The sequence below is a fragment of the Lemur catta genome, chromosome 13 (genome assembly GCF_020740605.2).
Source record: "Lemur catta isolate mLemCat1 chromosome 13, mLemCat1.pri, whole genome shotgun sequence".
Lineage (NCBI taxonomy): Eukaryota > Metazoa > Chordata > Mammalia > Primates > Lemuridae > Lemur > Lemur catta.
This window is the reverse complement of record NC_059140.1, coordinates 76,821,177-76,965,355: the sequence shown is the minus strand read 5'-3', so window position 1 is coordinate 76,965,355 and position 144,179 is coordinate 76,821,177. Positions and strand designations below refer to the sequence as shown.

Sequence of the window (144,179 nt, the reverse complement as noted above, 5' to 3'; positions counted from 1 at the left end):
GGATGATTTTGTTTTCTGGGTGGAAGAGACTTCCAAATGTGGCTATTGAAATGATCTGCAAGTGTTAATTAAACTCAGTAAATATTTATTTCACACCTAAGGCACTGGGTTAGATACAGTGAACAAGACCTCCTCCTTGCCCTTAGCAGACAGAAAGGTGCAGCTTCAAGTTCCTGCATTAGGAGCGGTGACCACTGCTCTACCAGGGCGGTAACACACCAAAGAAACCCAGTGCAGCAGGCAGGCGGGGTCAAGGTGAGCACAGGCCCAGGGAGGGGCACCAGACCTGGGATGCTGAGGACAAGCCAAAAGAGGGCTCGTTCTCTGAGTCCTGGAAGCAAAGGATGTATAAAATTATATTTAGGCAGAATGAGTAGTAAATAGTACAAAGTTGTCAATCTATAGTGCAGGTTCAATCATGTTCCACCAACCCATTTGTTATACTAACAAGGTTGAGGATTAAGGAGCCTGCTGAGTGTTAGTAATAATCGATAACTGAAATTGATCTTCAACTCTGATCATTGCTATCCAGAATTGGGGGCTCAGAATGGGGAAAATGACATACACAACATTCCTCTTGGAACACTGCTTCACGAAAGCTCAGTTTGGCAGTATGCCCTAGGTGACACCTACTTGCACTGCGAAGTGGCCGCTGCCACTGCTGCTCTCACCTGGGAAAACATACAAATGCCAACAAGAAGGTGCGCTTGTGGCATTTTTAGAGGAGTGGGCATGGTAAGCAGTTCTTCCGGGTCTGGGGGGTTCTCCTGGATGGGCTCCTGTCGGCGTGTTCCCCAAACAGAGGCCACCTGGTGACGTGGGGCAGAGCTGTGACCTTGGGCAAGTTATCAAACTTCTCTATCTTTTCCTATTGGTCTGCAAAACAAGGATAGTGATTTTAATATATAGCTGGAATGTCTCACAAATATTAAATACAACAGTGTTATTGTTATTGCTTTACAGTAAGATATTACAGAGTTGCTGTAGGGTGGGCAGGTTCAGGGTTTCTCTAAACTGGTGATGTTGGAACTGCTATAAAAGAACCATTAACGTTGTATCTGACCAGTGGGAAAGCCTTCAGCAGGACCACAGCTGAGGCCAGAATGGACCAGGCTGAGAAGTGGGTGAAGTTTGTGTCTGATAGCTCCTGAAATTGCCTCCTCACAAAGGGCTATCCTTCCTCTCCCACATCTTAGTTCTGTCTTCCCACCCATAACTTGTTTCCACCTTCCCTTCACTCTCACTCGGGGAGAATTTCAGGTCAGTATGGGGGGAGATGGTTTTTCGATGGGTTGATCACTTTGGAACTCTTCTGATGGCATTCTTGAGTCATTGCTGACTTTCTTAGTGTAGGACTGATGCCACAGTCCTCTGCTAAGGCTCGCATTCCTTCCAGAAGACCTCAGCTGAGAGCCAGGGCCTGGCACTGCTGCTGGAGACCTTGTTCACCATTTGAGCTTTCCTGCATGGCCCTTGTGTGTGGAGGGAGGAAGCGGGAGGAAGCGGTGAGGAGGAGGGTGGAGATGGGGCCGGGCGGTTAGATAGAATCATGTTCCCGGAAGCACCGAGGCTCATTTGAAATATTGATTCCTCTGTGGGGGTCACAGACCAGCCTTTGTTGTGCTTTTAGAGGGTCTATTTATACATTTTGGTCTTCGTTTCAGAGTTGCCTCCTATCCTGGTGACACTCCAGCTTTGCTGAAGTAGTGTTTAAAAAAGAAAGTAGTAATTATCCACTGCACACCCAGATGAAGGGATGAGAATGAATGCAGAACAAAAGCTTTCAGATAAGCATTTGCCTCCCACGGCTTCACCAGGAATCTGGAATCCTCTCCCTGTCTAGCAAGGTTCTTGAAATAAATAAGGACTTTCATGCCTTTGTAAACCATCCATATCTTGGGTTTTCAGGTCCGTATTCTGACTTTCACACTGTGATGCTTTTATCCTTCGTCCTTCACACGGAGCTGGGCTGGGGGTGGGAGGGTGTGGGAGGGGAGATGTTGGTTGAAATGTTTGGTCTGCAAGGCAATCTTTCATTCTCCTGAGTTCCCTGCCTCCCTCCCAGTTCTTCCTAGGCAGCGTAAGAGCCTAGAGATTTAATACCAAGGTCTCAGGACAAGCCCAGGTGCTCTCTGCCTGCATCCGAATGAGCAATCCCTGTGAGCCCAGCACAAGAACGAGCATAAGAATCCACACTCAGAGTTGAGCCCTGATCAACCCTTGGAACCATGAGAATTAATGACCTGGTGGTTGCTTTAAGCCACAAAGTTATGGGGTGTTGGTTATATAGTAATAGTAACCAAAACATAACTTTGGGGCCACATGTGGCCTTCTGGATCCTTGAGCGCAGCCTTTTGACTGAATCCAAATTTTGAAGTTTGGATTCAGTCAAGGGGCCACACTCGGGGATCTGGAGGGCCACATGTGTCCCCGAGGCAACCCCTGCAGGACTAGACTACTATTAAGGAGATGGAAATGCCACACTTTTGGAAAATTAAAAGGTAGTACTTACCAAAATCTAGAAAACTATTTATACCCTTTGAAACAGAAATCAAACTTCTCTAATACTATCCTAAAAAATTATTCAACAAGCAAAACAAACCATATGCATGAAAAGTGTTGATTGTAGTATTATTTTAAAAAAAAACTTACAAATAATCTAATGGAGCAAAAATTAATTATAGGTTTACTAAATTATGATACATCAACACATGGGAATGTTAATCTGCTTTTAAAATTAATATAATAGAATCCCTCTTATGCAACTTCACTGAAACTAGTGATAAAAAACACTTATTTTACATGCTTTCTTTTATTTAAAGAATACACAGTTACCACATTCAATTGCCTATATTTTGTGTAGCACCCAAGCCTGTGAGTGTGAGTCTGCCACCTCGACCTCCACGCCGTCTTGAGCATAATCACGTCTACACGCCACTGTGGCACGAGAAATGAAGGACACTTCGGAAGCCATATGAATGCAGAATCATCTAGACTCCCCTCCCCCAGGCTTGTCTCGCTACATCTATTTCAGTAGCCTTTATTTTTAGTGACTCATTTTTATTGAGATTTGCAACTTAGTTTTTATGGATCTTTCTGCACTCACATTTTATGTGATATTTAATTAAATTGTGTAATTATAATATCAAGTATGATTGGCAAGAACAGATTTGGGCACAAACGCAACAGATTTTTGGTCTGAAGACAGCCCGACAGATGAGAGCAGACGTGTGCAGGTGTACACCAGAGCACGGCCTCCGGTCCTTGGCTGCCCCTGACTGGGGACATCAGAGAAGACTCTTCGGAGAGGCCACGGAGAGCAGCAGGTACCATGTGTGGCTGGCTTAGTGGAGGGCAGTGAGGAAGCCTTTTGCTCTAAACATGAATACTGCATATAACAGGAGCATTATGTCTTCATGTTAAGTGACGAAATACAAAATGCACGTATGGGCTGGCAAAAAGGAGTAAAAATTGTAACCATGCAGACAAAGGCTGTGATGGTCTATCTCAGCAACCCAGTTCCAATAACTGACTGTGATATTAGGATTATATATATTGGTTTTCAGTCACAGTTCCTGGTTCATAACTCCCATAGCCCTTGTTACCATCCTCTGTTGTAATGTTGGAACTTCAGGACTTGGGGGCAGGCCTCAGGAAACAGAATCTCCATCTCTGACCTTCTCCTGCCTCCCTTTCACCTGCCCACTCTAATCTGATTGTGGATCCGAACGCCCTCACTCCAGACGGGGTCCTGCCCCATACCCTACAGGAAGGAATGCTACACAGAGAGGCCAAGAAAAGTCGGACACACAGGCCTTGCTGGGTTTAGATCATGCACTTTTTGTCCAATCACATTTCTATACAGTTGTCAATCATGCCTATATAATGAAGCCTTCATAAAAACCCAAAAGGACAGAGTTCAGAGAGTTTCTGGATAGCTGAACATGTAAGGAAGCTCTGTGCCCCTTCCCCTATACCTCTCCCTACACATCCCTTCATCTGTATGCTTTGTAATGTCCTTTATAATAAACTGGTAAATGTGTTTCCCTGAGTCCTGTGAACTGATTCAACAAATTAATCAAACCCAAAGGGGGATTCATGGGGACCCCAACTTGAAGCTAGTTGGTTGGAAGTTCCAGAGGCCTGGACTTGCAGCTGGTATCTGAAGTGGGGGAACAGTCTTGGGGACTGAGCCCTCAACCTGCGGGATCTAAGGCTATTACCAGGTGGATATCACCAGAATTGAATTGAATTGGAGGACACCCAACTGGTGTCCACTGCTTGGTGTCTGGGGAAAACCCCCCACATGTGGGGTCACAGAAGTCGTCTTCTGTGTTGATCATTGTGTTGATGAAACACTGACCAAGTAAGGACCGTTTCTGATGGCAATGCAAATAAATGCTCAAACCTGAAGTGCATGACTCATCTAAGACAAATCCATTTTATGGTTGAGGACATAGAGAACTTCAGGGCAGGGCTAAGGAGGAACTTTGCCCACCAAGCCTATTAGAAACTTATAAAAATAAATTATGAAGGTTGTAGAAACTACTTCCTTAGTGAGTCTTTATTTTGTGAAACATTAATGCAGTGGGAATTATTTATGTAATTATGTCTGCAGTCCAAGGGATGAGCTAGGTGAGTTTTATCCAGTTTTTTTATTTGTAAAATGGTAACAGTTCAGTAGTCCCTAAACAAGATTTATAGCTCTTTCTGACATCTAATCACATGAATTATTCTTGTGACGCACTTGTACCATTTTTTTTTTTTTTTTTTTTGAGACAGAGTCTCGCTGTGTTGCCCAGGCTAGAGTGAGTGCCGTGGCGTCAGCCTAGCTCACAGCAACCTCAAACTCCTGGGCTTAAGCGATCCTACTGCCTCAGCCTCTCCAGTAGCTGGGACTACAGGCATACACCACCATGCCCGGCTAATTTTTTCTATATATATATATTTTAGTTGGCCAGATAATTTCTTTCTATTTTTAGTAGAGACGGGGTCTCACTCTTGCTGAGGCTGGTCTCGAACTCCTGACCTCAAGCAATCCACCCGCCTCGGCCTTCCAGAGTGCTAGGATTACAGGCGTGAGCCACCGCGACCGGCATTTGTACCTTTTTTGATAATTTTTGTACTTTTTGGTAGACAAGAGAAATTAGTACTGAGTCTAAATTAAGAGAATAAGAAGGGTCACGATGACATTTACAGTTGGCTCGGGAAGGGATTATCATGTTTTAATATCAATTTCTTTAGTGTTTAGATAAATTCAACCATTAAACCAAAACTGTAGATAAAATGTATTCAACACTCAGTTCCTCAGCACCCACTATGTTTCAAACACTGTTTTAGCAGCTAGGTGTACAGTACAGAAGACTGTCACAGGCCCTGCCTTCAAGGGGCTTTTTTCTTTTCTTTCTTCGATGCAGAATGTGCACTGTGTCAGTGCTAATGCGCAGGCCCCAAGGACTCTGCAGTGTGGCCGAGGTGCACTGGATTGCCTGGAATTCACCCAGGACAGTCTTGAGGAAGAGTAATCTCCCCCACGAGGTCTCTGGATCCGTTCGCAACATCCAGGCACTCAGTCTCTATTCCTGACCTGCGGAGCCTGCAGAATCTGCAATGGAAGGTAACCTGTCACTTGGGAGGCTGGCCCAAGCCTGGGCCCTGCTTGTGGTTGGGAGTGAAGCAGAGGCCTTTGGGCATCAGCTGGAGCAGCACCTCTGCACCGTGCACCTGGAGCATCCCTCCACCTAGGCCCCTAGGACCAGATGGCAGTAACCACCGGGTGTCCCTACAGCAACCCCAGCCTCTGTGGATGGTCACACTATGGGTGGGGTAGGTCCTTGATTTTAATACTGGCTTCTTTATTGGGAACAATATACTGCTTCTCAAGTGGCTTTGTGGGGACAGAACCCAAGAGCTGAAACAATCCTGTCCCAAAAGAAGACACTGGAAGGAACTTTTGGAGAGCCTCTCTTATCTGGAGAAGGCTCGTCTATAAAACTGCTGCTACTGGTGACATTCTGCTCCTTTAGATTAAATTTTCTTGTGCCCTATTTTTGCAACTCCAAACACTGTAATTGCACTGTGTGTGTCTCATGGCTGCTGTTCTCAAAACCCACTTGAAAACAAGAAGCCCCTCGTACCTGTACACATAGGTAGAGCCCTCCCCCAATAACAGCTAGTAAGAATTCTTATTTAGTGCTTGCCAATCATCTCACAGCTGGAAGTGCAGGAAGTAGGTCTAAATTCACATCCATCTGACCCAAGAGTCTGAGCTTTTAACCAGTATGCCGTAATGCCACCATTTATGTGTACCCGGCATTGTGCTGGGAGGTTTCCATTTTATTTCTCATCCTTATCATGGCCCTGAAAGGTATCGTTTTATCCCCATTTTTCCAGATGAGGAATCAGGGCTCAGAGTGGTTACATAGCATGCCTGATGTCACAAAGCTGACAAGCGATTGGCTCAGATTTCTAAACCCGCCTCTGCCTGACTCCCAAGCCATGTCCTTCCTACTATCCCATGCTGCTCTTCTGGCAAAGGCAGCATATCCTCATGGGGGCAAGAATGGGGCCCCAAAACATGCAGGAAATGCAGTCATTTTGGAGACAGGCTCAGAATATTAGAGCTGGAAGGAATGATTCAGTTGAGGGTTTCCAATGTCAGGGTCTGTGAACAACTAGCTGGCTTGAGTGGATAGTGTGTGACCCCCTGGATCTTTGTACAGACAAGGAAACTGAGGCCCAAACAGGTGACACGACTTGCCCATTGTCGCAGAGCCAGTTGGTGAGCGACTGAAACTCTCAGGCTCTCGTCTTTTCTCAGCTAAATAAATCATCATCTCCTTTAGAACGTGGAAAACTGGCTTTGCTCGCGTTTCTTCCAAGTCTGGTGTCTAAGGCCTGATTCGTCACAACCTTGGCATTCGATACACAGACACTCTGGCTTCTGAAACAGAAAGGCCAGCACGGACTCCCAGGCCTCTGCTTCCCCGCTGCCTCATCCCGCCTGAAACAAAGGGAGCCTCATGGCTTTGACTGAACGGGGGAGGGCGGCAGAGTTGAAAGGAATTACCGAGCCCTGAGGCACACTTGCTCGTGAGTCAGAACATCGTACTGCTGTGAGAACAGGCCTTAGATATGTATTTAAAATCTGTACAGCACGTACTTCCCCGTAGCTGCTACCTCACTGCACGAGGCCAGCCTCGGACACGCCCCAGGGAGAGCATCCAGGGAGAGCGCAGCCGCTGGACACGTCGCAGGCCTTGGGCTGGCAGGTCGGGGACACAGAGGAAGGGCAGTGTTGCCTGGGGAGGGCCTCTCCCTCCTGGAACATGGACCCAAGGAGGTCTGCTGAGCTCAGGAAGCCAGATCTCCTGTACACCCACTGTGCGCTGGGCGCCTGCCCACAGCTAACGTTACTTGGCCAATTTTATATTTAAATAACCAAAGCCTGAAACCTGTAGAAAGGACTTGTCGGGGTGACTCACTGGGGATCCCAGCCACAAAAATTTGCGTGCATCATCAAAGGCCTAAGATGACAGACACAGCCAGGCCCAGCCTAGCTGACAAGTAAGGACAGACACTGCGCACTGCTGGGAGCTCCAATCCGGTTTGTCGGTGGTGCTGTGGGCCGCGGGCAGCCCCTAATGGGTGTGGACAGGAGCTGCTTATTGACAGACGCAGCCTTCACTGGAACAAGCACCAGCCAGACACGCTGGAAAGCGGAGAACATTGCCCTGGTTACTTCCAGGTGGAGAGATTTCCATCTAAGGAGACTGGTGAGGTACCACCTCGCACCTGGATGACTGCAAGTGTCACGTCTGCTTCTATTCTTCTCTATACAGCCCTCCTTCTGATCTGCTCTCCACTTGGCAGCTAGAACGTGCTTTCTCCTTTAATTGTGGGAAAATACACGTAACATTAAATTTACTACTTTAACCATTTTTAAGTGTTCCATTCACTGGCATTAAGTAAGTTCATATTTTTTCTGAGACATCACCACCACCCAGCTTCAGAGCTCCTTTTGTCGTCTCAAACGGAAACTCTGTCCCCATTAAACAGCAATTCCCCCCTCTTCCTCCGCAGCCCCTGGCCAGCACCATTCCACTTCCCGTCTCTAGGAGTCTGACTGCTCCAGCGACCTCATATGAGTGGAATCGTGCAGGATTGGCATGCCCATGGCTGGCTTATTTCTCTTAGCATGATGTCCTCGAGGTTCATCCACGTTGTAGCATGTGTCGGAATTTCCTTCCTTTTGAAGCCTGAGTAGTAGTCTACATCGTGTTTACCCACTCAGCCACTGGTGGACTCGTGGGTCATTTTAGAATGTTCTTTTAAAAAATGCTAATGTAACAAGCTGGCAAGGTTGCTCCCTCTTCACAGGACCACTGCCCTCCCTCTGTCCCCAGGGCATTGCCTCCCAGGCCCCCTGGTGTCCTCTCATCCCTCTGGGGCCTTGGCCTGGGAAGCTGTGCCCACCGCTCTTCCCCTGGTTACCTCACCTGCAGGTCCAATCCACAGCCGGGGGCCATCCGAGTCGTGCTTCCTCACGGACAGCTTGGAGCTGTCACCGCACGTCTGATTCATCTGGTCCTGTGTGTGAGCCCTGCTTCCACCAGCAGGCTCCAAGCCCAGTATTTAGTTGTCCGCTGTAGTCCAGGCACTGAACAGAGGGCCTGACCGACAGTTGGTGCTCCACAAGCATTCACGTGATGAAAGAATGAGCGCTGGAAGGAGCGTGGGGTGGGAACTGGACTGGCTCAGATTTGGACATCAGCTTGGAAGACCCTGAGCGAGGCTCCTAGCTTTTCTGAGCTTTGGTGTTCCCATGCACATCAAGGACTAGTTGTATCAATCTTGCAGTTTTGTTGGGAGACTTTAGAGAATAAAGCACAAGCATGGTGCCTAGCACATAGTGAGCACTCAGCAACATCACCACCCTTTTCTCTTACCCAAATCCAGTCAGAAGGGGGCTATGTCAGAACACATTTGTTCCCATAAGTGTTCCCAGCTGCACTGGCTCACAGGTAAGGTGGCATTTCCCTGGGAGAGAAGGCTGGTGGAAAGGTTCCAGGGCCTTGGCTACCTGATAAGGTCCAGAGATGTTCTTTGCAAGACCTGAATACCCTACCTGCCTCCATCACACCACCACGCCCACCTCACCCTCAGCCATAGACCCCATGTTAGCTGGGGAGGGGGAGCAGGGCAGGAGAGGGACAGTTTCTCCCTAGAATTTGTCAACTTGGTGGTTGAACTACTCCCACCAGGACGAGTGTGTAAAATCACTGGTGGTTTGGGACTCCCTTTTCCCTTCTCCACTGTCCTGAGCAGGCTGAGCTCAGAGCTGTGGGCTCTGCACACTCCAGCAGCTGGCTGTAACCCTGGGCCCCGCGGTGCAGTGCCCTGGCTGTCATCGAACACCACCAGAGCAAACCTGAGTACAAATACACATGCAGTTGCAGAAGGATGGCTCAGATGGGAAACGCCAGTACAGAGCCTTGCGAGCCTTGGCTGGCTGAGAGAGGAACTGCGAACTTGTTTTTCTAGGCTCAGACTCTTCTTTCAGATCCAGGGCCGACAAAGCAGGCCCATTATGTGGGGCGCTTCCCCCGGGACTCCCTCTCCGGATATCAGCTGGGTCAGGTTCCTTCTATGCAAATCGCTTTGCGCATTTATCCTGCTTTTCATTCACATGACATCTCCTGGGCCATCGCCCCAGCCGCTCTCCTCTGCAGCATTTCGCAGGCAAGGAGAGCTCAACAGGGGGAGAGGAGACACCTGCATGTTTGCTAAGGAGGTGGAGTCTTTCTTTATCCACGTCTCCTCTGCCTGCTGTATGTTACTATACTCCACATCCACAATGCTTGATTTTTGCAATAAAGAACAAAATAAAGCTGAGATGAACTACTCCTGGATTCAGAAGCCCCAGAAGGTCAAGGGAGTCCTGAACTCCACCTGTGGGCACACTCTACACAATGCTGTGCTTGTCATCTGTGAGGTGGACCAGGTACCAGGTAGAACCTAAGAATGAATCATGCAAGGGGTGTGCTCATTGCAAAAGACATCACTGAGGACACTTCTCTACACGGAGAATTCATTCTGTGTAGGAGAGGGCTGCAGGGGAGGCTTCCACCACCTGCCTGTCTTCTGGGAAAGCAGGTTTTATTGCTCTGCACGGGAAGGTCACAGTGGAGGGGGTGGGCACTCCACAGTCCCGTTCTGCTGCTGACCGCTTCCCCCCAATGCCATGTTTTTATAGTTTGTCACTTGATTTGCACACAGAGGATCGCTCTTTTGGAGTCTGTAAGTGGTGCTTGGCAGTTGTCTTCAAATCCATGCTTTCTTTGCACCAGTGTATCCCAGCTCTTAGTAAGGAGACGCTGGAGAGCATTTGGTCAAGGCTTGTTAAACTGAATTAGTTTCATGTTTTGGGGTGGAAGGTAGGGACTTGCTGTCTTCAAAGAGCCTTTGATTCTTAAGTGATAAAAGCAAAGGTACAGACCCATATGCAATCTCAGCTGCAAGTGCATCCCCGTCCCGACACACACATTCAAGCTTGTGCACACGTGCATTAAAAAAAAGACTTCACAGGGATACACCATAATGTTCATAGAGGTTATCTTGGGGTGGTTGGAATTATCATTGGTTTTTAGTTTCTTTTTTATATATTTTTTTTCAAAATGCCTATAGGAGCCCATATTACTTTTGTAATCAGAAAAGGAATAAACATTTTATTTCTTCTATAAAAATACCCTTGAAACTGGTTAATTCTTAAGTAGTCATCAGGCAACATTTTCAGAGGAATTAATTAACAGCCAGCTTCAAGCAAGGCATGGGAGAAATAGAACGTGACATCAGTATCCAAGGTTAGGGGAGAGACAGAGCAGTGACAGGGACGAAGGGAGGGCCATGGTCACATAGGACGATCCCACCAGCACTATGGCTTTCTCACTGGTGTTTTCCTGTGTGTCTCTCTCTCCTTCCCTCTCTCTCCCTCCCTCTCTCTCTCTCTCTCTCTCTCTCTCTCTCTCTCTCTCTCTCTCTCTCTCACACACACACACACACACACACACACACACACACACACACACACACACATACACAGCCTCCTCCTCTGCCACTTTCTAGGTCTGACACTAAAAACGCTGGACATCCCTCAACGCAGCAGTTGGAATACCTCCAAACTCAGGCTTAAAGGTGACAGTCAAACTGATATTATCTTACTCTGTATTGCATTGCTATAACAGAATACTGAAGACTGGGTAATTTATAAAGAATATAAACTTATTTCTCACAGTTCTGGAGGCAGGGAGGTTCAAGATGAAGCACTGGCATCTGGTAGGGGCCTTCCTGCCAAGTCCTCACGTAGCGCGAGACAGAGGCAAAAGGACCACACTCCCTCCATCAAGCCGTGTCCTCGTGGCACTAATCCATCAGGAGGGCAGAGCCCTCCTGACCCCAACACCTCCCAACGCTGTTGCATTGGGGAATACATTTCCAACACATACATTTGGAAGGACAAATTCAGATCATAGCAGATATTATCAGTCAAGGTTCAACCAGGAAAGTAGTAATGTCCCCATTAAGTATTTAAAACAGAGAAAAATAAATATGGGAACTGGTTTTACAGATGCCGGAAGAGCCGAGAGGCCAACAGGGGACTGAGAGATTAGCACTAGCAGGGAACCCCCACCTCTAGGCTGCAGGGACAAAGGGGGTGTGTAGTGCGTGGCCCTGCAGGAGCAAGAGCATGGGTGGGCCTTCCTGGTGGACCCAAGACCAGGAGGAGCCGTAGAGCGAGGGAGGGAGGGAACATCCTGGCCTTCCCCCTCCCCCTCTAGTCTTCTACCAGCACCTCCCAGGCCAAACCCGCTGGCAGCAGCTGCCCCTGAGGCCCACTGTGACACCAAGCAGAGCAGGGGTGGGGTGGGGCAGGGTCTGAGGGCAGAGGGGCTGCAGACTGGACACCGTCTGTCCTCGGGCCAAAGGGACAGTGAACTGCCAGCTCATCCTCCTCCCTCCCTTCCCCACACCCCTGCCTGTTAGCAGAATGGGTTTGAATCATACCAGGCAATTTTTTCTAGTCTATACCACCAGCCAAATTGCAAAAATGAAAATGTTACATTAGTTTAAAAGGACCTCCTAGATGTTTTCATAAATGAGGGCACTGCGGTTTCAGAATGCCAGTCACTCATGTGGCTTCTAAGTTTCCTCCAACTGAGGACAGCTCCTGGGCCACAGAGGATCAGGGGATCAGCTTCGTAACGATGGAGCTGCTTTGATAACTAGTCCGCCCCTGGACACGGTAGAGACGTCCTCCTCCCTCTCCCAGGGTCTCACACTGAATGTCCCGCTTACCAGCAGGCTGAGAAGCCAGGAAAGGAGGTCCTCCAACCCAGGAAGTGACTCATGAGGCAGGAAGCCAGGACAGAGGATGCTTCCCCAGGGCCAAACAGATCCCAGGAGCGAGAGAGGCTGGCTGGGGCCAGGTGTCACCTTTGCAGCACAGTGACCTTACCTGCTGCTGTGGGCCAGCGATGGGGGAGTCTCACCACTGAGATTACTATTTCCCCCTTGTGGGGGAGTGCGATGGTTTGAATGTCTGTCTCCTCCAAAATTCATGCTGAAATTTATTCCCCAGTGTGGAAGCATGGAGAGGTGGGGCCTTTAATAGGTGATTGGGTCATGAGAGCTCTGCTCTCGTGAATGGATTAGTTCATTCATGGATGAATGGGTTATCGGGGGAGTGGGACTGGTGGCTTTATAGAAGAGAAGAGAGACCTGAGCTAGCACGCTCAGCCCCTGCCATGTGATGCCCTGTGCCACCTCGGGACTCTGCAGAGGGTCCCCACCAGCAAGAAGGCCTCACCAGATGCAGCCCCTTTGACCTTGGACTCCTCGGCCTTCATAACTGTAAGAAATAAATTCCTTCATAAGCAACAGAAAATGGATTAGGGTAGGGAGTAAAAAAGGGGTGAAGCATATTGAAGCTCTCTTGATAATATTTCCCTGAGTGGTAAAATGTAAAATAGAAGATCCTATTTTATGAGCCAAGGCAGGAATCAGAGAAAGGAAAGAGGGAGGGATGTCTCCTCCCACCTCCACCCCTACCCCCAGCCTTGCAGATAATGTCGGGTACTTGGGGGGCAGCCTCAGCAATGAAGTCATAGTCATGGATGAAAACAAGGCCAGCGTCACCACCTGGAGCACACTGAGTAGAAGAACGTGAACCCGCCCAAACCCTACAACCCAGGGGTAAGCTCTAATTAGCCTCTTGTTTGCATTTATTTCCACTTCTTCATACAGTCCTATTTTTGATAAATATAATAAAAATGGATCATACATATGTACAGTTTTAATTCTGCTTTTTAAAATTAACATTATATAATAAATAGTTTAAGTCTTTAAGTATTCTTCTAAAACTTTATATTAGTAGGTTTATAGTAGTCCATTTAATGGTTATTTAAAAATTTAAATGTATATTGTAAGATTTACTCTACAAACTACAAACACAGTATACAAATATGGTCACACCTCTTCTATATTCTTTTAAAATTAACTGCTGAAACACCCCAGGCACTTTGGACAGAAAGTCCAATTCATCGCTCTCAAAATTCCCTGCATCTCAACCATGTTGATCAAGAGAACAAAATCTTTCCTCTGTCCTTTGGAAGCACCTGGCAGCATGTTGTCACCTGAGCTTCTCTCTCGGGAGCTCTTGCAGCCCACCTCATCCTCCAGCAGCATTAGGGAACAGTTTTGAGTAGGAACTTGGCAATCAAGTTCCAGACAATCTATCTGTCTTAAAGAGACAGACATCAGCCTTGGTATAACAACTGTTAATCACTGTCAGCTTTATCTTTTCTTCAAAATAGAGGAGATAGAGCTGGAGCCCATTCTACTAAGTGAAGTATCACAAGACAAGAATGGAAAAACAAGCACCATGTGTACTCACCATAAAATTGGTATTAACTGATCAACACTTGTGTGCGCATATAGTAGTAACACTTATCGGGTGTTGGGCAGATGGGAGTGGGGAGGAGGGGATGGGTATATTCACACCTAATGGGTGCAGTGCACACCATCTGGGGGATGAACACACTTGAAGCTCAGACTCAGGTGGGACAAACGCAATATATCTAACCTAAATATTTGTACCCCCATAATACGCTGAAATAAAAATAAATAAATAAATAAATAAATAAAATAGAGGGAAAATTAATATTTTGAAAATGCGTGGAAGGGTTTCAGGCTTAAAAAGGGGAACTTTCCAAGGGTATTAAGAATAAATACCAGGGCAAAACCTGCTGTCTGCCACCTGCAGCCACACATGACACAGTTGCAGGGGGAGGGTGTCCATTGGGAGAATCAGATACAATTGCTGAGACAGCTGCTGATATTTGTATATCGTGATATGTGATATGTAAACAGACAATAACAACAACAACAAAAATCACTGGATATATGTGGAGAGTCAGCACCTTGAAGGACGGAAAGAATTCTAAGCAATCAAAATAAATGCCGACTCCATATATAACAGAGTTAATTCAGGCAACAAGAAATAAAAAGTATAATTAGCATTCTCAGAAATATTCAAGCAGACATTCCTTCAATAAAGCAAGAGCAGACTTTTTGAAAAGGGCAATATGTAAGAAAGAAATATATTTTTGAAATTCAAAAATTCAGAGGGAAGTAAATGGTGGTATGCCCACACAATGAAATACTACTGAGCAATAAAAAGAAAGAAATTACTGATATGTGCTGCAGCATGGATGAATCTCAAATGCATTATGCTGAGCTAAAGATGCTAGATGCAAAAGAGTGCAGGCTACATGGTTTCATCAACATCAAACTCTAAAACATGCAAAATTAATCTGTGCTGATAGGAATCATTAGTGATTTCTGGGGAAAGGTCATGAATTGACCAGAAAATGGTGAGAGCAACTTCCTGGGGGATGGAAATGTTTTATATCTTGATGGGGTGGCTATATGGGTTACATGTATACATTTGTCACAATTAAACTGCACACTTAAAATTTGTGCATTTTATTGTTTGATTATTATACATCAATTTTAAAAGGGATGCAAAGACCAACACGAATGAACTCTCCTCTTAAAAACAACAACAATAAAATGCCTTAGTGACCACTCTGACGTGTAATTCAGCTGACACAGAATCAGTGAATTAGAGGAAAGAGCAACAGAAATCATGAAAAGTGGTAAAACATGAATTCAGAGCAACCCAATACTTGTATAATGGGAATTTTATGAGGAGAGAAGAGAATGACTAGGAGGGAAAAAAGACAATGAAAATATATAATAAATTATTTTCAGAGTGGAGAGAAAGGGGCCATTGAATGCCAAGAAGGAATTTTTTTTAAAACTACCTAGACATGGTCTGATGAAATTTCTCAATTCCAAGGTCAAAGAGAAAAATTTCAAAGCTTCAAGACAGAAAAAAAAAAACCAAAAAACCGAAAACAATTATCTTCATAGAAAAGAGAATCACAGTTCTCACCTACACATCAAATGCTAGAAGATCGTGAAGCAATGTTCCCAGGACCCCAAGAGGAATGAATGGTGAGGGGCATTCCATTTCTACCCAACTTGGCCATCATGTGGGAGGAAGGCACAGTCAGTATCCTACCCACATCTCTCCTCTGCTGAAAGCATAACACCTAAAACTCAAGGAAGTAGTTATAAATTCATCAAAGTAAATAATTCAGAAATGATGAAGACAAGAAACAGTGATCAACAATAAAACCTGTAGTTACATTTAAGTAATTATTGATAACATGGTTGTTAAGTTTAGTACATTTTAAAATTTTCTTAAAATAGAATAATCAAACAACCCCATTAAAAAGTGGATAAAGGACATGAACAGAGACTTTTCAAAAGAAGACAGACTAATGCCCAACAAACATATGAAAAAATGTTCAACATCTCTAATCATCAGGGAAATGCAAATCAAAACCACAATGTGATATCACTTAACTCTAGTGAGAATGCCTTTTATCAAAAAGTCCCAAAACAACAAATGTTGGCATGGATGCGGAGAGATGGGAACACTCTTACATTGCTGGTGGGACTGCAAACAAGTACAACCTCTATGGAAAGTAGTACGGAGACATCTCAAAGAACTCAAAGTAGAACTACCATTCAATCCAGCAATTCCACTACTGAGTATTTACCCAAAGGAAAAATAGACATTTTATAAAAAAAGACATCTGCAATAGTATGTTCATAGTGTCACAATTCACAATTGCAAAGATGTGGAAACAATCCAAGTGTCCATCAATACATGAGTGGATTAATAAAATGTGGTATATTTATACCACAGAATACTACTCAGCCATAAAAAAATGATGAACCCCTTGTACTATCCTGGATGGAGCTGAAGCCCATTCTTCAAAATGAAGTATCACAAGAATGGAAAAACAAGCACCACATGTACTCACCATTAAATTGGTACTAATTGATCAACACTTCCATGCACACATGGAAGTAACATTCATAGGGCATCAGGCAGGTGGGAGGGGTGAGAAGGGGATGGGTAAATTCACACTTAATGGGTATGGTGTGCGATATCTGGGGGTTGGGCACACTTGTAGCTCTGACTTGGGCGGTGCAAAGGTAATAGAACCAAAGCATTTGTACACCCATAATATTTTGAAATAAAAAAATAAAAATTGAAAATAAATAAATAAAATTTTCTTAAAATAGAAGAGGCATAACATAAAAATTAATAACATAGGCCCAAACATTTAGATTATTTCTGGAGGACGCAGCAACAAGGCACCATCTTGGAAGCAGAGAGACCAGATCTTTACCAAATACCAGCCCTTTTGGTACCTTGATCTTGAACTTCTCAGCCTCCGGAACTGTAAGAAATAAATGTCCATTGTGTAAAATTACCCAGTCTGTGGTATTTTGTTATAGCAACACAAAGGGCCTGAGACACCTACCAAATCTGCCAGCACCTAGATCTTAGATACTCAACTTCCAGAACTGTGAGAAATAAATTTCTGCTGTTTAAGCCACAGTCTGTGCCACATGCTGGAAGAAGCACCTATTTCTTTAGGAGATGATGGTGTTGAAGGGTTGGTATCTGGTCATGAATATCATCATTGAACAAGTGGCAGTGGTGTCTTTGCTGAAATAGCCCCCATGGTGTCGTTGGGCATTGTTCCTAGTTGTGTAGCCCCACAGCCTGGGTTTCTAGCTCTTCCAGAGACCCCTGAGTTACCTAACATCCTTTGGTAAATGCCTTTTCTGTTTAAACACTACTGTTATTTGCAACTAACAACCCCAGTCAATACAGTAACTTTCTGTAGATGACAGAATTGCAGAAAACTTGACTATAGTGACTTCACCATGAAAAAAGTTTCATCATGCTCCAGGCAGCCTCGACTTGGGCAGGCCAGGTGGGTACAATGGTTTTACGAAGGACTCAGGCTCCTTTCTCACCCTGCTCTGCTGTCCTTGATATGCAGCTTTTGTCCTCATGGCCAAGAGTCACCTTCTGCATCTTCTGCCTTGGGGGTCAGCGAGCTACCTGAAGGTTCCAGAGAGTGGCATGTGGGCTGCAGGTCTTGTTACAGCTGTTAGCAGCCTCCAAGGGGAGGTTTTTCCAGGTTCTTGGTGATTGTTGGGAGAAAAGAATTTCAAGATGCACCATGTGAGCCAAGCAAACATCCTCTTTTCTTTCTTTTTTTTTTGTTTTTTAATTGAAAGCAAAAGTACACTCTTAAGAGAGAGAGCACAGGCAGGCTCAAAGGAGCAGCTGTACCGGGAGGAAGTGTTTCTGGTCTTTTGAAGTCTAATTGAGGGGAGGAATATTCAAGGTTAAGGGGTTGGCTTTTACTAGAACTTGGGTAGTAATTCCTAGAATCAGGTTCCCTCTCATTTTCATAATTTATATGGTTGTCTTGAACTGTCGTGGTGATTTCAAGGGTGGAGAAATTTTAAAACTGCAATGTAAATGATACTGTAATTAGCCAAAGTTCATGTAAGGCGACAGAGACAGCTGACAAGCTGGTTGAAGCCGGTTCTTGCCTGCAGTTATCAGCCCCTCTAGTCAGCTTCTGCCTGAGGGTTGTTTACTTTAACACCTGCACCCACTCTGCAAGCCCCTGCATCCCATCTTGGCCCTGTCTCCTACTCTAACACAGCAACTCAACTCCACCACCACAGCACAGAACCAGCCACAGACATGTGTATACAAATGGGCACAGCTGTGTTCCAGAAAAACTTCATTTCAAACACAAGGGCAGCAGGTGGAACTTGGCCCACAGGCCACAGTTTGCCGATCCCCATTCTATATCCATGCTCCAAGAGGAGGAAGAAAGGGCCAGAGTAGGCACCTTCAACTTAAGGCTCATTGGCCAGGGCTGTGTCATACGACTACCCCAGCTGCAAAGGCAGTGGGAAGCCTGGCATCTCTTATTGTGACATTTACAACCTTTATAGTAGGGCCTCCCAAACATTTCCACGCCATGTTACACATAGAAAATGATAATATTTGTGAAGCATATAGGGTACATGCTACTCACAGCCGGACCAACTGGCCCAGCGGCAATGGCTGGCCCAAGTCCCACCTGCTGCCTCAAGGGTGGAAGGGAGCAATTTCTCAGTTCCCTGTGCCCCATTTGCAGACACTGGCTGGAAAGCTCTGCCCTGGAGCAATACAGGCCAGGAAGAAGGTTGTAGGACAGAACAAGGCCCCCAACATGTACACAGACTTGGGGGCCGTATCTTCAACATCCTTGCAGAATGAAAACTCCAAGCCACAAAAGAAAATCTGGTTTTAATCAAATTCATATTCTAATCTTTGATTGCAAAACTCCTCATAAATAGAGCATTCTTAAAATGTTTTTTTAACATAGCGTGACACTCTTATTCTGGTACTTCCCAGGAAGTGGGAGTTGACACTTCAAATTGTAGTTTCTCCACCAAAAATAAGGACTTCTTTTTGCATCCTGTGAGTAGCTATGACAGGGTGACAAGACACCCCAGCACTGGCCAAAACCACAAAGCTCTGTATTTTTGGATCAGTGTGAAGATTCATTTTAATGATTTCAAACCTTCAAAGCTTTCTCTCCGCATAGGCCCAGCCCCTGCTTGCCCTGGGCCCTCTGGGTCCCCTCAGTGCTTGTGTGCTCAAGCCCACACTCTATTTCTGCTCTGGGTTTACTCCTTGTGACTGAGACTAAGACACAGCATGACGTGCTTGTTCTTTGGGGGAGCAGACGTCCTGGCCCCTTCCTCACACCCCTCCGGCCTCTTGCTTCCCGCACCGTCCCCCACCTCTGCTGCCAATCACCCTCTGCTTCCTCGGATAAATCAGGGGAATCTTCCCGTCTCAAGATCCTCACTTAGTTACATCTGCAGAGTCCTTTTTGCTATACGAGGTGACACTCCAAGTCCCAGAATTGGGCAGTGGACAACTTGGGGGCCGTTGTCCAGCCGACCACACTCAGCCTCTCTGCTCAGATCAGGGTGCGGGGGCTGCGGAGCAGGGACGACATGCCAGGGACAAGATGCCCTCGGGAATGGAAACTTCAGAATTTCCCTTGTGAAAGGACAGAAGATAAAAATCATCCCACTACTACTTGAATCAATCAACTACTTTTATTTTTCCTGTTTTCCCTCCTGTCCTTGGCTAAATGAAGACATAATTTCATGTAATTGTAATGATGGGATTAATTCAATTTTCTGTTCTGCTTCTTTCACTGGATAGAACATGTATTTTAAACTATTTGTAATTGCAACTGAGAACTTGTTTTAAATTATTCTTTAACATAGAAGAGAGTAAGGTAAGAAGCTCCTTTGAAACACCAGGGACCCACTGAGGTTAGCAGCATCCGCAAGGCCGCGCCCTGTTTCCTGGCCATGACTGCTCCCCACCCCCCAACATTGGGCCTCGCTCCCAGGACAGTTTAAGATGCTTCCAATGGGAAGCCTTAGAATTTATCAGTTGGGTCCCCTTGTTTGCTGCTAGGTGAAAGCCACGTAGGAGCCACACAATTCATGGGGAGGATAACAAGAGGAAAGAAATACATTCGAGGACACACTACACGGACACCAGCCTTCTGTCTCATTCATCCCAAGTTCATTTCCTCACTTATCCGAGCCCAGTGGCTGAGCTGTCAGAAGACTCTAGTGCTGGCTAGATGTTGAGTCCTCTCTTACACTGGAAATATTTCTTGCTGAAATAGCAGCTGCATATACCTCCCGCAGAGAAGGAAAAGATGACCAGCATGAAAAGTGGCCCGAAACTATACTGAATTCCCGCATCCAAAGGTTATTCTGACACTGCCGTTTCTCCTTTTAAATCCTACAAAGGCAAGGCTGGAGCAAATTTTACTGTAAGAGAGAGAGGAAAAAAAAAAAGAACCAAGCCTTGGGCCTGTGTTTTCAGTAATTAGCTCAATGCGCTAATGAGAGTCTTCAGGGAGAACAGCATTAATTAATGGGTGAATTTCACTTTAATAAATGTATAGGCAATTTTCTAAATGCAGATGGCAGAGTCTGCCCTGATGGCTCTACCTAGAGCCACTCAATATGGTAAGTGTCGGAGGAAAGTGGTTAATTTGTAAAATGCTTCATGATCCTGATTAGAAGAGAAAAAATGCTTATGTTTGCTTTCCAATGTATTATTCATCTCCCCACAGTCCTAGAACCCTAACATCCTTCCCCACCTCCACAGTGTCCTGACGCTCTTTGTGTCTCCTATTGTCCTGAGATGAAACCACCTCTCCCTCCTGGAGGGCGGACGGGGACCTCCCTCTGCTGTGAGCTCTCTCTCTCCCAGTTTCTCATCCCAGGGCAAGCCAGTGCCTTTAGCTTCTATCTCCCTGAGTGGCCAGAAAGGGACAGAATATGGTCTGGGCAAAATCAATGACACTGTTTAAAAGAAAATGCCTTCCAGGAAATGGAACATCCCAAGGTCATTGTTTCTTTAAGAAAGAATTTGCTAGTACTTGGTTACAGACCTTTAAAAAGATCAGCAATGGCAGGGAGCTAAGAGAAATCTTCCTTTCTTGTAACTCACCCTTGGGGTCAGCTCTATCTTGCTATTTCACAGTCAGGCAGACAAAGGACAACGTGGGAACCCGGCTCCAATTGGAAAACGCATTCCCAGCCTGTCCCCTCGGGGCGGCTGCTCAGGAGGTTTTAAGCACCTGCCTGTGCACAGCTATGGGGAAGTCACGCTACAACACCATTACGCTACTCTGGATCAGTAAACTTCAGAAAGTACAAAAGTTCAAATCCATCACAGCCATTGTCTTGCCAATAAAATCATAATTTAGCAAGTCTTCTATTAGCTGGCCCCAAACGAATGGGAAAATCCAGTTCAATGGAAACACCTTAGCCTGCGGCTCAGTGTTTCCAGACTCGAGATGGAGAAGTGCCCCCAGCTGCTGCCACTGCTTCGGGGGAAAGGGATGAAGGGCAAGATCGCCTGTTTGTACCTGGTTTAAACTCCCTGCTCACAGGTGTCTGGCACATTTGCCAGACACTCTCAGTCACCAGCCCACACCACAGAAGTCTGTGTGCTACTCAGGATGTGACTCTGAGGAAGGTGTGACTCGTCTTTGTGTGACTTCCCTTGAGAGGAGGTCACCCATCACACTCCAGGGATTCCTTCACATACATGAGGTAGAACCTTTCCCCCTCGGCCCACATTGACTAGAAAACCAAGTTAATCAGATATGATATTCTGATAAATAGATTCTGAATCCAGCACAAAAATCCAGTACAACCACAGAATCCGTATGGTCCTGAAATCACAGATTTTTTTTTAACAAGGCAGAATGGAATTTGGGATTACCAAGTGTTCATCGCCCAAATGAGAAATCCCAGGCCTAGAAGAGTCGGGACTTGCCCAAAGCCAGGCGGATACCACCGAATGGAGCCCAGACACCGAGCTCCCAGCCCGTGACGGGAAACGCCGGGTCTGCGGGACCCGAGGGGGGCGGAGACCTGTCTGCTGGCTTTTCTCTTGCCGGTGACGGTGACGGTGTGTGCACTGCCGGGACCTGAATGCACTGGTACCATCCCGCCCAGCTTGGCTGGATTCTAGGCTTTGGAGAAAGCAGGCTGCTAAATTTAGACAAGTGGAGCAGACTCAGCAAAGTGAGGAAACCAGCACTGCCACGTGAACGCACAAATCCATGTGTCTGCTGGAGACGCCCTCCTAACATGGGGACCAGGACGGCAGGAGAACCATGTCTCATTTTGTACTCTTAGCTGAGAGGAGAAATGCTACCTGAGTCCATTCCTTGAAACCGGTTATTGAGAGTTGGACAACTTAAAAAAAGTGTTCAGAAAATTCTTGCTAAGAATTAGAAGAACTAAAGTGTGAATGGCTCCTCACGCTAGCTGGACCCTGCCCCGGGGCTCTGGCTAGAACTGGGTGTGCTCCTTCTTCCCAGTTGTGAGAAAGCAAGGACCACTGATGGTCAGTGCCACGTGGTCTATTTTGAAAAGCCCACTGGCCACATGAGCATGGAGAGGGAGACCATGTACTGATCCCCTCCCAGAACAATGTTTGAAACTATCAAGGGAAATGCCCATGACTCCGCTGGGTGTGCCCAACTGGTGATTCTCACCTCTTTGGTAATTTATTCGTTTATTCCACAAACCTGTAACTGACTACCTTCTTTGTGCCAGGCACTGGTGCTGGGGATAAAATAATGAGGAAAGCATACGCAGTTCTTGTCCCCAAGGAGCATACAGTCCAGTGTGAGAGCAAGTAAAACAATAATCTCCACAGCAGATGGATTTGGTGACAAGTGTCCCCTTTGCCTTGTCTAGCCAATACCCCCGGTGCTTTGTTGTGGTGGGTCTTGGGTGCTAATGGGGTAGGTCAGGCTGGCTGAGGCCAGGACCAAAACCCAGTTAGCTGGAGGCTCTAGACAGGAGAGGCATTACTAGTATGACTTCTAGAGTCAGACTGCCTTGGTTACTGTCTTGTCCCTGTCACTCTCCAGTTCTGTGACCTTGGGCAAGTAACTGAGCGTATCCAGATCTGTCTTCTCAGTTGCAAAATTAGGTGGAGTGTCTAGCTGATGCGTGTGCGCAGGGTCTGGTGAATGTTAGCTTACCAAGAGTTCCTGGCCAGAGCTTCAGTTTGTTGAAGGCAAGGCCCTCAATGAACAATCACGCTAGTCTAAACAGCATGGGGGGCCTGGGAGCCTGTCACGGGAATATGGCAGCCGAGTTCAGACAGGGAGGCTGGGCTCAGGCAGGAACGTGATGCAGCTCAATAGGCTGCGGCCAACCGAGATGTGGCCCCCAACACTGACCCAGAGCTCAGGTTTGCATTTCCTGAGGCATGGAGATCGGGACTGCAGGGGAGCGGGAGGGCCGGGGTGTCACAGGGAGACAGACCTGTGTCCAACACTACCGTAAGTTCTGAAGTCGGGAGGTTTGCCTACATAGTCCCTCTCACTCACCTGTAGGCAGAATGAGCTCAATCGAGGTCACGTTCACCTGATGCACCAGCTTTTCAGCCCAGCTATTCGGAGGAAGGCAGGACCAAATGTCTTCCTCTTTCTTGATTTTCACTGGACGCATAGGAGAGGAGTGCCGCGTGTCTGTGGGAGAGTTGAAGTTCACAGTAAAACTGCAATTTGAGCCCATTAGGGAGAGACTGGGCAGCCGGCACACACGGGGAGCAGTGCATTAGCCTATTTCCTTCCCGTAAAGACCCGTAAAAGCCGGTGGGATTTTTGCAGAATGAGGTTGTTGCAGCCCATAATCAGCTTGGGCAGCACCTCGAGCCCTGAAACCAACCAGACCAGGTCAAAGAGCCTCCATACTGGCTCTGCAGTGTGAACTAACCTACCTTAATACTCACAGTGACCAGCTCGCCTTAGTACTTCCTGGGAGTTCTGCAGCTGCCCGAACTCCTTCCGTGCTCCGAGTTCTCTGGAGCTCTAACGCATGTGTTTGTGTTTTACATCTATGGAGAATCACGGGCTCCCTGAGGCAGGACCAGAACCAGTGCCCTTGTCTCAGCTGCAGCCGGGGAAAGTCGGGCAGGTGTGGACAATGGGCAGTTTGTGAGGGGTGTCCACAGAGCCTTCTGCTCACATAACCCGTAAGGGAAGGCGACGTGGCCCTGGGAGCGCTGTGTGTACCCCTCCCGGCCAGGCTGCTGCCAGATACAATGTTTACAACTCTACACAATGAGGAGCTCGAGAGAGTGTGATCGTGTAGCTATTTCTTCTTAATAAAGCATGCACTGGATTGTCAGGGACAATTCTTTCCCATTGATGTCTGATTCAGGGAAAACCAACCTCTGCAGTGGATGGCCTCTGAGTAATTTGGTCCCAAAACAATAACCCGGAGGCAACCAATGGCACAGCCCTGTTAGGGAGATGGGGCCGTCCGTGCCGTGGTTTTGAACAACTCAGAAATCATCGACCCAAGCGATGGAAGAAGAACCCCCAAGTTCAGACCACTAAGGAGTTCCTCGCACCCCCGGGTGGCTCTAGCCCTAGCACAAAGCCACCGCTGCAGGAGTCTTCTCAGCGTGGCAGCACCTGGGGGGACACAGTCCAGCACTGGCCAGTTGTGATCACCCAGCCCATTCGATGGGGTTTTGTAGAGCTTTTCCCCCGTGTGGTTGATTATCCTGCTTGAAGCTCCTTTAAATTAAGACAATCCATGCCAGCCTGGAGCCCTCATTGTTGGCCCCAGTCTGTTTACTCCCAACTCTATTTAGGGAGAAAAGGCTGGAAACTGTGTCCTAATGGCCCAATTAGTCCTAATGCTGCGTAGTGTTGACTGTTTAGTTACCACCATATTGTGTACAGAACTAATTGTGGTGAAAGCAAATGAATGGTCAGGAAACAAACAGGCTACTAGAAAATAATTACTTGGAGTGTTTCTCTTTAGTACCTGTGCAGCAGATTTCATTATAGTCAACAGCCTCTAAGCTGCTCGAAATAGTGGTATTTGTCATTTTCATAGAAACTTGATAATGACATTAATTTATCTTAATGGCCTGTTCTATTGTTATAAATAGTAAAATTAGCTTAAATTGTCTTGCTTTTGCTGGTTTTGGATGGCTGCAGAGGGCCCCGCAGCAGCCGACGAGTAGATAATTTGGTGTGCTTGACAGATTTCCAATAATTTGTTATGTGGAACATGAGTAATGCTAGTACCATTAATGTTCATTTTCCTCTAAATTCATTACTGCCCTTTTCCCTTTTATCTTTTTTAATGTCTGGGCCATTTTTCTATATTTCAAGTGGAGCCGCAGAGCCTGTTCATACCCAGCCGGCCATTAACATTCTGCACATAGCGAACATCCCGGAGAGAAACAACTCTTAATGAAATGAGGAGCCTGCTCGCTCCGTCTGGCAGAAGAGCAGGCGAAATGGGGTCCTCCCGGTATCAGGGCCTGGGTGTAATTAAGTCAAATGTAATTTTAAAGAAATTTAAATGTTTTCATTTTATGGCAAAGGTAAAACACACTCGAGGGAGAATCTAAGAAGGTGTAAATGCATTAATAACATTCATTTCTCCCTTTTCCTGTCACTCCTGTTTCAACTCCGAGGGGCATTTCAGCAAAGGGAATTATTCCGCATTCTCTATGAATTTGATTCTAATTAGTCCCTGAGAAATGTTATGACTAATTTTATTTCTGTGAGTGGATATTTCAGCATAATATCTGGAACAAATGTGAGGGGTATTTATCACTAGAAAAATGCCTAGAATTCAGTATACTTACTTTCAGTTCCAAATCTTTGTCTTTTATTTCATCCTGGGCTGGGAGAAGCCCCAAAATCAGTTGCTTTGGTCCTTCCGCAGGTTCTAAGTGCCTCTCACCTACTTTCTCTCGTGCTGTGACACCAAGGTTAGTAAACAATGAGGAGGCTGATTCAAGCTGTTTATCATTTTAATAATGTACACATTTTGGCTTACAAAAAAAAATGTATGTAATATTTGTCCTGTACAAGGGAATGAACATCACAACTCAAAGCCAGTTTCTTTTTACAATTTGAGCAGAATGACATTGAAAACTTGGCGTTTATAGACACGAATTCTTTGAGTGACACAACCCGTCCCACCCCACTCCCACCCCAACCCCAGGTTAAAATGCCCATCCGGGGTACAGTGAAAACATAAGCATATTTGGTGAGAAATAGGCTTTCATATTATAAACTGCATCTTTTTAAAAATGTGAACTTAACAAAAAAGAAAGATTGACTTTCTTAGGATGCTTTGTTCTCTAGATAAGGAAGATGTTCCTTTCTGGAAATGTGCAAGACTCTTCCAGTGTTGCGTGGTCCTATCGGGGAGTCCCAAGAAGGGAGATTCACTGATTCACTGATTTTTTTTTTTTTTTAAGTAGACCCCAGTCACTTCTGTAAAATCAAAGTCCCTGAATGACATGAAATAGCAAATCAACATTTAAAGAACTTTTCCTTTTCATGAGAGAAAATTATTTCTTTTTTCCACTGATACAAACAGATTTTAAAAGCAGCCTGTTCAATAAAATCACCCAAATGTACTCTTAAGTGTGTGCCCGGGCTCTTCAAACCTCGGGGAGGGATGAAGGATAATGTACTAATAATGTAATGTATCAGAGGGGCAATTCATAAAATATTTATCTTAAAGCAGAAAATGTGTCTGTCTGCCTTGCTCATTTATAAAATAATAGTTTAGGGGAATTAGGTATCAGCTAAATCCCTTAGTCAATGTAGTTGGCTTCACCCAGAGTCCATTAGACCAGGTTATATATCTGCTAAGGAAGACGCAGCCTGTCAGTGGTGCATAATGGATCATGAAAGATAAATGGAATTAGGCAATTGAATAATTACAGTGGTGCCCACCAAAGCTGCTCTAAGTAAAGGGCTGCACAGATTTCCATTAGAAACCTCCATTTCAATGGTTAGAAATCCATCTAGAAAAATTTGGCTGAGGCTGAAAGTTAGTGCCAGGTGGAGAACTGGGCTGGGGGGAGAAATATCCCCAGAGAGCACCCTGGTACTCAAAGGCTGATGTTGGGTGACTTAGGAGACATGATTCTGAAGCAACTGAGCCACACACCGATCCCCCATCTAAGTAAGTCTCCCAAGCACAAAAGCACTAGATTTGATGGAATCAAACATTGCCCAGCTGGGGAGATGTTGTTATGTCTGATCTGCTCCTCTGTGTCCAGGCTTGGAGCACACAGACTACACTGCGAATGGTGTGTGCTGGGATTGTGCAGTGTACAATCTACACAACTGTGCTCAGCCACCCTTCAAGGGCCACATCCCCAACACCTAGCACAGTGCATGGCACATAAGAGTTGCTCAACGATGATATCTGACTCAGAAACAAACAAATTACTACAACCTTTATTGAATTCAGTGAGAAGCAAGAGGAGATAAATTGCAAATGCAAATAAACCCAGGCCTGGCAGACAAGGTTAGAAGAATAGCTGTAGCTTTGTGCAGATGCCTTATGAGAAGAAAATAAAATCTTTGGGCCATTTTAAAGAACCTAGACAAAATTTCTGTACACAGCCGTGCAGCCACCACTCACCTGGGCCAAGAAACACATCTCAGCAGGGCCCCAGAAGTCGTATCTTCTATATTGCCTCCTAGTATCTGGTCTCTAAAGTTTTAGAAAAGGTTTATTGCAAAAAAATGAGTAAGGAGGTTCATGCATCTGGGCCACCTGTGCATTCGTGCACCCAGGGGCCACCAGGACACAAATTCTCTCGGAGGCCCGTCCGCTCTTTGGGGCCCCTTCATCCCGCACAACCCAGAGGCATTAATCTGAGTGCCAAAGCCCTGCACTACTTTGGACAGCTCTGGTCCCACCCCGTCATTTTTCAAATGTGGAAACTATTAAGGAGATTAGTACTAAAGATGACGAGGCTTCTTGTGCACTTGTTTCAAGACTTTCCCCCTGAAAGTAAATCAGCAAAGTCTAGGGGAGAAAACTCCAAGTTTTAATATACTTTATTATTTATTGATCGCTCCTTTGTTCTTCATCCATTGTTAGGGGTCTGTCAGGGTGTCTTTTAGTCACTCCAAGCAGAAGGAAGTCACAGAAGGGATTGTGGCCTGATTAAGAATGTGGTTAAGAATCCCATATGGGTCAGGGATTATCTGCTATAAACTTTTCAGAATCTCCTTTCAGCAAGATCCTTATAAATCCATCCTGCTCCGTGGCTGGTGCCCGTTTCCGGGCATTTTCCCTGTCGCTAGTGTCCCGTGCAAATGCTCGCTGCTCTCTGATGTTATGGTGGGAGCTCCAGGCTGTGTCTGGCTCGGGAGAGTTTCCAGGGATGAGCCCAGCACAGGAGCCCATGTCCCCAACGCAGGCGGCATCCTCACCCTGAACAGACAGGTGGTGTCACGTGCGGGTCGGGTTTATCTCCTCCTGGGCCCAATCCCCCCTCAAAGCTTCGTGCCCAAACACCTCCGTCCCTGGGTGCCAGCAATGTGCCTTCCATCTTTATTCCTGTACTTCTGTCTTCCTAATGATCCCCAACTGGACTAACTCAAGGACACTGGAACTGAAATTCTCACCATTGCCGGAAGAGTGGGTAACAAAGGCTTGAGTGTCCCCTAAAAGTAGAATGACAGTCTCGACTCATATATTTGTGTCTCTCTAGAACGGGCTGGACGCAGCCCCATTTGCTTCTGTGCCCCTGGCTCCGGTGGCCATCGGTCCTGCCACTCGTTGGGGTCTCTGGGCCGTCGTCTGAGACTCCCAGACAGCTCCTGAGGTCTGCCTGGGCGCGGAGCGGCAGGCCTGGCCACGCACCGCCTGGGGCGGCATCAGAGCCACAGGGTGCTCGGCCGTTACCCTCAGCACAGCTTCGGTAACAGCAGAGCCAGGTGCTAACGGCAGATGCTGCTCCTGGATGAGGGGTCACCCATACCACACCTTCCCCTGACCCTGGCTTTCCACTGAGGGGGACACATGCATGAGACACACACAGGGGCAGAGAACAAGCACAGGTAACCGTAAAAATAACTCCTTACATCTATACACTTCTTTTGAGTTTACAAAGTGTGTTCACACTCTTTGTGAGGTTGGAAAGGCGGCTTGCTGTCATTATCGCGTGCCGCAGAGGAAGACAGTGAGGTCTGGAAAGGCGAGATGCTCTGCTCAGGGCCCACAGCCAGTAGGAGCAAACCCCGATTGGATCGAGGCGTTCTGGCTCCAATTGCAGTGATTTCCCTCCTCTCCCGCTGGGGAAAAGGCAAATCAAACCTGAATTCCCTCCGGCCAGATCAGTGCCTCCCCAGGTGTTTGAGCCCAAGCACGCCCTTTGCCTTGTCCTCTGAGACAGGAGACGTTACAGGCATTGCTGTGCCCCTGAAGGAAACCCCAAGCCTGCAAGTGTTCAGCGGTGTCCCAGGAGCAAGCTCCCCCTCAGGCGCCTCTTTCCGCCAGGAGTCCACTCCCACAGTTCCCAGGTTACCTCTGCAGACACAACTGAGCCTTTGTGTCGGGGACAATTTCAGGGGCTTCCCTTGAAAGGGGCCTTGAACTTCTCATTATCTCGGGGGGGGGGGGCCTGGCCAAGTTGGTGCCCCACAAATGTCTTAGGCAGTGGTGAGCTGAAACCGGGTCCTACCAGCTCCCAAAAGCCAACTGTGCACATCTCTTCTCAACTCTGCACTCAGTGACACAATGCTGGCAACCTGCAATCAGCCAAGGTGGGAATATTTACACCACGGGAATCAGCAAACTTCACACATCAGGGCTGTCCCTCTCCTGGCCCCCACAGAGGTGGTTTACCAGTTCCCCACTGGCAAGTGAAGTTCAATCCATTAATCAGAAATAAATTAGTGGAATGTCACTGTCGTGACCAACTGAACGGGGCCATGAAGCTACATCATGGTTTGTTTTGCAGTAAGGTGTGGCCAGGGAAACTCTCCATGCAGGCACACATATAAGGTGCACATATGATTCTAGAAGGTGGTGTTCCCTGCGTGCCTCTTGCAGCTGAGTAACAGAAGACAAGTTGGCTTAGCAGTGGAGGGTAATTTGCAGGCCATCACAAGAGACTCTTTGTTCAGTTGTGCTTGCACCATCATGGTGGCCACCCAGAGCCCAAGGCTAGGGAGGGGGACCAGCCAGCAGTGAGACAGCCGGGGCAGGGCTCACAGCAAACTCCCCCAGACTACTTGGCAGACTCTGAGTGCTCCAGGGTGTCATTTGTTGACGTTTGCCAGGCCAAGCAGCTGACTCCGCCCACAGGAAATCCTGTTATACCTGGCTATGGTTTGAATGTCTATCCCTTCTAAAACTCAAGTTGAAATCTAATTGTTGCTGTAACAGTATTAAGGGATGGGACTTATAAGAGGTGATTAGACCATAAGGGCTCTGCTCTCTTGAGTAGGATTAACGCTGTTATAAAAGGGTATTGCTGTTTTACTTCATGAGTTTAAAAACATTTTTTAAAAATGGTGAATTCACCCCCCTTTGCCCTTCTGTCTGCATCACCAGAGGACTAAGCAGTCCTCCCCTCTGGAGGACACAGCATTCAGGGAACCATCTTGCCAGACCTGCTGGAGCCTTGGGCTTGGATTTCTCAGCCTCCAGAACTGTGGGCCAATAAATTTCTGTTCTTTACAAATTACCCAGTCAGTGGTATTCTGTGATAGCAGCAAAAATGGACTAAGACACACCTTTGGCTCACAAAGCTTACCCTAGTCATTGGCTCCTGGGGACTTGTCAAACACATACTGCTCACAGGTAAGGAAACTGAGGCTCAGAGTGTAGGTGCCATGGTTTGGATATGGTTTGTCCCCATAAAACTCATGTTGAAATTTGATTGCCAGTGTAGCGGTGCTAGGAGGTGGGACCTTGTGGGGGGTGTTAGGGTCAGCAGGTGGACCCTCATGAATGTCTTGGTGCTGTGCTCATGGTAGTGAGTGGGTTCTCAGTCTGGTGAGACTGGATTGGTTCTCATGGGAGTGGAGATTTGGCTATTCTGAGTCCCTTTAGATTTCGTATTAGGATGGATTTTTCTGTTTCTGCAGACATGTCATCAGGATTGTGACAGAGACTGCATTGAGTCTGTAGATTGCTTTGGGTAGTATTAACATCTTAACAATATTAAGCCTTCCAACCTACGAACAGGGGATGTCTTTCCAGTTACTTATGTCTTCTTTAATTTCTTTCAGCAATATTTTGTAGTTTTCCATATATACATCTTTTGCCTCCTTGGTCAACTTTATTCCTAGGTATTTTATTCTTTTTAACGCTGCTATAAATGAAATTATTTTCCTTAATTGACTTTTTGGGTTGTTCATGGTTAGTGTCTAGAAATGCAATTGATTTTTGTGTGTTGATTTTGTGTCCGGCAACTTTGCTGAATTCTAAAATATCATTTATTTTAATTGCTTTTTAGACTTTATTCTTGTAAACTGAAGTCGGAACCCCAGTGAACACACTGGGCCATAGATTCTTTTGTCCCCCTACCTCCATATCCCAATGTCCTGATAGTCCAAAGATTTCCCAACTCACAAGGTATCTTTGCATTGCCAGCAGGTTAAAGGTCTAGTTCCAGAGTGGCTCGCTTGTCAGTGTTGCTGGTCTCGGGCCCTGCACGAGGGTTCTCTGTGCTCTGGGTCTGCAGACGAGGTTCCACTTTTTTATCTGTCCTTTACCAGCTTAGTGTCTGGGGAGAATGGTCTACCTCACTGAACGTGAGTTTTGTCACTGTCCATCTACCTGTCCTCTAAGGTGCTTTGCAGCACTAAATACCATGTGCCACATTATTTACCTTCAGAGTACACGCTGACTGAGGTATGGTTAATCATTTGTTAAATAGTTCAGTTTTTATTCCAAAGAAATACCTACTGTACGGAGTACATATGAAAAAGGTTTGCATTGTATGAATTATTTTCCCATTTGAAACCCAGAATCCCACTCAAATGGCTTTCCAACCCATATTGTACTGAAGTATCCTGTTTGTTCCATTAACTATTCACAGAGTCAACTGGGGGACCGCTGTTATTAATTTCAATGGAAAGCTAAAATGCAGTTCATTTTCTATAATTGCAGGCCCGCAGTCTAAAGAGCCAGCAAAAGCTTTTAATCTGAGGCTTTTTTAGAGGACTATGATCAGAATTGCATTGAACATCTTTTGAGGGTGCATAATTATCAAAACCTCAATAACACTGACATTCAAAGAGCCCTATACCATAGAAGCTAAACTCACATGTAAGGAACAAGGCAAATTGCCGTCTTAGTTACTCAGGGACAGAGAAATGGCCACGGGGAAGGTCGGCAGTGTTTGCACACTTTGCTTTTCGATTTTATTCCAACTAGGCGGGTCTTCATACCACACGGGAGTGGGACAGACCCACTCCCCTCATATGCGTGAGCTTTTTGTGACCTCCCCGGGGACCACCGGCTGCAAACCGTGGGGAGGCATCAGTGAGGGTGCCCCCCCCCATCCGGCCACCAGAGGGCGCTAGAACGCGGCCCAGTTAACCAAGGGGTCCCCGGGCGCGGCCGAGCAGTGGTCACCCCAGCTCCCAGGGGTCTGATGCCCAGCTCTAGTCCGTAGGGAGCCCGCTTTCCCACTGCTACCTTCTTCCCGACTGCTCATGAGTAGAAGCGTTGGTCGGGGCTGTCACCCGTTGGTCACAGTTCCATGAGAGAAAAGAACTTCTCTTCCTTAGACATTCATGATTGTCCACAGGGTGAGTTTTGCTGCTGGGAGCACCCGACACCCTTCACAGGTGCCCACCTGCCTCAGCACAGGCTGGGACCCCACAGCCTTCAAGAGGCCCGGCAAGGATCCCGGACTCCAGCTCTGGGGGCTGGACAGGCACAGAGGGGGCAAATCTACAAACCACTCTGGAGCGTCGTCACTTCCCTGGGGGGTGTGCTGGTGGGAGAGGCTGGCAGTAGGGGGTATGTGACTAAACACATCCGTGACCTGAGACATTCTCCCATTATTTCTAGAATAGATGAGAGACGATCTTTCAATAAAATCAAAGCAAAATAAAAAAGAACTTTATTTTTAACAGCTGCCTCCACTCTCACAACCTTGACATGGGCCAATTCATTGTTGCTTCTTTACCAACAGTCTCAGCCACAGATGTTTTCTCACTTAACCACTGGTGGCCAGTCTTCAGGCAGTGCAAGGAAGGTTGTTGGTGGATTCACCTTTAAACCGAAAACCTTAGAAGAAACAAGGGAATACACGTCCAAGCTTGTGAAACAGCCCACCTTCAAAGCATTATTTGCAGGTGAATGATTCAACAGAGCTCAAATGGAAATCTTTAAGTGCTTCCCACTCAGCCGCCGGAGCTGAGCCACCTTCTCCTGGTGGGAGACAAGTTCTCCGCCATCTGAGGGATGGTGTTAGGTCTCCAAGTGCTTGTCTTTTATTCTTGTATGTGAGTAAAGTTTTAGCATCTCTTACTTAGGCACTTTATAGCTACTAGCACTGTGCTTACATGTACAACTTTACTTCTAGAGATTTTGTGTTGCCACAGAAATTAATTGGTAGTATAGTTAAATGGAATAGATTTACACCATAAAATGGCAAAAGAGCTTTCTAATAAGGACCCTGAGGAGCCGAAATGTTTTCTTCAGCAGGCAGAGAAGAGAGACTTAAGAGAAAAAGCTCAATTCATGAATTCCTAGTCTGTGACCAGAACAGCAGTTCACTATGTCGGTGAAATCTATATGGTTTTATCACCAAATGTAGACAAATGGAAGAAAATCTGAATTATGAAAGATAAAATTAGGTGAAGAAGAGATCTAGAGCCTCTCACTGTGTCTTGTGCAAATGGTGCTAGATAAATTCTTGTTTAAGCAACTACATGGGAAAGAAATATATCCATCACTCGAATGCGCATGAGCATTTTTCAAGTGCTTAAGGAAACTTGCAAATAGTATACTTTAGCCTGCAGCTTAAAATACTCCACCCTCCATTTTTTCACGTTCATTTAGGATACCTATTGCCTATGTAAAATGCCTAGTTAACCTCAATTCTGTTTAAGCTTTTCAAATTCCAAATTAGTTAAGTCTGACTTAATGAGGCATTACTATACCCTAACGTGGGTGGTGGGCATGATGAATGGGGGGTGAAGTACCCTTAGAAGCTGAAATTCAGGTTAATTTCAAATTTAACTTTAACCATCCATTTACATGATTAAAGCTTCAAGCATTTGAGGAGTCATAAAGCTACAGCCCACTTTAATATACAAAAAAATGGGTATCAAGTTCTGAAGTTGTGGCAATAGAATTAGCAGACCTCAGGGTCTCTAGTGAGAAAAGAGCAACAGCTAGGATGGAGGAGGAGTTGACTATTTGAAAAATGGCCACTTTGCATCCTGAGAAAACTGAACCCTCTCAATCTGCCTTCCAGTTTTTCCTACAAAAACACGTCTCTGGATTTATAATGCAAGTTGTATTTGCTTTAGAAAAGTTGGTGACGGTGATCTTTGTTGAATTGGTCTCCCAACCCCCAGAAAATGGCAAATTGCCTTAGTGATTCCCAGACTGCTTGGAAACTGGCAATATGATGGTGACGATGCTGTTGCATCCCAGGCTTTTATGAAATCTTTCCGTCCATCTGGCCCACAACCACAACTTCTAGATTGTCCGAGTCAGTGGGTCACCATTAATCCCACTCTGCCCTTCTGTTTCCCGCATGTCCTTGTGGGATGTTGCTGTAACGTTCTGAGCTATCATGAACTGAGCTTTCGTTGGCTTTTCAGTATTTTATAGTTCAGAAACAAAATCTAACCAAACCTGAACAGTACATAACAATTATAATAATGGCTAAGTGGAGAGGAGAACAAGGCACAGTTACAACACTGGCCACCGAGTTGGACTATGAGAGGGACGGAGGTCTCGCCCCTGAGGTCCTCACACTGTGCAGAGGGAGGACGGAGCTATTGACTAAGTTGAGATTTTATGTTAAATATGCAGAAGAAAACTTCAAGGATAACTAAGTGAACAGAAAGATCTGTTCAGAAGAAACAAACATAAAACACAGAGAGTCAGGTAAATTAACATGAGATGGAAAGAAAAAATATAATAATCAAAATAATATAAATGGATAAGCCTTGGCAGAAGAAATTCCAAAAGTAGATTTAAAAAGAATCTTCTTATATGCTATTTATATATTTGTCAACATTACAATGATGAACTTTAGTTTATCACATCATTACACAGTTGAAAAGAGAAGTCACAAATTGTGAGAAGATATTTGCATGTCATAGAATCCACTAAGGATTAACATCCCAAATAATGTCTATAAATCATTAAGAGAAACACAAACAGCCCATTAGAAAATGGGCAAACAGGTTATGCACCAAAGAAAATATCTGAAAGACTAGTAAACATGGGAGAAGGTACTGGACTGCACCAGTAACCATGGAAATGTGAGTTGAAACCACAGTGAGATGCCATTTTCACCCCCTTCAGTTTGATAACACCGAACGCTGGCAAGAATGTGGATCAACAAAACTTGCCATATTACTAGTGGATAGTGGAAATGTACATTAAGATTAATCACCTTGTAAAGATGCAGCCACTCTAAGACCCAGCAACGCCACTCCTAGAACTGTGGTTTTCAGCTATCGCTGCACATTAGACTCATTGAGGAACACGCAAAACCATACAAAATTGATGCCCACATCCCACCCAGACCAACTAAATCAGCACTGGGATTCCTGACGAGCTCCCCAGGAAATTCTTATGTGCAGCCAGGATTGAATGAGAATCACTGGCTGCAGAAACTCTCCCACGTGTACAAGACTTGCTTTTGAGTACTCACAGCTGCATTGTTAATGAAAAAAAAAAAGGGAAATAACCTAAACACCCATCAGCTAAAGAATGGACATAAAATTGTCATAGCCACTGAGTATAAAACAATAAAAACTCGGGCTACATGAACACAGGAAAGAATCTTGGAGCAGAAGCAGTTAGTTGCAGAATACCATATACGCACAACATCATTTATGTGGTTTCAAAGTCCACACAATACTGTATTTGAATGGTTCATAAATATGTAGTATAGTTATGAAGAAATGAATGGGAAGGCCAGAGTGGATGCAAATGGAGAAGGAAGCTCAACAGCAGTGGCTGTGCTTTGTATTTAAGTTGGGTGGTAGGTACACAAGTGCTGTGTTATTTTTTTACAATTTTTGCGTCAGAAAAATTGTTATGAATTAAAAATAGTTGAAAAACACAAAAAGGAGACAACTCTTTTGGGAAAGTTTACTTTTACAAGAGAGTCAAGGGAGGGTTTTTTTTTTTTAAAGAAAATACGCTCCTGACATTCTTAGCCACGGAGTCCCACCTCCCTCCCTTCCACTGCAACGTGTTCCCTAAGCAGCGTTCCCTAAGCAGTACCGCAGGCCCTGTCGTTTTCCCGGCCAGATCAAAACTAAATGGAGGGAGGGGGAGCCCGAGCCCTCCAGCGTGGGCTGCGTAGACTTCCTGTGGAGAAGCCTGAGCAGCACAACGCAGGCCAGGCGACCAAGGCCCACATCAGCCGTCACACATCACGCTGACAGCGCGTGTCCTCGACATATGAAGACAACAGCATTCACTCTGCCCACCATTCACTCTTCCTCCCCAAAACCCACTCGCCAGTCTAGTCAGGAGAAAAACCAGTAGACAAATTCCAACAGAGGTCAACCTACGATATACCAACACTGTCAGACCCTTGGGAACAAGGAAAATCTGGGAAAATGGCACAGCCAAGAGGAGCCTAAGGAGACACGATGACTAAAGGTGATGTGGAATCCTGGGAGAGAGAGGACGCTAGGCCTAGATTCTTCCTCCGGAAGGCCTTGAGCAGTTCAGAAGGTGCATGACCTCTGACATTTATTGTCCAGCTTAAAACACTGCTGCAGACTGGGGAGTCAAGCACTTACCTAGCAAGTTTGTGTTCTTCCTAGCATGCAGGTAGGACCATAAAAATATAGTTGAATAAAATCCTTAAAAGCTTGCCCAAAGAGATTGGTAAATATTTCCCAAAAGGATGATGTCACTTGAGCAAAGTCAGCCCTGTGGACACAAAGGGCAGGGAGTGGGGTGGTTTAAACATGAAGCAAGAGAGGTGGGGAATGAGGCCCCAGGGGAGGCAGAGGCCAGACCATGAAGAGCCTTTTGTGCTGCATGAAGCCATTTTGATTTATCCTGCAGACGATGTGGAACCACTGAAGGTTTTTAAACAGGGCAAGGACATGATCAGAGTTGGGGTTTAGAAAAGTTACACTGATGGCATAAGAATTTGGACTGAAAGATGAGGAGGCCAGAAGTATGCAGACACTTGGGAAAACACAGGTTTCAGTTTTGCAGACGCTGAGACCTAGGTGCCTTAAAGCAATAGGATATTCATGCCACAGGCTGTGGGAGCTACAGACATAAGGCAACAGTGGTGGTCAAAGTTGCAAGGTGGCAGTCAAAGATGGCACTTAAAACTATGACAACAGGTAGCAAGTGATTGAGGCCACAATAAATGCAAATATAAAAGCCTACTGAGATTCATAAGGAGGCAAAGTGGGGAGTGGAGCCAAGAGGGAGAGAGACGGGGCAGCATTCAAGTCACACCTCCAAACAGGGGAACAACGTGAACCTGCAGAGAAGGAAAAGCTTCACAGTCCAAGGAAATACCGTAAGTGGGTGCTGGAGGCAGGAACCAGCTGGGGTCCCTGGAGCCTGCTGGGGAAATGGAGGGTAAGTGGGACACGGAGCCAAATGGAAAACTGGATTAGGGGTCAGATCACAGAAGTCTTGGTTTGAACTTAGTAGAAAATTGGGAGACAACTTTGTTTCTTTCAATTAAAAGAAGTTTTTTTTGATCATGCAAGGAATGATCAGAGCATAAACAGAAACCACAATGTCAGAACTGCCTGACTTGGCAAACGCTGTGACAATGAAGAGGTGAGGGGACCAGCACCATCCAACTGAAACAGAAGGTGAGCTATATGTGCAATTTAAAATTTTCTAGTAACCACATTAGAAAAAGCAAAAAGAAACTGAAGTGAATTTTAATAATATATTTTATATAACCCAATGTATCCAAGATATTATCATTTCAGCCACATTCCAGGTACTCACCTGCCACACGTACTGGACAACACCGGTCTAGAGGTACTACGTAGGAACAAATTCCAGAAGTATAGATTTATGTGTTCTACCTATAGGGCTGAAAATGAGAAGGTGGACTTGTGATCCTGAGGTTTTAAGCGTGGCTTATTGTAAGGACAGTGGTGCCACCAACAAAAATAAGGAACAGACTGAGTCAACATGTGCTGTTCAAGGAAGGAGACAATGTTGCTATAATGGAAAGGAGGACTTTTATTTCCATCCTGATTATTATGACACCATTATTTAAACACATCTGGAAAAATCCTGAAATAATTTAAACTGAAGGCACAGAACAAAATATTTAACTATTAGAGCTTAAAATGAGAAAATCCAAATAGTTCTATAGTAACAATAAATTATGAACAAGTTTCCATCACCAAATATCATTCTGACCAGAAATGACAGTCTTTTGTCATAAAGACTACAGCTGAAGCTGATTCCAAGATTTTTATGATAAAAATAATATTGAAAAAAATTTCTTCTTTCAAAATACTCATTATGTCACTGGGTTCAATGTAAGTATTTTACATATGACAAAGCAGCAGTTAGGATATTTGTTGATGGATGGGTACCCCCCAAGAAATGACACATTCTTACAAATTTTAAAAAAATAGCAAAGTTGGTTACAAAATTCTATTTGGGGAGCAGGAAAAAACTTGTTCCATGTCAATTAGAATATCAAAGCAGTTCAATATCAAATTGCTTCCAAAGCCAATCATCACATGACAGTAATATACTGTATGGGGCATTGCACTGTATCTTGGTTATATGTTGAACATACAGTGTAGCTAAGGGCCTGAACAAGTCCATAGCAATTACTGTTGCCATACCTTACTTATTCCAAAGACATATGTTTTAAAAACTCATTATAAAACGAACTAAAGTAATCAATGACATGCTACAGATACAATAAACCCCAGCAATGCAATTGCTAAGCTTGAAAATATAGTGGTCATGCTTCATAATATACTGTACTGTAGTATTCTGAAATACATTCTTTGATTATCAATACCATTTATTACAGAGGTCACTTGTATTTTAGCTCAGATTCTGAACTAGGTTTCTAAATGAAACTTTTTCAAGTATGCATAATATTAATAAGGTAAAGATATTTTTCTCTTACTCACTTATGTGTTTTCCAAAGGATAACCATGTTCAATGAAGGACAAACAAAATGGGCTAGTCATAGTTTTCAAAAACATTTCAAAAAAATATGAAATAGTCTAGTGACCAAGAACTGATTAAAAGATACTAACATCTAAAACCTACTATTTCAGATAAAAAAACAGAACTTTGCAGTCTCTAATTTGAAACAATTATGTTCATAAGAAATAATGGGAAATATAAGGGTTTCTAAAACACTGAAGATTCTTATCTGAATAAAATAAAAAGGTCTCCCCCGTCCTACTTAGCTGTGATATATATTTGTGTATTTAATAGCAATATGGTTTTATCTTTATCATCTAGTTTAATTGCATAAATCACAAAAACATTTCCAGCCAAGATTGCTGATAAGTATAATACAAACTCTAGAAATGATTTTTAGCAAAAATTACTGCAAAATTTTCCTACATAGCAAAACATTCCTTTGGAAATGGATCTTTAATGCTTTTGAACTGTTCAAGTAAATGCAGCTTTTACCATCTCCAGCACTAAACTATAATTACTGCTCAAATTCCTTTGTCACTAGATAACATTATCTTTTATTCACTACTATTGTAATAGTAGTACATTATTTAAAAAAACATCTCTTTAGTGGTGTCAGACCTATGTCTTCATCTTCTATTAGTATTGAGAGATTACAGTATAAATAAAATAAACCAGAAAATCATTTTATAAACAGGATGAAGTTTTGAAATGTTGGCACCGATGAAAAATGGGGAACGTTTATCACCCAAATTTAAAATGTATCCATTCATGGCATTGGTTACAACAGTGGCAGTACAGGCTGCTGTTGTTGGCTTCACTGACACCAGTCTTGGGAGATATGTAACTCATTCTACCATTCAGTTATTGAAACAAAGATCCACCGGAAGTTCCCTACTCCAGCTGGCCGGGTCACAGTTTGGGTGGACTTTGTTCATTACTATATGCAGTATTTTGACAACTGTGAGTCTGAATTCTGAAAACATAAACTCATAAGGGTTAGTGGAAGACTGTTTCCAAGATAAAAGAAATGTAACTAAATTTAGGAAAACATTTAAATAAACATACATGGATAATCTTAGTGGTTTTTGGCCCATGTATACCAGCTGTGTCAGAAGCTCCTAACAACCAGAAATACAATGAAATAAAAGGGGTTTCTTTCAAAAACTTAAAAAAGGAAGATGCAAGACTCAAAACCAATTTCAGAAATCTATACAAGGCTGCCAGGCCAACAAATAACTGTCAGAGTGACTTTGTTCCTCTGTTCCTTCAACATGGGAACTAATGCAGAATGGCTCATACCCACAGTTGACAGGCCATTTACAGCCACGATCATGTCTCCACACCTGGACAAAGATAAACAGGGACAGAAACAAAATGTTACTATTTCATAGTATTAAAAACATTACCCCACCTAAGATTTGCTTAGCATGAAAATTGCAATTTCACTTGCCAATTAACTGTCAATGATTAGGGTGCATGATATACTCTGAGAAACATCTGGGATGGTTTTTAAGCATGTCAAGGAAACCCTTGTGTCTATCCCCCCAATAACTGGTAGATTTCAAGGACAAGCAGAACAATTTTCATATTAGTTTAAGCAAAATATAATAATATGGAAAGTAAATCTGCTCTGTCTTAAAAATAAAAACCAAATGCATTTGGAGGAGGTTGGTTATTATTTTGACTGTTATTTCTCTATTCGTTCTTAGAGCTTATATATCTGAGGATTGAATTAAATTGGGAATAAGACCTTTCCTTTGCTTTCAGCTATTCAGACACCCACTGTCCTCTTAGCAGAATTATCACAAATGGATGATATACCTGGGGCCATTTCTATCTTTATGATTATAATTACCATTATGATTTTTGGTCTTCAGTTTATACCATAAATGATATGCTATTTTATTGTTAATGAATTCAATTTCTTTTTGGAAGAAGGTGGAATACAAATTATAAACTAATTAACTGAGGCCTAGACTGGTTGAGTAACTCAGCTAAGAGAACAATTAATTCATTTTCTCCTACTCTTTCCTCCTAAAATAATTGTTTTTCATCTTTATCAATATAGATAGACCTGGAGCATACTAATCCTGATCACCTTTTCACATATTATTTATATGTCACTTTCTCTTTGCAAACAGTGCAAATTCTCCATTTGTGCAGCATTCTGTCTAGTATGTCAACATTTACTTTATAAGAACTGGTTCTTTCATCATAAACTAAGCACTAAGAACTTGGAATCAACTGTCTTCTTTGTTGATGATAATCTCTTGACGTGACAGCTTTTCTTTCTTCTCTCAGTGCCTAAGCTTTGAAAAAGAAAAGAGGCTGCACACTGGTTGAGCGAGTACTTTCTGCCCAGTGGTGGCAGTCTGCAAGGGGTTAAAGGGCAGGGTGCTGGAGCCAGGCAGTCCTGGGTTTACATGCCAGTCAACCACTATCAGCTATTTCATCTTGGGCAAGTTTCTTAACTTTCCCAAGCCTTGGCTATCTTGTTTGTAAAACAGGAATAATAATGACACTTACCTCATAAGGGTTGTTAAGAGATTAAATAATGCATGCACAGCACTTGGCATTGCACCTGGCACACTGTAAGCTATCATACATTCATTTATCAAATATTTATTGAGATCCTACTATATGTGAGGTGCTGTTATGGGTGCTAGGGGTATAGCAATAAATGCAACACGATCCCCCCCTCATGGAGCCTGCATAAATACAATGTCAGGGAGAGGTGAGTGCTGTGCAGAAAAATTAAGCAGAGTCATCTAATGACAGGACTGGACCTGCATGGGTTGTGTGGGAAACTTGCTCAGAGCTCATTGTCACGTCACAATGTGTCCAATCAAATGACTCTGATTCAGTGTCTGTCATTAGATTAATAAAATATAGCTATAAGTGACAAGATGGTAAAGGTAATGCTTTAGTCTAGATTAGGGGTTGGCAAACTTTTCCTGTAAAGGGTCAGATGGGGTAAATATTTTAGGCTTTAAGAACCATACAGTCTCTGTCATGGTGACTCAACTCTGCCGCTGTAGAGCGGAAGCAGCTATAGATAGTACATAAACAGATGAGCTTGGCTGTGTTGCAATAAAACTTTATTTACTAAAACAGAGGGCTGGATCTGGTACTGACCTCTGATCTAAATCATGTCCGGCATAATTAACATGAATCACATCATTAATTAGAACAAGACTCACTTTAATCTTCCATCATAATACGCAGGAGTTCCTAAGACAATAGTTTTAATGAAGAAAGGCTGATTGGTGTGGTTCTCTTCATATCCACCAACAATACTAAAGCCCCAACTTCCCAAGTAGCTTCTTCGTAAAACTATATCATGGCAGCTATGAAGGGCACTATAAACAAACACAAAAATAAAGAAAAAAATTAATGTGTAGGCTTTCATAGCCTGCTCATCTTTGCTATAACCCCACACCATGTTATACTTTTATCACTCTCAGAAGAAAAAGGAAAAGGGCTCCTTTATTTCCTTCTGAACAGATTATTTTGACAACCCACTTTTCTAGCACAGATACAGTCCTTAGGTAGACTTGAATTTCTCCAACTTTTTTTCAGTCTTCTCTTCCCAAGTAAAGACATATATACATACACACATGTACAGAGGTTACACAAACTTGGTTACAAATCACACCTCAGGAATCTGTACGAAAAGGTTATGTACCTATATTTGCTCAATGCATTGTCAACAAAAACCTCAATTCTAATAATCATCTGTATCTACAAGAGTAATTACAAAGTAGAATGCAAGAGGTCTAGTACTGCTGAACTCAGGACTCAAATGACAGAAGAAAATGACCAGGAGTGTAGCTACCAAAAAGAAAGCAGATAATTACCGCCTTTCCTGAAGGCATACCCCAGGGGTCCTACTTTTAATCTACATGAGCAGTTATTTGTTGTTCTTCCTCCTTCACTTAGAATGCTTTCATTTTAAGAGAGACTCTAATTGCCAAAATAGAAAAATCAATCTGGGAAACACTAACAAAAAAATATTTTTTTCTTTTCCCTTCTATATCATGGACATTGTGAAGCTACAGTTAAAATGCTACTTAGCCAGTTCGTAGGATGTTGTCCAGGGAGGGAGAAAAAAAATCTACTTACATTTCCATAGCTCTATGGATTTGGGAACAAGCAGGGAGTAAAAACTTCAAAAAAAAATAAAACAAAAAACCCCTAAATGATATACAGAAAAAGTATCTCTTTTAATAAAGAAATAGCTTTGATTTTTAGGTAAAACTGGATCTATAGGCATCAAGGTTTCCCGTTTTTAATCCATAAAAAAGATTTATTAATAAAGCCAATTCTGTAAAGCAATATACACTATGCCAGAACTTCTAATCTCATCTAGTTTCTTAGCTCACTGATAAGAAAGGGCTTTTAGAAAGACTTCTGGGATGGGGCAAGGTCCCATGTACTGGCCTGAATTTTTAGTGACAGTGTAGGTTATTTTCATAATTCTGCATCTTCTGAAACAAACAAACAAACAGTTCTCTAATACACCCCCAGCGAACTGCAGTTGAAGAATCTCCCTTTTCAGGAAAAGCAGAGCTGCTATCCTCTGCGGGGTGAAACCTGCTTTTAGGGGCTACCTGCATCCATAGATGAGGACACAAGGCTGTCGAGTGTAAGTCTGCATTCAACAGAGACTGCCATAAATCCACAGAACGGTAACCTTTTACTGACAGGTATTTTTTCAACACAGGTGGCCTCAAAAATAGATTTTACTATACTGTGTATTTCTCATCTAAAATCTTTGTTATTTTGCCTGGCACACTAGAAAATGCTCTGAACATAGAGGTGAATGTGTGCCAACCTCAAAACTAGATTGGCATAATGGATAAAGAAAATTAAAGGAAGCACTAGGGTGCGGGCATTTCTGCAGGACACCATTGCTCTCTGCTTGCCTTGTCAGCAGAGGGGTGGGCAAGCCCTGCAGTCTGTGCCACTGCCTGGCCACTGCACGAGGAGACCACTTCTCACCCACTATGTGCAAAGGGGCTTTCTGCCATTCTAGGTTTAAACTGACAGGTCCAAGTATCAGGCTGCATACTGAGCAAGATAAATGAGGCTCCCTCAGATGGCTGAAATCTCACAATTTAGGTAGCAGTTCTGTAGGAGTTTAACAGCAACCATTTAAATCTATGTTTATTTTTCAATGGAAAAAATTAATCTGTCTTGGTGTATGAAATAAACATATTTCAAACAGCTAAATCATCTTTATCTTAAAAAAATCTGTCTCTCCAGAAAGCACCTATAGGTCTGTGAGACATGAATTCTAGTACAGTTTTAGGCCTTTTAATTTTTTTTTAACCAAGAGAACCAGTCAGCAAGTTAGGTTATTAACAAATGAAATCCAATAATATCCTTGCTTTTTTTCTGTAATTGCTAATGTGAAAGTATTTTATAAACCATAAATCACTTTACATAATGCTGGTTGTTATTATAAATTTATTCCGCATGAGTCAGATGGCTTAGAAGTTGGCACAGTCATATTGTTTATTTTTATTTTAAAGAATCAGTAATTTTCATCCTTGGTCAAGAGTCAAAATGTTTCATCATAGTTCAATTTTAGGATTCTTATATATAGTAAGAATCTAAACTGATTTGGGGACAAATAATGACAGTAATATACATTTTTCCTATCTCAATACTGAATAACACAACAACTGCCTGACTAGAGAAAGGAACATACCCTGGGATGCCACTGGAGGTTCCATGTGCTTCTGTGACCCTGATGCCAACCAACCACAGAATGTCTCGGCTGGTTGCACAGTCAGTTAGGAAGCAACAAACTCTTTATAACGGTAGAGCAGCTACTCTTGAACACCAATGGTTTGGCTTAAAGACTCTTGTGTCCAATAAAGCTGAGTTTAAAATTCTACCTTTTTAGGGAGAGTTAAAAAGATAAAAAAGGCTTTTAAAGAGGCTTCTGGGATAGGGCAAGGCCCCAGGATTAGCTTGGTTTTTCTGTGAAAAATGCATATGAAGTCTAAGCATCTATCAATGTTGGTAAATGACAGTTGTTCTGAGTTAAGAGACTGGAATACTCAATCTCATGGCTAGGCCACTTATACGATCAATCCTTAATAGGAATGGATGGATTTGCTTTCTTTGTTTTTGTAAACACAGCAGCCCCCAACCCTTTTGGCACCAGGGATTGGTTTCAAGGAAGACAATTTTTCTAAGGATGGTGGGGGGTGGGGGTAAGATGCTTACTTGCCACTATAAAGTCTGCCACCAGATGCAGCTTATCACTTGCCACTTACAATACGGTTTTGGTATGAGTCTGCAAGCAACTGATTTATTGTGGTCTCTGTGCAGTCAAAGCTCTCTGCTAATGATAATTTATATTCATAGCTGCTCCCCAGCACTAGCATCACTGCCTCAGCTCCACCTTAGATCATCAGGCATTAGATTCTCATAAGGAGCGTGCAACCTAGATCCCTAGCACGCGCAATTTACAGTAGGGTTCGTGTTCTTATGAGATTCTAATGCCACTGCTGATCTGATAGAAGGCGGAGCTTATGCGGTGATGGGAACCATGGGGAGTGGCTGTAAATACTGATGAAACTTTGCTCACTGCTCACCTCCTGCTGTGCCGCCCGGTTCCTAACAGGTCAGGGACTGGTACCAGTCCATGGCCCGGGGACTAGGGATGGCAGTATAAACAGATATAAGTCTTTATAGCTCAGTTTTTAAAATTAAATCTACCTTTTAAAATGTAATACATTAAGAAAGTATTACCACTTTCTTTTGTCATTTGATTTGATGCTGGTTTTATTTAATTAAAGCCTTCTCCTAATGGGCAAATTTACTGTGTTACACACAGATAAAGGCTGCACATGTGATGATTATTCCATAAAAGAACAAAAAAGCCATCAGTACCTTGGGAGCCCAAGCCACATGACCCACGATGGGGACCAGCTAGCATCATACTCGTTTTCACTGAAAGTACTTGGCTGCTCTTCCGTGGTCTGAGTCATCTCCTCAACAATCTGGACCTCGAGTGCTTTAAGGGCAACAGCCGGGGAGGCAGCACTGGTTTTCAGCACGGCCACAGCCTCGCTGTGGCTTAAATTGGTCAGATCAATGCCATTGATATTCAGCAACACATCACCTGCTCAACGAACAGACAAGAAAAATGAGCTGAGCTGCCAAGTGATCATTTCCCTGCAAATCCTGCTGCTTGTAAACTAATCAACAAAGGTTAGCTTCAATAACTCAAATAAGGTCAAAGACCATTTTTTACTTCTTTGTAATTTTTATAACACTGAGGAAAAATCCAAGTTAGAAAACATTCCAAAATAATTCAAAAATTTTAAAGAATGTCATAATATATAAGAAAAAATGTGGCTTGAGGCACCTTGATACAACTGAAAGTGCAAATCACTAGTCCCAGTTTACCTGTGTACAAGCCCTGGGCAGGTTCATTTCTCTTCTTTAAGCTTCAGAAATTTCTATGGTTCTTTCCAATTCAAAAATTATTTGCTCCTTTGCTCTTAGAAATGAATTTTTAATATATTCTATTTTATATTGACACAGTTCTATACATAAAGACAGCCCCGCATAGTTCACTCAGGGCAAACATATCAGATTATGTACAGAGAGGACACCTTGTGCCCACACAAAGAAATGAAACTTGTGATTTGGACATCTTCCTTGCTTGCAGAAGAAAAGGAGTGTTGCTCTGCCAAGTGATCTAACAAAGAAGGGCAATGAGGATTATATAAAGGTTAGGAAGGAAAGTGTTAGTTTTGTAGGAAGCATACATTTGTGTGACAAACTCTACAGAAAATCCCCCCTCCCAATTTATCACCTACTTTTCAGATCATTAAAACAGAACAGTCTCATTGTAGAAAACTTAGAAAACATAATAAAATAACAAGGAGATAAAATTACCCCAAATACAACAATTGGACAAATAAATTTTTCTTAATAGCAGCTTTACTGAGATATAATTCACAGGCCATTTAATTCACCCATTTAAAGCATACAATTTTATAGTTTTTAGTATATTCAGAATTGCATAAACATCACCACAATAATTTTTAGAACATTTCTATCACATCCCTGCCCCAAAGCCCTGTACCCATTAGCAGTCACTACCCTTCCCCCAATCCTAAGCAGCCACCAATCCACTTTCTGTCTCTGTAGATTTGCTTATTCTAGATTTTTCATATAAATGGAATCAGACGTTGTTTTTTGTGTTTGGCTTCTTTCACTTGGCATAATGTTCTCAAGGTTCATCCATACTGTAGCTTGTGTCAGTACTACAATCGTTTTTATGTCCAGATAACATTTCATTGTATGGACAGACCACATTCTGTTCATCCATTCATTAGTTGATGGACATTTGAGTTGTTTCCATTTTCTGGCTTTTGTGAATAATACTGCTCTGAGTATTGGCACTCAAGTTTTTGTGTGGACAGATATTTTCATTTCTCTAGGAGTAGAACTGCTGGGTCATATGATAACTCAGTTTAACTCTTTGAGAAACTGCCAAACTGTTTTCTAAAACAGTTTTACCATTCTACATTTCTACTAGCAATGTGTGAGGGTTTCTATTTCTCCACATACTTACCAATGTTTGTTATTGTTTATTTTATTATAGTCATCCTGGTGGGTATGAAGTAGTATCTCATTGTGGTTTTAATTTGCACTTCCCTAATAAGCAATGACATTAAACATCTTTTCATGTGGTTACCGGCCATTTTTTTTTCATGTTTAACAAACATCTATTGAGCAGTAGAATCCGAGTGTCTCTAGATCCTGATCACCAACTGCTATGACAACAGAGATACTCTTCAGTTCTTCGGGTTTCATAAAGATGGACGGCTCAGTGAGATTCTGACTGCATCTGGTATATTACAGATTATCTACTCAGAGTCCACCCAGCACAAAGGAGGGAGCTGAGAGGGAGACATATTGAAAACAGTCTCGGGTAGGTGGCGTATCTCAGATACATTTATTCATGCCACAAAGTAGACCATACTTATACAAGTACACAGTGATGTCCCATGCTCCATGCTCCTACCTAACGCAGCTTGCTTACGTTTACAGGCAGACTGACATTTTATCTTATGTGCACTCCAAGTGCAGAGTGATGACCATGAGTAGGTGCAGGAGCTTCCAAAGCTTTACTTCTTTCGTCAGCACTCCTGGTGTTATAAATGATGATGCTCATCAACCCCATTCCAATCCAAATCTGGCAAACTTGGGTATAGTAGGGCTTTGTGGGGATCCAGATATTTTTAGTGCTCTCAAGCATCTTGGCAAAGGACTAACTGCTCAGACTGCACCAGAGCCTCATAGCCAATGACCTGCAAAGCTCACCACTGCACAGGCGCTGGGCAGGGTCTCTGGCCATTTGCTTATCTTCCTTGGAGAAATGTCTATTCAGATTCTTTCCCCATCTTTAAGTTGGATTATCTGTCTTTTTTATTATTGAGTTGTAAGAATTCTTTATATATTCTAGATAGAAGTCATCTGTCATATATATAATTTGCAAATATTTTCTCCCATTCTGTAGGTTACCTTTTTACTTGCTTGGTGGTGTTATTTGCAGCACAAAAGCTTGTAAGTTTTAAGTTCAGTTTATGTATTTTTTTCTTTTGTTGCTTGTATTTTTAGTGTCATATCTAAGAAACCACTGCCTAATTCAAGGTCATGAGGATTTATGCTTGTGTTTTTTCCTAAGAGTTTTAGCTCTTTCATTGAGGTCTTGAATCCATTATGACTTAATTTATATGTACGGTATGAGGTAGGGGTCCAACTTCATTCTTGGAAAAGTAACTTTTAAGACTCACTTTTGTTCCCTTATGAACAAACTAAGTCAATAGAGACTGTTATTTTTGCCATGGTAATAGTAGCTAATCGTTCCCCAACCTATGCACCTTATACCGTATTGATAGGGAATGTGAAATGGTGAATGAGTTTATCCCTAAAATTAAGTTTGTCCTCTGCTCCACTTCCTCTCTGAGCCCCTTTCTACACACTTTATTACAAGCAACATTTATATTTTAGTAAGATGGCTCTTCAGAGTATCTAAGTCTATCATAATGCTAGAAGCATAAATCTTTTAGAGGATCTTTCCCAAGATAAAATAATCTAACAGTCTGAGTAACTGTTAGCAAATTCTGGAAACATTACCAAGGTTCAAAAGTTTTCCTTTATAATGGGCATTTTTCTAACATTATAGAAAGACTTTATGCTTTCATATGCAGGGGACAGTTTAAAGGACTAAAAAAACTCATATTTAATAAATACTTTGTAAAAGCTCTTTATTTTTAAAAATGTGAGTTTAGTTCAGAAAGAAGATGTGGTGAAATTGTTCACAATCCCATCTTACCTCTCTTAATTCTGCCGTCCCGGGCGAGGCAGCCGTGGGGTGGCACGCTGGTCACAAAGATGGGCAGCTCGCCACTCTTACTTCCTCTACCCCCAGCAACGGTCATTCCAAGGGACTCGTGTGGTTCTTTCTTTACAGTAATGTGTTTTTCTTGGCATGTAACACACTGAGTAAGATCCTAAAACATAAAAGGAAAAAATTATTAGATAACGAATGACAGATAGTTGAAGTAAAGACAGCTTAAACTAAGGTAATAACTCACGTGGCACTTACAAAGTGATTTTTTAATCTCTCACTAACAACTGAAAGTAATACACAGTTCTTAATAAGTATACTGTGGATCAATGTCAATTTTGGACATTATTTTCATGGCTATGTAACTGAAAAAAAACTGCTGACATACAGCAGCTAAGGTTAACATAAGCACATAATTTATGCAATTATCTTGAGATCTAAGATATGACTAATTGTATAAAAGTAAATAATGCTTTTGAGTTTTAAGATTCTAAGGAAAAGTCAATTAATTTTACTTCCATCTTTCTCCTCAATTCTTTGAAAGAAAAGTTGACAGAGTAGTATAAAAATAAAGTGTGGCCAGAAAAAAGCCAGAAAAAAGCTGTAGACCTATCTTCTGATTCCTATTGACTAGGATTATAAGTGCTCAATCATGAAACAGGTACAAACCTTCCTGCAAAACCTTCAGGAAAACCTAGAAGGACGTGAAATAACTGAATTTATTAAAAAAGTTAATGACAGGGAAGTAAATTCTCAATAAACTGTTATTCTCAGGAAAAAAGCTATTTTTACTGACAGTTGTTACTGCTATTTATTATTGAGACACTCGTGGAAGTAAGACAAAGAATTTAAAACATTACTACTTTTTTGAATTGGAACTCAGTAAAAAACAAGGTATACATACACAATATTAATATTGAAATAATAATAATTAACACTTATTAGGGCTTAGTGTGTGCAAAGCTAATGGCTTCACATGCATTACTTCATTTAAACTTCACAATAGTCCTAAAAGTAAATGCTACTAATATTATTGACCCCATTTTCAGATAAGGAAACAAGCTTAGGGAGGTCGTATAACTTGCCCCAAATCGTCTAATGATAGGTTACTGTACTGGGATTTGAACTTATGTGTGTGAAGAGTATGTATGTTATATAGTAATCCAGTACTATGTACATCTGTACATACAGTGTGATGCACTATGTGTACATATTGTATACATGCACCCCCACAGGAACCATCCCACTAACTGTAACAGTGGAAGTTAATGTCTCAAAAGGTTCTAACACTTATCGGCTGTTAAGAAAATGTTGTAGATAATAAGATAATTAACATTATTATCAAAAATATATGAATTATATTTATAGAATTATAACATTTCCTTAAATGACATTATTTTAAAGAATTGACATGTACTTAGCTGTTTATGATGGTATTTGCCAAATCTCTAAATCAGTCCCTGGAATTCCAGGCCTACCTACCCCTCTTTAGACCTGGAATCCATGTACTCTTGAAATTTTGTCAAAGGAACTACTTGTAATAGCAGCATAGCATTCCTAGAAAATGTTATAACTGAGTAGAAAACTCATAAACATCTTAAGGCAGTCTCCTATATAAAGGTATGAAATTTATCTTAGTATCCTTCAAAACAGGGCAAAAATGACTTTATTATGAAGACAGCTCAGGTATACTTAGCCTTTAGTATATTTATTTAAGCAGTTTCAGCCCTTGGTTATTTAACCAATTAAGAGTTGTTATGTTACTACTCTAGATGGCTAAAATGTATGCAACTTTTCCTCAGGAACCAAACCAAACTTCAAAAATTATACTCAGTATGCTTCAATAAACTTTCTAATATCATATCAATGTTTATCCAAGCAGTTTCTAAGCTTGGTAGAAGACTAATGTATACTTTAATTTTTCACAATCATTAATCATCTGAACAGGCTGTTTTGGTGAATTCATGTGTTTTTACTTTCCCTAGGAGAACTTTATTTTTCTAAATCAAGATTTGACATAACAAATGAAGCATGTTAGTAGTAAATAGCAAAATTACAACATTACATTCCGTGTGGTTGTTCTAACCAGCCAGGTTTGCAGAGTGCCTGGAATAAGAATAAATTTAGCACTGCTATTTAAAACACTATCACATAAAATTAAAGAGAATGAGAGTTAGCAGACTTTTGACAGAAAAATACAGGTGTCCAAAACAAATCAATAAATAAGCAGAGTTCTCCATACAAATACTGGAATGATTAAGTACAGTTTTTTAAACACCCTTAACACTAAAAATGTTGTCATAGACACCCATATCTCAAATTATTGTAAAATTCAATAACATGAAAGATTCAGTGATTAACCTTTACCTTATAATTCTTTGTATTTATATGTGTGTGTATATATATCTTGTAAAGTAGGATTAGCTCTATATTTACTCCTATTCAAAACAATTACTCCTTTTTCATAGTTATCATTGTAAAGGCCAAATTATAGGTTTCCTTCATACATTTTGGTTTTTGTCCAGAAATGAGAACAAAGTCTGTGATTATAATTTCTTTTAAGTATTAACTAAACCAAAACCAGTGACAAGTCTGTCTGTACAGTATTTTAAACTCAGAAAACCAAATATACCTGATGGTCTGATGGGCCAAAAATACTATGTCTTTAAGCTATGCTTTCTTAGGGGTACCAGGGATAGATTCCAAAGGTAATTACTTTCTTAAATGTTGTACTTACATTAAAAGGTTACTTTAGCACATAGGAAAAGTCCTATGATTTTTCAGCAGACCAATAAATAAGTTTTTCTTCAGTAAAGCAATTTAATTTTTACTTAAGGAAAATTACTTTAAAAGCTCACATGCAGCTTATATTTTCACATAATTGAGTAAACATTGCATCATCATTTTAAAATTCTTGGCCTACTGGAAGTTGAGTTCAAATGAAAGATCAAATTAAGTAAATAAAATTAAGAATGCTAAAGTATCATCTTTTTTGATTCTGGAATGAAAGTGAGACAGCATCAACATTCTGAGCACAGATAAACAAACTTGGAATATCTTTTAAAACCAGTAAAATACTGATTCTGAAGAAACAGTTACCAAAGCCCAACATATGATAATTTAAAATGATTTAATTACTTTAATTTAAAATGAGTTAGGGTAACATTCCTCTAAGATATAACATAAAAAGAAATAAGCTATATGTGTACCTACCAAAATTCATGATTCATATGTTTAATATTCACATATCTAATTGTGTTTTTGTAGGCAACGTGCTCAATTTCTAAGTATAGACTTGTCGATCTTCATTATACTTTTTCAATCATATAACCAATTCCTAACATTTACATAAGCAACTCAAGAAAAATTCCACTTTCAAGTAGGATTAATCAAATAGGGGATTTTTCTGGAAGATCACACACTTCTCGTCAATCATCTGGCAGAGAGGAACCTTCCCTGCCAAGAAACTCTCTTTAATGGCTGAGGAACTGAGACATACAGTCACTCTCCAAGATAGCAAAACATATACATTTCACATCCCAAGCAATTACGTTCACCTTTTTGAACAAAATATCAGCATTCTTGTAAATCTTTTTTTATAAACTGTTTTACTGAGATATATTTTTTAAAAAAGCCTTCATTTAGGCTGGGCGCAGCGGCTAACACCTATAATCCTAGCGCTCTAGGAGGTTGAGGCGGGAGGACTGTTTGAGTTCAGGAGTTTGGAGATCAGCCTGAGCAAGAGTAAGATCCTGTCTCTTCTAAAAATAGAAAAATTAGCCCGGCGTGGGGGCGTGCCTGTAGTCCCAGCTACTCGGGAGGATTGGTGGAGCCTAGAAGTTGGAGGTTGCAGTGAGCCATAACACCACTGCACTCTACCTGGGGTGACAGAGCCAGACTCTGTCAAGAAAAAAACCACCTTCATTTAGATCTTATCGGTTTGTAACGATGATCTTTGTGAGTGGCATCAATATAAAAAAGAAAAAGATCCTCACCTTATGTGAGCTTGGTCTGCTGTGGTACAGCGGCTGTGCATGGTGCTGGCTGCTGCTGTGAGTCCCCCCTTCTCGGACGGTGTTACCAGGCTGGGGTTTCCCTGGTCTGGCAATTGTTAAATTCACCCTTTCTCCACTGGCCTGGAGTAAACACACATACATCACCACCCGTCATTAATGTTTGTCATTTTAAAGATTATAGGCAGTATAATCTTCAATGCACTTCGCAATCATTGTACCAGGGCCTCAACTGGGCAATGACTGCAAGCACCTGGTGGCAGGGAGGAATGAGTTCATTTCATTAGCTAACATTTTGAAATGTCTGTGGCTGAAACACACACACACATATACACACACACACACTCACACCCGCCCTCTCTCTCTCTCTCACAGATCTTGGGTATGCCCTCCGTAACTGCACCTCCAAAATGACCAAGGCAAAGTAGTCAAACTGCCTGGGCTCTCATCTCCTTATGATTGGTAACTTTTATTTTAATACTTCTTTGGCCCTTGAAGGCTGGCCTTGGTATTGTGAGGGTGAGAGCAAAGCAAAGCAAATAAAGGAAGAACTGCTTCAAAACTTGATTAAAATCTATTGTGACTTTTGAAACAAATTCCATGGTGGCTACTTTGGAAGTAATAATCAATGAAACACTGCATGGCTTTGTTTTTGCTGCTAGACGGCCAGTAAAAAATAGGATGTCAGCTTAAACACTTCTGAAAAGAATGACTACAGAAATCCTGCATAAAAAGACACACACACACACACACACACACACACACACACACACATCCTCAAGTGTTAAATTATTTTAGAAGTTCATGACTATCATTTTAAATTCAGAGGCCTGTTATCTACCATATTTTAAACACAGATTCACATCTATTATATTTTTAGAAGTGACTTTATCTTTCCTTTTAAAGTACAGGTCTGATTTACTTGACGCTGACTCTAGGTCATCACCACAATCCCCAACTTTACTATTACTCCTGCGGGCAAACATGATATCCTCCTTTAAAAAAACTGTGGTAGAAGGTGGCATGAGACCTGTCCCATGATAATAAAAATGTTGAGAAATCACTTTATTTTCAATTCTTACATTGGAAAATAAGTGATAAACAACTTCAATGCCCCACTAAAATCATTTGCTATTCAAGTACTTTATTAAATTAAATAGTTTCAGACAAGTTCATCAAAATAACTGAAGTAACAACCCTTAACATTCAGCTGGACTCTCAAAGCAGAGTCTGGAGACTTGATCTAATGGATAAATACCAAGGTAGAATGTTTAGAATCCCAATATTTAAAATTCTGACACTTCAGATTATTAGATTGCACCCATCCTCCAACCAGTCTCCACTCCTACAAGATGAACTATTTTCCAGCAGTGCAGCTGGCTGACATCCACAGGTGTAGGTCTGGATGTTGTCTTTGATCTGAGGAAATTTTAAAGCATCTAATTTCTTTAGACCCCAAGTCTATGAAACGAGACCAATACTACACTTCTCTCAATGTAATAAAGGGGGTGGGGACTTGGGTTTTCTTATAGTCTTAAATTTTCATTACTATTTGATTCTGTGTTGTAAACACATTTCTCAGTGCCTATCAACCTACCTTAATTCCTCATGTTCAATTAAATAATGATTGGTTTCCTTCATAGTGTTTTATTGTGCTTCCTTTAAGAAAAACACCTTTCTGCTTCACTCTTATCACTGTAGAAGATGCCTGTACTATTAAATGCCATGGCATGTTGCAGAACTTGTATATCTTCTCTGAATGATTTTTCCAACTTATCTGTCTTCATGCTTTTAATGAAAACATGTTTTTTCCTCTAATAATGACTACCCTTACTTCACAAGGATACTGTAAGGATAAATTTTATGATGTGTTTTAAATACTTTGATTCCTTAAAAAAAAAGCACTATAGAGATAAGAATTATTCTTAATAAAAAATTATTTTTCCCCTACTTATATGGATCCTGATGGTGAGTTAAGAGACCAGGTTAAGTCACAAATTTGGAAATCACAGCTCCTCTGAGCCTCACTTGGTAAAGGTAGACACCATCATCTGGCTTAATAGGTGGAACCCAAAGATCAAGAGAAACAAATGTGAAAACAGTAGAGCCTACGCTCTATAAAGAGCCAGCCTAAAAGTTCACAGGGATACAGGTTTTATAAAAGACTTTATCTGCAAAGAAGTATACTAGTGTGGATTTTGAAGAATTTAGGTAGCCATGCCTGATTTTTCTGATGAAATGTAAAATGTCTCCTGAATTCTGATGTTATGAGCCAATGAAAACAAACAATGATATATGGTAATTAAGGCTAAGTCTTTGGAATGAGGGCCAAGAGGCGTTTACCTGGATAATCTGGGCAGCGAGCTCTGGCGTTCCATGCTTCAGGTCATGCCCGTTGATGGCCAGCACTCGGTCATTGCTGCTAAGCCTCCCGTCCTGGGCAGCCAGCCCTCCTTCCAACAGGTCAAGAATAAAAACACCTGGCTCATCTGTCCTTCGGACTAATTTAATGCCAAGCTGTTCACCAGAATCCCGTTTATGAAGAACCACGTGGAAGATCTCTTCTCGCGGAGAGTTACCATCAGAATGGTTGTATGCCCGGTTGCCAAAGCGCCTCTCTCGAAGCACAGTGAGATGCAGTGTGTTGCAGGGCTGGGAAAGGACAGCTCTGGCATAGTTATGGGACACATTGCTGATATCATAGTTGTTGACCTAGAAAAAAAGAATTATGACTAAAGTGTGACAATCCTTTATTTTCCCAATTTGTAGATATGTTTACATAACATTTCCAAAGGAAATTAAAATTATGAAAGGCTATACAATCATTATTTACAAAGAAAACCATCCTAAAGACATTTTAAAATATAGAGTTTGTATAATTAACTTACAATGATTAGCACCAAGGGGAGAATAGTAGTTAGGATCACAGGCTTTAATGACAGTCTTGAGTTAAGAGTCCTTGGTTCTGCCACTTACTAACTGGTAACCTCAGGCAAATTACAGGACTCATTTGAATGTGTTTCCTCACCTGTAAAATGTGTTTACTATCTACTTCATGGGATCAGTATGAAAATGAATAGACAACATCAATATACGGCAAGTGCTAATGAAATACTAGTTCTAGTAGCATAGATACCAAAGTTCTACCGGATTACAAATTTGCTTTTTCCAAATGAAAAGCTAGAGAAAATAAATTGAGTTTTATTTTAAGGAAAGTGGCATATTCTAGGTATACAACCTTACTTTAGATAAGTGACCTTTAAAGAAAAGCAGATAATTATAATTTCATTCTAACTCTTTAGTACATAAGTAGTATATAATAGTATATTAATATATATCTAATATATTAAGGATGTATTAATACTCAATACTCACATAACATTTACTAATTAAACTTTATAACCTTGAAATAAGTATAGTGACTAATCCTTGGACATGTAACATCACTTAGAAAATATAATCAGCTTCAATTATTCATTTAGTTACAAGAAGAGATGAACATAATTCTTAGCATTTATCACAATTAAAGTTCCTCTCTGAATCAGTCTGAGATGAAACCAACATTCTCTGAACATCTGTTACATGACAGGCTCTGGATTAGGTGTCTGTGATCACCTAAATCCTTAAATCTTTTTCAAACAAATCCATGTTGAGCAAGGCCTCCCTCTTTCTATTTATCTAGGATAGACAGTTTTGAATACTACTAATTTGAGTATTGTTGATTTGGGCCTATTTATATCTTTTAAAATTCAGTCACCAAATTCATAGATGTCACACACAAACTTGCACTTCTCCCAAGTTTGAAACATCTATGCATTTGGTAGTCACCCAAGTCCTTGATAAAACTGTTGAATATAGGGTTAAGAAAAAACTTCTAAAGTTCTGTTTAGAAGGCAGCTTCTAAAAAACCAGGCTGACATAGGTTCATTAGTCAAAATCATCATTTCTGGCTATTTGGCTAAAAAGCTACCTACCTCTAGGTTCACATTTTCCCATCTTATATTCAGACATACCACATATATCACAAATGACTTTATGAAATATTTGGCTGAAATCCAGCTATATTTTCCAGCCATGTGCAAGTGAGTACTCTCCCATCACCTTTGTGAAGTAGGTTGGCGAATATCCTACGAATGGAAAAAGAATTTTTCTCCACAAATGCATGGTTGCCAGTGAAATTTGGAGAAAGTAGAGATCAAATAAAATAGTTTCTAGATTTTGTAAAAATAGCATCAGCACAGTCAACTCTATCACATTTCTTGAGCTAAATGTGTTTTTTTACCAATGCAATCAACAAATGGCTGTAATTATTTTCCTTCAAAACTGAAAGTGCCTAAATTATTGATGACTGATCAAACCGAAAATACCTATTCTTAATAATGCTCTAAACCTTTTATTACTTTTAATAACGATACTGATATAACTTACAACAGCAGTATCTTTTCTTCAAAACTGGTCAAAAGGCTGCATATGAATCTCTGAAGAGTAGCAAAAGGCCCTGAGGGCATATGGTTCTCCTTTTCAAACAGGCTATTTAACAGAATAATATGGGTGTGTATATGTATTTTTTTTAATGTGGGAAAACCAAAGCCACACGCTGTTACTGCATGTGGTTTGCTAACATAAAAGCATAGCCTAACTTTCTGGTATGCAAATGAACCATCTTACTGCCTCTTAGGAATTTTCAAGTTGGTTCACTGTATTACTCATCCAGCTTATATAAAGTTAGAAGTAACCAGGTAGTAAAAAATACCAAACAGGCCTCTTTGCAAGTGTTTACTTTTGGATGACCATAAGCTTGTCCCCACATTTGGGAAAGGAGTGTGGCATTCTTTATTGGCTCCAACACTCCAGTTAAAAGCCAACCACGAATCAGTGCCTACAACAGGAGGGACCCTTTGTGAATTTATTAATCAGGTTATGTGCTCAGACATTTCTTATCAGTTTGAATCATTAAACTAGATTTAAGATTGTTACTATTAGAGTTATTAGTATATATGTCTCCATAAACAATAATAATGCACTGGGATTTCTACATTGTAGATTTTATAACTTTGGGTTAATACCCCAAAGCATGGTCAATAACTTCAGATAATTAAAATTTTATTTGAGGTACAAAGATTCAGCTATGTGACTAAACACTACTCCAAAATAGAAGAGAGCCCAGTGATAAAATATATTAGTAAACAAAACTTGAAAAACTAAACTCAGTTATATTCAAAGAAATACAAATAAAAACAAAGTGTTTTACCTTTAAAATTTAGAAAAAGAATGAGAAACATATAAAAATGGGAATACCCAATACTGGTGCATTGCTACCAGCAAAAAACAAAAGACAAAAATAAGTGTACCCTTAATTTACAGCCAGAAAGGCCAGAAGTGGGAGACAGAAAGAACACTGGGTAGGCAGCAGAAAGGGCAATCTGGCTGTCCTGGTCTTGACCGGCAAGGTGTCAAGATGTCTGGGAGGATGCACCTAGGAAACCAGCTGTAGGATTCCTCCATGAAGAATCAGGTCAGGAGCTAGGAAGTAAGGAATACAGGTAAGGTGTCCTCAAAGTTGTGCCAGCCTGTGCAGCTACAGTACTAATATCATAAAATGACAGCTAGGACACAGTAAACAGCTAGCTTGACAGGGTCAGAAACCTGGTTTTACATAAGTTGGATTAGTTTTGTTTCCTGTATTTTTTCTCAGTATTTGGGAAAAAAAAAAAAAAAAAAAAAAACAACACTGAAAGTTCAGTCTGTCTCAGCCACACTAGAGACAGTGAAGGAAGCGTTTGGGGCCTGGGTGTTAAAGTGGGAATAATACACCATGAGACACAGCATGCAAGTGGCAGTGGAAACCAAAGCCAAGAAAACCCAAAGGAAAGGTCACCCCCGCTGCCCGTGTAGCCTTCCACTAACCCCCACATCTGGAGATTGCCTTTCAAGAGCTAAAAATCCTAAAGGTTCCAAGTTTCGTATTAATAAAGAAGATGGCTATTTCCAACAGCATGTTATATCCAAATTTCAAACAATTTACTGTAATTGATTATGTGCCAGGTGATGAAGAAGAGAAAAGCAATGAATGCTAATAGTAACTGAAGTAGGAGGGATCAGTAGGGGTGAGAATGGCTGAACAAAGCTTTAAGGATAAAAGGTGAACAACTGAAACACAAGATAATAACAGGCTGGAATGTAGAAATAAGTTATTTTCAGGGAAGCAAGAAGATTGCTATGTATGGCTCTTCTACTAGATTGTATATTCCATGAGGAGAGGACAGTATTTTGCTCTTAAATGTAACCCAAGCAACTCATACAGTGTATAGAACATCATAATAAATGAACAAACTGGTTCATCTGAAATAAAAGAAAGAGTTAAGATTAAGAAGACAGGTTGTATAGGAGACCACAAAGGGCCCTGTCTACTGGATTAATCACTCTGGGCTTGACCATCTAGTCGAACCTTTTCAAGGAAAGCGGGGTTACAGATGTTAACCTCTTAGTGATCATGTTAGATTTAAGAGAGGAGAGCTGGAGGCAGGGATATTTGATGGAGTATTCTACTAAATTAGATAAAAGTAGTTAAGGCCTAGACTCAAGAGGTGGCAGGGAAAATGGAAGTAGGGGTAGATATCAACAGATTATGGTAAAGGACTGAACAAATCCTAAAAGGAAATAGTCTTTGTTCCTGGGTTCCTAGAAGATATTTGTTCCTGTTCACAAATACTTCTCTCTCCTTGTAGAAGTTATCCATTTTTTAAAACTTCAATTATTATTACCCTTGTATGATTCAAATGTCACAAACTCCAGTCTTACACAGAATTCTTACTGTCTCCCTCCCGTCAGTCTCAACATGCCCTCTAATAAAATATCTTGTCCCATGCTAGTTCTTTTTTGAGAATATCTATTTCTTCTTAAAGATCTTCGGAAAGGCAAGACAGCAAGGAACAGCATCAGGGTTTATTGAAGATACAGAGTTAGAGTGTTTGCTGAGGACAGTGCATTTAGGGAGTCAATAAGAGATGACTATAAGATTTCTGAACCCTGCCTTAAATTCTGTGGTATAAATTGTAAGTAACTAGTGCCGCACAGTTCTTTTCTAGATTTTAGTGATCAGTGTAGAGAAGTATAAACCAGACGATGAAGGTAATAGATGGGAAAACATCCCATTGGCTTTGTGTTATGGCCTAAGAGAATTTCAGCACAGATAAAGGCAGCCCGTGAACGGCCAGGGTTCCAAGCCAGGAAGAGTCTAGCTAGTCCAGGGAGCCCGAGCACCATGTGTCAAGCCACATGTAGGACTGAAAATTAAGGTAGGGAGAATATATTCTATGTATATGGGAAAAATAGGACAAACTACAGATATATTTGGATCTGTTTTATGTATAAAAACAGCAAAATTAACCTATATATAATTCAGGTTCCATAATAGCACAATTTTCTAAGTTCTAAATGTATGAATAAGAACAAAAAGGCATAAGTTAACAGAATCATTAAAATTGATACCTGAAGAATCTGGTCTCCAGCGAGGAGCCTCCCATCTCTGGCAATGACCCCATCCCGATAGACTTCCTGGATAACAATGTTGATCAGCGGTGTCTCGTTGCCACCCACAATGCTGATTCCTAACTGAATGTAAGGATTGGACCGAAGAATTTCAATAGTGGTGATTTCTCCTTCTGGTAAACTAAGTGGTTGTTGTGTAGCTGTCAAGTTAAAAATGAGAGAGAGAAAAATAGAACATCGGTTTATATATTCTGATTATCTTTAGGTAAATACATCATCTTAACAGATAATTAATAACTAAGTAATACCACTAAATAACCAACAGAATGACAAAAAAATCTATTACGTTAAGATTATCCAAAAATTTCTTCTTCCAAAAGTGACTGGTAAATAATCAATAAATAGCTACTACATATCAGATAGCTAGGGATGACCCAGTGACACGATTAAGAAATATTAAAAGAAAGTTATCTAGTCCTAACTGATGAAAGTTTGGATCATGAAACAATGTAAATAATGCAAGGCAGTACAAAGGAAACACTAGCTCTGGGGCATGTAAACACCACAGGTGTTGAAAAAGTATCAAGGTCCTAAGAAGAGGCGGGTCTTAAATGGAGCCTTAGGAAATGAAAAAGGCTTATAGCTGTGGCAATGAAAATTTGAATCTGTAGTAGTTTGGGGGAAAAAACCATTTTAAAAAGTAAATACGAAGGGCCAGCTACCAGCACATGCCCAAGATCCATGACTATAGGCCTCCTGTTCATTTCCTAGTGGGTTGTACAGTTATAGCAGTGGCTGGTACCAGAGGCATGACGTGGTTAGAAGCATGATCTTGGAGTCAAATGTATAACCAGCCATTTACTGGCTGTATGAGCTTGACTGATTAACCTCTCAAGCCTCAGTTTTCTTGTTAAAAATACATATCTCTTTCATAATGCTGTTACGAAGCATCTAATTAGCAATACATGTAAAGTGCTTAGTACCGTGCCTGACACAGAGTTATTATTACACTTAATTTGAACTATTATTTTTGTTCTTGATGTTGATTTCTTATGTCATGAACCAAACAAGTTTCTGAACACACACACACACACAATAAGAACCACGTGAATGACTAGTGAGTTTACGGACTGCAACAGAAAAGAGATGGGGAAGGACTGCTCTCTCCAGGGTAAGTTTCAGTTTTGTTTCTAAAATGCAAACTATTAAAATTGTACACTGAAAAGGATGAACAATGGGGCATACAAATTATATGTCACTGAAATTCTTTTTAAAGAGGAAAAAAGTGCATGCTGGAAGAGTAGTGAAAGAAGGAAACAGATGAAATACATAAGAAGATTCACTGCACATACTGTCGGCTCCAGTGTTCTCCTCGAAGGCAGGGTTGTCAAGGCCAGGCTCCTCAGTCCATGAGGGAAGAGAGGCTGGTGTCAAGTGCCGCTCGGGAGGCACTGTGCCTGTCCCCGCACAGTCTGCTTCTGGTGACAAAGTACCAGGAGGATCTAGTACAGTGGGTCCATTTTCATTCTCAATCTCTGTCTGAGTTTTACTAGTTTTCCTTCTCTCCAGGGCAACTCTCCGATGAGAAGCTCCAGGACATCTAGAAAGAGAGGAATCAGGTGGTTTACAGATGATTTGAAAAGAAAAAAAAAAAGGGCTGGGGAGGGTGGTTAATATCTTGTACCACAAAATAATGGCAGTGGCTTCTATGCAAAAAGAACCTAGAAGTGCCCACAAGGAGTACATAGTTGTGATCCTAATCTCCACTCAAACTAAGTTCTTACCCCTCCACATAGCAGATAAACTAAAAACAAAAGGCATCAGCATGAACAATGGCTTGGTCTATATCTCAAAGAATACTTCAGTAAAAAGTGTATTCAGGTATATACTAGTGACCAGAAAACACCCTAATAGTTGTCTCTGTACTGAGATAATTACTCTGAAATTTTGATTACATAGCCCCTTTTATAGGTTAAATGGCTTAACCACAGCAGAGGAAATCAGCAGTCTTCTCCCTCAGTGAGTGACTGTGTCCTGACTTAGACTGTGTCACTGTGCTTCTACACTCTTCATGCCACATTACACACTTGTTGATTAGTGGGTAGTAATACATTTGAAGCTTTATAACTTGTAGGAAGGCACAGCAAGGGCTAAAATAATTTACTTTGATATGATAGACATGAAAGGAGAGAAAAATATACCTCCTAGTTTGTAAAGTTAGAATTACAACAGTGGAATTACAGATATGCTATGTAACCTGAAGAATATACTCCAAGTACTTGGAAAATATACATAAGCACCAAGAAATAAGAATTGTTAACTTGTTCGTTTTTACTTATTTAAGCAAACAAAAAGAAGAGAATGGTGTTTGTTTAAACTCACAACCAATGAAACATTTAAATAAAGGCTTTATACAAGTAATAGAAATGATGTCAAGGTGCCAATTCCTTTCTACTGGACACCTTGATTAGACAAAGTGACTCATAATACCCAGTTTGAAGAGTGGGAGGAGGAAAAGATTAGTAAGGAAAGTTGGACACATAAACCTAAGGCCTACCACAATTCTATGAGACACCATCTACTTTTACTGTTAGGGTAATTAGCAATAGTAACGTTGGGTGGGATGAGTGATCATAGACCTTATGCCTAGGGTTGCAGACCTTCATTCAATATTTTTAAAAATCCAAAATTTATGATAAAATATAGAATTAAATTCAATTAAAACTAAAAGCCATACCTTAACTACAAAAGTAATAGATTTTTCCTAATTAAAAATATTTTAAATCCTGGATTACAAGTTCTTGAAAACGATCACTATAAAATTTCTTTATTCACCTTTCCTTCATTTCTTGTTTTCTCTACACCTTGTTAAAAATGGGGAACAAAATATTTCTCTTTTTGTGTTGTTGTGCAGCAATCCAGGAGATGTTCTTGCAAGGGCCTGACAAATATTTTTGAAAAATAGATCATGGAAGAAATTACTTTTGTCAAGTAAGCAGATTTAATTAGAAATACATTTTTGAAATAATTTTAAAAAAAGTTGAGGCAAAAAGTGGCCCATAAAAATATTGTGACTGAAAAGATAGGTGAAGATTTAATTTCCAAAATACATATCATATACAAACATCCACATGGGAACAGCTAGTGTTCAATGGAAAAAAGTGAACCAGGAACAGGAAAAGAGGAAATATAAACAGAACATGATCATCTGGCAATTAGCCTAGCTAACAACTCTAAACCCCACAAACTGTAATAACTTATAGTTATTAAGACACACAAATAACACTTATAAAAATAAGTTTAAAAAGGAAAACCTAAAGTTGTTAGAGGTAAAGAAATAGGTATACTTAAATTCCCAAAGGCACAGCAAATTGCTAACAGGAACTGAAGAAAGATATTAAAAATGATATCATGTAAAAATATGGAAAAATGATCTCATCCTGCACTAGAAGAGGAAGGCTATAGATAGAACCTTTGGGAACACCCACATTTAAACAAGATGGACCAACAGAGTAGACTGAGGTCAAACAAGTAGAGAAGGAGGCTATGAGAGAAAGACCTTTAACCAAGGGAGAAAAGAGTGTCAACAAAGAAACAATAGCCATTAGTGCAAATGTCACAAAAGGAGCAAATAAGAACCAAAATTGTTAGTTTAATTTGGCAATTAGGAAGTCACAGTGACCTCAGAAAGAACACTATCAGTGATGAGGGCAAAAGCCTAGATTATAATACAAGCATTTCTCTTAACATAATATATGCATTCTACAAAAACTGCACACTAAAAATTACAGGGCTTTAGGGAAATATAGGGTTGGGATAGATCACTCAAAACCTGTGCATTGGGGAATGGGGAATAGCTGCTAATGGGTATGGGGTTTCTTTCTGATGTGTGGAAAATGTTCTAAAAATTAGGTTGTGAGGATGGTTGCACAATTCTGTGAACAGACTAAAAACCACTGCATTGTATACTTTAAATAGGTGAATTTTATGATATGTGAAATACATCTCAATAAAGCTATTTTTAAAAAATACTATTAGGGAATGCGTAGATCAGAGCAGACTTGGACAGAGAAAAGCTCACAACCACAGACAGCTCAGAGCCATCATCCTTCAAGTTTGTAAACACTTGGAACTGAAAAAGGAAAAACCCAACATTTGTGGAGTGCCTAATTTGTGCCAGTCACTGTGTAAGGACCTTTATATACATTATTTCATGGTATCCTCACAACCACTCTGTTATCCCCACTTAACAAATAGGAAACTTGAGACTTAACTAAGCCAACGTCACATAGCTATTAAATTGCAGAGCCAAAATCCAAACACACTCAGATCTGATTTCAAAGCCTCCTGTTGCTTTCCACTGTATCATACTAAATTTATTCATATGGAGATCTTTTTCTAGGCCTTATGAAACATAAATTGAATTTTTCCTAAAAACTAGTACCTAGAAACACACTCATAGAAGGTTAGCACTAAAACAAACAAAAATCACAAAAACCTGTGCATCTTTGGAAATGAAATATTTAATAATAATATAACTGCAATTGCATTGGGGGAGGTAACTTGTTTTATTCAAGCAGGTAACTCAGTGTAGCAGGAGACTAGTTTAGAGGATATAAAAAATGAATTAAAGCAATAGAACAGAAATGCATGCAACATTTAATTAGATTGGGGTAGGCATGTGCTGAGACCATGCAGGTGGAAGCGGAGCTCTGAGGCAGTGGGTTGCTGAGGCAATGCAACCTGCCATGGGCTGAGGGCTGCACCTCCCTGGGGAGGGATCTCTCGATGCAGGCGTGTTATTTAATTTTCTTAAAATAAAACCAAAGGGCTCTTGCAGCAGTCAAGACCTAAAGTGAGGGATTTTTTTCCCCTTTCTGCTGAAGGTTATTCTTATATTCCCACTATTCTGACTCTTCTTATGAAGGAAAATACAAGTTCTCATATATAAGAACTAATTTGATTTATACCATGGTGACATCATTCCCTGATAACATTCCCTGATAAGCTAATTCACATTAGGAAACATATGGTGTTAACAGAACACACTATATTATCATGAGCAGTATTAGTAGTGGTGGTGGTGGTGGTAATGTAGTAGAAGAAATAAAACAACGCATGTTAAGTGCCACGTAATGTCAGGCACTTAATGACACTGAAAGAATGTGAACACCTGTGAATCAAGAAAAATGATAAAAATAGTTATGGAGTAAAATATACAAAAATCCAACTCAAGTGATGTCAGCCAAAGTGGTAGATTAAGGATATCTGAAAAGCCTCTCCTCCGTAAAAGCAATGTGAACACTGGAAGAAACTGTCAGAACCAACATTGCCGAATGTGGAAATTAGCCAAAGGATTACAGAGTCCAGAGAGCATTTACTCAAGAAAAATGGCTGACTCTCAGGAAGAACAGACAGCTTTGTGACATTTCCACTTGCCCTAATCCCATCCCCACCTCCCCAGTTCCACAGTAGACTGGAGCAGCAGTAGCCCACATCACAGTGGAAACCAAGAGTCTGGCAGACATTGGAGGAGCAGACTGGGGAGCCATCAAGCCCCACTCCCAGACAACTGTCATTAATTGCCTATCTGTTGGTTCCCCACTTACACTGCTGCCTTCACTTGACCCAACTCAGAGCTTACCCAGTGCAAACAGCCTTTTCACTGGGGGCACTTGTTGGGAGAAAAAAAAAAAAATCCAAGGTAATGTTTATGATTATGGTTGCCTGAGGTAGACAAACAAAAGGCTAACCAAAATGTTTAAAAGGAAAAGCCAAGAGATGAAACATCTATAGGGGTTCGATATGCCCAGGGCTATGTGCATGCACAGGAAAGACCTGAGAAGGCCCTAAGCTGTCACTTCTGGCTGACACCAAAGCTCTGTGAGGGCAGGAAATGAAAGCTAAGGCAGAGCTGTCCAGTCCTTGCCTGTCCCAAGGCATGGCATGGCCCACTGTGCACACAGACCCCCTAGGAAAGAGGAAGACTTACTGATTTCAGGCATTCAAGGAATTCTCTGTCAAATCACTAGCTGCCCAGTAAGCTAACTGAGCAGAGATTTCACACAATTAGTCCATAAAAGTCATATGTTCAAAGAACTAAAGGAAACCATATCTAAAGAACTAAAGGAAAATATAAGAATGCTGTCTTAACCAAAAAGAAAATATCAATAAAGACATGTAAATTATAATAGAGAACTAAATAGAAATTATGTAATTAAGAAGTATAATAAAGAATTCGCTAGAGAAGTTTAACAGCAGATTTGAACAGGAAGAAGAAAAAATCAGCAAACTTGAAAACAGGCTGAGATTACCCAGTTTGAAGAACAAAAAGAAAAAGAGTGGGGAAAAAAAAAAAAAAGCATAGGGCCTCCGGGTCCTTTGGGACACCACCAAGAGTATCAGCATATGCATAATGGGAGTCCCAAAAAGTAGAAAGGGTCAGAAAGAATATTTGGAAAAATAATGGCCAAAATCTTCCCAGATTTGATGAAAAACATTTATCTACATATCTAAGATGATGAAAAAATCCAAGTAGGGAAGCTAGAAGAGATCCACACTTACACACATCATAATCAATCTGTTGAAAGCCAAAGATAAAGAATCTTGAAAAAAGCCAGAGAAGAACAACTCATCACATAGAAAGAGTCCTCAACAAGATCTTGCTTGTTTTTCTTCAGAGAAACCATGGGGGCCGGAAGGCAACAGATGACATACTCAAAGTTCTCAAAAAAAAAAAAAAAAAAGAGAGAGAGAAAGAGAGCATGAGAGAGCAAGAGGGATTGCTAACCACTAAGTCTACATCCACTAGAACTATCCTTCAAAAATAAAGGAGAAATTAAGACATTCCTAGATAAACAAAAACAAGAGTTTGTTGGTAGCAGACCTAACCTATAAGAAAACTAAAAGTTCTTTAGTTGATGTGAAAGAGCACTGGACAGTAATTTGAACCTATATGAAGAAATAAAGAGCACCAATAAAGGTAAATATAAAAAGAAAGCACAGAAGTATTTTATTTATTTTTTGTTTTAACTCTTTTATAATACAAATATGTAAAGCAATAATAATTGTATTGATGGGCACATAATGTACAAAGATGTAATTTGTATAACAATAACAGCACACAGGAGGGGAGGGAATGAAAGTATGTATTAATACATATGTAAAGTTTTTGTAAATTAGTAGTGATAGGTAATTTTATGTGTCAACATGAGTGGGCCATGGGATGCCCAGATTAAACATTGCTTCTCTGTGTCTTCAGATGAGATTAGCATGAGCATCAGTGGACTCAGTAAAGTATAAAAGTAGATTGCCCTCCCCAGTGTGGTTGGGAATCATTCAATCCATTGAGCACCTGAATAAAACAAAACATAAATAAAGGAGGAATGCGTCCCTTTTTTACCTGCTTGAACTGAGACATCTTTTCTCATTTTCTGCTGCCCTCAGACTGGGATTTATATCACTGGCTCCCCTGGTTCTTAGACCTTCAGATTTAGACTGAATTACACCACTGACTTCCCTGGGTCTCCGTCTTGCAAGGCAGCAGATTGTGAGGTTTTTCAGCCTCTATAATCACATGAGCCAATTCCTCGTAATAATTCCTACTGGTTCTCTTTCTCTGGAGAACCCTGATTAATTCACTGGTGAAATTAAGTTGGTATTCATTTGAACTAGACTGTTATAAACTAAGATGTTAATTGTAACCCCCATGGTAACCACTAAGAAAATAGTTTTAATTAAAAGAAATGACAAGGGAATTAAAATGGCATATTAAAAATATCTATTTTTACACAAAAGGAAGAAATAGAAGAAAAGAGAAATAAGGCATATGAAAACAAATTGCAAAATGGCAGACACAAAGCCTACCTAATCAGTAATTACACTAAATGACATGGATTAAACACTCCAATCAAAGTCAATGATTGGCAGAATGAATTCAAAAAACATAATCAACATATATGCTGTCTACAAGAGACAACCTTCAGATTCAAAGACATAAATAGACCAAAAGTAAAGATGGAAAAACATATATCATGCAAACAGTAACCAAAAGAGAGCTGGGTGAACTAATTTCAGACAAAATAGACTCAAAATTGTTTCTGTGACAAAGAAGTACATTTTATAATGATGTAAAGAAAGGCTTGATCTATCTAGATGTAATAATTATAAACATAAATGTACCAGAGCCCCAAAATACATAAGTAAAAACTGACTTATTAAAGGGAGAAATAGACAATTTAATAATAATACTTTGATACTTCACTTTCAATAATAGATAGAACTAGACATAGAACAAGGAAGTATAGACTTTATCAATACTATAAACCAACTAGAACTAACAAACATATATAGAACACTCCACCCAGCAACAGCAGAATATACATTCATCTCAATACAACCACTGAATATTTCCCAAGATATAACATGTGCTAGGCCATAAAAAAGCCTCAATAAAATTTAAAGGATTCAAAAATACACACTATGTTCTCCCATCACAATTAATTCAAAATGGATCAAAGATTGAAATGTAAAAACTAAAACCAGTAAGCTCTTAGAAGAAAACATACATGTAAATCTTTGTGCCCTTGGATTAGGCAACGGTTTCTTTGACATGACACCAAAACCACAAGCAAACAGACAAAAATAGATAAACTAGACTTCATAAAAATTAAAGTTGCAAAAGACAATTGATAGAATGGGAGAAAATATTTGCAAATCATATATCTGATAAGGGTCTAGTATCCAGAATTCTTACCATTTAGTAAAAAGACAAATAATCTAATATAAAAATGAACTAATGATGCTGAGCCCATCACGTGTTTACCAGTGATTTGAATATCTTCTTTGGAAAACCACTCAAACCCTTTGCCCATTTAAGAATGGATTATTTGTCTTTTTATTTGTAAGAGTTCTTTATATATTCTGAATACTAGATCCTTATAATATACTTAATTTGCAAATATATCTGCAAATATATACCTGCTTTTTTATGCTATACCTGAGAAAGGAATGCTGATAAGAATGTGCTAAATACAAACTTCCCTCCAAGTTAAAGTATAAGTTTTAAAGTGAAATCTTGACTCAGCCTACCCTGACCCCTAAAGGTTTCAAAACCATCTGATGAACTAAAAACATCTCAGTATGGAAAGACATTTCTTTAAAGGTTTTCTCTCTATTGTACAAACTTTTTACAATAGCATTAAACTATAATTTTTAAAAGGAAAAAGATTCTGAACCTTGCCATAAACTAGAACACAAATGCACATTTTAACAATAGCAAAAAATATTTACAATTACCATAAGCTTTAAATGTTAAATTGAGAGTGGGTTGGAGAGAAGGGTAGAGAAAGGTAGGAGGAATGCTTTATAGTTGATCTTGCTTGGCAGAATTTCACACAGCAATATTAAAATGTTACACATTTAGTATAGCATATAGACTATTTCTTAAAGGCTTTATATCTCCTTTCAAAGATGGACACTGCCCATGTCTCTTAAAGTTTTCACTGTTTTACTAATATATAATCAGTTAATAACAGTAGTTTCATTTAAAAACAAATACACTTTTCATAAATATTTTACTTTTATCTATACGAGGAAAATGTCAGCTCTTCTCAAACTGAAACATATTTCTTATGAGTAGAATTTCATTTAAACAGGCAAGAAGATCTTAAACTTGAAATTACCAAATTCATGCAAACTACTGCTAATTTCTACCAATAATTAAGAGATTTCCAAACCCTAAAAATTCAAGAACAAAGGCATGTGACAGCCACTTAACTTTTATAAAATGATTCATTGTTGCTGATGCTAAAATTCTAAGAATTTCCATGAAATTTATAGACAAAACTTATCAATTTCTAACAAACAAGTGAGATTGTGTACAGAGATGCCACAGTCATAATAATCATATTCTGTGCCTCATAACATCATGCATCTTACTAGTTTTTGTTGGTTTTAGAACATGGCTACAAATTTTTTGATGTCACATCACAAGGTGAAATCTATGTCCGTCCCCTCCCCTCGGATCTGAGTGGGCTTGTAACTGCTTCCAACACAGTTAACAGAAGGGATGCTGTGTGACTTCAAGGCTACATATTAGACCATGCAGCTTCTTCTGCCTTTTTCACTGGAACACTGAGCCACCACATAAGAACTTTAAGTACCCTGAGGCCACCATGCTGGAAAGGCCACCTGTAGTCTCTCCCGCTGACAAGTCCTAGCTAAGCCCACGCATCTAGTCATACCCATCAAGGTGCCAGAAATGTGAATGAATTTGCTGAATGAATAAACAAGTGAACTATATTATTTAGGGTTGAGCATTGGATAATATACACTTCTACCTGAATGTCAGTATTTTTATTTGACAGAATAAAGATTAGACTGTTTATCACATATTTGTTCAAATGGGATATAAAAATATTAAATTTAACTTTTCAAATTTATATACTCAATAATTACACTTAGCTGTTTATTATCAGGCAAATCACCATCTTTTCCAATCAACAACCTTTTCATTGTATCTTTCCTGTTATAGGCCTAAGACATTTTGGAAATGATTAAATTGGTAATTCAAATATTAATAAGCACACCTGGAAAATGAAACTTTCAACTGAATGTAACTGCTTAGCCTTTATCAACCTGTAAATGATGTAAAGGATAGTTTGCAAGTCTCAAGATTTTACATGATCATCATAAATGGTTTGACAGAAAACATTAGTAATACTTCAACTACATATTAAATTTCTAAATGAAAGTTAAAAGAATATTCCTAAAAATCTATGAAATTTTTCTGTCACTGCTCTCAGAATAATAAGTAACTGAATTGAAACTTTGTTCAGATCCTCTAATATCCCTTAACTAATATTCATAAAAGAGTCAGAAAAGAATACTATACCCTAAAAAGAACAGTTCTATTCAGAGAAGTTAAGAAACCTAAAATATTCTTCAGTGTAACTAGGCCTCACCCAAACTAGTTTATTATTCAAAAGTCTGGTGTCAATTTCTGGGAAGGACTTTGCCATCATGTTCCGATTCTATGCCTGCTGGTGACAGAAGATACATAAAAACACAGGGCCATGTTAACATGCATTTTCAAAAGTCACCTGTCTAGCCTACTCTTTCTTAACTCCTATTTTTAGGCAATAGTTTAGAATTAGGCATTATTTATATAAATCTAAATGTTTCTAACATGTTAATAATAGCTCACTCCTTTTTGGTCTTCCTCTTGTGTTTTAATTATTTCTAATGAGTACAGTGGAACCCCTTTATAACACTGATATTTAGGAACAGAATGAATGTGTGTATACACATGTACATAAAACTTTGACTACTACATAGTAGTAAAGGACATAATTTGTCCTGTGGTAGAATCAGCATGCTTTATTAGAATAGTAAACAAGAAAATTAAACCTTAAGTCTAACTATACCATTAAGTAGCTCTAATGTGACTCGGTTTCCTTAATTATAAAATGAGGGGATTAAATTAGATAATCTCTTTCAATTCTATGATTTTATGTGTAAGTATAACAGCAAGCTGTTCAATACCAGACTTACACTATTATATTTAAATCCAATATGATGCACTATGCATTGTTTTTCACAGGAAGATTACTGCAGATTCAAACTGTATAAATGGTTTACCTTGAAGTTTAGAATTCTATACATTTATTTCTGCCATTTTATGTGATTCTACAGACATGATATGTATTTTAACCCTTCCTAAGTGTATAATTTTAAAGATCAAGTCTTTTACCAAAACCAAATTATAAAACTCACCAATCAACTAAATAAATTATTTAACCTTTTAAAAAGCTCTTATTAGAACAAAGATCCCCACTAAACATTTAAAGTTTTCTAACCCCAGGTCTTGTTCAGTCTAGTCCCTGAACACATAATCTTTATATGATCTTAGCAAATAAAATCATGTATATTTATTTCCATGTTGCAACAAAATTATCATTTTTATTAGCTGCATAATATCCCATTGAATTTATGCACTATCATATTTTTAACCCTTTCCTACTTTTAGTAATTAGATTGACTTCAATTTATCAAATGATGCATAATGTTAAGTGAATACTATTTACATATAATTTTTCCTTCTTCTGGATATTTCCTTAGGATGATAAGCTAGGTAAAAGGATATGTACATTTACAGTTTTAAAAACAAATTGCCTAACTGCCTTGTAAAAAGTCTATCACAACATTCTGTCACCCATTTAAGTTTCATATTATAGCAGCAAAAATATTAATAGGTATAAAATGATACTTTCTTAATTCCTCATTGTAGCTTTTGTATTCATGTTTTTGATAAGTCATGATGTTAAATACTGTCCCATACAATTTATTTATTGTGTCTCTTCTGTATTCGATTTGCCTACTTACTTATTGGCACTTTGGTGTTTTTTACCAAGTTATCTGTTTGTTTGAACAACCTTTTCATAAAACCTTGAATTATTTGTCTTTCATATTTTTTGCTTACCTGTTTTTAAGATGTGCCTCCAGATCACAGCGCTGCATTACATCTTGGCATACTGAAGAAAACGGACATAAAACTAACAATTTGTCTAGAAGTTTATGAACCAGGATACTAGACTTCTTACACAACTTAAAATGAAGTCTTTTCCGGTCCAATGGACAGAAATCTTTCTCCTGTAAAAAGTTTCTGAGGCACTTGTAGCAGAATGTGTGTCCACAGGGGGTATCTAGTGGCTGCAACAGAGGCTGAAGGCAAATATGGCAGACTAGGTCATCATCCACTTCATTCTGGTAATTGTATAAGTGGTTTTCTCTCGTCCAGTGCTGCTGGCCACATTCAAAACACAGGGGGTTTAGGGAGGAGGCAGAGGTCTGTTCCACAGACACCATCTCATCACTTGTCGTTCCCATTTTGAATCAGTTGAAGCAGATTCTGTATCCTTATATACTGGACTTCCACTTAAAGGTTGGTTTCCGTTAATAGACAGTGATGTATCTGACTAAATCCAAGGTCTGTTTTTTCTAGATAAGCAAAATAAACAAAGTAATCAATATCAATCAAGATAGGTTAAAAGTATCAATATAATATTAATTAAAATGTTTCAGTAAAAACTTAAAGTTCAGATCAGGTAATAAATTAGTCATAAAAATTAAATTAACTAATTTGCTAGTTGGCTAAGAAGAATGACTTACACTGCCAAGTTCTTGATGAAAAAAGAACTTATGATTAAAAGCAAAGACACCATATATTATATAGCATGACATAAGAAACAATAGGTTTGTTTTACTGACTCTAAATCTCCAAATACTTCACTTCTTGGTGGTCGTTTTAAAGACAATTAATCTAATTATGTGCTAATAGTAATGCAATTTGAGGTACATTGTATAAATGCACTTGCATTTGTCATCCCAGTTATGGTTCTTTGCTTCTGATTGATTTTATGCATTTATAGTACTATACCACAGATTGTGTCTTTGAAATGTAGTCTCAAGGATAATTCAGAGTCTGTTAATAAAAATGACCTTTGTTAAGTACTATAAGAAAAATGGATTTCAAAATATGTATGATTTGAATATTCTCTCTACATAACAGATTATAGAAAGATATACCTGCATAACACATAAATAACATCTGTGCAAACTCCATAAAGTTTTATTTCATGACTGTTTTATTCCATTTAAAGGAAAAAAAATCTGCTGTAATTCAATTAACAGATAAGCAGTGGTATAAATTCCACCTCAAATTATTCCACACTTCCATTTGGTCTTGCTTACTCAGAGCAGCAATTTGTGTGTGTTTGTCCTCTCCAACACAAGACTCTTAGAACAGCTTCCTGCAGTGCAGTGCAAGCCTATCGAGGAATGCTCCCCTCATTGAAGGGTTTCCCTCTTCCCCTGGCTGAAGCACCAGGAGTTAAAAAACCAATGCCAAGAGCAGCAGCTCTCTGGATTCCTTCTTCTGCAAATATGTACAGAACCTCTACTATGTACCAAACATTGAACACGGATAGAAAAGAGGTAGAGAGAGGACAGTTAAGAAAACCCATTGTTAAAATTTCAATGTAATAAGTACTCCAAGAAAGTTATGCACAGGATGTTATGTGAATATGGAGAAAGATGAAGAGAACTGGCATCTAACTCAGCTTGGCTTTGTGGCCGGAAATACTTTCAAAAGGGGAAAAAACATGGACTGCTGAGCTGTGACAGGAAGCATTAGGCAGAGAGAAAAAATAGGCAAGAGCATCTCAGGCAAGAGAAGAGCATCAGCTAAGTCACAGGAACTTGAAGGTACACAGCAAATTCAGGGAATATGAAGCGGGTAAAACATCTGGAGCACAGAAAGCACACCTGAGCAGGGGGATTCTAGAACTTAGCGTACTTGCCACAAGAATGGTTAAGAGTAAGATAACACGTCGAGGCTACTAGCATTTGTATTTCAATAACAAAATTCTCCTTCAATCACCTATGTATTTGCTAGCTTATTTATCTGGAGTATTTATTAGAAAAACATCATTAAGTGTTTTAACAGATTTAACAAGCACTGCCCTGAATTAGAAGGGGGAAGGGATAAAATTCAGGTGAGACAGCTGGCCTCAGATTAACTCATGTTTTTTAAACTACCTAATATTATAAAATAACAATAATGGCAGCTTGTATTCTAAACTCCTATCGGTACCAACATCAAGAGAGCAAATACCTCTTGTATTTTATAACTCATGGAACTTGTTCTTCACCCTTTGAGCATCATGACTTTTTAAATGTCAGCGCAAGGTTTGTGAGAGTAAGGAAAGAAACATCACGTATCTCAGGCAGACAGACTGGTTCAAGCGAGGTATTTTAATAGAGAATTTCCACAGACGCTTGTTTCTTCTCAGCAGGAAAATTCATATATCTTTTGGTTTTTTTGTTTGTAATAGCATTTTAATTTTTCTTTTCCTCAAGAAAATATACTGCAATTCTGGCCTCCCACATAATGACTAAGAAACCTTTTATCTTAAGACTATTACATTTTAGCTATTTTCTAAATCTCTAAATAACTTTAGTTCTTTATTTTCATTTTATCACATCTTTTCATGAGGAAAATGAACATGTTCCCATTTAAAATGCCAAATAACAATTGCTTTAGCTCCACCCCCCAAATACTGCTATATTACCATAAAACAAACACTAAATGAAAATTATCATGGATGGATCACTAACATGTGCTTATAAATATTGATTAAAGAACTGTGAGGCCATACAGCATAAATAGTTAGGAGCACAGATCCTGGACCTGGTGTGAGAGGTCAAATCCTTGCTTGGTTGCTTACAAAGCCTTGTTACCACCTTACTAATTCCTTTGTGTCTGTTTCCTTCTCAAATGGAAAATGGTATAGTAAGAATGCCTATCTCAAAGGGTCAAAATAAACAATAAGTAAGTGTGGATAGATAGCACTTAAAACAGTACCTGGCAAATCACAGGTGCAATCTAAGTGTTAGCTATTATTAAAGACAAAGAAACCAAAGCTCAGACAGATTTTATGATCTGCCCAAAGCCATATAATGTGTAATTACTTAGTAAGAGAGAAGGAAGATAAAACCAGTTTTTTCTTGCTTCAAAATAACCCAGTAGTAAATTAAGTGATTACAGGAAAGAGCAAAGGTTTTTCATAAAAGCTTCAGAGTGTGAGCTTTGTAAAGGAGAAAGCCAGCCTGACTCCACTTCTCCAATCCCCAATCCTACCCCTCTACTCCCAGCCCAGGCAGATCTTTTTCTTTTGGCTTTGCGTGCAAGTCTGCTGTACTGCCTTACACCACTTCTCACGCTGGGGTCCCTTGGCAAGTTTAGGCGATTAGAACTACATCTATGTATAAGATATGTTCATGCTTATACATAATTTTAATTTCAGATATTATCTGTAATATCTGTTTGAACTATTAAAATACAAGTTTTTAAATAAATATCTCAAACATTTCCCAAAACATAAAGATAAAATGTAACATGATGTGTATCTTTGTAAACTGCATAATCTGTGTAAGAATATTCCAGGAATAGTAAAGAGATAGAAGCTATTAAATTGGCTAAGATTATTATAACACATTTCTAACAGTATCTTGAAAAATAGCCAATGCAATGGGAAAGAAGTTATAAGACATTGTTTACCATCTAATTCCAGTTATAATTAACATGATTGCTCTTCCTGGCTTATGGAATAAGAATATCCTGGTACATCACGAAGACTCTCAGAACTATGGCTTTTCACTATTACTCTACATACTCTACAAAACTATATATTATTCAGATAATTTCTCTTGATGTTACTCTTGACTCATATTTAAATGGTCCTCACAGGCCCTAACCTAAGAGATCCAGCCCAGGGAAAAACATAGTGAGCCATGGTTGCCACCAAAGTATAGTTAGACAGGAAACATCTGTGGTTCCTTTGACTTAATGAAGTCAAGGGTCTAAGAATACCCTCCCCTGTCATTTCCTCCTGGCCCACTCCCCCTCACTCCTTAGTCTCAGGTCAAACTCTGTCTCTCCTGTCACATCAGCCTCCTCCTACTTTTGGGTGTGCCTCCCTTCCCTTCTGCTCTTCACACAAACCTTCATTACAGCAATTACTATATTGCATGTTTGCTTATCTGTCTCCACTCCTCTTTGAGGGTAAAGACAGTATGTTTTTTATCTTTTGTATTCCCACATCTTAGGACACACTAGGCACTTAAGAAAAAAAAAAAAGTTCTCAGGTTCATACGTAAGCCTGAAATCTAAAAGAGTCCTGAAATGTGTCACTATACAAATATATACAAGAAAATCCTGTGTGTTTATTTGTAGCACTGCAAAGCAATCAACACATGACACAGCCCTGTGATTTATAAATGAGCAAAAGAATAAGGTATCACTGCCTTTAATCTTCAAAAGGCTGAGGAAAAAAAGTTTCCTTATTTGATGATGTCAACACAAGAAAATTTTCTTATTGTATATGTCACATATCAGTTTTGATAAATGCCTTTGTATGAAGCAGTGGTTGTCAAACTTTTTTGACTTCAGAATCCCTTTATCCACTCTGGACAAGTTTGGCAGTTTCTTAAAAAAACAACATCCAACTATGATATGACCCAGCAGCTGCACCCCTGGGCATTTACCCCAGAGAAGTAAAAAACTTATGTTCACACAAAAACCTGTGTATGAATGTTTACAGCAACCTTTAACAGCCAGAAACTAGAAACAAGCCAGATGTCCTTGAACAGGTGAATGGTTAAACAAACTGTGGTACATTCATACCACAAAATACTCCTCAGCAATAAAAATGAATGAACTGGCCAAGCAAGGTGGCTCAAGCCTGTAATCCTAGCACTCTGGGAGGCCGAGGTGGGAGAATTTGCTTAAGATCAGGAGTTCAAGACCAGCCTGAGCAAGAGTAAGACCCCGGTCTCTACTAAAAGTAGAAAAATTAGCCAGGCATCGTGGCATGCACCTGTAGCTACTTGGGAGGCTGAGGCAAGGGGATTGCTTGAGCCCAGCAGTTTGAGGTTACAGTGAGGTACAATGATGACACTGTACTCTACCCAGGTAAAAAAAAAAAAGGGGGGGGGAATGAATGAATGATTGATACATACAACAAGCTCAATGAATCTCCAGAAAATTTTGTGAGCAAAAAAAGCCAATCTTAAAAGGTTGCATACTGTATTGATTCACTTACATAACATTCTTGAAGTGACAAAATTGCAAAACTGCATTAGTGGTTGCCAAGGGTCTAGGAAGGGTTGGGGGTGGGAAAAAGGGTGACATGAGGGGTCCTTGTGGTAATGTTCTATATTTTGACTGTATCAATGTTAATATCCTGGTTGTGATACTGCTCTTTAGTTGAGGTGCTACGCAAGGCCAAGTTCAAGTTCCTTGGCCACCAGAAGATCCACATCTCAAAGTGGGCCTTTACCAAGTTTAATGCGGATGAATTTGAAGACATGGGGGCTGAGAAGTGGCTCATCTCAGATGGCTATGGGATCAAATACATCCCCAACTGTGGCCCCCTGAACAAGTGGCAGGCCCTGCACTCAGGAGGGCTTCTGTTGTGAAGCTCCCTCATTCGTGCCCACCAATAAACCCTACTTATTGTCCACTTAAAAAAAATTTGATTGTCACTCTATTCTGATTGGTATGCACAATGAGAATAGATCTAACTTTATTTTTCTCCCAGTAGATAAAGTATATCTGACTCATTACACATGGGATCATCAACGCTATGGAAGAGAATTCCAACAGAGAAAACATGAAAGTTTGGAAGGATTACACCATTGAAGATGTCTTAGTTGTTACAGAAAAAGCCATGAAAGCCATCAAGCCTGAAACAATAAATTCCTGCTGGAGAAAACTGTGTCCAGATGTTGTGCCTGACTTTGCAGGATTTACAACAGAGTCAATCAAGGAAATCAGGAAAGATTGTGAATATGGCAAACAAAGGTGCAGGGTGAAGGGTTGGTTTCAAGATATGGATCTTGGAGAAATTTAAGAGCTAACAGAAACCACACCAGAGGAATTAACAGAAGATGACTTGATGTAGGTAAGTGCTTCTGAACCAGTGCCAGAGGAGGAGGAAGATGACATAGAAGCAGCAGTGCCAGAAAACAAATTGACATCAGACAATCTGGCAGAGGGTTCCAATTATTTAAGACTGCTTTTGCCTTCTTTTATGACATTGACCCTTCTAGGATATGTGCACTGAAACTAAAGCAGACGGTGGAAGAAAGATTGGTACTGAATAGACACATTTTTAGAAAAATGAAAAAGCAAAAAAATCAGACAGAAATTATGATGTATTTCCATAAAGTTACACCAAGTATGTCTGTCTCTCCTGCCTCCCCCTTCCACCTCTTCTGCCTCTACCACCAGAGACAGCAAGAGCAACCCCTCCTCTTCCTCCTCAGCCTACTTGATGTGAAGACGATGACAATGAAGACCATTTTATCATGATCCACTTCCACTCAGTGAATAATGTATTTTCTCTTCCTTAATGATTTTCTTAATACCATTTTATTTTCTCAAAAAAAATTATTATATAAGAATTTAGCATATAATACATATCACATACAAAATGTGTGTTAATTGTTTGTGTTATCAGAAAGGCTTCTGTTCAACATTAGGCTATTAGTAATTATGTTCCAGGGGAGTGCATGCAGCACCCTGACCCCCCCATGTTGACTATAAGGGTCAGCCTTATAGTATTTCAGGACTTAGGGTAGCTTTTTAAAGAATGAAGTAAAAAGCTAAGATTGGTTGGGCCCTCTGGCTGGTCTCAAGAGTGACAAAGCACAGTTAAGTTACCACAGCTGTGTTTTAGTTTTGCCAATTTAAAAACTCATTAGATTCATTTACTCAAGAATGTTAGGTTCCAATGAAATAAATCACTCTATCCAAATGCATAAGTGGCTCGTTCATAAACCAAAATGCCAACTTGGTGTTTGCTATTATCTTATCATCATTCATCTCCTCAACTTACTTTTATAATGTTTTACACTTTACAAACTTAAAGATTACTTTTAACCTGTAAGATTTCGGTTGGCCATTTTCAGATACAATATATAGAGAGAAATTATTGAAGAAGATTAAAGTATCTTTGTATCATACTGTAGAATAAGGTTAGTTCTGGAAAATTTTCCTATAGAACATCTATTCTTAAATATGGGATGTAGATTCTTGTTAAGTTTCTCAAAGACTGACAGTTCTTGAAATATTGGGCTTTGTTGCACTGTTAAGGGGCCTCTATCTATTGATAAATTTTTATGAGAAGCTTTTTACAAATGGTAACAATTACCATTAGAGATTTAATGATTTTATTTCTACTACTGAGCGATCTTCAGACAGGAACAATCCAAGAAATAAGAGGTCACTATTCTTAACTGTTTCTATATCTCAGACCTAACTAAAACCCCCACAAAAGTCTAATAGTTTTACTGAAAAAACACTTCTTAAAATTTAGAATTATTTTTAAAAACCTCACTTCTATTTGGCATAGTCATTATCTACTCCTCCAATATTTTATATGGTTGCTAAACATTAAAGGAATACATATTTAATTAATTTAAAACACTGCCAAGGACATATATTTGAATGGAGGCAACTTAGCAAGACTTTCCAAGTATACCCCAACGTCATGCCATATAGATAGATGCCTCTATGTAAAATTTTAAACCTGCTCACATAAAAGTCTCTAACAGAGTGCTTCTTTGAAGGTTACATTCCTCCTCTAAATATAGTATTTTCCCCTCAAAATAATGTTTCTGCCAGCCTCCCTGCTTTTAATAGTCTCAATTATAAACTTCTTTATCTTTTATTAGATTACTGCTAGAGGAAAAAAAAACTCTAAGGCCTGTGATTATTAGAAATCAACCTGTCCTTTGATGGACGGCAAACATCACCAAACCCATGTCTTCCTAATTTCGTGATTAAAAAGGTGCTCAATCAAGTCAATACTTTGAGAAAGACGGTGGCAGCTTATAAGCATTGCTATGACACACAGGAGAGGTAGACACTGTGGAATAAAAGCAACAAAGTGTTTTGAAAGTACAGGGGAAAAAAGAGTAATTTCTTTTTTGACCCCCACATGGACACATAAAGTAATTTCTATTGTGGTAATTTAGAAAAGTTTCTTGGAGGAGTGTAATGGTTCAGAAACAACAGGGAGACTCTTAATGGGCAGTTATGGGGGATAAGGGACAACAGCTTTAAATATGTAAAGTATTTTGGGAATAGTCAGAGCAACACATGTGGGTGTTGGCATGTGAGGGGGTGGATGGATAGAGAGAGGGTCTGAGGGCTGGACTATGTAGAGAGAGAGAAGGCAAGAGTTCCGAGTAGAGAAATGATTTGACTAGATCTAATGTCAGGGCGGATAACTGGCAACAGGGTGTGGTATAGGTAAGGGGGCTATGGCAATAATGAAACAAAACAGGAAGTTATTGCAACCATCAAAGTGAATGATAATGAGAAGCTTGAACTAAGGAAATGATTAGGAACAGTCTGAGGGGGAATGGATTTGAACACTTAAGGATATAAAAATTTGAGAGAGAGAGAGAAACAAGAGGGTCAGAGAAGGTGGTAGCACACCAAAACCAGCACAGACATATCAAAGAAAAAAGAACTATAGGCAGACTTTCCTCATATTTCCCATCAAAATATGCCTATATTCCCTATAATCCAACAGTAGTTTCTCATAAAAATAAGAATTTCTTGATAGCTTCAAAAAGCCAAAATTTAATAGTCCATTGAACATTTTACTCTGTAAATGCACTAGGCTAGACACTCTGTAAAGCTTCTTCCAGCTCACACATTCCAGCACACCACTTGGGGGTGACAGTGTCTCGCTACTGCTTAATAAAAAGAAAAGGATAAACAACCATCATGGCCAACACCTATGGCTCACACTTGGCAGAAATATCAATGCACAATTACCTAAATAAAAACACAGTATAGTCAGAAAATGGTTGAGAGGTAGGCCACTAAAATTAGAGGTGAAAAGACAATAACATGGGATAAGGACAGAATATTAGGATTTTTGTTGTTAGACAAAAGGGGATAAGAGTGACTTCATAGTCATATACAGTCTAAATTAATCAGGGGGTCAATCTGGATATCTAAAAGGAATGGATTTGGGCAGATTATAATAGCAAACATTTATTGAGTGCTTACTATGTATCAGGCATGGTATCAACTGAGATGGAGAAATAACAGATTTAATCCTCACAGTAACCCTGGGTTGGACAGTATTCTCACTTTCCTCCCTATTTTTCAGATGAGGAAACTGAGAGCGATTAAGTAATTTGCTCAAGATCCAAAGCTAGTAACAGATAGAAACAGTCTGATTCCAGAGCTGTAATTTTTAAAGTACATATTGCACTTAAAGTATACAGTAATATGTATGGGTTGCTCAAACCAAAAAATATATATATGCATATACATATATACAGGTATATATTCACATCTACCTGTATATATGTACATATATATGTTTGCCTAAATAAATGAATGACAGTGCCACAAGGAAATTATTTATCTTCTGTTGTCAGCATCAGGGAGGCTAATTTCCAGAAGAAAACACATACTGCTATTTAATAAGGCCAAAATGCTAGATGGACCTCATTTCTTAGTCTCACAAAAATTTCTCACAATTTTATATTTTCATTTTTTTACTGTTACTGTGATAAAATGGGAGCCTTCAAAATTGGCATTCCTTTCTACACCTACAAAATTCAAATAATTTTGTGCTTCTGTGTTCAGATATCAAAATCAATTTGAATGAACATAAAACCGAATAGTATCTCAAATTTTGAGCTGCCCGTCACTTTCTCTCAAAGCTTTCTGGAAAACGTTCACTTATATTTGTGATGGGGCACAAAATATTTACAAAGCTCTGAATGCAAACTTCATATATAAAAGGGTCTATAAAGAAATGTTTTAAACAGACTTAAAGCTTTCCTTCTAGGACTTTAATAAACAGGTAGCACAAGGAGCCTTCATGTTTCCTCACTAGAACAACACTGTCATGTAAGGGCATTGACTACTACCTTGTAAATCAAGGCCTCAAGATCTGGAATCCTACTTGTTTTTTCTTGCCATCGGCTTTGGGTTATATAAACAATTTTGGATATAACTGCCTCTGTCCCTACCTACTAGCATCCTCAAAGCAATCTAAACTTATGATTCCAGTAAGAGAAGTTCACTTATGTTACAGACAATATAATTTATGTTCTAACAAGGTAAAAGTCAATTAGTAATCCATATTTACAAAGCAATCATTAGGAAAAATAAGTTAGTAATAGATACTATAAATCAAAACAACAACAAAGGTTTCTGGTAGAAACAGAATAGCACCCATGTTTTGGCAACTCTTGCATTCCTGAAAACTATTTTAATGGAAAGAAAGAACTTCAAAAGAGTACTAGAAAAAAGTGAATATTAAGCAACTTTACCTCAAGTTAAATTTTTACACTTTGGATCTAAAACTCAGGAAACACGTATCTAAGTGTTTAGGCCTGTAGGTCTTGGTTAACAAAGGCAGTAAATATCACCCCAAAGAACATTCAGCAACCCTGACAATCTTTTGGTTGCTGTTTCTATGGAAACAGTTTAAATGAAGAAAACCTAAGAGTAAAACATGTTTTTTTAAAAACACCTTATCTTGTTTTCCTGTATCAGTTAACTAGCATGGCCCATAACTACCAGGTACAAAAAGTAAGCACCAGAGAATTCACAACTCATTCAACAAATATTTGTTGATTATATGCTGCATACCAGACACTGTGCTAGGGGATAGGGTTACTTTGGAGAGCTCATAGAGCTTAGTGAAGTACAAAGACATTAATTAGCAAATGACACAAACAGAAATATTATATGAAGCACATATAATTTACATTTTCCAGTAGCTACATTAAGAAAAAAGAAACATTAACAAATATTTTATTCAGTCCTATGTATCCAAAATTATAATCTCAACATGAATTAACATTATTGAGATATCTTAATGTTCTTTTTTCATACTAGGTCTTTGAAATTCAGTGTATATTTTATACTTACATCATATCTTAACTGGTACTAGTCACATTTCAGACGTTCAAAGATATAAGGCTAGTGCCTACTGTACTGGACAGCATATAGATATTCTAAAGAGGATGAAAAGCATGTATAACAGGAATAAACTAGTCCCTTCCATCAAAGAACTTAAAATCTAACCAGTAGAGTAACCACTATACAAGTAAAGTATATGTGGTGTTGAAACATAAAAGCATAACTGTGGAATTAGTAAGTAAAAAAGCCCTTAAGCAATACAATAGATGACATACTGGGTGAGCAACTATGTGCAGGATTCTTTCCGATGCAAGTGATAGAAAACCTAACTGAAACTGGTATAAGTAAAAAACAAAACAGGTGTGACTGACTCGGACTTTCTCCCAACTCTGCTTCTCCTGGATTGGGTTCATTCTCAGGCTTCATGTGGCAGCCAGTTCCCAGCAGTTTTAGGGGCACAGAGTTATGCCCTTGTTCAGTTTCTACAATATTGTCAACAAAATCCCCAGAATTATGTCTTCCTATCTCTGATGGCTTGGCTTGGGTCATGTACCTATCCTGAATCAATCACTGTAGCCAGAGACATGTAATGCTTTACTAGGCCAGACCTGTGTTACTTCTGAAACAAGGCATTGAGTCAACTTCCCCAGAAGCACACAAACTAAAAGAAAGGATGTAACCCAAAAAAACCAAATCAGGCTGTGGCTGGAAGTAAGGTAATGGATGCTGGGCACCACAAAAAAAAAAAAAAAAAAAAATTATTACTTTAACTTCTCAATCCCAAGCAATGCTCTAAAATGTTACGCACCATCACAATTGGTCTTTAGGAATCCAGAGAGTTCCAGGTAATGTTCTGGGTTATAAATGTCCATTCACAGTCAGTCATACATTTGGCTTATTTTCATTTAAGCATATTACCTTATTGCTTTACTTCCTCTTCAAACAACCTGGAAGAGTCATAAAGTCTGTTTCCAACGATTTAACTAGTCTCTCATAGCTCTACTTATTCATTATTACTATTCAAAGTACTTTACAAGCAGTATTTCATTCAATATTTACAACAAACTCTATGAAATAGTTACCATCACAATTTTAAAGATGAGGAAAATGAAGTTCAAAGCAGTTAAAACAACTAAGCTGTAAGGGACTGAGATGGGAATCAAACTCTGGTCCATCTAATTCCAAAGTCCGTGTTCAGTGGGAAGTGAAATTGGGAAATTTTTACTGCTCCCTCCCTCTTCCCTATCACTAAAGAAAAAACAAAAAAGGTATTATATAAACAACATGTGATAAAATCCCAGAAATCCACATGATTTATAACACTCTATCTGAAGACATTGCAGAGGAAACCTATGACAGCCTCAAAGAAAGACAATTTAATAATAGCTAGAATGATACTTCTCTGTAGTGTAACTCCTCAAATGAGACTATGATTTAGTATAATAATACAGATAAATTCTCAAAAATTCTCAGATAGCCACATGTTTATATATAAAAATCAGGATAAATATCACTGAAGAGAAATCGTTTATAAAATAATACATCATGCATGAACAGACCATTAAGAGTTCCATTATCAATTAATATTTTGCCAATAATTATAAAAACTTTCAAACACACAGCAACGTTCAGCATTTGTACAGTAAACATCTGTATCTTATAAGTCTACCATTAACATTCTACTATATTTTATCACTTATTTCCCCATCCGTCCCTGTTTTATCTTTTCACACGCCTCAAAGTAAATTGGAGAAATCAGTACACTTCTCTCTAAATATCACAGCATACATATCATTAACTGAAGTTCCATATTTGTTTACATTTTTCTTTTGAGGTAACATTTAAATACAAAAAAACATGCAAATCTTAAGTGTACACTGAGTTTCTGACAAATGCATACACCTATGTGACACATATCACTATTAAGATATAGAACAGAATCATCACCCCAGATAGTTCCCTCATGTTCTTCCCAGTCAATCCCCACCCCATTACCTCTAGAGGCAACCACTGGTCTGATATTTTTTCTATCACAAATTAGTTTTGCCTGTTCTGAAGTATCATCTAAATGGGAACATAAGAATATGTACTCTTTTGAGTAAGGCTTCTTTTACTCAGCATGTTTCTGAGATTCACCCAAGGTGTGGTGTATATTAGTAGTCTGTGTCTTTCCATTGTTCAGTAATATCCCACTGTATCATACTCTTATTGATGAACAACTGGGCTGTTTCCAGTTTTTGGTGACTATGAACAAGAGTTCCTATGAACATATGTTTTCATTTCTCTTGGATAAATACCTAAGAGAACAGTTGAGCCACAGGGTAGGTATATGTTCAGTTTCATAAACAACCGCCAGACCTTTTCCAAAGTGCTTGTGCCATCTGACATCCCCACCAAGAATGTATAAGCTCTAGTTGCTACATATCCTTTGCCAACATTTGATGTTGTCTTTTTAATTTTGGCCATTTTGTTATATGTGATGAATTAACATTTTAATTAATTCTGAATTGAATCTATTTGTAAGAGGATTACAGGGAACAAGAATAACTGAGACATACATAAAATATAGAGCAATATTAAGAGAAATTACAATATACATTTTATATATAATTTTTATTTAAATATTTTTCCACTTTTTAGAAGTCACATGATTGAAACTAAGCTATCAGTGTCTCATGAAACAATTATGTGTCAAATACTAGCAATGCTACTTAGGAAACTGATGTCAAAATACTATTCTTTCTGTTCATCTCTTATTAAATAATATCAACAATTTATGGCTCACTTAATCCTTAATTTAGATCAATAATATAAATATTTGTTAAACAGAACACTGTCAAAGTCTTTCTTTAAAATCTACTATCTGCTTTCTACACTAAAAATTTTGTCATCTTTCCCAACATTATTTAGTCTCAGAATTGTAGTTAATGTCCTTTAATTAAGTTCTAGGGGAACAAGAGTAGCTCCTGATCCCACTCCTTAAAATAAAAACAGCCAGGTGTGGTGGCTCACACTTATAATCCCAGTGCTTTCAGAAGTAGAGGCAGGAGGACTGCTTGAAGCCAGGAGTTTGAGACCAATCTAGGCAACATACTGAGATCGCATCTCTATAAAAAAAATAAATTAGCCAGGAATGATGGGGTGTGCCTGTAGTCCGAGCTACTTGGGAGGCTAAGCCAGGAGGATCCCTTGAGCCCAGGAGTTCGAGGCTGGAGTGAGCTATGATCTCACTAGCCTGGGAGACAGAGGAAGACCCTCTTTCTAAAAAAAATAAAAATAAAAGTTAAAAACAAAAATATACCTTGGTACAACTGCATATTCTGAACTAGCTTGTAAAAAGCAGCACAACTATCCTAGAAACAAGAGCAAATCACTCATGGATATATTATGCCATTTTCAATAGGGAATGCTTATGTAATCGATGCCATTATAGAACTCAGCAGGTGATTGTCCAAATTAGTAAACTGCCATCTGCTGATGACAAAGAAATACTAACAATAGCAGCTTACAGAACCCACTAGCAGTGCTTGAATAGGTAAACAGCTCCATGGCCTGATTCCTCTTTCTTCACTGTCCCCTACCTGCCAAGAGGCAGCCAGTGCCTACGTAGCTATTGTTTTTTCTTCTACACAAATGCCAACAATGGAGCACAAATTTTTAAGAAATGCTTCCTGACTAGCTTAATGTCATTATACTTTACAATGACAAATAAAATTTAATTCCATGAAAAATGACTACAATTAATGTATTTCCCCACCAAAAAATGCATGTCCAACTGCAATTTTAACACACATATATCTTCTTAGTACCACTCTACAAAACACTAATTTGCTTTTATGTTTTCTGAAATGTTTTCTTACAAAAAAAAGAAAAAAATATATATGTGTTTAAAAAAATCACAGTACACAGTTAATACATACTTTCTGCGTGCTACACTACAATACACTCTCAGAGGAGAGCGGGCATTGCCAGTAGATCCGCACACTGGGCAGAGCCAGCAGTGCACACAGTGCAAATGCTCCTTAGCTAACAAGCACGCTCTGGGGCCATCCTAAACTAAACATTTACATTCTGTAAAATGAACTGTTTTCTCAACTTTGGTTTCTGTCTTTTATTTCATGCTCAAGGCAATGGTTTGACTCATAATGACTACAAAAGATGCATATGTAGTAATGCTGAAAACGAATGGTAAGTATACCTTTAAGTGAAAGCTTTACTGTACAGGCTCAGACACCTTCAAGGAAACAGAAGGTAAAGAACGAGAAACAAGAAGGTAAGGAGGGAATAGTGGAAGTCCTCTGACACTATAAAGAGAATAATAAATTTCACTCACCACAAACTTCACTGTACATTAGGAAGACTGTCCAGCAATTAGGAATGGGAGCAAGAACTATGGACAGAGATATGATATATATTTGGTAGAAGAGATTATGTATTTTTTTCTTACTCATGCTTGTCTATTTTCCAGATATTCTATGAATGTCTATTACCAAGTGCTCTACCATTTAATTATTTTTATAATAAAAAAAGCAAAAAATTATACTATTTTACAAATAAGAAGAAAGAAAGAAAGAGAGGAAAGGAAAGGAAAGGAGAAAGGAGAGGAGAGGAGAGGAGAAAGGAAAGGAAAGGAGGAAGGAAGAAACCCTGTGGCTCAAAGGGTTGATATAAAGAACTCAGCTAAGAAGGTGTTAGTCTTTTTTTGTTACAACCCCTTTTCTTAGGCTTGCTCCTAAATTACCATTTTCTATTGAATTTTAATAAAAGAAAAACACTTCATTTTCTGAAAACATACAAAATAAATATACAGAACTATGCAGGTAAACATCTCACTAGATAAGTATTGTTTTACAAGAAGGGTTTGATAAACTAAAATCAGAGTTCTTGCTGACGGCCCATTACAAAAGGGATGTACGCTTTTTCAGGGCCCAGTCTCTCCAATAAAGAACCAATTACTCTTCAACTCCCTTCACCTCCAAACATTCTACCACTTAAGCTCTAAGACCACTAACCAAAATTAAACATCTAAGAAGCTGATGAATATAAAGAATATAACTACTCATTTCTCTAGGTCTAGTGGAGAGATGGATGCATGGATGGATGGATGGATGGATGGCAGACAGGCAGGTAGACAGATATGGCAAACAACCAGTTTTTCCTTTTCAGATTTTACATTTGAAACCATGGTTTCTATAAAATCATTCAACTGCATTTTAACAAAACAATCAAGTTTCTTTTGAAAAATTACCTCATTAGGAGTCCAAGAACATGGTCATGGCCTTTTATACTTGGAACCTATCTCTTCATTGGCCAGCTACGTGGTTTAAACTAAAATGATCTTTAAAGTCCTTTCCAGCAAGAAGGAAGAAAACAACTGTGATTCTATCAAAACTTTAACTTTTCATATATGCCTAGTATAGCAAACATACTATGCCTAGTATAGTAAGATGGCTTTTAGATCAAATAGGTCTGGTTTCCAATCATAGGTAACCACTTTACCTTGTCCAAATTGTATATTACCTCTGTAACTTTCTGAACTCCAGTCCTTAAGTGCAGAATACTGACCTCACAGGATTACTGTGACAATTAATTGCTGACTGAAACTTAAAGCTCTGAGCTGAGAGAACCACAGAGCAGTCATGCAAATGGTAGTTTTTGTAATGATTAATACTGGCAGTTGCACAATTCTGTCCACTTATACTTTGCAACTGAAAGGATGGCAATATAACACTGAAAATATTAAAGCCTTCAAGGGCAATACTCATAGATTACTGAAAAAAATTTACCTTTTTTCCTCTCTAGATCTATCATATTCTAATTGAATTCAAGGAAAAGACCACCTTCCCCCATCCCTTTGTTGAAGAACAAAATGGAAGAACTCAACACTTCTCAAAATGAAAGATATTTTAAGAGTGCCCACTACAAACATTAATACCGTAAAGGTACAATCTGCAGAACTGATGAACATTGTACAATGCACCAAGGCATTTCCAATTAGCAAGCAGATGTGTTAAACAAGTTTTTAATTTAGCACAATTTGTACCACAATATCCCCTAATAACCAAGCTTCTTAGAAAAATTAGTGTACCAAATAGGCATTATTCCATGGTTGCACTATATTTGAGAGATCAAAGCAACCTAGATATCTCATTTTCTTTTAGGTTATCATGAAGATGATGAAATTAATTTTTATTGTGTTCAGCATTCCCCTTAAGAAGGAATATGCAAGAGGGTCACGATTTATAGTTAAAAAAAAAAAGCTCAAATAATCATTTTCTCCATAATCATATCTAGCAGAGAAAACATCTGAACATCTGTATGGCAATGTCTATAGGTCCTTCAAGAGATAAAAACTCACTTTTTTTTAAGGTAAAATAATTTAGATGAGATCAGCAAACAAATTAAAAGTTGACCAAGTTAAATTTCAAGAAGACTAGCAAAACAAATTTTGTGCTAATTTTAATCAAGGTACAGAACAGCATGGGTTTAAAAATAACTCTCTATATAGATACACACGTGAGCGTATACACACAAAATATGCCTAAAAGGATTTACAAAAAACTAACAGTAGTCAACTCTAGGGGAACTGGGTGGCTGGGGTAAAGGGCTCACAGGAGACTTGTTTTTCATGAATTATCTGTTTGCACAGATATTGTATGTGTATGGAAGTATATTAGAGCAGGAGCAAAGGAACATACACAATAGGAAATAAAAGTAGGAAGTAGAAAGTAGCCAAGCTTGGTTCTTATATACATGATTAAAACTAAAAAGCAAAGCTCACAAACAAGATATCCACATCAAAAATAAGAACAAATTTTATGGAGAATTAAAAATGAAGTCATATGCCCAAGACAACACTTTTTCTTCATTGCTGTGTTTCAAAAATAAATAAACAAAACACAAACCTAAGTATTAAATATATTTATCTGCAAAGTTACTTCCTACCATAAAAATGAGAGAACTGCAGTTATTGCTACATTTAAGAATCTTTTTGCAAGACACACACATAATTTATATTTTATTCAAACTCATTGAGATGTCTAGTGTCATAACACATTTCTAAGAATCAATTTAACATACAGCTGTAATCACACCAGCACAGACACACAAATTTGTGTTTTCTTGGATCTACTTACACTACTGCGGTTTAAGGGAATCTACTACGGCATCCTTTGTTTCTAAAAATGCACCACAACGTCAACTGATGAGTCACAGGTCACACTTCAAATTCTTATGTACCAAAGAAAGCATGGCACTAAAGTCTTACACATCAATTGTAGAGACTGTCTAATAAGCTAAGTTACAAATCAAGAGTTCTTTATAAGGTGACATTGATGAGTTTTTTCTGGAGATGTGAGAAACTTTAAAATAAAACTGCAAATTCCACAAGAATTGATAAAATTGTTTTGCTTTTTTTCCTCTCCTAATAACAGGTAGGGTTTTGTTTTTCTTAATTCAGAATATACACAGTACTATTGAAATATTGACAGGTGCAAACTCCAGTCTATACAAACTCAACAAACTCCCTCCCAGCTTCATAAAAAGCCAAATTATCTGAGAAATGAGTTTCCAGATGCCTTGCGTCTCCTCTTAATTCCCTCCTACTTTTGCTGCTTAGTTTCACTGAGTGGAAAACCTCCAGGAGAGGGTACAAAAGGACAGGAAGCAACGATGACTATTCATTAATCCATGTTCATTTCTTTTGGGCAGCATTATTTAAAAGTTTTCCTGGTGAAGACAACAAACTTACAGCTGAAAGGAAATCTGGGGACCAGCTGTAGATTTTAGTAACCAGTATAACAGACCGTTGAGATCTAACCACATGGTATTTTCTTCCTAGCACTGGTCATTATCCTTTTCACTAACTGCTTGCCTGTTTATTGTTTGTTTCTCCTCCTGCCTCCAACCCCAGCATGTGAATTCCATGAGAACAGGGATCCCACCAGTCTTGTTCACTGCTATCGTCTCAGCATCTAGAACAGTGTCTGGCACATAACAGGTGTTCAGTAAATACCAAGTGGGAAAATAAGACATGTATGTCCCAGCTATCTTAGGACCTGCACAATCATGAAGAAGCTAAAATTTGTTTTCACTTGAGACTATTCTTCACCCATAATTTATACTAATAATTAACTTTTATCATGCTTTGTCACAAGATCGTCTATGCTTAAGTTTTATCATCTAAATGCTTATATCAAAATGAGAAACTGTACTGAAACTGTAACCTAACTAGACTCAATTTCCAAGAATAAGAACTTCTTTATTTTTATATCCCAAATATCTAGAACGGTACATAGCACAGAGTAGACATTCAAATATTTGTTGAATAAATGAATTCTTCTAAAAGAATTATAACTGTGGGATTATTAGTAATTTTTATTTTCTTTACATAAAGATTTCCTAAGTTTTCTATATTAAGCATGTATTATTTCTATAATTAAGAAATGTACAGAGTGATTAAAAATAAGAAAACCACATATATCTTTGTACCTTCATATAATTCGTGATATATGCAATGAGGCAAATCAAACAGATGTATTACTTCCCAGGAGTTATCAAACAGAAAAATATTCCTTAAAATACAGATATTACTATTTTAAAATTGAATTTGAAGTATTAATTTTAAGAATATTAAGTTTTATCTGCCAGAAAGATATCCTTCCATAAATCTAGTACACTTAGAGAGCAATTTCTTTATTTTATATTAACAGAACAATTTTCTTTTCAAAAGGTTCAAGCAACAAAAGAGTAATTCTTTATGAGACATAAAGAATGTTATATTATGAATAAATAATTTAAGAACTACTTAATGGTCAATTTTGCTTTCTGCCAACACCCAAACTGTAGAAAGAGAAAATTCAGTCACATTTAGAAAGACTAAAATCATACCGAGCAACCTTTAAAAGTTATCATTTTATAAGAAAAAAATTAATATAACATATATTAGTTGAAATTTGACTTTGATGTTTAACAAGAGTACTAAGATTTTACCATCCTTCTACATTCTGCAAAATGGCTTAAAAAATTTTAATCCCTTCTATAAATAGATGCCATACCATTAAAAAAAATCCAGACTCACAAGGTTTCTCAATGTTATTCTACTCCTTCATAGGTAGAAAAATCATTCGAATGTGCTAACAAATGTATTCTATATACCTGGAAAAAGAATAGGTCAGTGATCCAGAAGAATGATGTCTATTTTTAACAAAATCTGAAATTAGTCGATTGAAGTATCAATTAATGTATCTCATCTATAATGAAACCACTAAGTCTAAAATTAGAGAAATTAATGAGGTTAATAAATATTTCATAAGGGAATTGCTGTGGACACCTTTGAAATCTATTGAAAAGCCTTTACAGAATGGTCCTAAAGGCATGCACAGCTACTACTGATCAAATGCATCACATATTTAGTAGTAGAAACACAGGATGCAACTACATGCACTCTGACACCTGGCCTCTCCCCACTAACTTTATATTTTAGCTTCAGCTAAACCTAGACTACTGATTGTTTCCATATTGGTGTCTCGAAACTATAATAAAAAGGACAGAAAAATTCACACTAGAATATACTATGAAGCCCCAGTTGAGAATTGTGTCATAGCCCAATCACTGACATCAATACCCACAAATGAATACTATTTCAGTGCTCGCTTCATAGCACGTATACTAAAATTGGAATGATACAGAGAAGATTAGCATGGCCCCTGTGCAAGGATGACATGCAAATTCGTAAAGCATTCCATATTTTTTATAAGGTGGGGATGGTTAATGAGGATAAAAATATAGTTAGTTATTGTTATTAACAATATTTAATAGCACAACAAAGTGACTATAATCAACAATAAGTTAGGGTTTACCTGAAAATAACTAAGAGAGTGGAATTGGAATGTTCCTAACACAGAGAGATGTTAAATGCCTGATGTGATGGATACCTAATTACCCTGATTTGATTAATTCACATTGTATGCCTCCATCAAAACATTGTATATATCCTATAGACATACTATTAACATTATGTACCTATAATAAAAAATAAAAAAATTATTTCAGATATATCTGACCTTTCCCTCTCTCTCTCTCTGCCATAAGCAAGATCTCAGAAATATATTCAATATATTTTCTTTGAACTCTTACATCATGTAAAATTGACCCAAAATGAAATTAAAAACCTAAATGTAAGACCTGAAACTATACAACTCCTAGCAGAAAATATAGGGGAAAAGCTTCATGATGTTGGTTTGGGCAAGGATTTCTTGGATATGACACCAAAAGCACACAAAAATAGACAAATGGGACTACATCAAACTTAAAAACTTCTGCACCTCAAAGGACACATCAACAGAGTGAAAAGAACTGGTGAAAATATTTGCAAATCTTATCTGATTAAGAGGTTAATATCTAGAATATACAAAGAACTCCTATAACTCAACCACAAAACAAATAATCAGATTAAAATATGGGTCAAGGACTAGAATAGACATTTCTCCAAAGATGATACTAATCAAGCATATGATAAGAAGCTCAACATCACTAATCATCAGAGAAATGCAAATCAAAACCACAATGAGATATCACCTCATACCCACTAGGACGATTACTATAAAAAAAAAAAAACGGTGGCAAGAATGGGGAGAAACTGGAATCCTTCTGCACAGTTCGTGGGATTGTAAAACAGTGCAACTGCAATGGTAAACAGAATGGCAAGTCCTCAAAAAATTAAAAATAGAACTATCATATGATCTAGCAATCCCACTTCTGTGTACATATCCAAAAGAATTCAAAGCTGGGTCTCCAGAGACATTTATACACTTATGTTCATAGCAATATTTTTCACAACAGCCAAGAGGTAGAAGCAACCAAAATATCCACTGATGGATACATAACCAAAATGTGGTATATACATACAATGGAATATTACTCAGCCTTAAAAAGAAAGGAAATCCTATCACATGCTACAACATAGATGAAACTTGAAGTCATCATGCTAAGTGAAATACACCCATTACACACACAGAAAAAGACAAATACCGTACAACTCCACTTATGAGGTACCTAATGCATTCAAATTCATAGAAACAGAGAGTAAAGGGTGGTTACTAGGGGATGGGGAAGGGGAAATGAGAAGTTGTCAGAGTTTCAGATTTGCCAGATAAAACCATTTTGGAGATCTGTTTCAAAGCAGTGTGAATATACTTACCTCTCTCTATACACTTAAAAATGCTTAAGATGGTGAATTTTATGTGTTTTTTACCACAATGCATAGAAAAAACTGAAGCAAAATAGCTTTCTGTTAAATATTCACTATTCTGGTACGATTTCTTTCACATCAACCACTGAAAATTGAGCATCCAAATTGAGATGTGTTGTAAGCACAAAATATTTCACCAGATTTCAAGTGCTTAATATGGAAAAAAAAGTTCAATCTCATTAATTTTTTGAAAGAAAAAGTGAAAAAAAAATTATATTGATAACACATTAATACATTCTGAGCATATCACTTTAAATATTAAATTTTTAAAAAAATGTTATGCTTCAAAAACAATAATGACTTGAAGGGAATGCAGGGTCAGTGGAGCTGTGTTTGTTTTATAAAGTTAAGACTGGGGCATATTTATAGGATGGTGTGAGAAAGAAAACAGGGAGAAGGAGATTAAATATAGAAAAGAGGGGAGTTAATTGATAAAGCCTCTCCTGAAAGAGACTTTGAAGGATGGGATCACAGGAAAACATGGAAGTTAGCCTCCAAAAGACCTGACTTAGGAGGGTAAATTGGGAAGGGGAGAGACAGAAAATCTAAGACAAATCACTGCAGATCATCTAATTTTCTCCATGCAGTGACCAGATTATTTGCAGACTATAGAAGAGGTAGGAGTTAGACAAAAGGGTTGGTAGTCTGGAATAATCCATGAGTGATGAAGAACAAAACTCTCATTAGGGCCAACCAGGCCTGCATGATCAGGCCCCTGCCTACCTTCCTCGTCTCATCCCATGCCACTGTCCCAGCTCTCTTCATCCACTTCCCACCCCCCCACCCCCAACAAGGTGTCATCCTTCTGACTCAGATTTTCCAGGAAAACTCAGGTTTTCTGCACACACCAAGCAGTGACACAAGTTGGTGCCCTCCAATTCAATTCAATTCTGATACTGTTTAACTGGTAGTAGCTTCAGATCCCAAAGGTGAGAGCTCAGTACCCAAGATTGCCTTCCCCAACCCCTGGTCACAAGTCTAGGCCTCTGGAACTACTTCAGACCAAGTAGTTTGGTCTGAAGCTTCCAGTTGGGGGTTCAGACCATGAGTTCGAGATCCCATGACACCCCCTTTGGGTTTGGTTAATTTGGTAGAGCTCAAGGAAACACTTTCCTTTACCGGTTTATTATAAAGGATATTAAAAAGGATACAGATGGAGAGATGCGTAGTGAGAGCAGGAGCTTCTATGCCCTCATGCCACCTTCCAGGAACCTCCACACATTCAGCATTTGGAAGCTTTCCAAATGTAACTGCCCCACTCCCAACAAATTTCAATGACCCCCTATATAATCTTTTCCCTTCACTAACTACTTGACCTTTTGAATTGCTTCCTAGACAAGGTGGATTTTCTGCAAGACAAAGGACATGAGATTCTGAAGGCCCCAGGCAGCCTTCCTGATGTAAAGATTCACCATCCTCCATAACCTACCCCCATGTTTATGGCTCCCTGTGAGATACATCAAGACCTGCCCTAAGGCATAGGGCCCCTCCTTTAAAAGCGTAGGATCTCCCTGCAGATTTGAAGCAGCTTCTCCTGTTCTCCCAACAAGATGTCAGTAATATTAAAAATTCCCTTCCTCCTTGGCAATCCTTATTGTGTCAATAATTGGATCTTTGTGCAACGAGCAACTGGACCTAGTATGAAACCCTCTTGTGGTTTCTGCAACACAAACTCTGTCCTTTTGGGGCCTTAAGGAAGCTTGATTAAGTAGGCATGATTGATTAAACCACTGGCCATTAGTGATCAACTTAACCTTGAGCCCCTCTCTTTTTTCTAGAGGTTGGGGGCTGGGAGTGAAAATCCCCACCCTCTAACTCTGCCTTGGTCTTTCTGTGACCAGCACCATCCTGCCAGCCAACAGTCAATTATTAGCATACAAAAAGACACTTAGCACTTTGAAGATTCCAAGGATTTTAGGAGTTGTATGCCAGGAAAATGAGGATGAAGAGCAAACATTAATATATATTTCACAATATCACATACACTTTATTATAGCCAAGCACATCTTATTTTACATAAGATATAGGTCCTCAAAACCTGGTTGTAAACACTTTATATGTTGGCCTTATTACACACTCTAGGGCAATTTGTTATTTAAAAAAACTTGAAGATTACTCTTAATAAAGTAAAAAATTAAACCCTCACTTGTTTTACTTATCAAGGTGGTATACTTTTAAAATGGACGTACAATGATTGTTTTATAGTATGTTACTTTTCTGCATTTGCTTCTATTTCTCATTTCTCCTACTCAGCCTAATTTTGAGAAAAAGTAATTTTTCCCCCCGCACATAATTTCTCCACTGAGGGAAAGTGAATGCCAAAAGTAACAGTCCTAAATCTCCAGGCTGGAAAGATAAAGGCATAAACCATGTTTAAATCCTATCGCCTACAACACTTCTGCTCCAACTTTCCAGCTATCCTTATCAAGACTTCAGAGACTCTGCCCTGAAGTTCTGCTAACCAAGAGAGCACAAATTTATGAGGCAGCTGTTGTCAGTTTACCTCTGACCAAAGCTGTATCCCCATATCAGTCTGTTTCTCCGTACCACACCACACATGTATGGCAGTAAAATGTGGGGGGAAGAAAGGAGGGAATTATGCAAATAATTACAGCAGCTGGCACTAAAACAGTTGAATCATAATAGCCATCAATTCTGTCATAGTTCCAGTATCTTCCAGTGAGTACATGAAGCACTTTAAGCTTCCTCGAAGGATCAATTCTCTCTTTTGTTTTCCCTCAGACCAGCGATTGTTCTAAAGATTAGGAGAAGTCTGCAGGCCAAGACAGATCAAAGCCAATTGATCCAATTTATTCATTTATACATATATTAATATTTATTGTTCTAAGTACTTGGAGATTCTGCAGTGAGCAAAACAGGATGCCTGCTGTAAGAAGCATACATGCTAAAGATAGAACCTACAACACCTGCTTCTTTAAAAGCATACTAACTAGAGGACAATTTATTATTGTAATGTACATCATGAGCACTTGCTTTTCAAAAAATTCCTCTTAATAACTTCTTGTTAGGCTAACACACAACATAACCACTTTTTTCTGAAACCAACCAAACAAAAAAACTTACATAACTACAGATTTTCTACTGTTTTGTATTTTCTGAGGAAAAGAAACACATGACAGGAAAGCTAAAGGGGACTTGTTTTGTAAAATTCCCAAGCCCTCTAACAGGGTCAATTTAGGCCAGTCCCCATCTTCTCCTACAACTACAATTCTACATGCAAAATATGTACGCACATATATATGTGTGTGTGTGTGTATAACTTTTCAACCAACACTACTTTCTAAAAAGAGTGGAACCCATGAAATGAGACTTCTGACTTTTTCCAAAACCTTGTTGCATTTGGATATAGGTAGGTGGGCCTGGACTGAACTGTGGCCCTGTGGGCAGAGAGGAAAAGTTAAATTGTTCTGCATAACAAAAGTGAAAAGTATTTGGATTTTAGGGTGGCAATCAGAAAGAGGAGGGGGAGAAGGGCATAAAGCCAACCAGATTATATGAGCCTGGAGTTCTCCTTTCCTTGATGGTGGCCAAAATGCATTTTAAGATAGAGATGCCTAATATTCCATGTTAAGCTTCTGGCACTGCTACACTGTAAATCCCTCCTCTGCCACTCTTCCTCCAAATCTTCCATAAAGCTTACCATACCCACAAAGGCTTTAATGTGAACTCTTTTTCTTTTCTATTCTTTCCTAGCTCCTGTGGGACTCATCAATCCAACAACTGCATCACAGATATCTCAACCATCCATTTAGCACCTCATTGAGTTGGTTCCAAATTGAGCTTCCCTTCCCCACCTCTACCATCAATTGTTTTTAACTGCTCCTTCTCATATCCTCCAACATTCCACTAGCTCATTAATGTCACCATCTAAAGGAACAACTAATATTTATTGAGCACTTGGAATGTGCTATGTACTCTGCCAAGGGCATTACATGCGTAATTTCACTTGATCCTCAAACCCAACTAAACAGGTAGGACAATCATTTCCTAAATGTTAGGAAATCAAAGCTCAGTAGGAATGGTAATTCTAAAGGTAAGTGATAGAATTAGAATTCAACCCATTTTAACTCCACAGCAAACTTAATCAGTACACACCAACGCCACAAAGAACCTAGCAATCTTCCTTGTCTCATTAATACTATCTAGTCACTTACCCAGTCCTGTCTCCTAGTCGTACCTCCTAAATGCCACATCGTCTCTCCTTCCACTGCCTTCACACAGAATAACAACTAGCATTTACTAAGTCCTTACTATACAGCAAGCACTATTCTAATACACGTTTTTTCAAGTTTTATCCCCCAAATTCTATGAGATGACAGAACCTGATTCCAACCCAGATAATCTGAATGAAGAACCCCTGAGCACTTAACCCATACATTGTAAGAGCCTCCAACTTCGTCACTCTAACTTCCATCTGGACCCCCATCATCTTCCAGACTGCTGCAGATTATCTCTCTGGAATGCAAATGTTATCATGACATTCTCCTGCTTAAAATTAGCAGCTCCTTATCACTGACTGGATAAAGTCCAAATTTTTAAATTTGGTATATAAAATCCTTCATTTTCTTGTTCAAGTCAGTTCAGTAAATATTTGAGTGCCCACTGTAAGCAAGGCAAGGTGCTAAGTGCTCTGAAATGAATAATATACCAGCCCCTGATTACTACATAAACCCCAAACACTGTGTCCTTCAGCCAGACTGGCTACATACAAATCTCATATCAATATCCTAAAGATACATGCATTTATTTACAAGTGGCCTACATAACACTTGCCTGCGATGTACCTGGCAAAATCTCACATCAATTTGGAAAGTGCCTATGTTAGCCCTTCTCTAATAAACTCCAGGCAGAAATGCTCTCTTTTAAGTTCCCACAGCACTTTGTTCAAATTACTTTTGGTAACTAGTGGAACAGAGGTATAGATTAGTTTCCAAAAGAGACTATGAGCAACTTCTGGGCAAGAACCAACCCCTGTCATCAATGCCTGGCATGCAGTAGGTGCTTTTTCAGTGGCTAAATTAATAAATAATGAAAAGTTTCCAAGTTGATGAGAGAAACAAGATATAAATTAAGAATGTTAACACACAAGTGGGCCAAATTAAAAATAGTGTTATTCTACTTTGGTTCTGATCTGGCCTACATTTTATCCCACGGGAAAACTCACATGTGGGATTTGGACAAGCTAAAAAGGCAAAACTTTGTTATTCATGGCTCAACAAAGCTTTGACAGGCCAAAAAGGATAGACAGTAGATTGCTACTTCCTTCTTTACCTGCCAAAGTCCATTTTCCAAAGGGGTGTGGGGGTGGTAATCAAATCTATCAAAGTAAATAAAATTGATCTACTGAGCTCCAACTTCATCGGTGCTGCATCACAGTACTTGCAAAAGAAAAATCAAAATCTGTCCTGGGAAGAAGGCCAATTTCCAAGTAAGTACTATTGCTCCAAGAATGTGAAATTCTTAAAGTGAAGGCAGTCCAATAAACCGGAGCTCACAACTGTTTCCTCCCCCTGCACCGCCACTGCTTCTCACTCAACTTCGGTTCTGATTTCTGTGATTTCAAAAGATAAATCTATACAGTGAAGCCTATGCATGAGTTTAGTTTAGCTCCTGACAGATATGAACGTCTGGACCCATAACTTTAAATGTAAACTGAAATACTAGAAGAAACACTATATGTAAGTCAAAAGTCCTTGTCTAAAACGTGGCATAAAGCTTTGAAAAGCGAATGATGTATTTCCTGAATGGTGCTTTGTGTGCAACTGCTTCCAAATCAAGATCCATATTTTGAAATTACCCCCTGGAAGATATCACATCTCTCTCACCCTCTCCAGCCTAAAGGGAAAGGTGAGAATTGGTAGGCAACAGGCTGGGGCAGAGGGAATGATCTCTCCCAATCTCTTTCCAAGGAATCAAAATCTGATGTGGAGGCAGCCAGTGCCACCCTCATTACCGACAACACACATACAGAAAATTTAAAAACTCATCCCCACCTCTCCCTTCCCTTAAAAAGCAAACGACGCCAGGATCTGCACCACGGTGGCCGGAACCACCAAATGCTACCAGCCGGGGGCCGCCCGCCTTCCCTGCGCCTGCCCAGCGGCGGGCACAGGGCGCAGGGCAGCGGTCTTCCTACCCGGACGAGCGCTGCCAGCCCACAGCCGTGTCCGCGCTGCCCCCGTAGCTCGGGCAAGCGAGGAGAGCCGCGAAGGACGGCGGCGCCTCTCTGGCCAGCTCCCGGGCGCGGCGCCGCCCCACACCCCGCCGACGCCCGCACCTGAGGCGGCCGCCCGGAGCCGGCGAGAGGGCGCGGGGCGAGGCGGGCACCGCAAAGTTACTCACTAGGAAAGCGCAGCTGCCCGGGGCGCGCTCGGGCTCCCGGCGCCGCAGCCCAGCGGCAGCTTCCGCTCTCCGCGGCCCGCTGAGGGAGCCGGGAGCCAGTCGGGCTCTGCTCCGCCGGGAATCTCCGCCGCCGCCGCGGATTTCCTGGCAAGAAGCAAACTCTGGCCAAGACTTCACTTCTCAACCGCCCCTGCTGCCTTCCCGGGGGCGAGCGCCGCCGCCGAGCGGCCCAACCCGACACTCACCCGGGCCAATCGACGGCACCGCAGGGCGGGAGAGGGGCGGGCCAGAGGACAGCTCCGCCTATCCGAGAGCTCAGGGGGCGGGCCAGAATAGGCCGTCACTCCGGGGTTAGAGTGAGCCCGCTCCGCCCCTCGCCGCCCGCCCTCCCCCACCCGCCCCGGGCTGTCCCCGCTGCTCGCCTGATTCCCCTGCAGAAGACACGCTTGAGAAGGGTCTGCGCGCACCCCCGACCACCGCGAGGAGAGTGGACAAGCTGGAGTGGGAGTGCACATCTAGGGGCATTGCGGGGCGGGGGGAACAAGGAGAACAGGTGGCGCAAGAGACGTGTAGGTGTGTTGGGCGAGAGGACAGGGGGATAGGGCAGGCACACGGGCTGGCCGGAGGAAGGAAGGGGCGCTTGGCGAGCGAGAGCACCTGAGGGAGCGGAGAGAGGGGCGGTACAAAGGAAGGAGGGCGGAGAGCGGGTCCAGGCGGTTAAAGCTTGCCCAGGCGGGAGCTGGGGCGCCTGGGAACAGAGGTGAGAGAAAGGTTCCGCAGGTAAGGACGTTTAAGGTGCCAAGAGGGTAAAGGGAAAAGGAAGTCCATAGCAGGGGAGGACTGCTCCAGGGTAGAAAGGGTGGACTTGAAGACAGTTTCCTCCCAAACTCTCACTCATGCCCCGAAAGAGAAAAACAAACTCTTGTCCTTTGACCCAGTTGAGAAGTGCAGCTGCAAGATCCCTGGTGAGACAAATACCGTCTTAAACCTTCGCATTCTTTTGTAAAATTCACCTCTGCGCACATTACCCTTTTCCTTTTTAAAGGTGTATTGGTCAACTATAGCCTAATCCTGTTGTCCCATCAAAGGCCCCTGGGGGTTAGGGTCCTGGGAAGGGCCAGCCTGGGAGTGACTCCGTCCTTCCATTAGTCTTGCCGCTAGTCAGAAAGGCCGGACGCAGGCCTTAAAAGGAAGGTGATTTGGGGGCGGCAGGTAAGACCCCGCCCCCTTCACCACCACCTGGGGGAAGGTACTGAAGGCTGAACTCGGGCGCCCGCAGGCCTATCTAGGCCTGGGGGTGAAATGGGCGCCGACCCTGCCTCCCTCCTCCCGCCCCCCATCCCGGGGGCGGGCTCGCGCAGGGAGCGCCAGGTGAGCCGCCCGGGCCTCGCGCCGCCGCCGCCCGCCCTGCGCCGGGGGTGGGGCCTCGGGGGCGGAGCCTCCACTCCCCGCCCGGCGACCTGGCCCCGCCCGGCGACCGGGCCCCGCCGCGCCGCTGCGGCTCCTCCTCCTTCCTTCCGTTCCCCGCTCCTTCCGTCGGTCGCTCCTTCCTTCCTGCTTCTGCACGTTTCGCGAGATGGGGCAGAGCCTCGGGTCCGCCAGCAGCTCCTGAGGATCCCGAAACCGCCCCCGAGATGGAAGAGGACCAGGAGTTGGAGAGGTAACGGCCGAGGAGGCGAGCGGGCGGGCGGAGCGGGCCGCGCCCAGGGGGGGCGGGTGGCCGAGGGGCACGCGGCCCGGCCAGGCCCAGCCTCCGCGGCCTGGCTCAGCGGCAGGGGCCTGACTCGGGGCGCTGAGAAAAGGGAGGAGATATGGGGGGGGGCCATGATTGTGTTTGGATTGAGATGCTCAGAGGTACACTAGCTTTCAAGGACGGAAGTCAAGTTGGGAGACCAGAGTTAAGTCCCCAAACTGCCCAACCCCATTAGAATAGCAGTGTGTAAAATCACACCAGTTTCATGAGTGACGGTACGAGTGTGTTCGGTGAAGTCTTTATCCCTGTAACTACCACTCACATTCCTTCTCTGTACATACTGCTCGTAAAGCCGCCACTCATCATGCGCTGAGCTCATCTTCTCCCTCTTGTTTCTTGGATCTTCCATTCTTCTAGTTTCAAATGGAAGCCATAGCTGGGCCTGTGCACTGGTAATCTAGAGCCTTTATTTTTATGGTAGAGCAATCTGCTTTTCCAAGCCTTTCAACTTATTTTCATCCTCCAGCAGGACCCACCCTATTTTAATCCTATCCCTTTCTTGTGACTCTACCAAAAGAATATTTTTGCAAACATTTAAGTTTGTGTTATTCTAAGAAGATTCCCCTTGTGGCCAGTGTGGATGGTCAAATGGAGTAGAGAAAAACTGGAGACAGTAAATTATTTATTCATAGAATTTGTGGATTCAGGAAAAGTGAGAGGCTGATAATAGTTCTATGTAACTGAAGTAGATTAGAGCAATAATGTGTTGTGATTGTGATATAGTAAATGAAAAAAAGGTAGTTACAAAACAATATTCAGTATGATCTCATTTTTATAAAATATATGTGTGTAGAAAAATATCTGGATTGAAGACCTCAATGGCCGAAGGCGAGAGGAAGACAGCCCTGGAAATGGTCCAGGCAGCTGGAACAGATAGACACTGTGTGACATTTGTATTGCACGAGGAAGACCATACCCTAGGAAATTCTCTGCGTTACATGATCATGAAGAACCCAGAAGTGGAATTTTGTGGTTACACTACGACCCATCCTTCAGAGAGCAAAATTAATTTACGCATTCAGACTCGAGGTGCTCTTCCAGCTGTTGAGCCATTTCAGAGAGGCCTGACTGAGCTCATGAATGTCTGCCAACATGTGCTTGACAAGTTTGAGGCCAGCATAAAGGACTATAAGGATCAAAAAGCAAGGAGAAATGAATCTACATTCTAGTTCCTTATGCAATATACAAGGAGGACTGTCCTCCAGGGTATTCTCTTCGTGATCATGCAGACCCCAGAATTAGAAGTTTGTGATTACAGCATGCCTAAAGATGTGGTTTTAGTTATTGATGCATTACAGCTGTTGGAATCCCTGCAAGAAACTTTGTGTTCTTCTAATAAATTCCCTCTTTTATTTGAACTAGTTTGAGTGGTTTCTGTTCCATGCAAGCAAATGGTCCTTAAGGGTGACTTTTTTTTTCTTTTGATTGAGCCAACATTGAAAGTGAGGAAGCTATGAGAAAATAAGGGGCCTAGACAAGAACTGTTATGGGAATTAGAGTATACATTCGTGTCTGTGATTAGGGTGGTGGGGGAAAGGGTAGAGGCAATAGAGCATGACCCCAGATTGTGGTTGGTTTAAAAAAGAAGGTTGGGGTGGGGACTTGGCTTCTTGTTACATTTTTTTGTTAGAGAATTGCATCATTTGCTATGATTGGTAGACTGAGCAAGGATGGGGCATAATTTGAAAGAATTATAAGAATTCTGGTTTTTCATGAGAGTTTAGGTAGTATCAGGCTCCATCTTTATAACATTTATGAAAAAGATACCAGTTTACTGCTTGGATTTCAGAATACTAATAAAATATTTAGTCATGACCTAAGTAGGGCAAGAGAATTTGATTATATTGTAGGAGGAGAAAACTGAGATGACAAGATAACATTTTTTCAGACCTTAGGTAAGTATCTTAAGTATAGCCTAGGATTTCGTAGAAGCAGCACTATTTGAGTGAAAGTAAGGCCAAGGAGAAGGAAATTTCTATGTGGGGAAAATAGCTTTTTGGAAAACTTAAAATATTAGTGAATCACATCTAAGAGCCATTCTATCGACCTCTTCAAACTTGTCTCTCATACTTATTTCCTACCCCAAATTGACTCTTAATTCATCCTTGAACCCAAGAACCCCATCCCCCAGTGCTCTGTGTGTTGGGGGCCTTTATTTATGCTATTCCCTCTTCCTGGAGCAGTCTTTTTCCTGCCATACTCTAAGTCAAAACTTATGTGTCAGACTCCCTAGCCTAGTTTGGGTACTTGTATGTGCTTTCATTACACCCTGTGTTTCCTGGCTGGTCTTGGCACTGCTATTGTTAGTACTTATGTTATCTACCCACCATACCAACTTGCTGATCAACATCATCCTGATAGCTAGCACAACACCTGACAGGTAATGGACGTTCATGAAATAAATACTGTAAGAATTCATGTAGGTAGTTATGGCATGTAGCCTTACAGTCACTCAAATCTGACCCACAAGCCTGCCATAGAGCCTACATTTTCTATACTCCGTCAGATTCTTTAAAGATATTTTTGTATTTATTGAGCACCTGGCATGTACCTGTTCTCATAGAGTATATGTTAGAACAGGAGCAACATTTTTTTTTAAAGTTGTAATTCTGTGAAATAAATAGAAGATCAGGGTAGAAAACATGAGAAAGGAATCTACTTTAGGCATAGAAGTCAAGGAAGGTCTTCCTGAGATTATAAGAAGAGGAGCTGGCTGTGCAAAGAGGAGAGAAAATGCATTCTGGGAGAACAGCATGTACAAAGGTCCTGAAGCAGAAAACTGGTGGTTTGAGGAATTGAAGGTATTTGGATGTTTGCAGCATAGTAGACAAGAGGGAGATGAACCTCTCCTTTGGAGTTGATGGAAGGAAGAGCTGAGGTGGTAGGAAATTTGGATTTTAAGTACAATGGGAATGACATCTTGATTACTTTGATTGCAGTTCAGGGGAATGAGTTATAGGGAGTCCAGAGTAGAAGCAGAGAGATACACCATAAATAAGGGTTGAAGTGGCCTGGAAAGGTGGAAGCTACTGATGGAGAAGAGAAAGTAGATTTGAGGTATATTTTAGAATTGAATTGGTACACCTCAGGAATTGGACGTGGAAGGTGAAGAAACAGAAAGATTACTACTGCCTGGGTTTTGGGCTGATAATTGAAATGGGAAACTTTAAGGGGGAAAATAAGTTGGGAGGTAGAAAAGATGACAGGAGTCAAAAGTTCCATTTTGAACATTGTAGGCACAGGATATGTGAGTCAGAGGTCATGGAAAAGATCTAAGCTGAAGATAAACTTTGTGAGTCCTTTCCTTGAAGGTGTAAATCCATAAAAAAAAAAAAAATGGAGAGGAACAAAGAAGTGGGCCCTAGACAACATCAGCATTTAAAGGTTGGGACAAAGAATGGCAACCAGTGGGATAATAGGAAAGTCTGCAAAAAGTATTTGAAGCCAAGGCTTTCAGGTAGGGGATAGTGATGTTGAATCAGTCAGATGAGCACAGAAAAATGTCATCTGGAGTTAACTTAGAGGTCACTGGGCAGTGGCAGCATTAGTTTATTGCCTAAGAAGAATAAACATTAACATTCATTATACAGAGGTCTTAGTTTGGTTTTCCAATAAAGGAAATATATAAAGGACATTGGAGAGGGGAGTTCAGGTGGGAGCAGTGATGTCATGGGGCAAAGATGGAAAATATTTTCCTAGGGTGATAGAGATTCTGGAAAGTCATTGTCAATGTAAGGGAATTAGCCCTGAAGATATAAAGAAGCCCAAAAGGGATGTGGAAAAGGATCAAAAACTTATTTGCATCTTCCAAAGTTTTGCCTATGGGTAGACCTTGGGGATAGTAAACAGGATTAATAACAGTTCACATGGGAAAGGCACCCAGTGGTGACCACCCACATCTCATGACTTCGTTGCACCTAAAAGGATTTATTGTCATTGATCATGTGGCATGCAGTCTTGAATCTCTTTAGGGTGGCCATAAACTCAGGTTTATGCAAAACATCTTTGGAAGGCAGGTGGGTACAGGGAAAAAACTGAGGGCAGGGCTGGCAGGTTAACTGAGAATCCTGTATACGTGGAAGGAATCACTGCGTAAAGTATGTAGAGACCTGAGGGAAGGCTGAGCTGGTCTAAAAAAGGGTGAGGGAGATGAATATGAATCATACATATTTATATATACTGTGAAAAAACGATCAGTATCTCTGATCTTTAATAGCATTTCACATGCTAATAATTCAAGATCAGAAGTTCTGTTCATCTGTAAAATACTATGCCTTTTAAAGAGCCAGTTATTAAATAATATGATTATATACCAAAAGCTTTTAATGTATAGTAATTCTGAGTACCTGCCTAGCACTTTTATTTTCAAAACACTTTACAAACTAATTATTTATAAATTGCATATAGCTGTAACATCTAAGTGCTCTAATTAGTTGGCATAATGCACAAGTTCATACAGAATCTCTGTAGAGATGGAAAGGTGTTTACATAAAAAGTGGCCCCTTCAGTACTGACCCTAAGTATCTTGCATTTCAAGAAATATGAAAGCATGTTACATTCCGTGGCCCACCATTCCCCACCTTTCTTTTTGTTCCCTTAAACATGGTAAGATTATGGATAGTCTCCAGGTCACTAGACAAAAGCTATCTTTTTTGTTAACATGATTTAGACTCAGAGACTGTCTTTGTAACACCTTTCAAACTGGGCTCATATAGGAAGTTTACCCAAATCTACTGAGTCTGTTTCAACTACTTATAAAGACCCTAAATCCAGCCCTTTTCTGTTGAAATTGTCAATGTTGGTTTGGGGTTTTGGGGGGTTTTTTTGGTTTGTTTTTGGTTTTTTTGCTACTTCATAAAACTGTCCTGGTAGAGTTACTGTGTGAGTCTGTAATTTTTTCTTCGTAATGAAATTCTTCTCAAACCTAGATTATTAGTTCTCTCATGTTTAACTGTATATAGCAAGTATGTGCCTAATAGTAGCACAGTCCTGAGAAATAAATGGTGGAAATAAGACAATGAGTGTGTCCTAAAAAGCCAAATGTGGTTTTGGAGATGGCAGACAAGAGTTATGCACATGAAAAAGAAAACAAATTGTATTTACAATGAAGTGCCCTAATGTGCAGTGTAGAGTGTTATGTGCTGTATGCAGAATAGAATGGGCGAGAGACACCACCGAAGTACTGGTTATTTCCTGAGCACCCACTCTGCCACTGAAGATTGCAAACAAGACAGACAGTATTCTGCCTTCTGGTAACTCAAGGAGTATTGAAGTTGGTGACTTGTGAAATAACCAGGATAAGTGGTTTCCTCTTTCCCAGTGTAAAGGAGCCATTAAATATCCTTGAGCTAGGAAATGCCATAGAATTTTAGTTTTTTCATCCCATGCCTGTGTGCAGAATGGGTGAGTGGAAGAAACTGGAAGACAGCAGTGAGTTAGGGGATGTCTGTATTATAATAGACCAGATGTAATGTAAGGAGAACATGATTGTAGGAAAGGAAGTAAAAGGACGGATACAAAAAAATTGGCTAAAAAAGAAAGTAACTTGGGGACAGATTCTGTATAGGGGTAAAGGTGAGAGAATAGTTGAAAATGACCCCAAAGTTCTTTGAGTCCCCAAATCCGTGTTCATTTACCCTTTTGTTTTCCTGCCACTCCCTCACAACCAAAAACCAGTAAGGCAGGATTTAGGATCCCCTCTCCTTCCCAGCCTGTCCTTACCAAAAGGAATCAGTGGGTGCAACCACCCTTAACCTCCTTCCCCCCACCCATATCAGAAGAATTTACATCTTTTCCAAGGATGTGAATCCAGGGCTAAAGATGTGAAAATTGGGGGTGGGAGAGGAGGGCAGGGCAGTGAACAGCCAGGATCTTGCTGCTGTCTGCTCTCACACAGTTGCTCTTTTTCACAGGGAATATTTCGTTCATTCGTTCCATAAATATCATTGAGCACATACCATATGCAGGCACAGTTTAGGGACCAAGGGTACAGCAGGGAACAGGTTGGCCCCCAAGTAATTTATTTTCTAGTGGCAGAGATAGAAAATAAACAATTGCAAACATAAAATCCATTTTCAGGTAGTAATATAAATAGGAAGTAAAAGAATGATGACCATGAGAAGGCACTGAGAAATTGAGTAGTTAAGGAAGGTTTTTCTGAGGAGATAATATTTGAGCAGAGAAATAGAGAGACCAAGGAGAAATAAGAATAAGCCCAGAATTTTTTTTAAAGATGAGCTTAGGTTTATTCAGCAATGAAAAAGCAAAATTATCAACTTTTCTAGAAGAATACATTTTGTATTTCAGCTTGTGTGTGTGAGGTTTTTATTAGTGCCTAAATTTATATCACCTATTTTTTTTTTTAGGAGGTGGGGTCTTGCTCTGTCATTCAGGCTGGAATGCAGTGGTACCATCTTAGCTTACTGCAGCCTGGAACTCCTGGGCTCGAGCAGTCCTCCCACCTTGACCTCCCAAAGTGCTGGGCAGACGTGAGCCACCACACCTGGCCCTATATCACCTATCTTTAATCTGTATGTGTATTTACCTAATAACTATAGTAAGTAATATTGAGTTACTCTGTGGGACAGGAAGATAGGTAGGATATTGTAGGTGTTTTGGATAGGCTTATATGTGTGTGTGTATTGAGGGGAGTTTTTAATGGAGTTTTTTTGTTTGTTTTTGAGAAGTATATCTTTTTTAGGAAGGGAATCTTGGATGTTTTTTAAGTAAGCAGAGGCATAGTAAACTGATACAGTATGGCATAGGAGTTAAGAGCTGTTGAAATCCCACTGCCTGGGTCTTGATCCCAGCTGTAGACTGTTGAGCCATATGACCTTGGACAAACTGTTTGACCGCTTTGTGCCTGAATTGTTTCTTCTGTAAGATTGGGATAACAATAACACCACAGAGATGTTATAACCGTTAATTTAGATAATATATTCAGAGTGCTTAGGACAGTACCTGGCCCTTACAGAATGCTGCTCTCAATCAATATTAACTATTAACGTTATTATTGTAGTATCATTGATGGTTTTGAACCAGCTGGTTTGGATCATATTTCTTCTAGGTGAAAATTTCAAAACACAAGACCTTAATAGGTCTATTACTTTTTGTTTAGCGCAAGGCAGCACTCTAATATGAATTTGAGGACCCCTGTATGGAAGGTTATCAGTTTGTTGAAGCTATTACTTTTAAGAAAAATGCTTTGAAATGACATTTTTATTAATAGAATGTAGATAGAAATCAAAGATAAATGAATTCTGTTTCTCTTCAAAGAAAAATTAAGATTCTGATGGAACATTCATAATCTTCCCCAAGCTTTGAAATAAAGGGTAAGCAGGAAAGAAAAGCAAGTTCTTCAGCAGATGGTACCTGGTTTGGTGCCAGGTATCTAGAATGTTGGTAGGAAGCCAGGACTCAATCTAGGTCAGCTGATCATAAAACTGCATAAAATAGACTATTGATGTTTTATCTAATATAATACTATTCCTCAGGACATTGCCTGTTTGTTATGCAGGGCACTTAGCATATGTCAAAAAAAAAAAAGCTACCTGGCTGCTTTTCTAAGTTTTACCTTCCTGACTTGAGTCAAACCTCAAAAAAGTTATAGATAATGCCCCAATCAATTCTGTTACAGGGCCTCTGAGAGAAAATCAAACAGCCTGAAGCATCTAATCAGGCAGACCGAACTAGTTGCTTTAAACAACAGTTTGGAGTTACATTTTTCTTCCAAGGTGGAGAGACTTCCTATCTTGTGAATGTGGGCAAGTGACTTAACCTTCCAGAGCCTCAGTTTCCTTACCTAAAAAATTGGGCTAATAATAACAACTACTGCATAGGGCTGTTGTGAAGAATAAATGAAATAAAGCACTTAGTGCAATTCCTAGCACACTTAAATACTTAAACATTAGTTATCACGATTGATATATTAGTTGTTGTTCAAGCCAATTAGTGGTGGTCAGACGAATGGTCTTAACAGTACTGGTTGTGTCTCATCCGTCAGAGTCCTCTGGGCTGGCTTGCATGAGCTGGCCACTCTATAGGGGTGTCTTCCCGTGTCGTCATCTGTGCCTGTCACACTGGCCTTCTCACTTCTTTCATTTGTACCTCCCTTGTTCCCATTTGAGGGCCTTGGCACTTGCCCTTTACTCGCCCGAAACTCTCTTCCCCTAAATCTTCACACAGTCTGTCTGTTTCCAAGGTTATCTGCTCAGAGAGACCATCCTGGACTACTGTGTTAATCATTCATTGCTGTATAATGAATTACCCCCAAACTTAGCTGCTGAATACAACAGATATTTCTCACAGTTTCTGTGGGTCAAGAATCTGGGTGAAGCTTAGCTGTGTGATTCTGACTTGGTCTCTCACAAGGCTGTAGTCAAGGTGTCATCCAGGCTGTAGCCTCAAGGCTTGCAAGGGGGAAGATTCCCTTCCAAGCTCACTCACATAGGGCTGCTTTATGCCGTGGCAGCTGGCTTCCCCCAGGGCCAGCACCCCTATAGAGTGAGGAAGAGATCCCAAGATGGAAGCCAGTCTTTTTATAGCCTACTCCTGGGAGTAACACTCCATCACTTCTGCCCTATTCTATTTGTTAGACGTGAGTCAGCAAGTACAGCCTACACTTAAGGGGAGGGGAGTAACAGGAGTCTGAATACCAGGAGGTGGGGATCCTTGGCACCGTTTTACAACCGCCTTCTCCAGAATAGCACGTGCACCCACATACAAACCTCCATCACTTTCTGTCCCCTTACCTCTCTATGTTCCTTCATAGCACTCATTGTCAGCTGGCAGAGGATTATATATTTATCTGTTGATTGTCTAACTCCACTTAAATAGAAGCCCCCTGAGGGCAAGGGCTTTGTCCTTGTTTGCCTCTGTATCCCCAGCACTTAAAACCGAGTCAGGACACAGTAGGCTTTCATTAATGTATATTCAGTGAATGAATGAATGAATTATGCATGATCAGATATCATTGTTGGGATATGACTGCCACAACCGGGAGGAAAAACTGCAGAGAAGGACTGATGATTGGTAATGGCTTTATTTTGTACACTCATCAGCTGACACTTGAATACTCAAAGAGCCATCATAGTAACAAGCTGTAGGGAGACAAAAAATCGTGAGGCAAGGAACCATGCTTATCTTGTGGCTTCAATGAGACAAAAAGCTGTGGTGATAAGCATCATAGAGAGCCTCAATAAAGGTGGTTATACTTTATTTTGTTTATGTCTTCTCTCTATCCCCAGGAGCCTTTGACACTGCCATCTTTACCTTTATCCCATGCTTCATATGTTATCTTTTCTCCTGTTGGTATAAAATAAAAGGTAGGATATCTCCCACTTGATCAAAGGACTTTTTTATTTTGCAGCAACAATATAGGAGAGAGACATGGATTTTCCTTGGGGTCTTGTCCCCATATAACTCTAGTGGAGCAAAAGTTGTAGGATTATTATTTTAGGTGCCATGAAGCGGAATTCAATGGATTGATTCCAAGATATGCTGTTTTTTTCCATGCCAAATACTACATCCATTCCCTTACCAGCTGTATCATAAATCTGTGCCATTTATTACAGATAGCATTACTTTGGAAAAATATAGAATGCATGCCCTTTTTTTTTCTTGTCAGCAGGTATTTAAGTTTCTGCTATGTTCCAGGTACTAGGGAGGCAAAGATGATTCTCATTTGGCTCCTGCCTTCACAGAGTTTGCAATCTGGTTGGACCAAAGAGCTGTGTAGTATTAATTTCCTGAAGGATATAGGTGTCATTTCCTCCAACCCTTCCACCTCATTAAAATTGAAGCCCCTCCCCCAGCACCATTATCGTGTAGCACTTATCTTCTGGCATACATATATAATTTACCTCTTTATTGTATTTGTCATATATTGTCTATCCCCCCCACCCCCAACACACACTATCACGTAACCTTCCTGAGGGCAGAGATTTTTGTTTGAATGTTCACTGATGTAGCCATACCCCCTGGAATAGTGCCTGGCTCATAGTAGATGCTCAAAAAATATTTATCAAATAGATGAATAGATCAACTCTGTATCTTTTCATTAAATACCCCAAGAGCTGAACTTGAATTTGAAACACTGAAATAACTATGCTATAATCTTTGAGTTGAAAACCACAAATTTATGGTTATATGTCGTTAGCTCCATAGTCTGTCACATGTCGATGACAAGAAAGTGGTCCTGTCCAAGAGTAGTCAGACCTAGGAGTTCATTTGGCCAAAAGGTGGTCATGACCAGAGCAGCAAAGATAGAGTGCCAGAGGAGCAGTGTGCGCAGTAGGAACCAAGCAGATCTTAGAGATACTGCCAGGTAGGTACGTCCAGAGGGGTCACCTGAGCTAAGAATTGGGTATGTTGTTTACACACACATAAGAAGGCAGAGCTCTGGATTTGGAGGCCAAATTTGGCTGCAAGTAAATGCATCTCACGGTAGTGAGAACTGACCCCCAAGGGAGACAGCACTGGTTTTGTGAGTACCTGCTCTACTTTGTATACCTACTACATGGGCTCAGATTTGGGGGATTCATAGACAAATAATATTTCAAAAAATAAAATCTAATGGGATGAACCTATGTAGGGTTGCTTAAGTTTTATTTTGCCAGTGCTTTGTGAAATGGATTTTCCCTTACTTTGGTGGACAATTGCTAGAAATCTTAGTCTTTATTTGGCCCTCTGAAGCATGTGAAGGTAGAAATGAAGTACTAAATGGAACATTCTATGATTTGACATCTGTTGTGCCATTTTTATCATGTTAGCTCCACAATAAGATGAACGGACTCTTGCAGTTTTCCTTTGGATTCTCATGAGCATTTGTTCACAGCTATTAATTTCTCACTTCCAAACTTGGTAAATTACATGGAATCTCAGAAAGTTTACTTGGAACTCAGATTTCAGGGATTACACGTCTTTGAGACTCCTCATCTACAGTAATTTCAGATCCTGGTTTGCTTGCTTACTCTGTTCTGCATACTTAAACATAAATCCTGGTGCATGGAATACTTAACAGGGTTTTTCTTCAAAAGTGATTAATATAAAATTGGGGACATACGCGTCAACTATCACCTCATTCCTTGAAAATAAAGAATAAAGAGTATGATCATCATGTTCTTTGTCAAACTAAATGAGCTGGATTTATGTTCTATATCAGACCTTGTAATCTAAGCCTTCCAGGCTTGGTTCTACAGTTTTATGTCTGCTTTTTGTGTATTTGTTTACATTGCACTTTTTCCTTAAATGGATGGAAAAAAATTAGGGATTCTAAGGGCTTATGAATAGAAACTGTTCTGCTGAAAATGTCTGTCTTTAGAAGTGTCGGCTTACAGGTGTGTCACTGTGTGCTGCCCAGACTTGTAGCAAGCAAGCAGAGGGTTCCCTTACTATTTGTTTGCTCTAGTAAGTTGGTCCCCATCTGAAGGCAATGAAGTACCAGAACAAGCCAGGACATGAGGAAACCAACTAAGCTTATTCCTAGTCAAAAACAGACAGCCTAACAGACACGTAACTGTGACTTTAGCATAGGAAGACTGATTAGTCTTGCCAGGTGGGAAAACCAGTTTACTCCTCCTTCAAGGTAGATAGTGTTTTTTGCCATTTATAGAAAAGGAAACTGAGGCCTGGAGAAGTTAAGTAACTGGCCTAAGGTATATGACTAGTAGGTGGATATGGACCCAGCCCTGCCTGACTCCTTGGGACGTGATATTGCCTATGTTACCTGCTTCAGGCACATGCAAAGATAACAAAGCTTTGCCAGAGCACATGCTCCAAAGAGTTCAGTTTGAGACAAAATTGTTGACCAACCTGCAACATGTTGGAAATGGGGCTGCTTTTTGTAAATCTTAACCATGAAAAGAGACAGTATCTAGTTAAGAACCTAGAGGAGTAGCCTACGAAATAGAAACCAAGCAGATCTTACAGATATTGCCAGGTAGATGAGTCCAGAGGGCCACCTGAGGTAGGAAGAATTGGGTATGTTGTTTATACACACATAAGAAGTCAGGGCTCTAGATTTGGAAGGCCAGATAGGCTTACTGATAATACTTGGTTCATAAAAATATCATTTTCCACATTATTAAACATCATTAGCATTATCTTTAAACATGTTCATTTTAATTTTTTCATCTATGTTGTGCCAGAGCAGTACTTGATTATCTTCAAAATACAGAAAATATCTTTGTGGATTGAATAAAGTAAGGGTATGTGTTACTTGAAAGGACTCTGGATATGAAGTCAGGAAGCTCTGGGTTAGGCCAGGTGTGGTGGCTCACACCTGTAATTCTAGCACTCTAGGAGGCCAACATGGGAGAATCCCTTTAGCTCAGGAGTTCAAGACCAGCCTGAACAAGAGTGAGCCCCTGTGTCTACTGAAAATAGAAAAAATTAGCCAGGGTGTAATGATGCGCGCCTGTAGTTCCAGCTATTCGGGAGGCTGAGACAGGAGGATCACTTGAGCCCAGGAGTTTGAGGTTGAGGTTGCAGTGAGCTACGATGATGCCTTTGCACTCTACCCAGGGCAACAGAGGGAGACTCTGTCTCAAAAAAAAAAAAAATAGAAAAGAAAAGAAAGCTCTGGGTTAGAGTCCACTGTTCCCTTTACTGGTTGATCTTGGACAAGTCAGCCTTTCTAAGTCTTAGTTGCCTAACCAATAAAAGGTCAACAGAAACTTCAAGGGTTCTTCTGAGAGTCAATAAGGTAATGTGTATTATGCTATAAATCACTATGCACATGACAGATATTATAAAATATTTATGTTTTAGTTTACACAGATATGAAAGTGTTAATACTATACTATAACTACCAAAACTATAAGTATAAAAATGGTTATTTTTTAAAATTCTTGAAATAGTAACTTAAATTTGATGCTTTATATTATAGTTACAAAGTAACTATATATAATTGTATTTAATCTCCATAAAAACTCTGAAAGGGTAATAGAAATAATCTTCATTTTACAGATCACATAGCTCTGTGGTCTGGACTATCACAAGATCACAGAGCTAGTAAGTAGCAGAACTGGGACTCATTTTCTTACCACTATATTGTGGCTACTTTCTCATTTTCAAAATGTGACTTGATTATGTCCTGGTTCCAAAACTATAAAGTGGGAACTGCATAATCTCTCTTCTAAAAGCATCAAGAGATATGCTAGGGACTATATAAAGATAGAACAATTATTGAGTAATTCTATTCAGTTTGGATTTTTTAGGTAGGAAATTCTGCTCTGCAGCTTGTGTGTTTCAGAACATAATTGTCATAGACATATCGCGTAACATTGGTACAGTGTTAGTGTTGGTGCTTATAGTGTCCTCTAAAGGTAATGACCTTGGACTAAAATATTATAGTTTGTCCCCTCATAATTTCACCCTAGGGTGATCATACATGGCTCTAGGTTCAGGGGTGAGGGAAGAAATATTGATAATTTTGAGTTAAATTTTGCCCCCAAAAAAGATAACTATTTAGTGTTAGGCAAATAATTTAGTGTTGTTAACTTTTCTAAACCATAATTTCCTTGGCTATATATGACAGTTAAACTAGATAATCCCTACCATTTGAGAAACTTTTTACCTTACTTTTTCTTTTGTAACATAGTATTGTATTTAATGGTTCTTTACTTGAGCATTTTAATTCTTTTTGGCTTTTTTTCCTTGCAAATTATAGTAAAAAGAGCCTTGTAAATACTTTGATTTGGAGCCTCTCTAGAAACACTGAGTGTGTAGGAATTAATACAGAAGTTTAGGCCAGGCGCGGTGGCTCACGCCTGTAATCCTAGCACTCTGGGAGGCCGAGGCGGGTGGATTGCTCAAGGTCAGGAGTTTGAGACCAGCCTCAGCAAGAGTGAGACCCCGTCTCTACTAAAAAATAGAAAGAAATTATATGGCCAACTAAAAATCTATATAGAAAAAATTCGCCGGGCATGGTGGCGCATGCCTGTAGTCCCAGCTACTCGGGAGGCTGAGGCAGGAGGATCGCTTACGCCCAGGAGTTTGAGGTTGCTGTGAGCTAGGCTGACGCCACGGCACTCACTCTAGCCTGGGCAACAAAGCGAGACTCTGTCTCAAAAAAAAAAAAAAAAGAAGTTTAGTAAATGGCCCAATTTCTATTAAGTAAGTGCTAAAAGAGAATTGTGAATTTAGGGGTCTGATATTTCAGAGAAGTGAAAGTCTGGTCCCAAGCAAGCATTGGTACTGAAAATGCAGTGCCCTCTTTTTTGTAAGCATAAGAGTATATTAGACTTTGGAAGGAAGCCAAATTATGCTATTTGGATAATCAGCATGATCTGTCTCTCAGAATTTTCCCCTGCAGTCTCAATTGGGCACCTATTCTATTTTTAACTTAGTTCTAAACTCTTTGTCAGAATTGCTTCATCTGGTTTAACTGCAGCTGCTGTTCCATCTCTAAGGATGGTTTGTGTTTCAGCAGTAAATGTAAATATGTACAGCTACTTAAAGCGTAGCATTATCAGAGGAACAGGAGAAGGCTGTGTTTAAGTTTTTTGAAATTTTGTGAAACAATGCATAGTTAAACATTGGCTCTAGACCACGATTTCCTATTTCCCTTCTTGGTTATATTATCATATGTAAGTAATTCATAAGTCTCTGAATGATAAAGTTCTGTGTTAGAGTTTGCTGGTTCTTGGTTGTCTTACGGCTGGTTTCTGATGCCAAAATCACCAGTTGTATTACTCTCTATGGCTTCTTTGTTTTGGCAGCTGACGTGTTGTTGGTATGATATATGGTATGATGTAAATGTAAAGGCTGGATTAATCAGTCGTGCAATTTTCCATGCTTTGTGCTTTTCTCCTTTAGAGGTTCGTAACCAGGAGCTTATTCCTTCCATCAGTTCTCTCTCCAGCCTTTCTCGGTTTCTCCTGTGCTATTGAGTTCAGCATCTGTAAGAATGTGTTTGCATTGCACCAGAGCTCTACAACTTCAGCCAGCTAAGAAGGAACCCATCTTTGACGTCTTTGAAAGTAAATGCAAAACCTTACTTGCACAGTTTTGCAGTTTTGGCTGACATGTTCAGGGGTCATCTAAGTTCAGTACTTTGAACTTTTGTAAACATTTTCCTCAGAGGGACACTGCTCCCAAAGTTAGGTTTCTGTGTGTGCGTGTGTAACTGTTTAATTTTATTAAGTACTACATTGTAGAAAAATAGAATTTTTTTCCAAAGCACTTGTGGGTATGTTAAGATTTTTTTTAATTGTAAAATTCAATTTAAAATTGCTCGTCCTACTTAATTTCACTGCTATATAAATTAGCACCTGAAAAACAACTTGAAATTTGACATTGCAGGGTTTGAAGTGTCAAGAATTTACTGATTGGTTTAAATTAATTTTTTTTAAATTATTTTTTTAGAGACTAGGTCTCGCTACGTTACCCAGACTGGCCTTGAACTCCTGGGCTCAAGCTATCCTCCCGCCTCAGCCTCCTGGCTAGCTGGGACTACAGGTGCCTGCCACCATGCTGGCATAAATTACTTTTATACAGTATATTTTTGTACTTAATTATTGATGTAGAAAATATTGTCTATGTGTATGTGTACTATTTTTTCAAAATCTCACCCAGCCAGTTCTGTAGAGGAAATGATCATATCCCTCAAAGCTGATGCTTAGAGTATGCGAGACAGAAAATGCCTGGTGGTCAAGATGAGTCCTGGTCTGGCAGTCCTCAGGGCAGGAAGGAAGAACACCTGCTCTGTACGCCCTGTTTCACTGGCTCTTGCTAAGGCTGAACTCTTCCTTGCCCTGAGAACCCCCAGGGCAATTACTGAACCTGAGCTGGTGGCTGTGGAGTGCAGGCGTTCTCTTCTTCCCATCTCGTTGTGTATTGCTGGACTTCTAAGAATTAAAAGCATAAATATGTCTTTTTCTTGGGTTAAAAACTACTTAATTCAGATGGTAACAAATTATTTATCTCGAAATAACACCTTCAAGAGACTAGTTTCTATGTGTATTTAAAATGAAAACACTTTTTAAAGAGCATGGAATGATGAGATGCCAAAATCCTATGCATTCTGGAATTTTTTTTTGTCTTTGTTTTTTCCCTATTCCTTGGCTCTTAGCTCTGAGTATAATTTATAATCATTTGATGAATCAGACACTGAGATCTACAAGGGGTGGACAGCTTGTTTTCTAGCAGATTACTGTAGGCTTGACACAACTGAGGAAAATAGCTTCAGCAGGCTGACCAGACTTTCTGCTGAATAGGCCATCCTCAGGGCTGAGATCCAAGAACTCTGAAGTATTGTTTAGGACAGTCTACAGAGAACTGCAGATGATTTGTGTAAAATAAAGCTCTTTTAGGATTAAGAGAGTGATTTACAGACGAAGCTTTTGGTGAGGTGGTTTTTCTGGTATGTGGTATGTTTATCAAAGGACAGTATGCCAAACTTCTACCCTCATTAAAGAAAGCTGTAGCGGCAAACTTAAGAGGCTTTATATTGTAATGTTTTCTTTTGTACAATTTCTGTGATTTTTTTTCCTATTTGTATTTTGAACAGCTATTTGGGGAGAGTTTGAATTTTATTTTATATTTCTGCTTTTTGGTCGTCTGCCATTTTTCCTATTGCTTACTAAATTCAAGCAGCTGCCATATTAGCTTTTCTGTGCTTGGATATTGGCTCCCGTCCACGCCCATCTTTCTGGACTTTAAACCCCTTTTTCTTTTGCAGTTTTCTTTTCATCAGTTTTGTTCTCTAAAGCATCTGTTCTGTTAAAAAGAGAACAAAATGCTTTTCATTAAGTAAAAGAGCTCAAGTATTATTTGACCTTATATTTTCTGTCTGGATTTATTCCCCCCCAACTAATATTTCAAAAGAACATATACTATTATATTTTTAAACCTAACAGTTGACCTATCAAACAGATCTTCTATTCCTGGTATCATATGATGCATGGGCTTTTCTGTTCCGAGTTTACTATTTCCTATATAACCCTATCAAAATTTACTTTTATTAATACTAAGAGAAGCTTTTCTTCATAATTTATATAAAATTTACCATGGCACATTTACTCAGGTCTTATACTAATGAACTGAAAATGAGTCACTCTATTTTCTGTATCCGGATTTAAGAATAAATATTTGTAAAAATACTTGTTGCTTTGAAAATGTGGTCAATATACCTACAGTAAGGTAGATGTTTTATGAACTGGGAAATATGTTCTCTCTGGGAGCTAAATTATTAAGAATCAACCCACACATATTAAGTGTTAATTGAAGAAGTCATTTCTCTGTAATAATAACCCAGTCTCAGAGGTCACCTATAAATGGGTAGCTGCAGAGATTTGAGAATGTTGAAGTCTAGGTGAAGCAGGTCTCATCGTGATAAGTACAATAAAATATTGCTGCCATCCCTTCTTTTGCCTCTCTTACTAGCCTGAGCTGCTCGAGAGTGGGATCATGCCTTGCCATAGGGTTGTAGTGTGAGTGTTAAGATCCCGGGCCCTAGAGTCAGACCACCTGGGTTCATACCCCAGCCCCATCACTTATTGGCTTTTGTGGCCATGGTAAGTTTCTTGGCTTTTTTTTATTTCCTCATCTCATTATCCATGAAATGATATTTACATAGAGGAATTGTGAGGATTAGCTTTTAAGGTATGTGGTATATAGGTCCTGTTGTCATTATTTTTCATCATATCCCCAGTGGTACATATTAAATGCTTATTATATCAGTATTCGAAGGAGAATTGCCTGGAACCCTGGCAAGGAGGGCAGCCCCATATATCGCAAACGTGTAGATGCCTCTGTCGGGGGGATCTGGTCCTCGGTGCAATTCGTAACCCAGGCAGCACCTCCTCATGTTTGACCTGCATCCTTGAATGAAGGGAAACTGAATACATGAAGATTGTACCATTGTTGACTTTCATGTGGACACTGCTTTAGAGTACAGGAAGGAGTTGAACTGCAGAAATGTTTAGAAGAGAAAAGACATGTTAACTTGTCAAATCCTCCCTCTTGGCACGAATGCCAAGATTCTACTATAAGAAAATATTGTTAAGTCCCTTATATAAAATGATGTCGTATTTGCATATAACCTACACACATTCTCTTGTATACTTTAAATCATCTCTAGGTTACTTATAAAACCTAATACAATTTAAATGCTATGTAAATAGTTGTTATACTGTATTGTTTTTTATTTGTATTATTTGTTGTTATATTGTTATTTTTATTGTTTTTTAAAAATATTTTTGATCCGTGGTTGATTGAATTCACAGAGAGCGCCGACTGCACACTCTTATACTTACAAAAAAAGGGCCCTGCATTTTCTATACAAATGCTTGGGACCATACTTTCACACCTCATCTGAAATACTGGACCCATACATTCACAGTTCTCTTAGCATTTTCTTGATAGAAATTGGGCCCTATATTAAACTTATATATTAATTCCTACATACCCTTTGTTTCCAGATAAGCCCTAAATCTTTTTACTGTAATTTGCAAGGCAAAAAAATTTTTCAATTTATGTGGAAATCTTGATTATAACAATATAACTAGGTATTTTGCTAAAATCAATATAAGAAAATAAATTTTATGGAGTAAATATATGTAAATTATGTGTGCCTTTCTGTATTCGTCCACATATTACTCATTAACAGAATGATCAATGTATGCAATAAGTTAATTCTGTCATCTTTGGTATTTAGCTGATAAAAAAATAGCCTTACATGCTTTTATTTTTGTTGTAATCAAGGAATTTTTGTCAAGATAGGAAGGAATATATTTTATTGAATATTTTTAGCTTATTTTATATAGCTTTTAAATATTTAGAAATACGGCATATGGGACTTCATTTGCCCCTCTGTAGGCTTGAAAGAAAGGAGTGGTTACATCTATTGACATTGGAACAAACAGGGAGATGAGGAAAGGGTTGTCGGGGAAGGTAACATTGGACCGAGCGTCTGGTGCTAGGGTTGTGAGCGGAGAGTGATTGGGACACAGGACATGGCCTAAGCTTAGCTCCACCATGCGTGGGATGGCAAATGTGCTGCTGCAGTTGGTCGGGTATCTGGGCTATATTAGGCTTCTGGACTGTCAGAGCCGAGGCCCTAGAAAGTGGTGATCCCAGGGAGCATCCCATATGGCGAGGCCGTGCAGAGACAGGCCAGTAGCCCTACTCTGACATCTCCCATCTCCGTGTTAGTGCCCTCCCACTCCAGCACTAAGCGCTTTCATTTCAAAGCCCAGCTGGCATCTCCACTAAGAAATGGAGTTTAGAGGATAACATATATGAATGAAATAGACTTTTACTCTCTTGTATAATGAAGTAAAAGAATAATGTTAGAAGCTAACCAAAGGCCATTTATCTCTGATCAGTAAGTAGCTCACTAAGGGAAAAGTATTCTCTAGATACGAAAACTTGCTGAGATTTTTTTAAGCAGCCCTAGAGGATCAAAGTTCTCAATCCTGACAGGAAAAATTCAGCCTGCCTCACTGTGTCCTTAGTCAGTGTCTGTGGTTTCCCAATATGACCTAATGTTTGTTGACACTAAGGACATGTGTTGCTATTGTGTTCTGGTGCCTGTGGCCACTGCAGGAAATTGCTCACTCAGGAGCCCACAGCATCCATTCCTCCCATTACGCTCACTCACCCAGTGGCACATTATCTTACTTTTTCCCTTTTGTCTTCTTTCCACCTTCTTTGTCTTTCCTCCTCTTCCATCTCACCCATCATTTCCTATTCTGGCTACAGATGCAGTATTTTCATCTTTAAATCCTTGCATTTTTATCATGTCCTACACACACCCAGAACCCATTTGTTCCCTAAATCTTAACTTTGTACCTACCATGTGCCAGGCATAACGGGAAAACTAAGATGAAAAAGACAAGTTCCCAGACTTCTGGGAATGCAGTCAAGTGAAAAACAGCTTTCATATTTCTTGGTGCTTCTTATAAAATACAGAACACTTGGATCAGAATAAAATAATCAATCCTCGTAACAACCCAGTGAAGTAGCTAGGATAATTATTACCATGATTGTAAAAAGCAATCTGCAATATCTTTGTCTGATTTTTCTACCATTGCTTAAAATACCACTTTCTTCTTTCTCCTTGGTCCATGTTGGCATGAAATCAAGAGGTCTCATTAATCCTGTTTTCAAACTCATGTTCCTCCATCATGCTCCAGTCTTTTACCGGCATGTTATTTTTAAAAATTAAACACCTTTTCTCATGACTGTGTTATAATATAAATAAAGAAATATTGGAGCTTCTTTTCCACGTTCTCCTAGGTAATCCAGTATTTGTTTCTAAAGTATATATGGGTCTTTATTTGATATACAGCCTCTAATTATAAGCCTCTTCAGGGAAGGGACTCGTAAACCATACAAATCACTACATTATATCAAGCAAGTGCTTGATATAGATTAGCTAAATTTAATATAATTTACAGAATTAATTTCTTGTGCCTCCATGTTATGTCTATGAATAATTCTTTTAATTTCCTAGATGACCTCAGTGTTCTGTTGAATTGTACCTTGTCTTCAAAATTCCTTCCCACAATTTGAATTTTCTTACTTTCCTTTGCAGCTGATAGATGAGCCCAGACAATTCGATATTTTGCTGAAATTAAATAAGGATATCTTGAATTTCTTTATCTATGTCTATAATCAAAATACGAAGTCATACCAGAACCCAGACTTTGTCCTGTGGTTTCTACAGATCTACATGATTACTAAACCACTAGTTACTACTGGCTGGTTATGAGCCAATAGGCAGCTGTTTGCGGATGTCCAGTAGTGATACAATCATCTGTCCTTTGTGGGGGCGTGTGTGTATAAAATCAGAATGTTGCATCAAAGCCTTAATGAAGATCAAGTAGATTGTTCCATTTTTCTCTCCTTATCACTCCCTTATAGGAAGAAATTTAGATTGCTATAGTAAAGTTTCGCATACATACATGTGGATGACTCAGTTGTAAACTGGTTGCCTATACCGCTGATAACGCGCTGGGACTTTTCAGTGGCTTCCTAGTCAACAGCAGCAAACGGTGCTGCACTCATTTCTTCTGCCAGTTTTCTGTGTCCCCAAGGCATGCTTGTTTGAACACATCAAGAAGAAAGTAGTCTTAAACAACTTATTGCTTTTTTTGAATGTATTTTTCCATCTATCTTGTGACAGATACTGTACTTGGCAGTTAGTTGATCAAAGGTAACTTTTTAAAGACTGAAGGAGGCACAAACGAGTTCAGCCTATGTCCCTAACTTTCCTTTACTGTCTCAAGAAGGTGTGTGTAGCTCCATCTCTCTCTCTGTCATTTTTGAGCAGTTACTTGAGATTTAGCTTTCTAATTGTATTCCTGTAAAATTCCCATTTTCCTATGTTCTATATTATTTAATTTGCCTTTAAATTTCTAGTGCATCTTTTCAGTTGCTTTAAATTTCTTGCTACCCCTTCTATAATATATATTAGCGTAGTTATAACTCTCTGTTGATTTATGTGAATGAAAAGAAACACAGACCCAGATAAGTCAAAACTAATTTGTTTGACTTTGGATTTTAAGATGATTTTGTACCAGGTTTGCATTCTCACTTGGGTTTTATGTGAGCTGCTATTATGATCAGTTGACACTCCTTAAGCATGTACCAGCTGGCTAATGGAATGAATAGGAAGATGAGCTAGGATGGAAAATTGGCTGTAGATAATACACACATGGATCATTGAAAATTGATTGTGGTTTGTTCCTGTGCCCAGAAAACTGCTTAATGACCCAGCTCTCTTGGTCTTCTTTCCATGGAACTTTATATTCTAGTATAATGAGTTTGTTTTACAAAGAAACTATTAAGATATTTAAAGGAACCAAGTATAAAAATTAGTGTACCAAGAACTAAATTTATATCTGAATAATTTTTTAATTGTTCAAATTCTATATGTTCTTATATATTCTTCTACTGTTTGCTTTTCTTTGCAATTTACACTTCTGTTTGCAGTTTACACTTCTGTTTAATCATCTCATTAAAAACTATCTTATTTCATATATACTGATGTTTCATAATCTTTGATAATTTAGGTATTTAGCCTCTGTGATAATGTGCAATAGAAACTAGATTTATTATTTTCTTACCCAAGAAATCATTAGCAAAAGTTCCAGAGGAAACAACAGAGGCTACAGTAGTGGGAAAACTGCCTGACTTTTTCCCCTTAATTTTGAAGGTGGTGATACTGTTTCAAGGTCAGAATATGTGATTGCTAGGAATTGTTTTGTCACATTTGGAAGTAAAGCCCTGCAGAGGGAGCTTATGCAGGAGAATTTGGGTGGGAAGTAGTGAACGTTGAACATTGTTAGGACAAAATAGTGATGAGTCCTCCAACATTCCTTCTGCCTCTCCAGTGTCAGCCTATCCCCTAGATATCTTTGAACGAATGCAAAAGCAGTGGGGCTCCATTAGGCTTTTTTTTTTTTCATTTATTTTATTTTTTGCCTGTTAATGATAACGATAAAATGATTTCTCCAGGATTTGCTGCACACCTTTGTGGAGGAGATAGATAGTATGATAGATCAAATGATACATAGCCTTAAAAACAGGGGTCGAGTTTTGTTTGCTTTGTTCCTCTTCCTTCTTGATCATTACCAGTGTTACTGTGGGCAACTTAGTCAAGGTCTCTGAATATCACTTTCCTCCTCTGCAAACTGGTGGTAATAACTATGTTATCATGTTCAGATAGGATAATACTTTATAAACTTATAGCTCTATACCAGCATTAGTTGTTCAGCCAATTACATATCCCTAAGTTGGACATCCCAGCCATAGGAATGGGACACTGCATACCATGTTGGCTGTAGACAGCAGCTAAGCCCACTTTGCCAGCAGGAAAGTGCCTGCCCCACCCATGCTCTGCTCCTCTCTTTGTGATCTTTCATCCCTGGTGAAGTCATTTCACCTCAGGTAGTCTTCTTCAAACGTATATTAATATCTTATATCTCTTTGGGTATTCTTGTAAACCAGTTGTGCCAAGTAAAATTAATAACAGTGCTGGAGATAGTTTTAAGTGAAATTAAAACTAAAGAAGAATCAGTATCAAACTTCATAGTTCTTGAAAGTACCAAGAATAATGCCTTCCAGGTCTCTGCAAGAATCCTTGCTGAGTATTGTTCTCTGCAGATGTACAGTTTTTCAACCATATTCTGACTCAAATAGGTCTTTGCAGTCTGATCTAGAAAGCTAGGCAAACATTTTAACACACATTTTATGGGAAAATGCATTCTTGTTTATTTGTAACTGTATATATTTTGCTCATAATTATAGAACTACCCTAACAAGTTTTCTCCCTGATGATTTTTAATTGTTTCTTTTGTCAGTAGGTGATCACCTAGGTGGATCTAAGTATGATTGATTAGCTGTTTTTATTTAGAAACCACCACACTAATTTATGGGAAGGGGAGAATTGTATCTGGAATATTTGTACTCTTTCATTTTTTTTTACTTACATCAGTAAGGGGGAAAAAGAATCTCTGTTTTGGAGCTAGATAAGATGAATTTTTCATGAACTACTGTATGAGACAGAGTCCCCAGATCATTTCAGTAGGCTGTATTATTATTTTAAAGAGCTGGAAGGAGGAGGATATGTGGTCATCAGATGGACTTATACTTTGTGGTACCATAAGGGTGGGCTGTGAAACATTATCTGATTGAGCAAGCCCAGGGGCTAAGAAGGTGCACATGTCGGTGACAGGCAAGTGCTTCACTTCATTGACCCAGTCAGTGGTCCTTCCCAGGATCAGAAAGTGCTAAGCTGCTGAGTTAACTGAAAAGACATTTTCTGAAGATCCCAATATTAATTAATAAGAGTTTATAAAAATAAGTATGCAAAAATAAACAGATGTATTCGTTGAAGATTAAGAGGGTGGTAGAATAATTTGAAAGCATAGTATTAGGAATATAGAGGTAAATACCAGGAGAAACAGATTTTAAAAAAAAGAATTGAAATTATTTTTCTTTAGTGGGTAGGGAAGGATGATGGAGAAGACTGCTGTATTTTATTGTAAGTCTTAAATAATATTTGTCTTTTTAAGCTATGTGCATGTTTTACTTTGATAAAATAAAAATCAATATAAAACAGTCTTATAAACTAACAGAATGTTAATATCATTTGAGGATTATGTAAATAGTATACAGTAGTACTATAATAGTGTAATTAAATATTTTAATATAGAATCTATGTGATTATCCAGTTTCAAAATTTTGTGATTAGATTTATAGTTATGTCTTTGGGTTATATTTGTTTCCAACTTTATACCTCTCTTTTTCTTAACTTTATTGGTGTAGCATAAGTAATATTCAAGCCAGGGATGATCATCCTCCTGTGTTGCTATCCAGAACACCTTACACAGCATGTTACATGTAGTAAACTCTCAAAATATGCTGGATAGATAAGTTTTCTGGGTTTTTTACCTTTTTTAAAAAATGGCACAAGTAATACATGTTCGTTGTAGAAAAAATAGAAAATGCAGAGAAGCAAATAAAAAAAATCACCTCAAAACTCATTTTACCAGTTTGATAACATCACTACAAATGTTTTTCTGTGCAGTATGTACATGTAAATAAATTTAAGATTATCCTGTACACACATATAACCAGCTTTATGTACCAAATATGTTACAAATATCTTTCTTTGCCAGGTGTTCATTTTGAATGACTGCTAATCTTTCACCTATGTGAATATGCCATGATTTATTTAATCAATCCTTTATTACCAAATATTTAAGTTTCTATTCCTTTTCTTTAATTGTTAACAAGTTGTTTAACGAGGATCCTTGTACACATAATTTTGCATACTTATTCAAATATTTTCTTAGGATAAAGCAGGATTTTTAGGTCGCCTAGGACATACTATTCTTAAAGATCTTTATCATGTTGCCACATTGTCCTCCAGAGATGTTTTATCAGCTGTAGCCCCGTTAGTAGAGAAGAAAATATCCATTTCACTATGGAGAGTTTCCATGTGGGCAGAAACATTTATCCTTGTTGGTTTAATTGGTATTTCTTTGAATAATAGTGAATTTGAACATTTAAAATATAGATACACATATTTGCCGAGTCATGTCTTTTGGTTATTATTCAACATTTAATAAGAAAAAAGAAGGAATTTTTATATTAAGGATATATGATTTAACCTCTTCATATTGCAAATATTTTTCCAGATTTTTTCTCTTTCATTTTCTTTTCGGTGTTTCTTCCCTTTATATAAAGTTTCTTTTTAATTTTTGTATTCAAAACTGTTAACCATTTAAAAAAAATTTTGCCCCAGAGACCATGCTTCAAAAGTCTGTTCCTTTCCCAAGATGATATGCCTAGAATGAATTGATTTTCACAACTTAGTGGGGTGACTACCTCTCGAATTTCTGTTTTCCCATTAGGAAAGCAATAGAAGAACTGCTTAAGGAGGCAAAACGTGGGAAGACAAGAGCAGAAACAATGGGACCTATGGGTTGGTAAGTTCTTAAGTAATTTTCCTTAAAACTTAAAAAAATATTTAAGAGAAAAGTTTTGGCTGGAGATAGAAATATGTAAGTCTTTAGCATTTAGAAGAAATGCTAAACCCTAGATATAGAGAAAATCACCCAGAGGCAAGTGTAGAGTAAGAAAACCGCTGAGAGCCAAATGCTGGGGCACTCCAATAACATGAAGAAGTGGGCTGCGGGGTGTGTGTGGAGGATATTGTTATGGTTTTATCATCTCTTTGGTTCACAAGTCCCCAGGACGTATATAGATACTACAGTGTCCAAGGGCATCTATGCAAGAGTAATATCTCAGTGTTCATCCGTTAAGAGTTACTGTTTTGGGTCTGGCAAGGTGGCTCCTGCATGTAATCCTAGCACTTAGGGAGGTCAAGGTAGGAAGATCGCTTGAGGCCAGGAATTCAAGGTCAGCCTGGGCAATAGCAAGACCCCCATCTGTACAAAAAATATAAAAATTAGCTGGATGTGGTGGCGTGCCTGAAGTCCCACCCGCTTGGGAGGCTGAGGCAGAAGGATCTGTAGAACCCAGGAATTTGAAGTCGCAGTGAGGTATGATGACACCACTGCACTCCAGCTGGGGTGACATAACAAGATGAGACCCTGTCTCCAAAAAAAAGAAAAGAAAAAAACAATTCCATTTTCATTATAGTCCTTAGTAAATTAAAGTGATTTTAGAAAATTAAAATAATTATAAGTATTTTGATTATGTGACAATTTAGCCTTGTAGAACTAAAGTTTACCTTTGTAGTTTCTATACAAGATAGAGCTTGTTAAAACTTTATATATTATTGTATAAACAGAGGAAAATTTTAATCTTAAGAATTAATTCTACTCTTTTAGGCACTACTTTAGCAATAGCATTTGCATTCAATAAATGTCCCGACTTTGGATCCTTTCTATCTGCAATGAAGAATTCACTACAGTGGAACACTATGGGCCATTACAAAGAGTAAAATGTAAAAATGGGGTAAGAATAGAAGCTAGACTTCTGAACACATCTCATTTTGTAGATTTGACGTTTAGAACCATACACATGGTTTACATTAAATATAAAACAAAATTAAACAAAATATAGGGAAAAGATAATCCCTAGAAATCAAGTAAAATAAAATAAATGGACCTAAATAAGCCATTGAGTGGAAGGCTTAGCCACACAGAAAGGAAGTATTTCAAGTGATCTGAAATCTGACTATATTTCCCAAAGACAAGTCATCATATAATTAGTAATAATATTGGTATTGCTATTCTGAAAATATTATATAGTAGGATACAACAAATAAGTAAATATTTTCTGTATATAAATACCAAGATTTTTAGTGTAAAAGAGATACAAATATAAAGTCAAAGACGTAAAACCTACCTATAATCCTAAATTTGAATTGGAAATATTGGTATTAAGTTGTGTCAGATTTTCTATTTTAAAAAAAGAAAAGAAAAAAGCTTTTTCTAATTCTGTCCACAGAAAAGTCCTAGCAATAATAACCACCCACATTTAATTGCACCAGGTTAGGAGGACTTAATGTCAGGTTGCTCTTGCTTAAGTTGGTGACCACCAGATCTCTCCATTATAAAGGTACGTTTTTTTCAGCTGAGGTATTTTAGGGGGGTGGGAATGAGATGAAGGTATTGCATACTCAGATATAATAACAGTCTGTAAATTTATAGTAATTAAATTAGTATGAGGTGAGTGTAAAACTAAACAAATTAGTCAGAAAGAATAGAGACCCACATATGCATAGGAACTTACTGTATGGTAAAAGGTCATGATTCATATCAGTAGAGAAAGGATGGATTATTCAGTAAGTGATGTTAATACAATTGACTATTCATCTATAATACTAAAAATTAATTTCAGGAAGACTAAAAAGCTGAATATACAAAGCAGACTATGAATCTTGTAGAAGAAAACGTAGGATAATATTTTATAATATTGGCTAGGATAGGATAGAAACCTTCCTTAGCCGGGCACAAAACCTAGAAGCTATAAATGAAAAAATTGATAGATTTGACTATGTCATAATAATAGTTATGGTTAAGTAAACTGTAGTATATCCTATTGTGGAGTACTATATATTCACTAAGAGTAGGTCAGTGCTATATGAATCCTTGCGGGAAAATGTCTGGTATGTGAAAAACTGAATTGTGGATCCACGTGTATAATCTTCCATTGGCTGGATTGGGGGAGGGTGTGGGACCTCATAATGCATAAAGGTCTGAGAGAAGACAGTCTTTCCGACACTGAGCTCTAAGGAGAGCACGAGGCAGGGGTGCACTCCCCTGTGCTCCTCTACTGGGGATATGCAACAAATATATATGTTATTTGTAACTTTTTAATAGAGATTTTTAAATGAGAAAAAAAATCTGGAGAGGTTTTTAAAAATGCAGATCTCCTTCCCTACTTCACCCTAGGATATTCTGGTAGAGAAATCTAAGATGGGTACTACAGATTTTTTTTAAAGCTTCCCAAAAGAGCTTATCAACCAAGTTTAGGAAGCACTGCTCCGAACACTTGGGCAGATCAATCATGTGGAAGTCTATCTGCTTTTCTCTCTCTCAGGTTTTTACATTTTCACTTTTTGTCTGTGTTGCTCTGGAAGCAGGGATCTCTGGGTACTTGGGAACTTCAGGGGCTCCTGACTTTCGCCTAGCCAGCTGTTGGTCCAGCACCCTCAAACAGACATGGGCTATGAAAAGAGGTCTGGACCCAGGACAACCATGGCTTACTTCTGCTCCCTGGTGCTGGGACAAAGAGCATCCACCCTATAGCCTACTCATCCTGGAAGAACACCTAGTCTCCATCTGTTTAATTAAGTGTATGTGTGTAAATAGAAACTTTTAACTACTAGTCATTGGTTCCCAAATTTATCTGCACATTTGGAATCATCTGGAGAGCTTCAAAAAATATTCATGCCTGTGTCCCACTATCAGTGATTATTACCTTGGGGTGTGGCCTGGGCTTGGAGTTTTAAAAAGATACCCCCCAGATGTTTCTAAAGTACACACACATTTGAAAAACACTTTACTAGTCCCTGCTTATTAAAAAGAATGATACCAACCTGCTCTGCAGAATCTACAGCCATCCCACACCTCTGAGCTCCTCTGCACTGAGGTAGCACTTAGGTAGCCTGGCCAGATGTCCAGCTACCGGAGTCCCAAGACCCATCTCTGTGGAGTGGACCTTCTTGGACAGATCTTAAAGGAGTAGACAGTCTGTTGCTTACTGGTGGGCTATGGTGTGTTTTTCTAAACGTCTAGAAGACCATTATATTTGCTTTAAAATTTAAAATAGAACCAGAGCAAGGGACATTGTTTTTTCATTTTGGATATTCCATAAGAAATATCTTAGTGAGATAGTTGAGCAGGTGCCAGAAAGAGATTGCTGAACCAAAGAAAATACAAATGGGATGCCATTTTTTATTTTGTAAAGAAAGAGACCATTTGGTGCTATATGCTTTCTTGGCTGTATTTCAGCAAAAGAATCTCTTTGGAAGCCATTGTTGTCAGAAGCCTTGGGGAAGCTGAAATATTGGCTCATATGACCTCTTTTTAGTCAACATAAAGGAATTCATAAGCATAAATTTGAGAAATTTGCCCAGCTTCATTGTCTACAAAGCTATTTTTATTCTGGTCACATTCACTTCAGCTTATCTCTAGCCCAGTGTAACTCCTGAGTCCAGTGTCTGTTTCCACAGCCTTGCACTGGGAAAGGCTTATATTTTGGCACAAAATATTCCAAAGATTGAATTGAGTGAAATGATTCTTCAGTTCTCTTAGCCCAGTTGTTTTAAGCGAAATCACATTTTTGGATGCTTTTCTGTTTGGGTTTGGAGTCAATCTGGAGATGAGAAGGAAAATCGCTTGCATTGTTTTTTATGTCAACAACTTTTTATTATTGGAAAACAAATAATTTCTCCAATCTTTATCCAGACATGTGTTTTTTTATTTATTTAAATATCCACTGAGCACCAGGAGGTATGTTTAGAGGCCAGTCATGAGCAGCAGTAGAGAAGACACACTTCCCTGGCCTTAAAGTTTTGAATCCACTGGTGGGTACAGACACGTGAGCAGGTGATCAGGTGCAGTGTACCCCGCTTACTGTGTCAGAACCAGTGGGGATGGCAGGAAGGGCTGGCGTCTCAGATGAGTCAAGGATGACACTCTTGGCAATGTTTGAGGGCCACAGAGATCCGAAGCCTTTATACATGAAGAACATGAGGCCCAAAGAGGTTTCCGGAGGCCCCCAGCTAGCTAATTGCTAATGGGACTATAACTTTGCTTTCCTGCCTGTAGCTTAACACTCCTTGTGCTACAAATACACCACCTCTCTTATGTGGATTATTGTCTGATAACATGCTGAAATGCCAGTGCTTACTGCCCCTGCTTCCCACATTCCTTTCATATCCAGTTATGAAAGTTCAGAGCAAGCCCTGAATGTGTTACTGTTAGATCACATATCTATGTAAATGATGTGTGTTGCTGAGGGAGGAGGGATGAGAGCCTTGCAGTTTGTCCCAGTATACTGCTATTCACATAGCTGCCTCTGAACTTCCACTTCCCCTACCTTCTGTTCCTCTCGGTAGTCTAAAGAGCAGAGATACATGGACAGCCTAGTCGGTATTTTTGCTACAGGGCCTAGCATAATGATTGCATATGAAAGATTCTCAGAGCTTTAACACACACACACACACACACACACACACACACACACACACACACACACATTTGCTAAATATTTTTCTTTACTTTTAGGTAGAATGTTGGAGACAGTCATTGAACACCCACTGTGACTCTTAGGACTGTTGTATGCAGAGTAATTAAGGGTTAACAGTTTAGTAATGGGGATTATAACATTATAAAAAGCAATTTTCAGGTGGCCACACGCTGAGGCATTTGATTGCCAAATTATAATAAACTGGGGCACCATGGGTGGTTATGGTAGTTTGTGGTGGAATTAAACAACAAAATGAGTTGTAATCAACCGTAGCATCAAGATAAAAAATATTACCCTTGTTTTATGGAGAATTGGGAATGTAGTTATGCTTCTGCTTCTGTCTTTCTAGAGGCATTATTTTAGACTTACATCCATGATAGTGCAAAGCAATGTATGGAGAGGAAGACACAGTGCTGTTTTCTGGCATGGGAATGGATTTGGCCATAGGATAGAGGAATGAATTGAAGTGCATTGCGTGGAACCTTGCTTCCATGTCTCCAAGGTGTCTGTGTCCCTAACCATAAAAATAATTTTTATAAATCATAATTTCCCAATGCCTGTTATACTTCACACATTACAAATTCAAGTGTGTTTGAGTGATTCTCTACCTTTGTCCTTGTCCGTGTTGGTGACTCTACTGGACTCCCAGTGGCCGGCTGTTCGTAGCAGACCCGTCACTGTATAGATCTGCTGCCTCGTGCCTGTTCTGGATGGAGAAGCCTCAGCTTCAAGAGTGCTGATGAGCTTTTCGCTGACTGCTCTGTTAATTGGCCATCTGGTTAGAATGCAGCGAGTCTCTCTCTGTTCTGCTGCCTCTGCCCCATTCAGGATCATGTGTGACAGTGGACTCTGGAGTCACACTCCCTGGCTCTCATCCAGCTCCGTGTCTTACTAGCTTAGGGTTGTGGAGAAGCTGCTTTACCTCTTCTTTCGTTCATCCAGAGAACGGGTGATGGTTGTAGAGATGAAATGAGGGAACACTGGAAATGTAATGGCACGGGCTGATTGCTTCACAGCTGTGCCCTAGTGGCTAGTGGGCTTGTCTCACTCTTTGAGGGGTCCTATTCATGAAACCATTTCGATAAGAACCCAGAAGTGGCAGGTCTAAATCTGTAGAAAGTTAGAACTACTACCTCCATCCTTTAACAAGAGAGACAAAACTATTAAAATCAGAAAAACTCCATTACATTTATCTTCCTCTTTCTGTTCTCTAGGTTTGTTTATATTTTACTGTTTTTTCATAAGTCAAGTATGATAACTACAGGGAGCAGGTCCCTTGTTTTTGCAAATTACTTTATATAGTGTGCCTACTCAAAAAAGTCTGTCTAATGGCAGATTCTGTAGCAATCGGCCTCTCCCATGGCAGCTGGGCCCCTTCATCACAGCTTCTGGGCCCACAGATTTGAAATTGAAAGGAATCGCTTCCCTTTTAAAGTTTAACATAGATAGAATGCCTAATCTTAAATCTGACAGTTGTATCCTGGGTACTTTCTGAAGCAGTTTTAACCAGTCTTGTGATGTTTAGGGTTTATATCCATTTATGCTGTTAGCACCTTAAATCTGGCCCTTTCCATGTGAGCTAGAGCCAAAAATAAACCAAAAATAAAAATAACTAGCCAGAGTGGAAAAGTTGACATTCTGTAGGTCAGAGCCACAGACAGGAAAGCAGCTGCCCTGTCCTGTGGCCTCCTCCAGGCCCTCCCCTCAGCACACCTTTGGCCACAGACCGTGACAGACGTGCCAACACAGCAGGCACCCAGGGCCTGTGCTCTGCTGCAGGCTCGGATTGTTGCTGCACAGCTGACGTGAACAAGGACTGTGGAATGGCTGAGTATCTAATACCAATGTATCATGCCATCTTAAACACAGGGGAAAAAGTGGCAGTAAGGAAGAGCTGAGTAATAAGACAGATAAGGAAATGAAGTAATTTCCTAATGTGGTGAATGAAAGGATGCTTTTCTAAAGCAGCAGTCCCCAACCTTTTGGCATCAGGGACTGTTTTCATGGAAAACAATTTTTCCACAGACTGGAGAGGGAGGGGGACAGTTTCCAGATGATTCAAGTGCATTACATTTATTGTGTACTTTATTTGTATTGTTAATACATTATAATATATAATGAAATAATTATAGAACCACCATAGGTTGGGGGCCCCTGCTAGAAGGTTAATATTGAACGTGAGCAGGGAATCCTAACACTGGAAAGAACTTCAGAGATCAGCTACCTACTTCATTCAACCTTTAGTTTTACATCTGAGGACACCAAGTCCTAGGGAGTTTACAGAACATTTGGAAATATATTCTTTTCTTTTCTTTTTTTTTTAGATGGGGTCTTGCTATGGTCTATTTTTGATTAACTTACTATTACAGGTGATTTGAGACTTTGGGATGATATCTTGAGTAGCCATCTTGAAAAACTCCCTGGTATATTAACTTACTTGAGTGCTATATCTACTCTTTCTCATGAAGAGAGAGTGAATAATAATAATAAAGGGCCACACTCCCCTGTTTAAAACCCTTGGATCCAGACAAGTTTCTGAGTTTAGATGTTTTCACATTTTAGAAAAGCACTACAGTACATACAGCATGTACTACAACTCTCTCCCTCCAGTGTACTCATTCAACGTAGTGTCATTTTTCAGCAAAACTACATGAATGTTTACACTAAATAGGATAAAGACTATATATAAATAGCCTAATATAAGGTCAAGTCAAGTTTTGCTGCCAGACAAATTTTGGTGTTATAAAAAGAACTTAGTTTTAATAGTTTTTTAAATTGTGGAATTGGGGATAAGAAATTATGGATCCATAGATAACACTTACATGCCAGACACCATGCTAAATGCTTTATGCATTATTGCATTAAATCTTCACAATAGCTTTAGAAGGTAGATACTTCTGTTATTCCCATTTTACAAGTGGGGGAAATCAATGCAGAGAGGAGTTAAGTAACTTGCCCATGGTCACACAGCTAGTTAAATAGTAGAGCTAGGCTATGAGCCAAAGCTCAGATTTACTAAGGGCTTGTATATGGCAGGCATCGTCCCAAGCGTTACATGTTCTCACTCATTTGATCTGCATGCAACCTCCAAGATAGTCACTATTACTATCCCCATTTAACAGCCAAGAGGCAACAGGAAGATTATAATATGTGCCCAAGGTTCAGTCTGATAGCTAGTATTATTCCAGAGCATGTGTGCTCAGCTACTGTGCCATGTAGTATGATTTCTTAACAATGAAACAACTGGCTGTGAGATTCAGCAAAATTAATTGCTACATTAAAGGCTAGGGCAGCTCTCCCTACTGATATCCTGAAATATTCATTTTGATGTTGTTATCCTTATACTTGGATCTATTCAGTGCAGATTTTATAATTTCTTTACATGAAATCATTAACTATGTGTACCTTCACATCTGCTTGCAACTACTCTCCTGTCTCTTCGCCCTGCCTTATTTATTACTAGGGTATGAATGAGCACATGTCGTCATTTCTGTAATGTGTACGGGCACGTTTGAGAGAGGTCTGACTTTCAAACCCCATCCCCACTCCACCCTAGTAGACCAAGGTCTCGCCAAGCCATCCTGGGCTTTCTCCCCTTGAATAGAATCCCAGGCACAATCAACATTAAAAACTTCATCTTTGACGTTAAAAGAGAGGTGAATGCCAATTTCCTTGTGGAATATTTCTAGAAAACCATCTCATTTTTTGAATAACTCTTTGGGTCACTGTATTGAGCCAGTGGGTTATACTAGTAGGTGGAAGGTGGGAGAGGTCTCCTCTGCCTCCCTCAGCAAAACGCTGCAGTTCTGTAGCAGAGTTTGCTCAGTTCAGGGAAGGATATGGTTTTAAAGATGATCTGACACTGAAGATAGCAAAATAGAGTAGAATTCACCATGAATTAGCAAAAGTTTTGTTTTCAGATCCTGGATTATTGTCCCATCTGGGAATAGTCTCCTTTCCTTGTTGTTTAATCCAGATTTACCAGCACTAGGATGGCCCACTCCAGTGAAAATACCCCAGAATTATTCTGTAGCTGGCCATTTTTCACTAACTGTTCCTAGCCTTATATATTCAAGAGGTACATGTGGTCCATTAACTCATGAAAATGATTTTGCTCCAACAGTAAACACCAGCACTGTTGGCAAAGAGGGGTATTCTAAGCTTTTTACTTTCCTTCATGACAGGTAGTTTTTCCTGTAGGCGCTCAGTGTTGTGCTGTTCTGGAACATGCCAATGAATCATTGCTGAGTTTGCAACTGCGGTGGCTTGAGTGTCACCACCAAGGCAGTGCCTGCTTTCAGTAACACCCTGTCAGGCCACTGCAGGAAGAACTCGGCTTGCCCCCTCATCATGTGCCCTCCTTAAGCACAGGACTGTCCTAATGTGGACGTTTCCCCAGGAGGTATAAATGGCTTTACTTGGAAACTACTAAGGTAGCATAATGCTGGTATAAGGGAAGCCCTGTGAGGCTACAGAGAGAGTGCAGTTGTTTGCACCCCTGCCCCGTGCAGAACTCTTCCTTGTTCTTGCCTGTCTTCTTCGCTCCTCATCTCATTCACTGCGGCTAAACTTCAGTGCTGTCACCACCTCTGAGTGTTCCCCACTGCTTCTACTGCACTCCAATGTCCTTTTCTCTCTAAGTTTCTTTTCTGCTTGTGCTAGTTCATTCCCTTGTCACTTTTCCTGGCCTGAGCATTAACCAGGCACAGCACACTGGGAGTAACCTTTGATTCTTCTCAGATATTTTCTCTGTCCTTGTAAGCCCAAGAGCTACTTATCTGCAGCAGGAGGTATTTTCTTTTCTTTTCTTTTTTCCTTTTTTCTTTCCTTCTTTTACTGCCAGATACAATGCCATTCTGGTTGCCTGAGGTAGTCTGGTTTCCATATAAGTGCTTGTATTTCACTTACACCATACTAGACTACACGATTACCACAGTAGAGTACTACTGGGTTGATTTTGAAGTACTGTGTAGGGTTCACTGTAAATCAAGTTTTATAGAAAGATGTATATTCTACATTCATTTTTGTTTAATACCAGCCATCCTGAGTAACATGATTTTGGGGATCAACATATTCCTAAAATAGCCCATTTTATGGCAGACAGCTCAAGGCCAAGAGAAATATGCCAGTTTTCATTTGTGTAGGGTTTTCTTTTCCAAAATGAAAGATTTACTACACCTGAAAAATAAAATAGATACTGTAGTATATAACTAAGCATGTAAATTAGCAATTTAATTAGTTACAGCCTCTCCTGGGTGAACATGAATCATGAAGCAACTTAAATATACACTGCACAGCATTCACCGAGGGTGAGCATGAGTAAGGTGACCTCAACAGGGCACAGAGTAGAGTCTTGAAATACAAAGAGTAAGAATGTTTTTAAAAGTCAAAGGATATTTTTGCATATTTATGGATTCTTTACACAATTTATTTCTGGAGTAGATCATTTAACTCTCATATTCAAGATATAGTAGGATATACTCTTTCTTCCTCAGAAAGAGACTTATTTTCACTCTTTGACAATAAAAAGCATGGTACAATGAATTTAATTCAAAACAGATTATAGTCAAATCAGACTTTTATTATTTCAGAAGAAAATATTTAATGATTCTGTCAATTCACATTGTGGGCGATAGCTGTACATATAGGGTAGGAAGTTTAGTCCCAATAAAGAAGAAAGGCTTAAAGTATCCAGGCAGTGTCCAGTCTACTAGCTCAGGAACTGTCTTGATTTCCCCCCTGGTACTCAGAGTTTACACTAGGTGGCATGCAAGGAAAGCTGAACACAGAAACGCGGTTCTGTGCAAGCAGGGTTCTTTGGTACTAATCATGATAGTGGGTTCAGCTGTGGAGTTAGCTGTTGTATTTGTGATGGTTTTTCTTTTCTCCCCTGCCCCCAGGATGAAGTGCCCTCTTGCTGGTACAAATAAAAGATTTCTAATTAACACAATTAAGAACACATTGCCCTCCCATAAAGAGCAAGAGCATGAACAAAAAGAGGGCAGTAAGGAACCTGCAAAGAGCCAGGCCCAGAAAGAAGAACACCCGAAGCAGCACCGAAGCCATCCTTACAAGCACAGCTTCCGTGCCCGGGGCGCGGTCAGCTACTCCCCGCCGAGGAAGCGGAGCTCCCGGGACAAGCGCGAACAGCGGCCCAGCCGGCGGTGAGGCCGGCCCGGGGCGGCCAGCCGGTGGCCTCCGTGCTCACTGCAGCGCGGGGTGCGGAGAAGCTGCGGGGGACAGCGTTGGCTGGCAGGGCACACACCTGAGAGCGATTTCTACAGGAGGTCCTTTGTTGTTTTTAAAGAGGCTGCTGGCAACAGGCAAAAAAATTTACTGGGCGACTCTTCAAGGAAACCAGTACAAAGGAAGATGTCTTGGCAAGTTTAAGCTACTTCAGCAGTGTTAGTATACATGTGTATTGTTTTTATTCTATCTTGTTTGGAAGTCAGTTTCAAAATAAGCAGATCTAGAATTTAAAATGTTCAGAGATTGTTAAAACTAGTTCCAAATTTTTTTTGTCATTTCTCAAAATTTCTCAAAAAATAAAATACTTGTAAATCTTATACTTTACTTTTTTGGGGTTTCAATTTTAAACTTTAGAAATCATCTGGTCAGTGACCATATTTATAAAAATTTGCAGCCCCCTGAGGGCTGGGAATTTACCAAGAAACTCTTTGATAGCTCTGCATTTGTTTTCCTTTAAGTGAACAATGAAGGGAATTCTCCAATGGCTTTGAATTTAGTGCTCCATATCAACCACCAGAGGTTAAAAAATCGGCTTTGTTGTTGCTGTGCATTCTCAGACTCATTGCTTAGATAGAATGATTTTTCTATATTTAATCTTGTTTGAATATATAGGTTCTAAGTGGTGCTTTAAAAAGAACCTGACAAGTTAAAATTAACATAATTACTTCAGTGCTAGATCTTACTTAGCTTATTTAACATAATTATATTAGTGCTAGATCTTATTTAGCTAAAAACTTAGGATAGCATGATTAATATAGTTGTTCCAGAAATCTTCATTTTAAATAAAAGCATGTTTACAATGCTTTCCCCCCACCCCAGTATTAGTTTTCAATATCTGTTTTAACATATTATAAACCTTTTAAACCTGTATTCCTGCCTCATACTCAGGAAAATGTCACCAGGCTCCCCCCTCCCCAGTTTTCTAAAGCGTCCCAGTGGATGCCTGGCTGCCCCTAGATAATCATTATGCCACAGCCCTGCGCTCTGCTCCCTGGCAGCCAAGAAAAGCCCTTTCTACATGTTAGAAGGAAATACATCAGAAAAATCAGCTTTGGGGTGTTAGAAACTAGAATAGACTGCTCCCCACCACCACCAAGCTGCTGTGCCACACCCTCAGTCTGCTCGGAAGTGACAAACCCAAAGCTTCTCACCCATCCACCCCTCCTTCTCCCACCCCAGGCCAGGGACTCATCCTGTGACTCTAACCACACGCATTCCCTTCAGACACACTAGAGGAGTCATTTGCTTCATCTGACTTTTCATCCATAAGAATAGTGAGACTTGGGAGTGAAGAAGTCTCACAGGCATTCTTTGGTACCATAAAAAACATTCTATGATCCAAGGAATTAGAGAAACTACCTGTACCTCCTCGGAAGTAGCCAGATCATAGGTTGAGCCCTACCCCTTAGCTCCTCTGAATCTGATTACTGAGAAGGCTAGTTTGCCTAAGGGAAACCTTGTTCTCAGTTGGGAAAAGATTGTCAGGAAGCTTGCCCTCATATGCACAGGAGCACATAAAGAAGTAAGTAAATTAATTAATCTACATTAAACTGGCAAGACAACATTGTAAGCAGAATTCAAAGGCAATTTATAAACACACTTTTATTTGGTTTATGCTATAAACCTCAATGAACAAGAGCATGAAAAGGCCAATAAAAAACATAGATTTGGGAGCATCATTAATAATTGATAAGATGAACTATTTCTCTCATCTGTATAACCCTCTAATTTTCACATTTGGTTTTAATAACATAAAAAGCTCCCTGCATGAAACAAATTCCAGATATAACACATCTTATGAAATGCCTGAGGGAGATATTTCTCCTCCAGATAAATGTATAACTTGCCCTCAATAGTGGTCTCCTGTCCTTCATAAATTGTTTTTTCTCATTAATTCCTTAGGGGTAGCTCTCTCGAGATGAACCAATATATACTGTCCAATTACAAGCCTCTATTTATTCTGAATTACAGACCTATCAGTCTGCTGGATAGTCTTTCAAAGCTCAATGCCAGTTTACAGAGGAAAAGTCACAAGACTCATTTTTAATCCTATATCCTGCATGAAGAACAAACAAACCATTGGTACACCCATTCATTCTCTCACTCTCTCATTCAGTGAACACTTAGAGACAAGCACATGCTGGGCCCAGATCTGGACAATTTAAGCCCTGTCCCTAAAATCTTCTTGGCTATGTTTGTGTCTTCCATATTGAAAGGTATGGAGTATTTGTTCAGCACAATATTTGTTTCCTATAATTTTTTTTTTTTTTTTGGCCCCATCCATAGGTATTCCAATCTTCCATACTGGTGAAGCAGTTGGTGATTGTTCATCAGCACAAAAGCAGTACAGAGTCTTTTATTTTGTTAAACAGTGAAAATTTTGATTTTGATGAATTCTAAAAAATATATATATCTGATGAATCTTAAAAATATGTATGCAAATCTCAATATTAATAGACACAGGGCCGGGCGCGGTGGCTCACGCCTGTAATCCTAGCACTCTGGGAGGCTGAGGCGGGTGGATCGCTCGAGGTCGGGAGTTCGAGACCCGCCTGAGCAAGAGCGAGACCCCGTCTCTACTAAAAATAGAAAGAAATTATCTGGCCAACTAAAAATATATATAGAAAAAATTGGCCGGGCATGGTGGCGCATGCCTGTAGTCCCAGCTCGGGAGGCTGAGGCAGTAGGATACCTTGAGCCCAGGAGTTTGAGATTGCTGTGAGCTAGGCTGATGCCACGGCACTCACTCTAGCCCGGGCAACAGAGTGAGACTCCGTCTCAAAACAAAAAATAAAAAAATAGACACAGTAGACAACTTATATAACCAGCTCATGTAAAACTACTAGAAATACATTAGGAACACAATAAAAAATTGGTAAAGATGAAATTTTCATGGAGGAGGAAATACAAACATCCAATAAACATGAAAAAAAGTGTTTGAATCAATAGTAAACAAAAAATGCAAATATTAAAATGATTTTTTTTCACCTTTCAAATTAGCAAGGTTTTGAGAGCTTTGTTGTTTTCATTTTAAGTAATTCTGCTGACAAGGGTATGATAATTCAGGTACTCTCAAAAAACAATTTGTGAGATGGTAAAATAGTCTGGCATTTCCAGGAATCTTTAAAATGTTCTCTTTTGTCAACAAAGTAATCCTGCATCTAAGAGTTTCACAGTTTGGTTTCAGTATGTATCTGTTATGGGCTGAGCTGTGCCCTAACCTCCAGTACCGCAGAATAGGACTGTATTTGGAGATTGGGTCTGTAAAGAGGTGATTAAGGTAAAATGAGACTGTTAAGATGGGCCTTGATCCAATCTGACTGGTGTCCTTATTAAAAAAAAGGAGATGAGTATGCACAAAGAGACACCAGGGACTCAGGCACACAGAGGAAAGGCCGTGTGAGGACACAAGGACAAGGCTGCCATCTGTGAGCCCAGGTGGGAGGCCTCAGGAGAAACCAACCCTGAAAACACCTTGATCTTGGACTTTCAGCATGCAGAACGGTGAGAAAATAAGTTTCTGTTATTTAAGCCACTCAGGCTGTGCTACTTTGTTATGGCAGCCCACACAGACAATAAATATATAAAATAAGATCTTTCTCTAGATGCTTGCTAAAACTGTTTCTTATGTAATTACTTAGCTTTTTGTTCTTGTTTTAATTATTCTGCTTTAGAACTAAATGAGCAAATATAGCAATAATAATACCAATGTAAAAATTTAAATC

At 39.8% G+C, this 144,179-nt stretch overlaps 4 protein-coding genes and 1 non-coding gene across 6 annotated transcripts; 3 read left to right on the top strand and 2 right to left on the bottom strand.

Annotated features, from left to right (window-relative positions):
• Positions 1-38,287: 38,287 nt before the first annotated feature.
• On the bottom strand, positions 38,288-102,480 carry LNX2 (ligand of numb-protein X 2). 2 transcript variants are annotated; one of them, XM_045566855.1, is made up of 10 exons: positions 102,273-102,480; positions 73,616-74,133; positions 62,487-62,734; positions 61,135-61,334; positions 55,987-56,355; positions 53,626-53,766; positions 49,616-49,793; positions 46,153-46,384; positions 42,447-42,605; positions 38,288-40,589 (listed from the first exon to the last, which is right to left on the bottom strand). In XM_045566855.1, the coding sequence occupies exons 2-10, from the start codon at positions 74,020-74,022 to the stop codon at positions 40,454-40,456; spliced, it is 2,070 nt and encodes a 689-aa protein (XP_045422811.1). In that variant the 5' UTR covers positions 74,023-74,133; positions 102,273-102,480; the 3' UTR covers positions 38,288-40,453. The 2 variants fall into 2 exon arrangements, with proteins under 2 accessions (XP_045422811.1, XP_045422812.1); XM_045566856.1 differs by lacking the exon at positions 102,273-102,480 and adding an exon at positions 85,467-85,528.
• On the bottom strand, positions 48,248-48,589 carry LOC123648930 (ATP synthase subunit ATP5MJ, mitochondrial-like). The gene has a single exon (XM_045566857.1). The coding sequence runs from the start codon at positions 48,533-48,535 to the stop codon at positions 48,341-48,343; it is 195 nt and encodes a 64-aa protein (XP_045422813.1). The 5' UTR covers positions 48,536-48,589; the 3' UTR covers positions 48,248-48,340.
• LOC123649530 lies at positions 94,305-94,410 on the top strand. The gene has a single exon (XR_006739038.1). It is a non-coding gene; the product is annotated as a U6 spliceosomal RNA (small nuclear RNA).
• Positions 102,481-103,848: 1,368 nt separating the features above from the next.
• Positions 103,849-105,383, top strand: LOC123648927 (DNA-directed RNA polymerases I and III subunit RPAC2). The gene is made up of 2 exons (XM_045566853.1): positions 103,849-103,932; positions 104,819-105,383. The coding sequence occupies exons 1-2, from the start codon at positions 103,907-103,909 to the stop codon at positions 105,192-105,194; spliced, it is 402 nt and encodes a 133-aa protein (XP_045422809.1). The 5' UTR covers positions 103,849-103,906; the 3' UTR covers positions 105,195-105,383.
• LOC123648928 (protein POLR1D) lies at positions 103,855-140,771 on the top strand. Its single transcript, XM_045566854.1, has 3 exons — positions 103,855-103,932; positions 129,393-129,467; positions 140,106-140,771. Exons 1-3 carry the CDS (start codon positions 103,907-103,909, stop codon positions 140,371-140,373), a joined length of 369 nt encoding a protein of 122 aa, XP_045422810.1. The 5' UTR covers positions 103,855-103,906; the 3' UTR covers positions 140,374-140,771.
• The last annotated feature ends 3,408 nt before the right edge of the window (positions 140,772-144,179 follow it).

Coding starts and splice junctions, on each gene's coding strand:
- LOC123648927 (XM_045566853.1), top strand. CDS start 103,907: ATGGAAGAGGACCAGGAGTTGGAGAG. Junction 103,933..104,818: donor GAGGACCAGGAGTTGGAGAG/GTAACGGCCGAG, acceptor ATATGTGTGTAG/AAAAATATCTGGATTGAAGA.
- LOC123648928 (XM_045566854.1), top strand. CDS start 103,907: ATGGAAGAGGACCAGGAGTTGGAGAG. Junction 103,933..129,392: donor GAGGACCAGGAGTTGGAGAG/GTAACGGCCGAG, acceptor TTTTCCCATTAG/GAAAGCAATAGAAGAACTGC. Junction 129,468..140,105: donor ACAATGGGACCTATGGGTTG/GTAAGTTCTTAA, acceptor CCCTGCCCCCAG/GATGAAGTGCCCTCTTGCTG.
- LOC123648930 (XM_045566857.1), bottom strand. CDS start 48,535: ATGCTTGAGAGCACTAAAAATATCTGGATCCCCACAAAGCCCTACTAT.
- LNX2 (XM_045566855.1), bottom strand. CDS start 74,022: ATGGGAACGACAAGTGATGAGATGGTGTCTGTGGAACAGACCTCTGCC. Junction 53,767..55,986: donor TCGCTGCCCAGATTATCCAG/GTAAACGCCTCT, acceptor TGTTTACTCCAG/GCCAGTGGAGAAAGGGTGAA. Junction 49,794..53,625: donor GCAGACCAAGCTCACATAAG/GTGAGGATCTTT, acceptor TTTATGTTTTAG/GATCTTACTCAGTGTGTTAC.